This window comes from Trachypithecus francoisi, unplaced genomic scaffold (genome assembly GCF_009764315.1).
Source record: "Trachypithecus francoisi isolate TF-2019V2 unplaced genomic scaffold, Tfra_2.0 Lachesis_group12, whole genome shotgun sequence".
In the NCBI taxonomy this organism is placed as follows: Eukaryota; Metazoa; Chordata; class Mammalia; order Primates; family Cercopithecidae; genus Trachypithecus; species Trachypithecus francoisi.
In genome coordinates this window covers 102379099-102493459 of record NW_022681457.1, presented here as the reverse complement: position 1 = coordinate 102493459, position 114361 = coordinate 102379099, and the positions used below count along the sequence as shown (strand labels likewise).

The 114361-nt window shown below is 45.4% G+C and overlaps 1 protein-coding gene across 2 annotated transcripts; it reads left to right on the top strand.

The window, feature by feature from the left end:
• The first annotated feature begins 9030 nt into the window (after nt 1-9030).
• On the top strand, nt 9031-88468 carry ZBTB40 (zinc finger and BTB domain containing 40). 2 transcript variants are annotated; one of them, XM_033227909.1, is made up of 19 exons: nt 35568-35608; nt 35915-35970; nt 47714-48478; nt 49235-49368; nt 59370-59562; nt 60177-60319; nt 64306-64498; nt 66242-66378; nt 66772-66973; nt 67341-67474; nt 69419-69587; nt 69906-70364; nt 71124-71330; nt 75489-75653; nt 78242-78456; nt 79667-79829; nt 80547-80633; nt 82061-82287; nt 84047-88468. In XM_033227909.1, exons 3-19 carry the CDS (start codon nt 47782-47784, stop codon nt 84239-84241), a joined length of 3720 nt encoding a protein of 1239 aa, XP_033083800.1. In that variant the 5' UTR covers nt 35568-35608; nt 35915-35970; nt 47714-47781; the 3' UTR covers nt 84242-88468. The 2 variants fall into 2 exon arrangements, with proteins under 2 accessions (XP_033083802.1, XP_033083800.1); XM_033227911.1 differs by lacking the exons at nt 35568-35608; nt 35915-35970 and adding an exon at nt 9031-9191.
• Nucleotides 88469-114361: the final 25893 nt, after the last annotated feature.

Sequence of the window (114361 nt, the reverse complement as noted above, 5' to 3'; positions counted from 1 at the left end):
TAGTTGTTCTTGTTATGCAGATGAACCCTCTAAGTAGCAGGCTTCAGAGAGAATAGATGGTAAATGTCTCTTTTCGGATCTTAAAAGGTGTCAGACTCTTACTTAAATCTCTCCTGGATCCGGAAAAGACCTAGAAAGAGAAGAAGATTCTCTATAGAATGCAAATTTCCCTCGCAAGAGACAGCTTTGCAAGGCCACTTCAAAATATGTCAAAGAAATATATTTTGGGGTAAAATACTTTGATTTCCTTCAGGGCCTGCTATCTGTCATGTGATGTCAGGTTGGAATTTGGTATTTTATTGCTACAGTCTGTTTTGTCAGTCTTATGATCTCTATTTTAATGTTAATGCTGATAGTAGTGTATAAACTCCAAAGGTAGGGTGTATAACTAGGCATGTCCAACCTCCCTTCCCATCATGACTTGAACTAGTTTTTTAGGTTTCTTTGGGATTCCCTTGACCAAGAATGGGGGTCCATTTGTTCCAGTAGGTAGTCAGACATAAGCAGGGCAGGAGAGGGACTCCTCCACCAGGAATGTTAGGTGACCATCAGGTAATGGTCAGGTGTGGTTACACTGTCTCTCTAAAATAATAATTGGTCGCTGGGTGTGGTGGCTCATGCCTGTAATCCTAGCACTTTGGGAGGCCATGGCAAATGGATCACTTGAGGTCAGGAGTTCGAGACCAGCCTGGCAAACATGCGAAAACTCATCTCTACTAAAAAAAAAAATACAAAATATTTAGCCAGGTGTGGTGGTGGGCACCTGTAGTCCCAGCTACTTGGGAGGCTGAGCGAGGAGAATCACTTGATCCCGAGAGTCGGAGGTTACAGTGAGCTGAGATCTTGCCACTCCAGCCTGGGCGACAGAGAGAGATTCTGTCTCAAAATAAAATAAAATAATAATTGGTCAAAGTGTTACCAAGGAAAGGCAGTCTCTCTATAGAAAAAACCTGAAACTGGTGATCAACAGCTTCCCAATAAGATCTCAGGAGTCGGGTGAGTGGGTTCAAGCATGTGTACTAAGAGGCAAAATGGTGGAGTTTAACTGGTGTTAATAGACGACCTTCTAGGAACACTTGACTGGTAAGGGAAGAATGCCTCAAGTGAGCATGCGTACGACTTCAGTAAACTCACTGTGCATGCTCCCCTCCCAAGTGCTGGCAGGCCACTGCTCATGCAGACAGCCCACCCCAGTGGAAGAATTAAAGGAGAAGAAACACAACCCCCACAGGAGTATGCTGCTCTATAAAAATCCCAAGTCAAAGGTCAAACCACGTATTTGAATCTCTCCAGTCACCTGCTTGGTCCTCTTCCAATTATACTTTACTTCCTTTCCTTCCTGCTCTAAAACTCTTTAGTAAACTTCCACTCCAGCTCGAAAACTTGCCTTGGTCTCTCACTCTGCCTTATGCCCTTTGGTCAAATTCTTTCTTCTGAGGAGGCAAGAATTGAGGTTGCTGCAGACCCAAACGGATTCACCACTGCTAACATCCTTTGGTGCCATGTGATTTAGATACATTCCTTAGTGCTAACATACTTTGGTGCTGTCTGACTTGGATACGTTTCCTAGGGCTAACATAGTTGCCTGACATTCCTGGTTGGGGAGACCGTCGCCTGCCCTGCTCATGTCTGACTAACTACCTACTATAATACATTCAGCCGATTTTGGGGGTTAGAATTTTATTTTTGATGTACAGGTTTTTCCAAAGACCAGCCTGTCTGGGAAGAGAGACGAACCCAACTCTAACCCCCTCTGGCTTTCCATGTGGAAGAAGGGAAATATTCAATTCCAGCCCACTGAGGCCATCCTGCCCCACCTAAGTCGGGGTAAACACTGAGAAGCACTTGTAAAGTTCACAGTCCGGGGCACAGGCTCACCAAAAGACTGAGCCCTAATCATAGGACTGGAGAACACTTCCCATATCTTCTCACCTTACCATCACATCACGAAAGGCCTATTTACAGAATATCTTATTTACCCAGTACGTCATGTCTGGCTGTCAAGAAAAAAATACAAGGCATACCAAAAGGCAATAAACAAAAAACCAGCTGGGCGCGATGGCTCACGCCTGTAATCCCAGCACTTTGGGAGGCCGAGGCAGGTGGATTATGAGGTCAGGAGTTCAAGACCAGCCTGGCCAACCTGGTGAAACCCCATCCCTACTAAAAATACAAAATTAGCTGGGCATGGTGGTACACACTGGTAGTCCCAGCTACTCGGGAGGCTGAGGCAGGAGAATTGCTTGAACCTGGGAGGTGGAGATTGCAGTGAGCTGAGATCACACTACTGCACTCCAGCCTGGGCAACAGCATAAGACTGTCTCAAAAAAAGGAGGAAAAAAATGGAAAACAAAAAACCAAAACAACTACAACACAACAACATATGATTTAAAGAGACAAAGCAAGCATCAGAACCAGCCCCGTTGGGTAGGGATGTTGGAATTATCGGACCAGGGATTTTAAGCTACTTTGAATTAACACGCTAAGAGCTCTAATAGATAAAGGAGACAGCATGCAAGAACAGATGGACAATGTAAATAAAGAGATGGAAACTCTAAGAAAGACTCAACAAGAAACGCTAGAGATAAAAACACTGTGACAGAAATGGAGAATGCCTTTGATACGCTTATTATAATACACTGAACATCGCTGAGGAAAGAATCTCTGAGCTTAAGGATATGTCAGTAGAAGCCTCCAAAAGTCAAAAAAAAAAAAAGAGAAAAAAAGACTGAGAAAAACAAAACAGAACGTCCTAGAACTGTAAGACAACTGCAAAAGGTGCAACATATGTAATGGGAATGTCAGAAGAAGAAAGAAAGGAACAGAATAAATATTTGAAACAAGAATAAGTGATAATTTCCCAAATTAATGTCAATCATTGAACCACAGATCATTTCCCAAATGAATTTCAGACGTCGAACCACAGATCACAGAAGCTCAGAGAACACCAAGTATGATAAATGCAAAAGAACAAAAACTCAGGCCGGGTGCGGTGGCTCACGCCTGTAATCCCAGCACTTTGGGAGGCCGAGGTGGGCGGATTACGAGGTCAGGAGATCGAGATCATCCTGGCTAACACGGTGAAACCCCGTCTCTACTAAAAATACAAAAAATTAGCTGGGCATGGTGGCAGGTGCCTATAGTCCTAACTACTTGGGAGGCTGAGGCAGGAAAATGGCATGAACCCAGGAGGTGGAGCTTGCAGTGAGCCAAGATAGGGCCACTGCACTCCAGCCTGGGCGAAAGAGCGAGACTCCGTCTCAAAAAAAAAAAAAAAGAAAAAAAAAAAAAATTCTACCTAACCATATCATTTTCAAAGTTTAGAAAAACGAAAGATGAAGAAATCTTGTAAGAAGCCACAGAAAAATAAAACCTTACCTACAGAGGAGCAAAGACAATAATTATATCTAACTTCTCCCTGAAGGTTCTCCAGAAACCATGCAAGCGAGAAGAAAATGAAGAGAAAAGGGAAAACTCCACCAAACTAGGATTGTGTACCCTGTAGAATTACTCTTCAAAAGTGAAGAAAAAATAAAGACTTTTTCAGGCAAACAAAAATTGAAGGAATTTGTTGCCAGGAGACCTGACTTGCAAGAAAGGTGAAAAGAAATTCTTTAGAGAGAAGGAAAATCATATAGGTTAGAGGCTGGTCATGGTGGCTCACACCTGTAACCCCAGTATTCTGGGAGGCCGAGGCAGGCAGACTCCTTGAGTTCAGGAGTTTGAGACCAGCCTGGGCAACATGGCAAAATCCCATCTCTACTAAAAATACAAAAATTAGCTGGGCATGGTGACATGCACCTCTAGTCCCAGCTACTCAGGGGTATGAGGCAGGAGGATGACTTGTACCCAGGAGGTTGAGGCTGCAGTGAGCCATGATAGTGTCACTGCACTCCAGCCTGAGTGACAGAGCAAGACCTTAATCTCAAAAAAAAAAAAAAGTTCTATTTCTTCATCTGGTTGGTAATGGTTACACAGGTGCATATATTTCCCAAAATTCCATTTTTAATGAGTACATTTTTATATGTAAATTATACCGTGGTAAAGTTGATTCTAAAGGAAATGAAAGATTATGCTGCCTTGCTTACACGCAGAACATTGTAAAGGATATGAGAAGTGGTTGCAGGGGGAGGGTAGTAGAGTGGTTAAGAGGTAAAGGTCATTTGGACTTTGCCTGTGGGCATGGACAGAGTGTATCAGAGGTGATATCAAGACTTGGTGAGTGGTAGGCCGGGCGCGGTGGCTCACGCCTGTAATCCCAACACTTTGGGAGGCCAAGGCAGGTGGATCACAAGGTCAGGAGATCGAGACCATCCTGGCTAACACGGTGAAACCCCATCTCTACTAAAAAATACAAAAAAAAAAAAAAAAATTGGCCCAGCGTGGTGGCAGGCACCTGTAGTCCCAGCTACTTGGGAGGCTGAGGCAGGAGAATGGCGTGAACCCGGGAGGCAGAACTTGCAGTGAGCTGAGATTGTGCCACTGCACTCCAGCCTGGGCAACAGAGCAAGACTCTGTCTCAAAAAAAAAAAAAAAAAAAAAAAAAGACCTGGTGAGTGGTTGAGGGTTAGAGAGAGAAATGTCTGTGACAATTTCCAGGGGTCCGACCTGAGCAAGTGGGCAGAGAATGGCAGGTGGGCTATCATCTCGGAGCTAGAAAGCCTGAGGGGAGAAACAGGCTTGGCTGGGAAATCATCACTCCAGTTTTGGATCCGGTAAATATGACGGGCCTGTGAGCCATCTCAGTGGAAATGATTCTGTCCTTCTAAATGTGAGTGCCTTTTGCCTTAGGGGCAACCAAGGCAAGGGATTCAGAGGGTCAGGCCTGCAGAAGTGCTACTGTTGTCTGGGCAGCCCCACTGGAGCAAGGCAGTCTCCCTCCTCCTCAGGGTTTGTCATCTGGGATGGATGAGCAGGCAGGCAGTTGACCTTTCTGAGTCATTTGGCAAATTCCAACAGCAGCCTCATCTGAGACTGTCTGGTATCCACTGGGGAAGAGCTGAAGACTGAGCTTCATTTGGACTGGAGAAAAGGTAGTGAAATTCTAACACTTAGAAAGCCAGGAAAGAGAATGCCAAGGCCCAGACACCTACTCGAACAAATAGAAAGCATATGTCGAGCCTCCAGCAAACTTCACTTCCACAAATAACACCACTGCCTTGGGGAACAGCAGAGACATTTGACCGGACAGCAGCTGTGCAGAGGGTGCTATTTAAAGACTCAGCTTTTGCAGCCCAAGGACTCTGGGCATAGGATTTGATTGGAATGTGGAGAGAAGACAGCAAAACTGAGGAAGGAACCAGCTTTGGGGAAAAACATCACCAGGTGGTTGGCTGCTGATGTGAACCCTGAATATGTCAAATGAGTTCATTTTAATAAAATTATGTCGATCTATCTCTCTTGGAATAAATTAAATGTGTTAATTCATGGAAAGCACTTAGAACAATGTCCAGCACATAGTGCTTATTGCATGGAAGCTGTCATAATTATCGTGATTATCTCCCTATCAACCCATGTAAATATGCCCAGAGTAGGGAGAAATTCTCATCTATAATGATATGTTGCTGCTCAGTGGTAGGATTTACAGCAATTCTGTTTTACTCTTTCTTTTGTGTTTTTCTGTAATCCTTGAATTCTTTATAATAAACACATTTATTTTGTAAAACCCAAAAATTATTACCACAGGTTGAAAAAAAGTGCAGACTCCGGAGTCAGACCTCCTAGGTTTAAACCCTAACTCTACTATTTAGTAGCTATGTTTCTTTGAGCAAATTATTTACCCCTTCTGAGTCTGTTTCCTCCTTTATAACATGGGGTAAAAATGTTACCTACTTCATTAGATGGTTACAAGAATTAAATGAAGTAATTTAATTAAAGGGCTTGGCATGGTACTTGGCAGAAAGAGTGAGATAAATGATTGCTATTATTGGCAGGAGAAGTCGTGGTGGTTGTGTTAGTTCTTTTTTTCTTTAAAAAAAAATTTTTTTTTTTGAGACAGAGTCTTGCCCCATCGTCCAGACTGAAGTGGAGTGGCGCGATTTCGGCTCACTGCAACCCCCGCCTCTTGAGTTCAAGCAATTCTCTTGCCTCAGCCTCCCAAGTAGCTGGGATTATAAGCCCGCACCACCATGCCCAACTAATTTTTTTTTGTATTTTTAGTAGAGATGGGGTTTCACCATGTTGGCCAGGCTGGTCTTGAACTCCTGACCTCAAGATCCGCCCACCTTGGCCTCCCAAAGTGCTGGGATTACAGGTGTGAGCCACCACGCCCGGCCGGTTGTTATTTCTTACTACGGCCAGGAACATGTTTTGTTGACCTCAGTGTTCTTGGCATAGTAGTCACTCTGGAAATAACTGGCAGTTTAGTAGAGGCACCTCAGGCATCTTACACAGGGTGGTGGCATGGGAACACTCTTTTCTAAAGTAGAAAAAAGTTGAAAAGTTCTCAACCCTCCCCGTCAAAGTCAAGGTTTGGGTCCTTTCGGTGACTGGAAAGCAGAAGTTATTTCCCCGCAGCTATCGAAGCTCTGTGAGGAGAAGAGGCCCTTAGAAGGTCTAGAAGGTCTAGCCATTGTCTTCTTATTCTTCCATACCATGACCAGCCAGAAGCCAGAGCCATTGCTCTCCATGACCCTATGTCATTGCTTTTCATGAACAGCCCCATGAGAATTTCTGTTAAAGCAAAACCTTAAGTAAATGGCGATGGGGAAACTGTAGTCATTGATCCATTGACTGTGGGTATGTGTGTGGGGTGTGTTGGGGGATGTCTAAAACAATCCCCCGAGGGAAAGATTCCTTTCCATATTTTCTAAATATTTTATAATAAACATGTATTCATTTTTTAAAATTAAAAAAAATTATAGAAAGCCTATTTTTTGTCACTGCTGTCCCAATAATTGAGTACACTTGGTGGCCACTTTTTCTTTGCTCTCTTCGTTTAGTCCCTATAGTGTTTGCAGTCTTGTTAAGTGGAACAGGAGGGCCAGATGGTGCCTGAAAACTTATTCCTATTGAGACTCCTGAGCTTCAAGTCATCTGCATTGACATCCAGCACACTGGCAATGATACTGTTTTTTAAAATCCATTAATTCGATAAATATTTCCCTTTTTTTTTGAGGCGAAGTCTTGCTGTTGTTCTCCAGGCTGGAGTGTAGTGGCGTGATCTCAGCTCACTCCAACCTCTGCCTCCCCGGTTCAAGCGATTCTCTTGCCTCAGTATCCTGAGTAACAGGGATTACAGGCACCTGCCACCATGCCCAGGTAATTTTTCTATTTTCAGTAGAAAAGGGGTTTCGCCATGTTGACCAGGCTGGTCTGGAACTCCTGACCTCAGGTGATCCGCCCACCTTGGCCTCCTGAAATGCTGGGATTACAGGCATGAGACACCAGGCCCACGGCTCACGCCTGTAATCCCATTAACTCGATAAATATTTCTAGAGTACCTACTATGTGCCAAGCACCCTTCTAGGTGTTTGTTTGCTAAATCTAGCAATCCTACGTTCCCACTAAAAGAGAATGTGAGGCTGGTGGAAATGAGGGCTTAGGAGACACAACAGCCGTAGGTGTGGTTCCAGTGACTACAAAAGTGACTGAATATCAGCTACAGTAAATCCGACCCTGAATGTAACAGTGATGTGAGTATAATAGTGAAAGTGACTAATTGGGCACAAGGGTATGAGGACAACTGTGTACCCTGAAGGGGCCTGTTAAATACTGGCTTGACTGTGTGGCAGAGAAAGTGGCTGCATGACAATGACAGTGAAAACAACAGAAAGGGCAACAGCTGGGCAAACAGAGTGCTATTTTGAACAGAACCGTTTGAAGTTTATGGTCATTGACAGTAGCTGCATGTCAGACAGTGACAGTAAATATGATCGACCGGGAGACAGCAACTATGCAAGTGACAGTTCTGCCCAGTAGATTGAATTTATGATGTAAAACGGTGATGGGGTGAGTCAGTCTGCCAGAGACAGCTCTCGGAACGACTGAATATTGACACTGCGAATGGAACAGCTATAACCACAGAGGAAGCTAGACATTGCACTAAGACGGCTGGATTTGGGTGCGTAACTGGCAGGGATAGAAAAAGTGGCTGCATGTCAGTGACAGGGTGACTGTGTTCAGTGAGCCAACGCGGAGGTGACTCAGTATGATACTGCTAGATCTGATTTAAATGTTTGTGTAAGGAAGGTGGCAAGGGGACGCTTCAACAAGGAACGCATAGTGTGTGAGAAGGAAAATGAGCAAAAGAAAAGCTAGGGCTAAATCCCCAAGCCCCTAAATCCCAAAATTGGGAGGTGCGAGAGGCAGGATCAAGATGCCCCCAGGACACCTTCAGCCCACCGCACCCCACCGGCGCCAAGCATCTCCCACAAAGAGTGGGACGCTGGGGACGCGGCTCAGGTTGCCCCTCCATCTCGCACGTGAATGTGTTGTTTTGGAAAAACGAAGCCTTTTGTGTTCACTTCCTTGCCATTCTTTGAAACAAAATCCTAACCCTAGTGCTGCCCAAGCGAGAGACTGCGGAGCTCCATTACAACTTTCCCTAGAGCCGGGCACGGTGGCTCACGCCTGTAATCCCAACATTTTGGGAGGCTGAGGCAGTCGGATCATCTGAGCTCCGGAGTTCGAGACCAGCCTGGCCAACATGGTGACATCCGGTCTCTACTAAAAATAGCAGAGAAAAAAAATTAGCCGGGCGTGGTGGCGCGCACCTGTAATCCCAGCTACTGGGGAGGCTAAGGCAGGAGAATCGCTTGAACCTGGAAGGCGGAGGCTGCAGTGAGGCGAGATCGCGCCACTACACTCACCTGGGAAACAAAAACGAAACTCCCGTCTCAAAAAAAAAAAAAACAACTTTCCTTAGGAAGTGTGGGGAGGGAAGGAGGGCGTGGCCAAGATTAGAGGTCAGAGAAGAGCCTAGCAACCGGCCGGCCCCGCGGTCCTAGCATTGGTGGAGAGCGAGCGCGTGACGCATACCCCGCCCCCAGCACGTGACGGCGGCGCGCGGGGCAGGTCGGGCTGCCCCCTCCCCTCTGATACCCATTGCGCGCCGGCCGCAAGATGGCCGCCTTCTGGCGTCTCCGGCGCTGTTGAATGGCGAAAGCTTTATTGTTCCCTTCGGGCAGGAGTGTTCGTGTCCTCTATGGCGCTGTCAATAAAGAACGGCAGTTTGAATCGGTGCTGAACAGGTAACCATAGAAACGGGGCTGGGACTCCGCGTGGAGACCCTTTTTGCAGCGGAGGTCCGGTTGCGCCCTAAGTGAGGGGTGTACACAGACCCTTCCGCGTGGCGAACCCGTGGGACTCTGCCGAGTCACAGCCGCCTCACCTACACCCAGGACGTGCCCCCGCCAGGGGCGGACTGCACCCCTAGCGCAGGGTCTGCTGTAGAATGCAGAGGAGAGAGACCGCGGGGACCCACTCAGGGCTCCAGGCCGGGCCTGACACCGCCTGGGGCCTGTTGTCGCCCCGCACCTCCCTCTCGGCACGTCCAGAGGCCTCTTGTCGCAGTCTCACTCCCCCTCCCTTCAGGTCCCTTCGCCGGGCGTCAGCGGACTACGGCCTTGGGCCTAATCCATCCCGCTCTTCTCTCTTCCCCTCTCGGTCTTTGTTTACATTTTCAAATGGTTGGGGGGAAGAATATTTCATGTAATTTGAGAAAGTTCTATGAAATCAAGTCCATAAATGAAGTTTTATTGGAACACGGCCATGTTCATTGTTGATGTATTGTCTATGGCTGCTTTCCTGCCAAGAGGGCAGAGTTGAGTAGTTGCGCAGCCGTTGCTTGGCTTTAATCGGCTGGCTCACAAAGCCAAAACTCTTTCTGGTCCCTTGCAGCAAACGTCTGCTGATACCTGCCCTAAACACAAGTAGATTGGATCAGTGTTGTCATCCAGCTATTCCTCTCGTCCCTTCTCCTGGTGTGGGAAACGAGTTAAAACTTCGAGATGCACCGAGAGCGCTTTAGTTGACAAACACTCTTGCTTTCCCTTCTGGTCTTACTATTCAGAGTTTCTCCTGCTTTGAATAGCAGTGATACCATCCAGCTAGTGCTACAATGAACCAGGTGCTTTATTTATATTCATACAAGTGTTGTTGTACTTTATGACCACGCTTTATAAGTAAGTATGGTATTTCCATTTTACAAAAGAAAGGAAGTTGGTTCTGAGTGGTTAAGATATTTATAGGTGTACTAGGTTATAGGGCTGCCAAATTGAGCCCGTCCCTGGGAGCCCCCTGCCTGATGGCACTGGTCAAACTGTTTGGATTTTATTCTTTCATGTCTTTTCTACCTGGAATTGTTGGCTCTTCCCTGGAATTGTACCCAGATCTTTGTATGGTTAATGGAGATTTAATTACAATCTCAAAGTGCAATTTTTTTTTCTACTTAGCTAAATCATCAAACTTCTGCCCCTCCTTTCTAATATAAACACTTTTCTTCTATGTCAGTAGTCCCCAAACTTGGCTATTCATCAGTGATTTAACAAACCGTTTCAGAACACCGCATGCATGTACGCATGCATTCATTAATCAGTTAGTGTTTGTTGAACACTTACTGTGTACCAGAGACGTTTCAAATTCCTGTAAATACAGTGGTGAACAAGACAAACACGATTTCTGCCCTTCCATGGAATTTAAATTCTGTATGGGGCTTGGACAAGTGGTATACAGGTAGACAAATATAATTTCAAATACAGCTGTAATAGCATCATCATAGTAAAATTAGTAGTTGCTATTTATTGAGTGATTATTTTGTGCCAGGTACTGTGCTAAGTGCTTTATTTATATGGACTATCATTTAATCCTCACACCAATACTATGACATAAGTAGTATTAGTATTACCATTTTGCACATAGAGGAAACAAACTCACGGAGAAGAGATGTTCGAGGTTACATAGCTAATGCATTCAGCTGGGAGCTGAAGCTAATCTGATCACACTCGCCACCCTGTATTGTTTCATCTGTTTATTGTTTTTCCTACTAGTTTAGGAGGTCCTTAAGGGCAGGGACCACACCATACCTGTTGTATCCTCAGCTGCTAGCCAGTACCCATAACCTGGTGTTTGCAGGTAAATACTAAGTAAACAAATCCAGGTCATTCATTGAACAAGTTTTTCTTTTCTTTTCTTTTCTTTTATTATTTTTTTGAGATACAGTCTCACTCTGTTGCCCAGGCTGGAGTGCAGTGGCACAATCTCGGCTCACTGCAACCTCTGCTTCCCAGGTTCAAGTGATTCTCCTGCCTCAACATCCTGAATAGCTGGGACTACAGGCATATGCCACCACGCTCAGCTAATTTTTTTTTGTATTTTTAGTAGAGATGGGGTTTCACCATGTTGGTCTTGAACTCTTGACCTCAAATGATCTGCCCGCCTTGGCCTCCCAAAGTGCTGGGATTATAGGCGTGAGCCACCGCGCCCAACCTCAAACATATTTTAGTGTCTCCGTGTACCAAGCACCACTGTCTAGGTCCTGTGATTACCAGAGTGAGCAAGATGGACCTGCGGCTCTGCTCTGGAAGCTAAAGCCTAGTGTCAAGACAGGAAAGAAATAACAAAGTTATTCCAAATTGTGGCAATGCTCTAAAGGAAATAAAACAGCGCCGAGAGAGACACTAAACTGGGAGACTCACTTTTTCTCTGGGTGGTCAGGGAAAACCTGTCTTAAGAAAGGTAGTTTAAGCTGAAACTTGTTGAGTGACAAGGAACTAGGCTAGCAAGAAGGGGAAAGGGAGAGACAAAGCTGGGAGGAAGAACTTTTCAGGAGGTTGGGAGACTAAGGTGGGTAACAACTTGAGATGTTGGAGAACTCAGAGGGAGTCACTGTGCTGTGGTTCACTGCTGTGCTCAGTCCCTGGCCCTGAACCCAGCTACTACCGAGAGAACTGCATGCCCAAGGGCAAGTTACAGATTAGTTATCTCATCTGGAAAATGTGAATGATGGTGCCTCCCCAAAGGGTTGTGCAGATTAAATAAGAGAAACTGTATTCATAGCTATGGTATTTTCTTTTTGTTGTTGTTACACATATTGCTGAATAACTAAATTTAGCTCCAAATGGAAACTTTATAAAGTGCTAACTAATAACAAAAACCCAGAAATACATTACAGACAAAATTAAGAATGGGGGATCCATTTAAAAAGAGAAGCCCACTACTTTTTATCTCTGGAAAGAGGGGAGCAGATCTTGTTTTTTCTTAGTGTTTCTGCTTGGAGAAGAACTTCTCCAAATGGCATCTAATTTTTTTAAAGCCAAATTGTACAGCTGTCTATGCAGAACACTTTTCAGCATTTTAGTGTTCTAAGTTGGAAACTACTTGTGTTCCTCCATCAAAGGTGTATTTATTCTCTTTAAGGCATTCTAAACAAATGTTAGACTTCTTTTAGTTGGTGGCAGTTTAAAAATTTGTTTGCAAATGATTTCAAGTTTCCTCCAAAAGTTTTCAAAATAATGTCACATACCCTAAAACAGTATGGCATGCTTTGAAGCAAATGGTAGGCTTTTTGAATAAGTAAAAAATAGGGTAATGTTTGGGTTCATAAACGTAAGAAATTAGAAACAATAATAAATCAAGGGAACTATGTAAGAAGAACTACATGGCAAATGTCACTCTAAACTCTCCCCGGTAACCATATTGCACATGTCATCAGAAGACACGATCCAACCCTGCAAACGTAGCAAAGAACTGGACAGAGAGTGGCATGTTAGTGCAGTGTTAAACAACACGCCTGAATTAAATTGCTGTTTTAGGTTTGGGTGGGACCTTTGCATCTAAAGTATTACAGTTTTACTCTGTGATTTGCATCTGTTGGGTTCCAATAAAAAGCAGGTGCTAACACTACCTTTGAAGGATAATATGAAACTGCAAGAAGAGCCAGGGCATACCAATTTGTTTTTCAATCTATTTTATTTCAGTTCAAAGCATCATTGCAGACAGGCAGTCTAGGAAAACGAACCACACTTTGGCAATACTCACCTGCTTTTGGAGATTGAGGAAGACTGAGTATAACCCAGGTGTGGCTTGTTTTCTTGGACTATCTGTCCGCAATGATGTTTTGAACTGAAATAAAATAGATTGAAAAACAAATTGGTATGCCCGGTTGCCTCATACTGAGTATTTACATTACCCTTCTCGAGTACTGCCTGAACCAGCACCCTGGGGGAAGGCAGTGACCCCTCAGCCTCTTTCAACTCTTCAGCAGAGTGAGCTCTTTGATTTTCACAAGGAAATTAAATTGGGATATGTGGTTTTCTGGATCTCCAATAGTCTGCCTTCCAAAGCCATCATCTGGATAATGTGGAGAAAACAAGCTACTAACCACATAGAGGAAATAATTAAATACTAAGGGTGTTGAAATTCAGAGATGAGATTGTCACTTTCTATAAGTCTTGCAGAGAGTGCAGTATTTCATTTGCAGAGAGCATACAGTTTTGAGACTCTGGCAGCCCTTAAGAGAGAGAAGGATAAGGAAAGAAAGCCAGCTTTCCTTACATTTCCCTAATGTTGTTATTTAACTCCATATCCTCAAAATTAGGATGCCACGTATTTCATTTCCTCACATAAATGTATTATACTGATCCATGTAAGTCAGAGATTGTTAATTTCAGGGTAAATGGTTGAATTTCAAGAGACCCATGAATCCTTTGAAGTTGCCTGCAAATTTGTGTGAACGTCATTTTTTTCTGGAGAGAGAGCCAGTTACTTTAATCTGATCTCAGAAAGGCCCTTGACCCTTTAAAAGGTACAGAGCCATTTAAATCACATGTTAACACCATCTAGCTGAAGGCATGATGAGAATCTCCCCTGAAACCAGGTGCTGTTTCACTGCTCTGTAACCTTAACCTCAGAGTTTAAGTCTTATCAGTCTTTGTTTTCTGTCTAAAGTGGTCAAGCATAGTTGAATGTTTGTATAATATAGGTATCTACCCAATGAACTGCTTCATAAATGCCTTAGAGATGGTTGTTAATTTACATGAGACCGGTGAGATGTGGACCTATTGTCTAGGCAACCTCGTTAGCAGATATAACGTTTCTACTGATAGAGGAAAGGAAGAGGTAGTGGAATTCCACTACTTTGTTTATAGGCATCGGCTTGTTACAGATGGAGTCAGTTCCTCAGACTCAGGAAAGTTGGGTTAAAAGGGAAAGAAGGCTGGGCACAGTGGCTCACACCTGTAATCCCAGCACTTTGGGAGGTTGAGGCAGGAGGATCACTTATGCGAGCCCAGGAGTTGAGGCTGCAGTGAGCTATGAGCAGACCACTGCATTCCAGTTGAGACCCCCTTTTTTTTTTTTTTAAAGGAAAGAAGAAGAGGGGACGGGATAGACTTGAGGAAGCAGAGGAGTAAGGAAAGATAGGCTGTTTCCCTGCATTTGTCCAGAAGAGTCCCCTCCCTTTATATCTGTGAAAAGAAAGAGCTTCTATATTGAGACAAAACCTATCTGAGAACTTAAATAATACTGGGACCTTTGAAAAAGTCAATTCATAAATGTAATTTCTGGTTTTATTAGTACCCAAAGGGAAACAAAAACAAGGAAATATCTTTACCTGAGGTTATTCTGTAAAACTGGTACCTCAATAGAAAACTCCTATAGGCCAGAGTTTGGCTCATAGAGTGTTTAAAAAGTAGCTACTTCCGTTTACACATTAGTGATTGTCTGTCTAAGTGACCCCTGCTGCAGGCACTAGCGTGGTTCTGGAACAGCACCAAACAATAGAGGATGCTTTATGAAAGAAAGGGGCCAGGAAGGATGAGGAAATTAGAAAAAAAGGATTATAACTGTAAATAATAGCTTTTGAGGCTCCAAATACTGATATTTGTCGGTTAATATTCGTTAGTTAGTGTTAGCTATAGTGGGGTTATTTTTAGTGTTAAAGGTGAACAATAGGTGATTCTATTTCTTATTTTGAGAAAATACTGTAAGAGGCAATCTAACCTGCTAATTTCATCCTATTTCTCAGCTTTCTAGGACTGGGGCCTGACCACTGAGTCTTCCTGAGTTTGCTTTCTTGACTCCTTTTGCTCTTTGTCCCCATTAGCTCCGGAAGATGGTCTTCAGGGCATTGGCAGTAGTGAGTTTGCCATCTTTCTTCCACCTGGTACTTCTCCCTGGTTCTTAGGCTCAGTGGATGGTACCACAGAGTTGCCAAAGGCAGAAACCTGGGAATGGTGCCATGATCTTCTCTCTCAGCACATATTTAGTTAGGCTACAAGACTGTTGATTTCTTCTACCCTTTCTCTTCCTTTGGTTAAAGCTGCTGTAATCTCTTGTCCTGGATTATGAAACAGCCTTCTAGTTGGTCAGCGGCTTTCAGCTTCGCTTGTCTCCAATCTATTTGGTACACTGTTACCAGTGGTCTTTATAAAGCACAGATCAGAATATGTGATTCCTTTGCTTTAAAACTCTTGGGGCCTGCCTGCCCTTAGGATGGTCCAGCAAGTGCTACCCTCCAACTCTGGTTGTGCCTGTATCTCAAGCCTCATCTCTGAGCAGCCCCTCCTCCCACAACTCACCTTGTATTGAGTACAAGTTGAAATCTCTCAGCGGCCACAGGACTTCATCCTTTCTGGGGCCAGTGGGTCACATTCCAAGGCTTCAAGCCTGCTCCTTCTCCCTGGATTTCCCTGGTGGTGGCATCAACCAGGCCAGTAGCAATGCCATTATCTACACTGACCTTTATATTACTGAATGCTGTTTGGCTTTTCTGTTACTCCGTTTGTCCTTAGAATATATGCTATTTGAGATGTGCAGTCAGATAGTGTCTTAAAGTCATGTGATGTAATTATCTTCTGTGTAGTTGCATCACCAACTTTATAAACAGGCTCTTTTTCTTGAATACTTTTTTAAAAATTAATTTATTTTGAGACTGGGTTAGGAAACTGGCTAATTTTTATATTTTTTGGTAGAGATGGGATTTCTTCATGTTGCCCAGGCTGGTCTTGAACTCCTGGCCTTAAGCAATCCACCTGCCTCAGCCCCTCAAAGTGCTGGGATTACAAGTGTGAGCCACTGCGCCAGGCCGTCATTTGTTTTAAACTTCAAGGATTGCTATTAAAAATTAAGTTCCTTTTTACCAAGAAGTTTTTATTTCATACCTAAGCCCTTCTTCTCTGTTTCTCCTGTCTTGCTAACAAAGTAGGCTGTTAAAGTTTTGGGGTTTTGCCAATCTGTCAGGTAAGAAATAATATTTCAGTGTAGCTTAAATTTGTTTTTTCTTTTTATGAGATAAAGGATATATCATGTCTGTGATACAAATTGCAAATATATTTTTCCAGTTGTCATATGCTTGACTTTGTATATATTGTTTTATTGCTATCCAAGTTTTATATCTTCATATAGTCGTGTTTATCAGTCTTACCATGTATTGCTTTGGATTTGCAGTCATAGTTAGGAAATTTGCTCCACTCTCAATTTATGGAGAATCCAGTTATATTTTCTATTAGTACATGTATAGCTTATGGTTTCGCTTTTCAAAAAACATTTAAGACTCTCTGTTTTCTTCTAGTACATGTATGGCTTATGGTTCCACTTTTTAAAAAACATTTAAGAGTCTGATCCATTTGAAATTTATCTTAGTATTTGGTTTGAGGAAGGATCTGATTTTATCTTTATCTCAATGGCCAGTCAGTTATCTCAACAGTACTTATTAAAAACTTTTTTCTTCACTGATTTCAGATGCTGTCTTTATTGAATACTAAACCTTTGTATGCATGTAGATTTCTTACTGGATTTTCTGTTTTGTTCCATTGGTTTGATTGCCAGTTCATATGCTGTTACAAAATCATCTTAATGTTAAAGGTTTTGTCATTTAACATCTGGAAGGGCCAATTTTTTTCATATTGCTCTTTTTCAGGGTTTTCCGGGTTGTTTGTGCTTGTTTATTCTGGCATATGAACTTAATCATCAATTTGGTTTCAAGAGGAGATGACTTGATGGTATTTTTATTAGGATTGTGTTACATTTTATAACATCTTTACAGAATTGACTCTTCAATCCAAGATCATGGTCTGTCTTTTCATTTGCTCGAAGCTACTTTGGTGATTTTTCAGGAGTGTTACATGTTTTTCCTTACAAAAAATCTGTATGCTTCTTTCAGTTTATTAGACCTTAACATTAAAAAATAATAATTCTGTTTAGAATCCCTCCAGAAGATCCCAGAGAAGTTTTACACACCCACATATTCTAAACATTTTGCATGTGACTTCAGATGGTTCCTAGATACCTCCCGCTTCAAATTGTTCCCTAAATTATTGTTCCCTAAATCCCCTTCTTTTGTCCGCCTTCATCTCTTTCTCACTCTCACCTCTTAGCACTGTGTCCTGCCTTCAGTTCAGTCAGAACATATTTGCTGAATGGACGAATGAAGTAGTGAGGGGAGAATGAAGGTGGGTGAAAGAGTGAGAGCCTGTCAGACTCTATTTGGAAAGGTCGTCCTTGTTGTATTTCTAAGTCTGCAGTCATTGATTCACTGGGTCATAGTACTTGGTTCTCCTCTTTCCTCCATTCCAAAAAATTTTTAAAAGTTCTTGTGAACTTTTAAATTTTCATAATATTAAAATATAGTAATTCATATCTTAACATTATATAACATTTCACATCATGTTGATAATAGTTACCATTTATTGAACACATTCAAAATGCCAGGCAGTGTACTAGGTATTTTACAGTATTGTTTCATGTAACCCTCACAACAACTAAGCAATAGGTATTATTACTGCCTTTTCTAAAAATTATTAAGAAAATTTGCAAATATAAAAGTGAGAGTAGCATTATGAGCTCCCATATACATGTTAACTTCATTTTACACTTGAGAAAACAGGTTTTGAAGGGTTAAGTAACTCAAGTTTACAAAGCTAAAGTCAGATTTAGAACCCAACTCTTTATATAGCTGCTTATTAATTAATTAATTTTAGGCTCCAACTGACCAGGGAAGAGCAGAAGCAAAGGAGAGAGTCAAGAGCCACTCTTCAAACTAGTTTAGTGTTATCGAAGACTCTAATAGTAGTCTTCCCATCTACAGATTCACACTCAGATACTTCCCTCTCTACTGACTGCAGATAGTAAGCCCTCCCATCTTTCCCCCTTTACTGCTTCTCATGTGCTCTGCTCACTCTGTCTTCTATTTCTCTAGTTGTATTACTACACTCTGATATTGGTTGGTTTTTCAAAGGCTTGGCACTGTTTTGAATACTTACCTCCTAGTATGATGTCATGAACATAGTGGGAACCAATACATTTAAATTAAATAACAGTGAAACTTGCTCTTACTCATTTCGCCTATAAGTTTGGCGTGGTACTGTTACTTTTGAATGTTGCTCTGAAGGCCTGGCAGTCATTAAATTTGACCACCCTAGACACAAGCTGCTCATTCAGTTGGTACTCTGCTGTCACCTCTCCTCAGTTGTAGTCAGGTTAAAACCAGAGGGAGACTTGCTAAGGTCAAAGTCCAAGACAGCAGAATAATTGGCCCCTAGAGTTCTGGGGGTGTTTTTTTTTTTTTCTTCCTGGACAGTAAAATGTTGAGGATGTAATTTTCATATATTCCTTTGAACATTTTTGAGCAAATACTATGGAATCCCATAGGCTCTTTCCCAACATTAACAGCAATAGAGAAGTTATCCTCTTTTGCATTTTTTTGTTAGCTCCTTAAGTTAACCCTCTTGTCATACTCCCTGGTGATGGAGGGAAATAGAGAGATGAAAATACTTCCCACTTCTTCAGAGACAAAAGAAAAAGCTTATAACACTAGGAGGAGACGAGAAAGGAGTTGATCTGTGAAATGTACACAGAGGGGTACTGAAGGCTGAGTGATCTGAGTAGTGGGATAGGACAGTGTTGCTGGAAGTTGGGGGTCTGTAGTCTCTTCAGTGCTCTGGTACTTAACTACAAAAGTGTGAGAAAAGAAGGATTTAAGATGAAAGTGGTCTCTTCTTCCCAGCTGTGCCATAAGCTCCTTGAGAGCAGGGATTATGCTGAATTTCTTCTCTGTGTAGTGCCAAGCCTCAGTTAAGGGCATTTGGCTGAGCTCAGTGACAATCTGCTGGATTGACAAGCACATTTTGTTCGCTGATAGGGCTAGGACACAGCCTTGGGGCCACACTGGGGCCACATGGACTCCCACATCCTTCACTGCCCTGTTACCAAGGTACATGGCCTTGAACAGAGAAATGAGACTCTTCCTGTTACCTATGGCTTAGATATGTATTCTAATTGGAATGCAAAGAAGACGACATTTTGGAAAAGGGAAGAAGAATGAGTTTGGGAGATTAACAATAATAGCTAACTTGAACAAGTAGGAAGTGGCAGGGAGGGTTGAGGAATGTGTGTGCGGTGTCTCACATACACAGAATAAGTAGGCTCTACATCCCCATTATCTGTTCTTATTTAAAAACCACTACATTTACAGGGTATCCTTGTAATGCCTCTGAATAGAGAAGTTATCAAAAAAGTAGGAGAAAGAGTCTGAGGTTAAGAGCTTCACCGCTTTTTACATTTTAAAGTTTGGGCAATATCACTCAGTGGTCAAAGTTTCGGCTCTAGAGTCGGACAGCGTGAGTTCACTGACTGACTCTACCCCTCACGGGCTTTGTGATTTGGAGCAGGTCATTTAAGCACTCTAGGCCTCCACTTCCTCAGTTGAAAGTGGGGTTAATAATGGTGACTATCTCACTGGCTTTGCAAAAATTATTTAAGGCCCCCAATGTAAAGTGCTTGACACAATACCTGAGATATAATAAATGCTTGATAAATGTTAGCTATTATTGTTAACCTCCCAAACTCATTCTTCTTCCCTTTTCCAAAATGTCATCTTCTTTGCGTTCCACTTAGAATATATATCTAAGCCATGGGTAACAGGAAGAGTTTCATTTCTGTCATTAATGAACTGGAGGATCTTAAAACACTTTACATTTCAAGGCTGTGGTTTCCTCATCTATGAAATGTGGGAATTGGGCCAGGTGATTTCAAAGTCCTTTGCATCTTCTAATTTTTAATGAGTTTAAGGTTTTGTATGAAATCTCTGATTATAGCCCAGCACTCTTGTTATGAGAAGTCGGACTCTCCCCACTTTCTGTCTTTCCTAGCTGAGTCTCATTCCAGACCAGCTGTATGAAATGAGCAATGTAGTTGTCTGTAAATTCCTTTCTTTTTAAAAAAATTCTTTTTAAAAAAATTTGACATATATATAGAAGATACATATGTAACTTGAAAGTGATGAAGCAGAATGACAAAAAGCAAATACTTGGATAGGTGTATTTTTATGCTTCCTTTTCCAAAGGTAATAACACCTAACATTTAGTGACTGTTAACAATGTTACAGGAACTGTCCTTTATGTGTATTGACTCATTTACATATAGTAGCTTATTCATACAACTACCTCATGAAATAAGCACTAATGTCATTCCCATTTTACACAAGAGAAAACTGAGGCCAAGAGAGTTAAGCAACTTGACTAAAATCCAGCTGGTAAGAGGGGCAGAGCTGGGATTCATGCTCCTGGCTATCTCTAGAGCCTATGCTCCAAACCTTTACTGTGGAGCACGTAGCCGCTGGCATCACAGTGCCTGGTGTGTTGTTCTTTAGTTGCCAGGGCCGCTTAATTTTTGCATTAGACGGGTATCTGTGAGTTCTGGAATTTGGTACTATATTAATGTGTGGCCCAGATTTATTCCCGATGAAGAAAAATGTAGTATAATCAAGTTGACGAAAACTTAGATATCATTCATGTTTTCAGGGCAGAGCAAAATGCCTATCAGCGCCAGTGACAAAGCCAAGGGTCTTTTTGATACCTAAAGAGGTTGGATTTGAAAGCAATGGAGTGGTAATTGCTTGTTGAGACTCTTGACTGCAGGATGGAAAAGTTGGCCTTAAATATAATGCAGTTACAATCTCTAGTCACTCATTAGATGCATGTGTCACTCAGGAGATTTTGCAGTTTTGTCTGTAAAGAGTTATCTTGGATGAACTGGATCAGAGCAGCATGGCCTGGAAAGACACCTAAGTCTCTCAAAGCCTCCTTCTGTTACAACAGCCTTGAAAATCACTTGTTTCTATGAATTAGTCAGAAGATAAGAGGACATAAGCAGTTTGTTATGTTGAACATTTTGATGTTTTGCCTCATTGTGTTTTGTAGAACACCTCAAAAGAAGTTTCATTAGAAATTGAGAGAATCTAGAAAAATAAATTAATTGAAAAGAATGGTTATTGTAGGCACATCAGGAATCAGATGCTACCTACCGGTTTTGAGATTTGAAAGACAATCTTTCTAGTGGTCCTTAATCTTCTCCATGTCTATCGCCTTGAGAATCTGTGAGATGGGAGTGGTGGGGCAATGATCGTGATCATGGCAGCTAGCAGCTAATTATTGAGTACTTACTACGTCCCTTTCCTATAGTGCCAGTGCTTTAGGTGTAAGTCTTTTAATCTTCCAGCAGCCCAATGAGAAAAGTACTATTACTATCCCCATTTTGTAGATGAGGAAACTGAGCTCCTAATAGGTTAGGTAATTTGCCCAGGATTACACACTTTGTAATTGAACATTCAAGATTCACACCCAGGTAGTCTGGCTCCAGCTCCGGCCTTTAACCACTAAGCTACATTGCTCATGAAAGTCATGGGCCCTTTCCCCTAGAAAGTGTGTAGTTGGACAACATCACATGTGCAGTAATTTGAAGAGCTTCTGGACCCTTCTTCCCTATCCAGTCCATCGATTTGGGTTCAAACCCCACCTTAGACTTACGTAAATTCCTTTCAGGCAGAGATTATGTCTTATATCTGTGTTTGGTACATAGTAGGAGCTAAATAAATGTTTAATGAAGGAATGGTATGTTGGAAATGACACTAGCTTTAAAGCCAGCCCCACCTGTCTGGATTTTTATTCTTTAATTTCCTGTTATAAAATTTATACAGGTTTACTATAGAAAATTTTGTGACATAGACAAAGAAGAAAATAAGTCTTCCATAATGACAGTACCTAGGATAACCACTTTTAGCATTTTTCTGTATTTTCTATATTTTCAAATGCAAATGTGTATATGCATGCACACATATTTTTAAACCAAATTGGAATTATACATGTATTCAGTTGCATGCTGGTTGTTTTCTTTTTAGTATATTGAGAGCATTTTCCTGTGTCATTAAAAACCTTCAAGTGCCTTTTTTTCTCCCCCAAAAATATTTATATGTAATTTACATACCATGTAATTTACCATTTTAAAGTGTACAATTCAAATGTCTGTGTAACTGTTATGGGATCTTTAGGGTGTTGATTTTCTTCCTGGAAACCTCTATTGGCCGTTGGTACCTTCGCCCAACCTCTTGTCCTGCATCCAGGTATGCAGACAAGTGAAGGGTGAAGAAAACAAAGAGGAGCTTTATTTATTGTTAAAACAGCTCAGAGGAGACCTGCGATGGGTAGTTCCCCTCTGTAGGCAGGCAGGTCATCTGTTGAGTGTTCAGCTCTCAGTAGAAAGGAGGCCCTGGAGAGGGTAGCCCCTCCCTGCTTGCTGGTTGACTAGAGGAGGCCCTGGAGAGGGTAACTCCTCTCTGTGGGCTGGTCATTTGGTGGTCTCTGCAGGTCTCCGAAGTTCTCAGCAGAGAGGGTAGCTCCTCTCTGCAGCTGGTCATCCCATGTCTGCCCAGCTCTGGCTGAGTCTGGGGCTTTTATGGGCCTCAGAGGGGAGGAAGTGTGGTATGTGCCGATTGGCCCATGGGTGGCCATGGGCAGACCTGGGAAAAGCACCAGTTCCCACTCTGGTCACTGGGACTGGCAACCAGGTCCCCAGCCTTCAGGCCCCTCCCTGGCCTGAAGAAGCGACCTTACTGGGACCTGCCCTCTTCTACCTGGGACTCTGTCTGCCTACTGTTGTTCCTGGTGCTCGGGCTCTGCCTAACTTTGCTCCCAGATTGAGATTGGAGTGGGTGCTGATAGCAAGGAGAAGCCAAACAGTGGGGAGAGGCGCTTCTGAGCCTGTGAGGGTGGGGCCTTCCCAGACCCCCAGGAATGCAGGGATGCCTGAGTCTGCAGCCATGGTTTGGGGGGTTGCAGCTGCCCCATGGGGGTGGGGCTCCTGCCTGCTCCTGGTCCCCCGAGAGCACAAGGAGGCTCAGACCTGCAGCCACAACTTGGGCGGCGCTCTTGCCTGCTCCGTGGAGCGTGTAGCCCTAGCCAGGCCTCCTTGCTTCAGCTGGGATGATGGCAGGCTGAATGGATCGGCTGCCACCATCATAACCATCACCACTTCCCAATTCCAGGATGTTTTTTATCATTCTGAAACCCCCCTTGTACCTGTTAGTAGTCACTCCCCATTTATTCTTCCCCAAAGGGTCTGGTAACCACTAATCCATTTTCTGTCTCTATGGATTTGCTTATTCTGGACATTTCATATGAATGGAATCATATACAGCAATAGGTGGCCTTTTATGTCTGGCTAAACTGGCTTTTACTTAGCATAATGTTTTCAAGATTCATCCATGTTGTAGCACGTATCAGTACCTCCTTTTTATGGATGAATAATGTTCCATTGTTTATATATACAATATTTTGTCCATTCATAAGTTGATGGACATTTAGGTTGTTTGCATTTTTTGGCCGTTAGACTTAATGCTTCAGTGAACATGAATGTACACGTTTTTGAGTGGATCCATGTTTTCATTTCTCCCAGATGTATACTAAGAGTGGAACTGCTGGGTCATATGGTGTCTCTGTGCTTAGCTCTTTGAGAAACTGCCAGATTGTTTTCCACAGGGGCGGTACCGTCTTACGTTCCCACCAGCAATTCCGTGAGGGTTCCAGTTTCTCCATATCCTCAGCAACACTTGTATTTTCTGTTTTCTGTTTTATTTTATTATACCCATCCTAGTGTTACCTGAAGTGGTATCTCACTACAGTTTTGATCTGCATTTACTAATGACTGATGATGAACATCTGTTCATGTACTTATTGGCCATTTTGCCTGTCTTTGGAGAGATGTCTATTCAAATCCTTTGCCCGTTTTAAAATTGGCTTATTTGTCCTTTTATTGTTGAGTTGTAAGAGTTCTGGATACTAGATTCTGATATGCCATATGTATTCTGAATACTAGACCTTTATCATATATGTGATTTGAAAATATTTGTTCCCATTCTGTGCATTGTCTCTTTATTTTCATGATCATGTCCTTTGATAAACAGACGTTAAAAAATATGATGAAATTTGATTTATTTATTTATTGGGAGGATTACATGTTCTTTTAGTGTCATATAGAGAGCCCCATTTTATGGCTGCATAATATTCCATACTATGGCTGTATGCCATATTTACTTTAAAACCTCATATATTTAAGTTTGTCTCCAGGTTTTTGTTTTTTTTTTTAACCATTAATACTATTGCTGTGAATATAGTGTACATAAATATTTCATTGCATCTCTAATTAATTATTTCTGATAGATTCCTAGAAGTGATTCTTAAAGGCATAAACATTAAGATTTTTTCCCTGCTACTATCATAGATTTTTCATTCCTTTTTTATCTGGAATTATACAACTGGTATATAAAGTAACTCTGGTAAAACATTCAAACAGTGCAAGTAAAGTATACCTTTCCCCACCCTGCAAATTCTCATGTCTCTAAGGACATTTTTATAGCTTTAGGTGAGCAGATTACTCCCAGATTATTTACCAGCCTTGTTTCCTAAAAAGTTTTACCAGTTTATACTTCCATCAGCATTGTGTGGGTACCTAGCTCACTGCTCCCTCTCCTGTGTTATTAGTGTAAGTAGTTTTTTTTTTGTTTTTTTGAGACAGAGTCTTGCTCTGTTACCAGGCTGGAGTGCAGTGGCGTGATCTCTGCTCACTGCAATCTCTGCCTCCCTGGTTCAAGCAATTCTCCCACCTCAGTCTCCTGAGTAGCTGGGATCACAGGTGGGCACCACTACGCCTGGCTAATTTTTGTATTTTTAGTAGAGACGGGGTTTCACCATGTTGGCCAGGCTGGTCTTGAACTCCTGACCTCAAGTGATCCTCCCACCTCAGCCTCCCAAAGTGCTAGGATTACAGATGTGAGCCACTGTGTCAGGCCTGGTTCCCCCCCCCCCCCCACCCAATAATAGCAGACTGGGCACAGTAGCTTATGCCTGTAATCCCAGCACCTTGGGAGGTTCAAGCACACTTGAACCCAGGAGTTCGAGAGCAGCCTAGGCAACATAGGGAGACCCTGTCTACAAATCAAAAACTCAGTCAGGTGTAGTGGCCCATACCTGTAGTCCTAGCTACCTGGGAGGCTGATGCGGGACAATTGCTTCAGCCCAGGTGGTCAAGGCTGCAGTGAGCCAAGATCGCACCACTGTACTTCAGCCTGAGTGACAGGGCAAGACCCCACCTCAAAAAAAAAAAAAAGAAAGAAAGAAAGAAAAGAAGCTAATACTTATTGAGCATTTACTATTGATAGTCACTTTGCTAAAGCAATTCAGGTGCATTCTCTCATTTCATCTTCACACCAAAACTATTAAAGATGTTAAGGCTCACAATGATTAAAGTGATATGCCCAAGGTCACCGAGTAAGTGTTCAAGTTAATCTGCCAAATCCGAGTCCATGGTCTAAAACGCTATTTCGCAGTTGAATACTATCACTGAAAAACTTTTCTGATTCCATGTTTTAATTTGTGTTTCTTTAATTATTCACCAGGCTGAATTTTTTAATCAGTTTATTGACTTTTTAAGTCAGTTTATTGACTTTTAATTTTTTGTGAATTATCTGTATTTTTCTTTTTAAAATTTAAATGTTAAAGTTTTCTTTTCTTTTTTTTTTTTTTTGGAGACAGGGTGTCGCTCTGTTGCCTATGCTGGAGTGCAGTGACACAATCATGGCTCACTGCAGCTTTGAACTCCTGGGCTCAAGTGATCCTTCTCCCTCAGCCTCCCAACTAGCCTATAGGCATGTGCCACCATGCCTGGCTTTTTTTTTTTTTTTTTAATTTTTTGTAGAAATGGGGTCTCGCTCTGTTGCCTAAGCTGATCTTGAACTCCGGGGCTCAAGTAATCCTCCTGCCTTGGCCTCCCAAAATGTTGGGATTATAAGCATGGGCTGCCATGTTTGGCGTCTCCTGATTGATTTGTATAATCTTTCTTTTTTGGTTTGTTTGATAGGGACAGGGTCTTGCTCTGTCACTCAGGCTGGAATACAATGGCACGGTCATAGCTCATTATAGCCTTGACTGCCTAGGCTCAAGTAATCTTCCCACCTCAGCCACCTGAATAGCGAGGACTACAGGTGTGCTCCACCATGCTTGGCTAATTTTTTTTTTTTTTTTTTTGTTTTAGAGATGGAGTGTCACTGTGTTGCCCAGGCTCGGCTTGAATTCCTTGCCTCAAGGGATCCTCCTGCCTTGGCCTCCCAAAGTGCTGGGATTACATGTGTTGGACTACTGTGCCTGGTTATCACTTACATGCCATGAAGTTTCACTGGTTTATCATTTATCTTTTAATTTTGTTGATGGTGTTTTGTTTTAAAGCTTACATTTTTATATAGTCAAATCCTTTGGTCATTTGTGAATTTCTTGTTTCCTTTATGTGTAGAAAGCCTGCTCCAGTTAGTTATGTTTTCATTAATGTATTACTTCTTTTTTTTTTTTTTTTAAGAGACACAGTCTCACTATGTTGCCCAGGCTAGAGTGTGGTGTCTGTTCGCAGGTGTGATCAAAGAGCACTACAGCCTTGGCCTCCTGGCCTCAAGCCATTCTCTTGCACCAGCCTCCTAAGGAACTGGGACTACAGGTACATGCCATTGGACCCAGCTATATTATGTTAACAGTCACCTAAATGTTTTTGAGGTCAAGTCACAAATCCACCTGATAGTTCTTTGTGTGTGTGTGTGTGTGTGTGTGTGTGTGTGTGATGAAGTCTTACTCTGTCACCCAGGCTGGAGTGCAGTGGCAGTATCTTGGGTCACTGAAACCTCTGCCTCCTGGCTTCAGGCAATTCTCCTGCTTCGTGGGGATTACAGGCGCCCACCACCACGCCTGGCTAATTTTTGTAGTTTTAGTAGAGACAGGGTTTCAACATGTTGGCCAGGCTGGCTTTGAACTCCTGACCTTAAGTGATCCACCCACTTTGGCCTCCCAAAGTGCTGCTATTACAGGTGTGAGCCACTGAGCCCAGCCCCACCTTATAGTTCTAATGGCAGTGGATTCGGAAATTTGCAATCATATGTTTGCATATATTTTGGGCAGTTTTATGGCTTAAAGATAGTTATTTTCTTGCTGAAAGAGCTATCAGTGGTTGAATTTTAATCAACATTCAAAGAAAAAAGTGATAAACAGGCTGTGTAACCAGCCTAGTGCTTCAGCAGTATGTGAGATGCATGGAAGCCCTCCCAACTGAAGCCCTGTTATGTGTACTTAGGAGTTTGGTATCTTGGTTCAAATACTGGCTTAAAAGCTCATAAAACCTAGATCCTGGTTCTGGCTCTGCTGTTGCCTATTATAGATTTATGACTTGAGCAGGTCACTTGATTTTTATCAATTCTTTCATCTGTAAAATAATAGGACTGAATTACATAATCTCTAAGGATAATTCTAGTTGCATAATTCTGACTGTTATCCTTCTGATAAGGAATCATTTCATGTACGTTTGGTATTGATAAGTTTTTTAATAAAGTTTTAAGTGGATTGAAGGAAGGCAGAGTAGTAACAAGTGAATGAAGTGTGTGGGAGAAAGGAGCGGGTGAGGGAACAGAGAAAGGGAACGAGGAATGAGTCTGCCACAGCTAGTGTATGGCAGATGGTCCAGAAGGAAGCTAGAAGGGGGATACATCTGAAGTGAGTTGGGAGCTTCACTGGGCTTAGGCTTCTTAAAGGAGGAGTAGTTATGATCTGGTATAGATAGATGTCCCGAGTGTCAAAAGAAAAGCCTATGGTCAGGACCAGTAGAAGGTACTCTGAGAGAAAGAGACTGAAAAATTAGCACATGGTCATCACTGTTAGATACCTACCAAAGGTTATCTCAAAGACAAAGCAATGCGACTATATTAACAGAAACAGGAGCCACAGAAGAGTCTAGGAACCCTGTGGTGGATGAGACATCACAGAATGTCAGTTGGCAGTGCCCGTGCAGTGTAGTTGGCCCTCAGGCTCCACCTGCCGGGTTGTGGGGCCAGGCATTTACTTTAATGGTAAAGACAGAGGCACCAGGCTTCCACCAAATGTTGGTTGCATACAGCTAACCTCCTTTGCTGTCTTCTGTGATTCTGAAGAGACTTTCTGATGATATTTGACCTTGCCATTTGAATTTTTTCACAGATAACTGCAAAGAATAGGTATATTTCTCCTTGTGAATTAAATAATTGCCTTTCTGATTTGCGCTTCTTCTGTGTCTAGATAGTGTTATCCAACCTCCTCAAGTTCAGTTAACTGTAAGACTTTGACAGGATAAGGTTTCTGTATCGGCAAGGTTGACAACCAAACTAGACCTTTTGGTAAATTAAGTTGAAGCCATCTTGGAAAGTCTTTTGACTGCCAGCCAGCTGGCCTATTCCAATAGCACTCTTTCCCAGATAACGTATCACCATCCATCCTTTAGCAGAGACCAGCAGAAAAAACAAGGAGACTCAAATGTAGGCACTCCTGCCGGGCCACCCAGCAGTCCATCTCTGCCTGTGAGAGGGGCTGGGGAATGATGGCAGCGAGCCCAGAAATCCTGTCAGCCAGAGAGATGAAGGTAGTAGTTAAGAACACGGAGCCAGACACATCTGCATTTGGGCTCTGCTCAAACTTATTAGCTGTGTGGTCTTGTGGGTTATATAACCTTGCTGGACATTAGTTTCCTCATCTATAGAATAGGGATATAATGGTATCCGCCTCATTGGGATGTTAGGGGAATTAAATGAGAAAGTGTGTGTGGAAAGTGCTTAGCACAATGCCAGATATTATTACCATGATAGAGCAGTTGATGACCTTGCCAAAGGCATTCGAGAGCCTCAAGGATATGAAAAAGGACAGAGACCAGTAGATTGGGCAAAAAAAGATGTTTTAATCACTTCCTATTCACCCCATCCGAAGAGAGGGGGATTCCCACCGTAGGGTTATGGGGATGCTGAACACATGACACCTGACAGTGGACAGATGAGCTTGACAGCTGTAGTTACATAAACTCACAGCCTGGAAGCTGGGATACCACACGTCACCATAGGCTCACATGGGAGTTGCACTCGGGAGCAGAGTAAGCCACCGACGAGGGGCTGTGGGAAGCAGCCTTTCTAGTGTCAAGAGCGGATGGTGCCCCCTGCTTCTGGCCAGAGGATATGATTGGCTTGTTCGAATAATTCGAGGGGCTGGCTGGGAACTGTAACCCACTCACTTCTCAAGAATAAGCAAGAGCCATACCTGGTCCCTTTAGGAAGGAGGATTGTTCAGCCAGGGGACCTTATCCATGGAGCACAATGGGGAGGGGTACTTGTGGTAGGCCATTTGAGGCCCTCAAGATTGTACTAGATGTCAAGTAAGCATGTAACTGAGCTTTTTTTTTAGACAGGGTCTTGCTCTGTTGTTGCCGAGTCTGGAGTCTGGAGTGCACTGGTACAAACATGGCTCACTGAAGCCTTGACCTCCTGGGCTCAAGTGATTCTTCCACTTGAGCCTCCCAAGTAGCTGGGACTGTAGGTGCACGCCACCACACCTGGCTAATTTTTTGTGTTTCTTGTAGAGACAGGGGTCTTGTCATGTTGTCCAGGCTGGTCTTGAACTCATATTGAGCTTTAATTTTAGACTTTACACCACAAGAGAGAATACTAGCCTTGAAATGCTGTTGAATACAGCTTTCAGGAAATCTGGGTAGGAGGCTATGGCAGAGAAGTAGAGTTGTTTGATTCCGTGGGAGACGACAGATGGTATAGTGGCTAGAAAGGAACTGTCACAGTAGGTCATATATCGTGTCATGAGCCAAGATTTCTTCACTGTGTTCAGTTCAGCATATATTTATTGGCTGGCTGTACCACTCTAGGTCCTTCGAGGCTTAACTAGGTCTAGTTGACCACTTCCTAGATCAGGAGCAGTGTGTCCTGGCACAGGATCCTGTTAGGTCTAGTTACTTGGGCAGCAACTGGCCAAAGCCTGGGGCCCTAGAAGATAGGCTACTGGAATACATTCCAAAAGAGTTTGGGTTGGTACCAGGAGGCCACAGAGCTATTTGCCTAAGGCCTGGTTGTTCGAATCCTCCATGTCGTATAGATTTATTCCCAGAGCTACTTTGGACATTGTTTTTCTGTCTGGAGCCAAGGGCAGGTGCATAAGAGGAATTTGAGGGCGACTTGTGACTTTCTAGAGGTGAAGTGTTGCTTAAAACATAGTTGATAATAACTAGATGTGATTTGAGACTAGGCGTTGTTATATAGCACTTTGCTACTCAGAGATGGTCCCTTGGACCAACAACAGCTGGGTCTCCTGGAGCGTGTTAAAAACAAAGAGTCTGAGGCCCCTCTTAGAACTTCTGAATCAGAATCTTTTCATTAGCAAGATCCGCAAGTGATTCTTATGCACATTAAAGCGTGAGAAACTGTTCTAGTGGATAAAGGGCATGAGCTTTCGGGTCAGACTGACTGGATGAAAATTTCTGTTCCTCTACTGATTTGCTGTATGTCCTTGGGTGTGTTACTTAACTTCACTATCAGGGGCTTATTTGTAAATTGGGTTTAACTGTCTTGCCGGCTTGTTAGTATTAAAGGAGGTGTATGGAGAAAGAGCTTAGAAACATAGTAAGGCACTTAAATATCAGTAGCTGTTAGTGGTTATTTGAGAAATAATATCCTAGTATTATTTAGTAGAATATGAAAAGAGAGTGCAGGATATCATTAGGGCTGACCCAGCCATGAGGTGTGAATTGGAGATTGAGAAAAACATGGTCTCCTGAGCGGATGGGGCAGTGGATGTGTTTGGCTCACTGACCAGTTGCCTCAGGATGAGACTGTAACTGCTGTAACTGCTCGTTTTAAGTAACCAAGTGTTGATAGCTATACTCTTAATGGCTTATAAGCTCTTAGGAGGGAGAAATTATCTGCAAAAGTGGTAGCTAAGTCAGCATTCAGTGAGGCCTTTGCATTATAGAGGAAAGAACCGTGTCTTAGGAATTGAAACCTGAGTTCAAGTATGGATTTTGCCATTTGTTAGCTCTGTGGCCCTTAACAAGGCAGTTAACATCTCTGAGCCTTAGTCCTCATCTGTAAAATGAGGATAAGTGGGATTATGAGCTGTAAATCTCAGTATATAAGCAAGTGTTATTAGCATCATCCCTACTTGATATCTACAACAGAGCTCAGCCTCCCAAATCCACAAAGGTGAACTTTATGCCTGATTCACACCCTTTAGAATCTTCAGTGCTGGCATTCTTCAGAGCTGTTCTGGCTGCCTGGATTTCCCAATGACCAGAGTAGAATGTACCTCAGGAAGGCATACAGGCCATTTGAGTATCGCTGCAAATCTTGGGGAGTGGAACCGAAGCACACTAGCATTTGGGAAGGAGTCACGATGACAGTGAAAGCATTTGAAACAATGGTAATACATGTGAGAGATACTGTCATGAACCCAGGAGTGTAAAATACAGAAATCTGCATCTCGTACACCCCACATTGTTGCCTTTCAGGCCCTCAGTACAAGAGAACAGACCAAATGACAGCTGCTTTTGAACTTGAGAAATCTGGGCCTACTAAAAGCTACAGTCACCCTTTCCTAACCTTGCCAATCCTCCTTGTAGTCTCAGAAATAATTGCTAGGGGTTTTCTTTTAACTTAACTGATTCCTTAGATACCTTACATTTTAAGTCATCTTTTTGTGTGTAGCAAACCCCCCATTTCTTGTTTCTGAATGTGTGATCTTTGCTCTAATTATGTTGAGAGTGCCTGTTATTTCACCTGGCTCTGGTTGTTTGTGAGCTACTAAGTAGCCATAAGGTTAAAACAGACTAGGATCAGAGAGCATCTCAGCCTCTCAGGACCTTAGTTTCTTCCTTTAAAAAGGAGGGAGATTGGACTAAGGTCATTTGGTCATGCGACAAGAGTACGTGATAGATAAAGTAATGAACTTCTGTTCGGTGAAAGCAATAATAGGGCTCTCCAAGGTCCCTTTCAGCTTTTTGGTTCCAGCAGAGCCCAGGCCTCAAAATAGAAGTCAAGATTTTATTCAGAAGACAGGGATTACCAGTACCAACAATAAGAAAAAAAACCAGGTAAGCTTGCATCAAGCTGGAACACCCAAAAAGATGTCTCAGACCATGGGGTAGGTCTGCCCATAGGAGGGTACAGAATTGTTAGGGGAGACAGAATCGAAGACCTTGATCAAGAGTTAGAATGACTTTTCTCTCTTGGATATTGAAATACGGAAATCCAGGTAGAGATGGGTCTAGCTTTTGCTTCATGAACTTCCAATTGTTTATTGGGAGACAATATATATGGGAAGCCTGTCACTCCTTCCTAGTGCTAATGTCTTTCCCTTATTAGTCCATTCTGCCGGTCACTGGCAAAGCTCTGCTTTAATTGTGCTCTTCCTAGTTCAGTGTGCCTTTCTCAGAAAGCAGGCGTTTAAGTTCCTCTGCCATCGTCTGGGCTCAATGCTCCATACTTCCTCTTACATGGGTGTTTTTGGAGACCTACTTCTGGCCAGCCCAGTGTCCATAACAGCGATAGTAGTTACTTATCAGGTGCCTTTCCAAAGCCAGGTGCAGTGCCAGTTGCCTGCAAGCATATGTTATTTCCAGCATATGTGCCAAGTATGTCTCTTTAGGTCTGGGTTCGTGTTTCTTCCTTTGTCTGCAATTCTTTTTCTTTTCACCTTGTCTGTTGAAATTGAACCTTGAAATTACCAGCCTAGTCCTTCCCTTGCCACTCACTGGGATCAATCTGTTTTTTCTTCTCTCCTTTTCTTCTTTTCCCTCTTCTTGTCTCTTGCCGATTGAGCTAAGAGTTCTCTTTTCAGTCATTCCAGTGTTGGATTCAGTATTGGATTACCATCTCCCTGTGGACAAGGATCTTGTTTTACTTATGTTTCCTTTTGCTCCCACACAGCACCTAGCAAGGTACTGAGTAAATGGTGGGCAGTTGACCCACACATAGTTAATTATTTATGTATGTTACCACTGACTGGTATGAGGACATGTGCGTATTGCTGCCTGAAGACTTATGGGAAAATTAGTACAATAAATTGGAGAATATCAGGTCCATTCCCTGAGGCACAGAAGAGAGCCCCTTACCCTCTAGTAGTGGCAGCAAAGGCTTTTGTCTTGTTAGGAGATTTGCCAGCAATTGTGGATTACAGAACATCCACTTTATTGATTTAAGCAATGTATATTGAGACTGTAAATATTTAGTATTATTTTCCTCCCTATTCATTAAAGGGATTCCATGTTTTGTACAAACTGTGACTTAGTTCTCACTTGTACTTTTTCTGGTTTTTCTCCTGTGTGTGACTGTTGTTTCCTTATAACTTAGAGGATCCTCAAACTTTCTTTTGAGACAGAGTCTCACTCTGTCAGTCTGGAGTGCAATGGCATGATCTCAGCTCACTACAACCTCCGCCTCCCAGGTTCAAGTGATCCTCCCACCTCAGCCTCCCAAGGAGCTGGGACTGCAGTCACATGCCACTACACCTGGCTAGTTTTTTTGTGTTCTTTAGAGATGGAGTTTTGCTGTGTTGCCCAAGATGGTCTTAAACTCCTGGGCTCAAGTGATCTGCCCACCACAGCCTCCCAAAGTGCTGGGATTACAGGTGTGAGCCACCACACCTAGCCCTCAAACTTTTAAATCCTTTTTGGAAGTAGACAATAAAAATTTAAATGAATAAATATTCTTTGTGCTCCTTTTAGAAAGCTGGCCTAGTTTCTGCTTTGTGTTGAATTCCCCTTTGTGTTTTGGGTCATTATGTGACACTTGGTTCAGCCAATTAAGTTTCCTCTTTCTAAGTATCTTTATTCTATATCAGTATAGTCTTTTCTTGAGGCTTTAATATTGTTCCTTTGAGGAACATTCATCTTTCTGGTACTCTTCTGTTGCTTAAACGTTCTTCCCATGGGACCTTTGACAATTTTCTCGAGCCTAGCAATTGAGTAAGTACTTAATAACATAATTTAGGCTCCCTCTATATGTGAGTCTACAGGACTTCAAGATTCCAACATGCAGTGTTCCACTACTGCTTTCTTACCTCTGGAAAGCCTCCTTTCACCACATGACATCTAGTGCTATATTCTGTCTCTTCCATTTACTTCCTTGCGAAGAAAGTTAGACAGAAACAGTAAAATATGTATTAGAGACTTTTACATTTCAGTTGTGAGATGAGCAAAATATAGTTTAGCCTCTATAGTGTATTTCCATAGCCCCCAAATCACTAGTGTATCCCTCATAATTATATATATTTATTTAATAACAGAATTGTGTTCCTGAAAGTGGTATGTACAGATTCTATTTTAATTGTTTATTTACAGATAAATACTTCAGCTATCATGTCAGATGGCTAGTTTCAAAACTGTTGAATGAGGATGATTTCACAGCCTTTCTCAGTACTCAATAATAAGAGCTAACACATATAGTGCTTACTATATGCTAGGCACTGTTTTAAGTGTAAATACACCCACACACTAATAAACAACATAGAGCTGACTTTTAAGAAATACGGTCTTGGGAGGCCAAGGTGGGCAGATCATGAGGTCAAGAGATTGAGACCACCCTGGCCAACGTGGTAAAACCTCATCTCTACTAAAGATACAAAAAATTACCTGGACATTGTGGCACGCGCCTGTAATCCCAAATACTTGGGAGGCTGAGGCAAGAGGATCGCTTGAACCTGTGAAGCGGAGGTTGCAGTGAGCCAAGATCGCGCCACTGCGCTCCAGCCTGACAACAAAGCGAGACTCCGTCTAAAAAAAAAAAAAGAAAAAGAATTAATCAGAGGATCTCTGCCTTTTAACAAGAGACTTTAATATTTATTTATTGTGATGACTAATGTATTTGGACTTATTTCTACCATCTTAATTAGCTTGCTTTCTTTTCTTTTTTTTTCTTTTTGAAATGGAGTCTTGCTCTGTCGCCCAGGCTGGAGCGCAGTGGTGTGATCTTGGCTCACTGCAACCTCCACCTCCCAGGTTCAGGCGATTCTCCTGCCTCAGCCTCCCAAGTAGCTGGGACTACAGGTGCCTGCCACCACGCCCAACTAATTTTTATATTTTTAGTAGAGATGGGGTTTCACCATGTTGGCCAGGCTAGTCTCAAACTCCTGATCTCAAGTGATCCTCCCGCCTCGGCCTCCCAAAGTGCTTGGATTACAGGCATGAGCCACCATGCCCAGCCATCTTAATTTGTTTTCTGTTTACCGTACTTTTCTTGCCTTCTTTCTTCCCCTTTCCCACCTACTACTGGATTAATAACATTTTCTTTATTCTCTGTTATACCTCTTGTTTGTAAATATTCAGCTTCTATTCCCTTATATCCTTGTACATGAATGTACATCGTTTACTTAACAGAGGCTGAAGGTATTATTTTGTCGTCCTTGACTCTTAGAACACCCTAACTTTAGTCTCTCTCACTTTTTGTGTTGTTGATTTTTTAATTTCAGAGAGACAGTGGATTACAGTGTTTAACAGTACAGAACTCCGTGCCAGAATGCCCAATTTTTTTTTTTTTGAGACGGAGTCTGGCTCTGTCGCCCAGGCTGGAGTGCGGTGGCCGCATCTCAGCTCACTGCAAGCTCCGCCTCCCGGGTTTACGCCATTCTCCTGCCTCCGCCTCCCAAGTAGCTGGGACTACAGGCGCCCGCCTCGTCGCCCGGCTAGTTTTTTGTATTCTTTAGTAGAGACGGGGTTTCACCGTATTAGCCAGGGTGGTCTCGATCTCCTGACCTTGTGATCCGCCCGTCTCGGCCTCCCAAAGTGCTGGGATTACAGGCTTGAGCCACCGCGCCCGGCCAGAATGCCCAGTTTTGAACCCCACTCTGCCACATACTAGCTGTGTGGCCTTGGGTAAGTTATGTAACCTCTCTGTGCCATAATTTTCTTACCTATAAAATGGAGATGATGAGTACCCACTTCATACGGTTTTTGAAAGGATTAAATGAGCTAATACACACAAAGCATTTAGAACAGTGCCTGGCACATGGTAAGCACTCAATATATGGTAGCTACTATGATTGTAATTATTCTACTTTGTTTTTAATCTCCCCTTCCCATGCTCATTTTTAAATGTTGGTGCATTTTAGACATATTAACACCTTAAGTAATTTTTAAATTGAGATATAATTAACATACATTACAATAATCTTAAGTGTTCTATTTGAAGAGTTTTGACAAATATCTACTCTTATAACCATGACCCAAAATAAGATGTAGACTATTTCCATTCTCCCAGAAAGTTTCTTGGTGTCTCTTTACATTTAATTTTTTTCCTACTCACACCATGTCTAGAACTTACACTGTCTGATTTTTATCATGGTAGATTAGTTTTGCCTATATTTCTACTTTCTATAAATTGCATCATATAGTATGTACTCCTTTGTTTCTGGCTTCTTTGACATAACATATTTTTAAAAATTTATCCATGTTCTTGCATGTATAATAGTTCAGTCTTCATTTTAAGACATTGCTAGTCAGTTCTTCAAGTAGGTGCACCACTTTACACTTCCACCAGCAGTGTATGAGAGCTCTGGTCATTCAGCATTCTCACCAACATACGGTGTTACCAGTCTTTCTGATTTTAATTATTTTAGTGGAGATGATGTTTAATAATTCTTTTGCTTGTTGCTTACTATTTTTTTCTTAACATTTTTATCCCTTTTTTCTGATTCAGTTTCCTTCTTATAGTAATTCTTTCAGTGACAGTCTCTGAGTCTTTTATGTTTGTTTAAAAAGTTAGCCTGACTTGATAGTTTATCATATAGATACTTGGTTGATTGGCATTTTCCTTAATATTTGAAAACTGTTGCTCCATTTCCTCTTTACATCTATTATTATTAATGAGAAGTCTGTATCAGCCTCGTTGTCATTCTTTTGTAAGTAATGTGTTTTCTCTTGGTTTGCTTAAATTTCTTTTTCTGTGTTGATATTTTGAAGCTTTTATTCTTAAAACTCATTTTTTAATTCTAGAAAATTCCTAGCCATGTCTTCAAATTGCTTCTCCCACATGTTCTCCAGTGTCTCCAGCTGGAACACCTATTAGATGCATGTTTGGCTCTCATTTATCTTCTATGTCCCTTAACCTCTTTTTCATATTTTCTTTTTAACTACTACCTTCTAAGCAGTTTTCTCAGACTTTTCTTCCTAATCATACATTTTTTCTTTCTTCTTATTCTTTTTTTTTTTTTGAGATAGAGTCTTACTCTGATGCCCAGGCTGGAGTGCAGTGGTGCGGTTTCGGCTCACTGCAAGCTCTGCCTCCCGGATTCATGCGGTTCTCCTGCCTCAGCCTCCCGAGTAGCTGGGACTACAGGCGCCCGCCACCACGCCCGGCCAATTTTTTTTTTTTTTTTTTGAGACATAGTCTCACTCTGTCACCAAGACTGGAGTACAGTGGCGCCATCTCAGCTCACTGCAAGCTCCACCTCCCAGGTTCACGCCATTCTCCTGCCTCAGCCTCCTGAGTAGCTGGGACTACAGGCGCCCGTCACCACGCCCGGCTAATTTTTTGTATTTTTAGTAGAGACAGGGTTTCACCGTGTTAGCCAGGATGGTCTCGATTTCCTGACCTCGTGATCCGCCCGCCTCAGCCTCCCAAAGTGCTGGGATTACAGGCGTGAGCCACTGCTCCCGGCCCAATTTTTTGTATTTTTAGTAGAGGCGGGGTTTCACCGTGTTAGCCAGGATGGTCTCGATCTTCTGACCTCGTGATCTGCCCACTGTGGCCTCCCAGAGTGCTGGGATTACAGACGTGAGCCACTGTGCCTGGCTTAATCACACATTTTTTCTTTAGCTCTGTCTAATCTATTAATCCACTGATGGATTTCAGTGACTTAATTTTGAGGTCCTATAAGTTCTTTTCTTTTTTTCTGAGATGGAGTCTCACTCTGTCGCTGCCAAGGCTGGAGTACAGTAGCACCATTTTGACTCACTGCAACTGCCATCTCCTGGGTTCAAGCAATTCTCCTGCCTCAGCCTCCTGAGTAGCTGGGATTACAGGCCCCTACCACCACACCGGCTAGTTTTTATATTTTTAGTAGAGACGGGGTTTCACCATGTTGGCTAGGCTGGTCTCGAACTCCTGAGCTCAGGTGATCTACCTGCCTTGGCCTCCCAAAGTGCTGGGATTACCCAGCCAGGAATTTCTTATATGTTCTAGATATCAATTCCTTGTTGCCTTTAAACTTTGCAAATATCTGCCATTTCTGTCATTTGTCCATCTGTCTCTAGTATCCTTTGACAGAAACCTTTAATACCTATAGAGTCAAATTTATTCTCTTTTTTAAGCTTTTGGGGAATTGTTTCAGAAGTCTTTGCCTTACCTGTTTCAAAAGTCCCCTCTGACATTTTCTACTGTTAGCTTTTATAGATTTACTTTTCACGTCCAGGTCTTCCTCATGTGGTTTGTAATTGTGAGCTTCTTTTCTGTGTGTGTGTGTTTTGTTTTGTTTTTTTCGAGACGGAGTCTCGCTCTGTCACTCAGGCTGGAGTGCAGTGGTGCGATCTCAGCTCACTGACCTCTGCCTCCCGGGTTCACGCCATTCTCCTGCCTCAGTCTCCTGAGTAGCTGGGGACTATGGGCGCCTGCCACTACGCCCAGCTAATTTTTTTGTTTTTTGTTTTTTTAGTAGAGACAGGGTTTCATCATGCTAGCCAGGATGGTCTCGATCTCCTGACCTCGTGATCCGCCCGCCTCGGCCTCCCAAAGTGTTAGGGTTACAGGTGTGAGCCACCGCGCCTGGCCCTTTTCTGTGTTTTTCTTTTGCTCTATGTGAGTCCCTTTGTTTTTTTCTGCTGCCTACTAGAGACCAGTTTTTATGTTAATTTCCTGACTTGAGATTCCTGTATGATACAGAGTATAAATGTGGATGCTATACCTCTGTGTGGCATAGATGTACATTTTACCTTTTCTCCTGCTGAAGGCCTAGATAATAAACAACTCTTACTGTTGTTTCCTTGAGCCAGTGAGCAGATTTTTCAGACCGCATATCAAGGAAGGATCGAAGTTTGAGGCTCTGGGCTTTATTCAAGGGTCTCAGTGCTAACTCCCCACCTTCTACCTGCCTGAAGCTACATTTGCAGTCTTCATGTGAGCGTTAATGCTTCCTCCTCCCAGCTTAGGGCCTGTACAGGAGTTTGAAACCCCTGTGGGCCACCATCGTCTCAATTCCCACTTACTGTTCTAGCTTTGATTTTGATATTTCTTTCATTTCAGGTACCTAGGGATTTCTTTTCTTTAATTTTTTTCAAGCCTATGTATTTTTAAAGCATTTTTGTGTTTTATCCAGCATTTCTGTGTGTTTGTAGGGGGAGAAAAAGATCCATTTACTTCAGGTCAGTGTGCCGTTTTGCCAAAAGTCTGTTTTTTAATTACTATTGCATTAATCTCAGTACATTTTCAATTTTCGACATTGCCAACTTGGATTCATTATGTAGCCATTGACCACCCTTGAATGTTTTAGGCCTTAATGGTTCCCGTTTTCATTTTATTGCTCAAGCTTATAACCATCTTTTTAGTATCTATATATTGGTAAGCCAGATAATTAGGTTCAGTTGGCTTTTTAACCTTGCCTAGTTGCTCATTCTGCTGAAGTTTTTCTTTTTCTCTTCTTATTAAGTTGTTCACAAAAACATTAAATAGCTCTGACCACAGAAAGCTCGAAATATCTCCCTCTCCATCTTGGGCGTATCTTCTTCTTGTTTAATCTGATGTGGGTACCCTCCCCAGAAACTTAAAAGCAACCTTTAAGTTTGAGTCTACCGAAAATATAATCCCAGTCACTTGTTTCTTACTAATAAGAATGTTTAAAAATCTAATGTATGTCCAGGTTGGTCTTTTGGTTTACTATAATCCATAAGACTTACGTCTTGTTTTACAAAAAAAAAAATCACATTACATTGGTATAATTTGTTGCTTAGAAAAACCTCATCAGTGCCTGTTTATGGTCTTTTGTTATTTGCAAATTGAATTCTTGTTCAGATTTTTCTTAAATATTAAATTAATTTAAAATTTAAAAAAATGTTTTCCTAGTTTTAAATCTTATGGAATTTTCCCCCCTCTTTCCATAAAACACCAAGAGATAAAAATTCCAGTTCCCCTACTTGAGCTGCTACTTTTAAAGGAAGGCGCTTACCTCCTAGGACTGTTTCTTCATTTGTTTAAAAATATATGTGCATTTTTATAATACAGATTAAAACAGACTGTATTCAAAAAGTAGGGGTAGACATCTTAAAGATTTTGTTTGAGGAAGCTGAAAAAAAATCATATGAATTCATGAATGCCCAACAATATTAGGTACATGGTGTAGAAGGGGCTGGGGTAGTTAGAACTGAAACATTGATACTTATTTTGGCAAATCTTTAATTAATAAACTATTTTTTAGAGCAGTTTGAGGTACATGCAGAATTAAGCAGAAATTACAGAGGGTTTGCAGATCTCTTCCCACTCCCATTCCCCACACATGCACAACCTTTCCCACCATCCATGTCTCACACCATAGTGGTACATTTCTTGTAACTGATGAACCTGCATTGACACATCATTCTTACCCTGAGTCCATAGTTTACATTAGGGTTCACTGTTGGTGTTGTGCATTATGTGGGTTTTGACAAATGTATAATGACCTATATTTGCCATTGTAGATTCATGAAGAATAATTTCACTGCCCTAAAAATCCTCTGTGCTTTGCTTATTCGTCCCTCCCTCTCTTCTGACCCCTGGCAATCACTGGTCTTTTTTACTATCTATCTATTTACCTTTTCTAGAACGTCATATATTTAGAATTATAAAGTATGTAGCATTTTCAGATTGACTTCTTTCACTTAGAAATATGCATTTAAGTTTCCTCCCTGTCTTTTCATGGCTTTATATCTCATATCTTTTTAGCACTGAATAACAGTCCATTGTCTGGATGTACCACAGTTTATTCATTATATCTACTTCTTGGTTGCTTCCAAATTTTGGCAATTATGAATAAAGCTGCTTTATAAGCATCATGTGCAGGCTTTTGTGTAGCCACAAGTCTTCCACCCCTTTGGGTAATTACCAAGGAATGTGATTACTGGATCATGTGGCAAGAGTATGTTTAGTTTTGTAAGAAACTGCTAATCTGTAGAATGTCTGTACTATTTTGCATTCCCACCAGCATTGAATGAAAGTTCCTGTTTCTCTACATCTTCGTCAGCATTTGGTATTGCTAGTGTTTTGGATTTTGGTCATTCTGATAGGTGTGTGATGGTATCTTGTTGTTTTAATTTGCAATTCTCTAAAGACATACCATGTACAACATCTTTTCATATGCTTATTTGTCATCTGCATATCTTCTTTGATGAGGTATCTGTTCAAGTCTTTTGCTATTTTTTAATTGGGTTGTTTGTTTTCTTATTGTTGAGTTTTGAGAGTTCTTTATCTGATGTGTCTTTTGCAAATATTTTCTCCCAGTCTGTGGCTTGTCTTTTCATTTTCTTGACATTGTCTTTCATGGAGCAAAATTTATTTCTGTCATGGATTGTGCCTTCGGTGTTGTGTCTAAAAAGACTGTCATAACCAAAGTCAACTAAGTTTTCTCCTGTGTTAACTTCTAGGAATTATAGTTTTGTATTTTACATCTAGGTCTCTGATGTATTTTAAGTTAATTTTTGTGAAGGGTGTAAGATCTATGTCTAGATTCATTTTTTTTTATGTGAATGTCCAATTGATTCCAGCATCACTTGTTGAAAAGATATTCTTTGCTTCATTTTAGTGCCTTTGCTCCTTTGTCAAAGATGAATTGACTGTATTTGTGTGGGGTCTGTTTCTGGGCTTTCTGTTCTGTTTCACTAATCTACTTGTCTGTTCTTTCACGAATACCACATTGTCTTGATTATTGTAGCTTTAAAATAGTAAATATTGAAGTCAGTGTCAGTCCTCCAACTTCAGTCTTCTCCTTCAATATTGAGTTAGCTATTTTGGTCATGGGGAAGATCTGAGTCTCTGAAAATATTGAATATTTCGATCTAACAACATGGGATAGCTCTCCATTTTTTAAGTTCTTTGATATCTTTCATCAGAGTTTTGTTGTTTTCTTCTTATAGATCTTGTACATATTTTGTTAGATTTATACCTAAGTATTTGCCTTTTTAGGGTGCTAGTGTAAATGGTAAAATTTTTAATTTCAAATTCTACCTTACTGCTGGTATATAGGAAAACAGTTAACTTTTGTATATTAACTTTATGTCTTACAACTTTGCTATAATCTCTTGTTAGTTCCAGGAAGTTTTTTGTCATCTCTCTAATTTTCTGTAAAGACAATCATGTAGTCTGCAAACAAAGACAGTTTTAACTTCCTTCCCAATCGGTATACCTTTTATTTCCTTTTCTTGTCCTGTTGCATTAGCTAGGACTTCCAATACAGTGTTTAGGATCAGTGATGAACTGGGATATCCCAGCCTTGTTTATAATCCCAGTGGGAAGACTTTGAGTTTCTCACCATTATCAATGATGTCAACTGTAGGTTTTTTGTAGATGTTCTTTATCAAGTTGAGGAAGTTCCACTCTGTTTCTGGTTTGTTAGAGTTTTTATCATGAATGGGCATTGGATTTCTGCCAGATGCTTTTTCTGCATCTTTCTGTTGACATATTCATATGATTTTTCTTCTTTAGCCTGTTGATGGGATGAATTACATTAATTGATTTTGAATGTTGAACCAGCTTTGCATACCTGTGAGAAATCCCATTTGGCCATGATGTATAATTCTCTTTAGGCATTGTTAGAGTCAAGTTGCTAATATTTTGTTGAGGATTTTTGCGTCTGTCTTCACAAGAGATACTGGTCTGTGGTTTTCTTTTCTTGTAATATCTCTGTGTGGTTTTGGTAGAAGGTTAATGTTGGCCTCAAAGAATGAGTTGGGAAGTATACCCTCTGCTTCTGTCTTCTGGAAGAGTTTGTAGAGAATTGGTATAATTTCTTTCTTAAATATTGGGTGGAACTCATTAGTGAACACATCTGGGCCTGTTGCTTCCACTTTGGGGAGGTTATTATTGATTCACCTTCTTTAATAGATATAGGCCTGTTCAGATAGTCTATTGCTATGTGTGTGAGTTTTGACAGATTGCATCGTTCAAGGAATTGAATCATTTTATTTAGTTTATATTTGTGGACATTCATAAATTACCTTATATTTTTAATGTATATATACATTGATACTGATATTAATATACAGTGATACTGATATTAATACGTTGTATTGTCTATTTTGTTTTTCTTTGTTACCATGGCCACCTTTGATTTTCTGACATTTGAAAACTATATGCCTAGGCTTAATGTCCTCTGAGTTTCCTGGATCTGTGATGTGGTGTCTGCCATTAATTTGGGGAAATTCTAGGTCATTATTGCATCAAATATTGCTGCTTTTCTCTCTTCCCCTTCTGGTGTCCCCATTTGGCATTAGTTATTTCTTTTCTAGTCTTCCCACTGTTAGATATTCTGTTCTGTTTTTTTCTTCTTTTTTTACTTTGCTTTTTAGTTTTGGATTGTTACATCTTCAAGCTAAGAGATTCTTTCCTCAGTCGTGTTCAGTCTACTAATGAGCTCATCAAAGGCAGTCTTCATTTCTGTTATGGTGTTTTTTGTCTCTAGCGTTTCTTTTTGATTATTTCTTAGAATTTCCATTTCTCTGTTACATTATCCATCTATTCTTACATGTTTTGTACTTTTTCCATTAAAGCCCCTGGATATGTAATCATAGTCTTAAAAAAAAAAAAAACCTGTTGTGCTAATTCAGACATTCTTGCTATATCTGAGTAGTTTTGAAGTTTGTTCTGTCTCCAAACTGTTTTTTGGTTTTGTTTGTTTGTTTGCCTTTTAGTATGCCTTGTAATTTTTTGTCGAAAGGTGAACATGATGTATTGCATAAAAGGAACCACTATAGCTAGGCCTTTATTGATGTGGTAGTAGGGTGTAGGGGAGGAGAAGCTTTCTGTAGTCCTGGGATTCTCACTCTTTTGGTGAGCTTGTGCCCCTGGGCTGTGAACTTCCCAAGTACTCTCAGGCTTTTTTGCTCCTTAGATGGTACAGGATGGCTGGAGGGAGCTGGAATTTGATATCTGTTTTTCTCCAGGTAGGTTAGACTCTGAGAAAACTGTAGCCAGTCAGGCTCTTGTAAAATGCTTTTCTTGAAGGCAGGCCTTGTTAAAAACAGAGTGCTCTGGCAGATTTCAAAATGGCTCCTTTTCCCTCTTCCGCTGCTGGAAGCAAGAGGGAATTTTTCTTCAGTATTCATTGTGAGGACTTGTTAGAGCTCTAGGAGGTAAAGCTCACAGAAGTGTTGGGGGCCCCCTATGACTGAGTCGCCCCCAGAATTTTTAACTCTCAGAGTTGTGCACACTGAGCTTCCAGCGATTCATCGATTGCAGTTCAGGTTTTCTTAAACTGGCACTTGTTCCTACAGAGGCTTTTGTTCATATGTTGTTTTTGTTTTGTTTTGTGTTTTGAGACGGAGTCTTCCTCTTTTGCCCAGGCTGGAGTGCAGTAGCGTGATCTGGGCTCACTGCAGCTTCTGCCTTCTAGGTTCAAGTGATTCTCCTGCCTCAGCCTTCTGAGTAGCTGGGATTCCAGGTGCCCGCCACCATGCCTAGCTAATTTGTATATTTTTTTAGTAGAGACGAGGTTTTGCCATGTTGGCCAGGCTGGTCTCGAACTCCTGACCTCACGTGATCCACCAGCCACAGCCTCCCAAAGTGTTGGGATTATAAGCATGAGCTGCTGCGCCTGGCTTGTGTTTTTTGTTCATTAAGTTGTGATTCTCTGTGTCTACCTGTCTCTAATTTTAGGGACAATGATTTGCCCTGTGACCTTTCTTTGATTAATTAAAGAAGGTTATTGGTTTTTCAGTTTGTTCAGCTTTGTTTGCTTTTAAGACACGGTGACTTCTAAGCTCCTGACATGCCAGAATGGAAACTGGAACTCTGAAATATTTTTATTTATGTTTTTATCTGTCAATTTCAGTGTCAGTAAATGTAGAAATGGTGGGGTGGAAAGAGAATCATCCATAATCCTCTAACAAAAGCAATTGCTGGTTTTTTGACATATGTCTTTCTGCCCTTTTCTTAGTGTACTTGTTTCTTTATACAAGTGAGATTATATAATTTCCTCAAAGATCCACAAAGATAAGATCCTCAAACTCAAAACTGAACTAGATGTCTCTCCCCCTAAACTGTCTGTTCTTGTATTATCAGGATCATCTTATCATCCACCCACTCACCAAGCCAGGAACCTGGGAATTGTTTCTCGCCATCCTTCACATCATTCAGCCCCTAAGTCATGACAGCTATACTTTCGCAATGTGTTTTGGCTCTCTCCTATTACCAGTTCTCCTGCTTGAAGCCCTCATTGATTTTCTCCTGATCTTCTGCAATAATAGAGCCCGTCTCCAGCATTATCCCCCTCAAATTCTGTACACATGTTACTTAAGTGGTATATTTAAAATGCATATCTGACCACATGACTTTGCTCTTTAAAGCCCTTCAAACTCCTCAATGGCTGCTCATTGCTTTTAGGATAAAATCCAAGCTCATAATCATGGTCTATATATCCCTCTGTGGCCAACACCCCTGCCTGCCTCTCCAGATTCATCTCTTAACACTCCTATTCCCTGCTTTATGTTCCAGTAATAATCTCAGCTCCTAATCCTCCTGCCTCCCACCATGGGATGTTTTCTTATCTGCGTGCCTCATGCAGGCATCCCTGCCAGGATTGCCTTTTCCTCCCATTCTTTTTACCTCATCTGTGTGTCTGTATCTTTTAAGACACAGGTCAGCTGTTATTCCCTCAAAGCTTTACTCTAACTCCTGGACTCCCCTATCCCCCAAACTGTGTTTCTGTGTACAAATCCATCATTATGTTTCCTTTTAGTTATTTATTCATTCTACCAACTTATCAGCAGTATTTGTGTTAAGCAGAATTTTAAGCATTGGGATACAGCAGATGATAAAATTAAGTTCCTACCCTAATGGAGCTTATATTCTAGTGAAGGACGATAGATAATAACAAATAAAAATATAGTATGTCAGTAGGCGATAAGTGCTATGATGAAAAACAAAGCAGACGAAGGAGCGGGATGTTCTGAGGTTGGAGGGGAGGTTGCTTGTTGAAAAAACATGGTCAGGGAAGGCCTTATTGCTAACATGGCCTCTGAGCAAAGGGTTGGTAGAAATAAGCCAGCCAGCCACGCACAGATATGCTAAGCATGCTTGGCCCTGAGGCAGACAACGTAGAGCATGCTTAGTATATTCCCAGGTCAGCAAGGAAGGCGGAGTTCTCAGAGCAGAACCGGTGAGGGGGAGAGTGAGTGGTAGAAGATGAGGTTAGGAGCCGATGACAGCTAGATCATGATTAAAGGCTTGCTAGGCCATTGTAAGAACTTTGACTTTTACTCCAAGACTGGAAGCCATTTAAGGCTTTTTGTGCAAAGAAGCAGCAAGATCTGGCTGTGTGTTAAGTAGGTTGCTCTGCCTACTGGGTCAAAGATAGGATGAGATAGGGATAGCAGTAGGGGAGGATGGAGGCATGGAGGCTAATTAGGAGGTTGCTGCAGTAATCTAGGTAAGAGATGATGGCAGCTTGGACTGACTAGAGAGGAGCCAGTGAAGGAAATTAGCGGTTGGAGTTTGGATATGTTTTGAAGATAGAGCCAACAGGATTTATAAAGGATTGGATATAGCATATGAGAAAAAGCAAAAGTCAAGGATGACTTGGTTTTAGTCTGAAGAACGAGAAGGACAGAATTGCTGTAAGGTGGGAAAGTGGCAGGAGAGTTTTGGATATGTTACATTTCAGAAACCAGGTTCCAATTGGAGATGTTGAGTAGGTGGTTGGAAGTCTACATCAGGAGTTCAGAGGAACAGTCTGAGCCAGAGACATAAATCTGAAAGCTGTCAGCATTTAGATGACATTTCAAAGCTATGGAATCAGAAGAGAGGGAAGGTAAGGGGTGGGATGACTGGGTCCTTGAGCACTCCAAACTTTAAAGGCTGCAGTGACACAGAGGACCCAACCAAGGAGTCTGGGAAGGCATGGCTAGTGAGTGAGAAGGAGAACCAAGTGAAAAATGTGTTTTCAGAGGAAGAGAATGATGACCTCTTGTCCATCGTTAGGGCTAGACTGAATAAGCCAAGGACATTGTATTATAAGTCTCCATCTACATATTTATCTCCTCTAGGTGGCTGAGAGCTCTTTGGGAGCAGGAATGGTAGTGTAGTTAGAGCTTTGAAGTCAGTGAGATGGCTATTTTTCCTTAGGGTGATTCTCTGGGTCCTTCAAAGCTCCAATCTCATCTGTAAAATGGGGAGGAAATAGTATCTTTTCCACTGAGTCGTTGTGAGAATCAAATGAGATAGTCCATACAAAGCATTATGCGCAGTTTCTTTCATATGTTTAAACACATAATGATCATTATTGATTTAGTATACCTGGCATACTGTCCCTCCCTATTAAGCAACATTTGTTGAATGAATGAGTGAAATGCCTTTCTGTTCATTTAGCATTTCATTCAAGGCCTTTCTTTCCCTATGGTTTTTTGAAGTTTTAACCTGGTATTTTGTGGGTATTTTCTCTAGAGCCTGTCCCCCCAAAGCCGACTCTAGGAGAGGAGAGGAAGAGGAGTTCTTGGGGCAGAGTTGATGCAATGGAGCTCCCCAACTACAGCCGGCAGCTGCTGCAGCAGCTCTACACTCTGTGCAAGGAGCAGCAGTTCTGTGATTGCACCATCTCCATTGGTACCATTTACTTCAGGGCTCACAAGCTTGTCCTGGCTGCTGCCAGCCTCCTGTTCAAAACCCTGCTGGATAACACAGATACCATCTCCATCGATGCATCTGTGGTGAGCCCCGAGGAGTTTGCGCTCTTGTTGGAAATGATGTACACGGGCAAACTACCTGTGGGCAAGCACAACTTCTCCAAAATCATCTCCTTAGCAGACAGTCTACAGATGTTTGATGTGGCTGTTAGCTGCAAAAATCTTCTGACCAGCCTTGTAAACTGCTCTGTTCAGGGTCAGGTGGTAAGGGATGTCTCTACGCCATCCTCAGAGACATCCAGGAAGGAACCAGAGAAGCCTCAAGTAGAAATCCTTTCATCCGAAGGTGCTGGAGAGCCTCACTCTTCCCCAGAGCTTTCTGCCACTCCAGGGGGCCCTGTGAAAGCGGAGACTGAGGAAGCAGTCCTTGCAGTTTCACAAGAGATGAGTGTGAATTCTCCCACGGCCCAGGAGAGCCAGAGGAGTGCAGAAACCCCAGTGGAGACTCCTAACACAGCTGAAGATTGTTCCCCCTCCCTTGTTGTGCAAACCTTTAGTGAGGCAAAGGAGACAAGCACAGAACCAGGTAACAGTCATTGTCTTATAATCTATCCTTCTGTTTTTAATGATCTTTATCAGTTTTAATGTTTCATTAATAAATTTATCAAAGACCACTGTTAGGTAGAAAACCAATATTCAGTGCAATACCATTCTGGGCCGTTCTTCTTTTAAAAGTGTCTGTGTTTTTGAACGTTGAAAGTCCAAACGTGAACTACAGAGCAGAAAAGCAGTATTGGAATAATGAGGTACCATTTCGATAATTATCTGTTTTTTTTATTTTGTTTTGTTTTCTCTTGAGACGGAGCCTTGCTCTGTTGCCTAGGCTGAAGTACAGTGGCGTGATCTCAGCTCACTGCAACCTCTGCCTCCTGGGTTCAAGCGATTTTCCTGCTTCATCCTCCCAAGTAGCTGGGATTACAGGCATGCACCACCACGCCTAGCTAATTTTTTGTATTTTTAGTAGAGATGGGATTTCACCATGTTGGCCAGGCTGGTCTCGAACTCCTGACCTTGTGATCCACCCGCCTCGGCCTCCCAAAGTGCTAGGATTATAGGCATGAGCCACCACGCCCTGCTGATCATCTTCTATTTTAACCAGGCTGAGGCCAGCACAAAGGAGGAAGCTGTGAGAGATACTGTTGTCTGTTATTCATAACTAATGTGCTAGATAGAGATCAGTTAGGTGCAGTATATGACCTGAAGATGCTCAGACAGCTGAAACTTGTAAAAATTGGTTTCAAATAATGAATTTCTGATTTGTTTTATTTTGTTCCACATTTAGCATGTGAAAGGAAACATTACCAGCTGAATTTTCTTCTAGAAAATGAAGATATCTTCTCAGATGCACTCATGGTTACCCAGGATGTTTTAAAAAAACTAGAAGTGTGTTCAGAAATTAAAGGTCCACAGAAGGAGGTAGGTACCTCTGACTTTTGTACTTGTTTGCTAGTTAGTGTTCTCAGGATACCTTACTAACTTTCCATATGGGGCGGAAATAGCCCAGGGTTTCAATGTTTTGAAACTTTAATTTTTAAAAATTTATTCCCTAAAGGGCAGTCTCGCAAAAGTACTCAGGCAAGATACTTTCAAAATGAAGTTACATTTTGATCACCAGGAGAATCCTAGCTTCTAACCAGTTTTGATCCAGGATACTTAACTGATCATACCATTTCCTCCTGATTAATCACAGGTAAATTTAAGAAGGTAGCCGTGTATAACCCCAAACCTGAGACTTAAACAATTCAAATTAAAACAAAACAGCAGATACTCAAAATTTGAACAAAAAGGACTTTATATATATGAATTACTGGTAAAATACATCCAATATTTAGGAATAACAGTGGCCATTTTCAGACATAAAAACAGTAATGGTAAACATTTATTGAACACTTTCTGTATTAAGCTTGGCATATGTGTTATCACATTTAATTTTCACAAAAATCATCAGTGTGGGTATTATTGTTAAGTCCTGTTTTATACATGAGAAAACTGTCTCAAAGAGGTGGTGTGATTTGGAGAAGGTCACAGAGCTCATATGACCCTGAGCCAGAATTGAAACCTCAGCATTCTGACTTTAGAGCTGCTCCCTTACACACTGAGTTATACTGCCTCCCAACAGGGTAAAAGTGATGCATATATGTATAAGTGTTTAGGAATCGCCTGACAGAAAACTGCCAAATGGCTATCATGCTTCCTTAGCTGACCTCTTTTTTAAAGTAACTCAGTTGAGACGCTTTCCCACCTGTGTGATCGCTCAGTACTTGATTCTTCACACCTGATCCTGCAGGATTCACTCCACAACCAATTTAGGATTGCATTTGTTTCCCTTTTCTCCTAGCTCTGCTTCCCCATTCTGAGAGGCCGCTGGCAGAGCGAGAGGCCACTGCCCCAGCAGGCTTGCTCCTCTGATTGGTAGGGGGTAGTGTGGGTTGGTCCTCCCATGTTGCTGTAGGCAATTTTGTGTTAATCCAAGTAATACATGCCTTCTAATAATTAAATGTTTTCCTGATTCATAGCAAGTTACTTTTTTAAAAAACAAATTCAAGGTCTGGTATTTATTTTAGCTGTGTTAATTGACAGTTGGCTATACATTGTTTTCTTGGGAGACAAGCTAGTTACAAGGCTGGGCTAACCCTGATGACTCTCTTTGGGAGGTTTCAAGTCATAAATCCTTGGTACTCTTTGTACTGATTATGCTGAAGGACATTATGGTTTTATATTTTTGCACTTGCATGTTCTCTTAGCTGTTCAATCCATCATTTTTTGTCATTAGTTTGTTACCTTGATAGCTTCTAGACACACCTCTTCATTTTCTCTTAAGGCTTCCTCTCCACTTAACTTTGGCTACAGAGGAGTAATGTTATTCCTTAGATCAGCAATACTCAAGTTATTAGTGTCACCTTTATACTTAGGTGAACTGTGTCTTATGCATTTTTTTTAACGTTGGTACCTAAAAGTATGTGGCATATAACAGGTGGTCAAGAAATGTCTGTTATACATGCATTCGTTCAACATTTCTTTCTTTTTTTCCATTTCTTGTTCTAATCTTTTGATGGCAATATCGTTAATGGTCCTTTAAAAGAACACTGATTTGCTGTTCGTGATCATTATAGGCTTATATTATTTCTTCCTCAGTTTTAGAGATCAGAGTAGGAGCTCTGCAAATCACTTGGTGGCTGTTTTTAAAGCCCATTCTGTTACAGTCCATAATAAATCTTTGAACTTCAAAAAGAAAAAGGGAACAGATACTTTAAGAACATAAGATTAAACAGAGTTAGGGAGATGCTGCTTTGTACTTGGGCCTCTACTTCTGTCTCTCTCTCTCATACTTTGTTTCAGACAGCCTTGTTGAGCTATGATCGACATGCAGTAACCTGTACATAGGTATAGTGTACAGTGTGATTGGTTTTGGTATATGGCCTGAAACCATCACCACAGTCAAGATGGCAAACATCTCCATCACCCCCAAAAGTTTCTTCGTGTCCGTGTGTACTCCCTCTCTCCTGCCCCTTCCACTTACCCATGTCCCAGGTAGCCGCTGGTCTGCTTTCGGTCACTGTACATAAGTTTGTATTTTCTAGAGTATTGTATAAATGGAGTCATATGGTATGTATTTTTTGTCTGGCTTTCATTCAGCATAAGTATCTTGAGATTCATCCATGTTTTTGTTTTTTTTTTCCTTTTTTCTTTTTCTGTGAACTCTACAGAGATACGCCCCTACTGTTGTGTGTTCATTCCTTCTTATTGCTGAGTCATGTGTATTGTGTGGATATGCAATTCATTTATCCAGCTCTACTATTTACTAGCATTGTGACTTTAGGCAGATTCATCTTTATAAGCCTCAGTGCCCTTGTTTGTAAAATGGGGATACTATCACCTACATCATGGGGTCATTGTGAATTACGATTATTTATATAAAATTCATAGTAAAACGCCAGACACTCAGTAGGAGATCAGTAGGGAACAACTGCTATTGTTTGTTTATACATTAACTCAGTATTTTAGACCTAATAGACCTTGAAACCCCCTTTTCACTGAATGCCTTATAATATCCTGGTGCCATGGCCATTTACTCTGACACATGAGATGGTTTGCTGTTACTTTAAGCTTAATTTGTAAGGCATGCTTTCAGATAAGTACCACCATCCACTTGGAAGTAGCTTCTTAAACTTCAAGGGCAGTGTCTAGTCTGAAGCAATCACTTTCTAGAACAGTCTCTAGAGGAAGTAGCTTCCTGTACTGCAGGGGTAGTGTCTAGAATGAAGCAATCAGTCTCTAGCAATGTATAGAAAAATCATCTGAGGTGCTTGTTACAATGTATACCTCCAGAACTCATTTCCATAGTGTCTGATTCTTAGGTTGTGGTAGAACTTGGGAATCTACATCTTTAACAGGCTCCCCATGGGTTGCTGTTTTGGAACCTGTAGACTACATTTTGAGAAGCATAGCTGGAGAAGTGAATGGCTTACAAAACTCTTAGTGTGTGATGGCAGATGTCATAATGTCTGTGCTGGCACCTTTCAGTGGCATGAGAAGCCACCGAATACCCATTTTCCTCATTTGCTTGCCCTTTGATTTAGCAGATATTTACTGAGCAACTGATATGTACCAGACTGAGCCGCTTGCTAGGCAGAGAAACTTCCAATAAGACTTGATCCCTGTCCTTAAAGAGTATCTTGACAGCAGAGAAATCCTGCCACATGTGTGGTTATTTTGGGGGAAGTATGCACAAGAGTCGCCAAATTACAGATTTCACCATAAGGCTTCAGCAATGAGCGCATTTAAGAGCTGTTCACTTAGAACAACATTGTTTCACATTTCCGTACAATTTTACAGTTTGTTTGGGGTATTTTGTTTTTCTGTTTATACATTTTTAGCTCCCCAAGAGCTTTGAGTGGTGTCCTGTGATTGGTCGTCGTTTGGTTAATCATAACTTGAGAACAGCTTAACATTAAAAATAGTCTACTCCTGGATGTGTCATTCCATTTCTGAAACACAGCTGTGAGGTGTGCACCTGGGCAGGATTGAGTTTAGGGAGGACACCATGAACTAGTGTCCCAATTGTTTTATTTCCTGAGATCAGTGATGAAAGGTGGCAAAGCCATTCCCTGAGCAGTGATTGCAGCAACATGAGAAGAAGCTGGGCTACTTGAATTGTGAGAAACCAAAGCCAAAACTTATTAAAGAGAAATCTCTCAGGTGCTGGAGTGGGACCATGTCTTCTGCGTGTCTTTCTATCAGTATAATATCCCTTACCCATGAGAAAAGCAGATAGTGACCTAAGAGGTCACTTCTGACCTTTGGCTAAGCTGAGTAAAACTTTAATTTAGAGCCAGACTCATACTGTTTTTCAGTTTTTATGCTAGATTTTTGGTTTTTGTTTTTTGGTTTTTTGTTTGTTTGTTTTTGAGACTGAATCTTGCTCTGTTGCCCAGGCTGGAGTGTAGTGGTGCAATCTCAGCTCACTGCAGCCTCGGCCTCCCGGGTTCAAGTGATTCTCCTGCCTCAGCCTCCTGAGTAGCTGGGACTGCAGGCACGCGCCACCATGCCTGGCTAATTTTTGTATTTTTAGTAGAGACGGGGTTTCACCATATTGTTCAGGCTGGTCACGAACTCCTGACCTCAGGTGATCCACCCGCCTTAGCCTCCCAAAGTGCTGGGATTACAGGCGTGAGCCACCGTGCCCAGCCTTTTTTTTTTTTTTTTTTTTTTATTTATGTTTTAGGAATCATTTATTTAACTCTTCTGGACATTAGCATTAACAAGTTTTGACACTGCCACTTATTTGCTCTGTGGCTTTAGGCAAGTTGTTTTGCCTCTCTGTGCCAGTTTTCATGTGGGTAAAAACAAATAAAGGCAAGGTAGGGGTTGGACAGGGCGCTGGCATTTTCCAGTTCTCTCATCTGTATTTTCTGACATGTGTCTGCCTCCCAACATGCAGGCAGCAGAGATGCTACAGATTGAGAACAGCGTGGAGCTAACAAGACTTGCATACAGTGAGATACAGTGGATGATTTTGTGAGTGGCTGGGATACTTTCTGGAGGTTGAAAATTGTTTTTATTTAGCTGGCATCACGTGTCCATTAACGGCACTCAGCATCCCCAGGGATTGAGCGTGGCTTGCACCTCAGTGACAGACAAGCCCCACTGGGACTGTGAGGCTCAGGGAATTTCACTGGGGATTCAGACACCACCCATGGTCCCTGCAGACCAGGCGGTGCTCAGAAGCATGGAGGCATCAGAGATCCCGTTCTCATCCAGGACACCACGTTGCCTGGGAGGCACCACATTGATACTAAAACAACTAAGTTAGGGTAGACATAGGAATATCAGAGAGAGTTGCAGGGGGACGCCGTAAACACATTCACGTACCGCAGGGAGCACCGGACCAGCTGAATTGGGGACCCTTTCTAGCGCCAGGCTTCTGGGATTCCTTTGAGCGCCTTCTGTGTGCAATCTACTGGTCCAAACTGGCCTATGCAAAAAGTTAACTTGTTGGCTCCTGTGACTTCATAGTGTGAAAGGAGAGATAGCTCTGGCCATGGCTGGGTACAGGTATGGCAACACTATCATCGGGACCTGGGTTCTTTCTCCCTGTCTCAGCAATGCTTCCTCTCTGCGGCCTCCACTTTCGGAAAGGCTTGCCCTCATGGTGACAGAAATGGCAGCAGCTGCTCTAACTTCAGGTGCAATCCAACAGAAAGTGGCCAAAGCTGTGGTAGGTGGCACACAGTCACAAGGTAAAGTCCCACGATAGGCCGTCTGCACCTTGAGGAGCAAGGAAGCCAGTGGTGGATCGGTCCAAGTCCCAAAACCTTAAAAGTAGGGAAACAGGTAGTGCAGCCTTCAGTCTTTTGCCAGAGGCCGGAGAGCCCTTGGCAAACCACCGGTGTGAGTCCAAGGATCCGAATGCTGAAGAACTTGGAGCCTGATGTTCGAGGGCAGGAAGCATCCAGCATAGGAGAAAGATGAAGGCTGGAATTGTCTTCCTTCTTTATTCCTAGCCATGTCTCTGCTTTTAATTAATTGTGTATACAGCAAAGTGGGTCTTCAACTAGAATAAGGAGATAGCTTTTTCTACTATTGATTTCTGTGCTTTTTGATCGCGACTCTTCACCTAAAAATCTAGAAGACTCCCAAAGCTGAAGACCTAGTAGCATTTTTTTCCCCTTCAACTTTATTTCAAAGGCAAACACGTCTCTTCTCCTATGTGAATCTGGTGTTTTCAGCCGTGTTGCTGCTGTGGAGGTTTGTCAAGTGCAGATCTGTGTTTGGAGGGCTCTGTTCACTGACAGGGTTGGGTAGCCCTCTTGAGAGTGAGTTAATGAGATTCATTTTACATGTCTATGAAAGGTGAAAATAAGTAGTTGTTTTTCCAAATCTCCTTTCTGTTAATGATTAAGCTTAAGATATGCAGCCATGGATTGAAGGGCTAATGGTTTTATGGCAAGGGAATTTTATTTAATTAAACATTTATTGAGCACCTACTATATACCAGTTTATTCATTGAGACCAAGAAAAGTGATACAAATTGTCTACATACTACCCAGTATTCAAAGTGGTATTGATTCTGGTAAGTCTAATAGAACCCAGTGTAAATAGATTCAATTATGCTTAAATCCGGGAGGTAGAACTAGGTGAAAGGGGTGCCAGCTACTCTCCTTACTAGACCTGTGACCTTAGGCAAGTTACTTAACCTCCTTGAAGTTCATCTAAAATAGTAGTAGTAACGTCTCCCAGGCCTGGTGTGAGGAGGAAGGTAGATGGCACGGTGTCTGGGATGATATGGAGCGATTATAGTCTCTATCATTATTGCCATTACCCAGCCCTCAGCAGTCAACGGAGGCCTGAGTGAACAAGAATATAGTATAACTCAAACAGATCTGAAGGCAGTAGGCAAACAATTGGGGTAAATAAGTCAATTCAGTTAAAAGGCTTGAGTTAAGGGAAAGATTAAATGGTTTTTCACTTATAGAGGAAAAGAAATGGTCTCATCTTGAAATATATTTACCTACATTTCACTTATAGGTAAAGTACTTAGATTACTTCTGTGACCATGCATTAACATGAATTTATTGAAGTATCTTTACTCCTGAGAATTAAGAGTTAGTTCCAAATGTATGGTTAAAGAACTTAGCCCTTTCAACAGAACTCTGTTTTGGTCAGCTTTTGGAGTTCTGTTACATGATAGTAATTGATGAACCCCTGCCTATCCTAATATCCTAATCCCCTTCTGTTTAGGCAGAAAAACTGTTGCAGAAAAGGGCTTGCTTGCTTATTCCACTGTGGAGCCCTAGGCAGCTTTAGGGGGCTGATGGAGTAACTGCTGTAGTGCTGGCATGAGTGTAGGTCCCCAGTAGGTTCTGAAAGAAAGAGCAGAGAGAGCAGGGCTGTCCATGCAGCTAACTGCCCTCTCCTGGCCCTTTCATCAGCCCACCCCTGCTTCTCTTCCCAGATGGCCGCCCTAGCATCACTGTTGAGCAATGAAGTGAACAAATGTTTTAATTTCACTGCTGAGTAGTTCTGCAAAGAGGGAGACAGCAGAGAGGATAATGAGAAGCGTATCAGATGCCACCATTGATGAAAGCTTCTCTTCCCCACTGGCTCAAATGATAATGCCAGACAAATTGGATACCGAGAGATGTGGATTTGGGATATTCAGAGAGTTTCAGGTGAAAAAAAAAAAAGCCTGGCCTAGGCTAGAATGAGATAGCTGTATGCTGTATTAATTGAGATGCACAAAAGGCAGGTAGGAAGGAAAGGGAAAATAAAAAGGAAGAAACATGTTTACTGAGGTTATTAGCAGCAAGCGGCTCTGTATTAGTTATCCAGTGCTGTATCACAAATTGCTCTAAAATCTAGCAGCTTCAAACAACAAACATTTATTACTACAGCTCCCATGGGTCAGGAATCCAGGTACAGCTCATCTGAATCCTCTGGCTCAGCCGCTCACAGGCTGCAGTCAAGGTGTCAGCCAGGGCTGCATCTCAAGGCTCAGCCCAGGGAGTACCTTTTTCTAAGCCCACTCTCATGGCTGTTGGCAGGCTTCAGAAGATCCACTTCCAAGCTTACTCCCTGACTGTTGGCTGGAGACATCAGTTCTTTGCCACCTGGGTGTCTCCATAGGGCAGCTCACAACGTGGCAGCTTGCATCTCACAGAGCAAGGGCAGAGAAAGAAAACACAGGCAAGATGGAAGTCAAAGTAGCCTGACCTCAAAAGTAGCATCCTGTAACTTTTACCATATTCTCCTTCTTAGAAGCAAGTCATGAGGTTCAATCCAACAGCATGAATATCCAGAGTCAGGTATCATTAGGATCCATTTTAGTTGCTGCCTGCCTTGGGGTCCCTACTGCTGTCAGTGAAAAGGCGTTTTAAAGAGATTTCAAGCCAACTAACAAAAGCATGAAAAGTTGATTTAATTTAGCCAAAGGGGATTAAGCATTCAACTGACATCTTCATTTCTTGTTTATTATTTTTTAAATACAAGATGAGTTACCTTAGGTTCTCAGAAGTTTCTTATGCTAATGATATGTTGATGTGGATTATTAAACTGTGTTTTCTCTATGTGTACTTTTGGAGATGACTGAAAAACACAGGAAACTTTTAAAGTTTAATGTAGCTTTTTTATACAGACATCCTGTGATTAGGAAGCAAGCTAAAGCAAAGCCAAGAAACACAAGGTCTAACTCATTTATAATTTCTACTTGGGAGGAGAGGAGAAAGATAAAATCTCTCTAAATAAAAATCTTAAACATATACTTACTACCAGAATTGGTAATAACAGCTGTCTAGCTAAATTTTGCTGTGTTGATACAGTATTCATGAGCTCCTTCAGTGTGGTGGGGAGACTGTGTGTGTGTAGAAAACTAACCTTTTGCTCTCTAAAGACTCTGGTGAGAAAATTTTTCTATTTTATAATCTTGACACTAAAAAAATGAAAGGTAGATGGTAGTTTTGTCAAGTAGAAATATAAAGACTCTACATATGACTGTACACACGAAATTCAGTTTTGATTACCAGATTTTTTCAAGTAAATTAATTATTGCTAAAATAGAAATATGAATCCTACCTTCCAATTGACCTTCCTCGCATTTGCATGAGAGATGTTCTGTCAGACCAAAGAAAGGAATGCTAATTTTGTTTATTTTGCCACTGGGGTTGTTGATGTCTTAGAAGGGTCTAGAAGAGTCAAGATGATGACTTTGATTTTATATGCGCCCCTGAGGCCTCTGGAGGGAGGATAAGGTGTGTCCAGCAGAAACTGTGTGGCAGCTCTGGATTCTCTGGATTGAAACAGTGCAGGGTTAGAGCTGCTTTTCAGAGTGGTTTGCGTAAAGGTGATAGTTAAAGCGATACATGTGAGAGCTTTTCAAAAGAGAGCGTATAAAAGGAGAAAAAACATAAAAGATTGAGACCAGTCTTAGGTGCTGTTAATGGTTATGGATTTGGAAGAAGAACCAGTGGGAAAGGCTGAAAAGGAGTGGTCAGGAAGGCAAGTTCTTATCCCACATACTTCAGTGCTGCTGAAATCAGAAGAGAATTGTGATACAGAGGCACTGCCAGATGCCACTGAAAGGTCAAGTGGCACAAAGCCAGAGGCAAGGCCCGTTATATAAACGTTGGTTAGGGGAAGAAGCTGTGAAGCCCCTTCAGGCTGAAAGCAGTCATTCACATGGCATAATTAACATGTGAGTCATATGTTCTTACAGCTGGCAACTACAAGCCAACACATTGTTAGCCTTAATTGTTACCGACTATATCTAAAATTAATAAGGCTCATGTCTTTTTAAATAGCCTGTCATTTATAATGTAAATGATTTAAGGTATTCTTTTTTCCTAAATTGTGAGATGTTAATTGCATTCTCAAATAATAAAATGACAGTTCATTAGATTTAAATTCAGACATCCTTGCCCATGAAATACTTAAAATGCCAGATTCAGAAAGGTATAATTAGGTAAGAAGTGCATTAAGTTTATGAAAAATTCACTGAGCCCCTACTGTGTGCCAGGCTATGCTATTTGCTGAAGATACAGAGGATACAGAACAGCATAATTCGTGTCTTCAAGAAGTCTAGTAGGAGAAAAAATGTAATAATTATAGTATGACAAATGTCAAATTAAAAACAGTGAAGGAGGAGGTAGGGCCTGTGGCCAGGAAGGGCCTCCCAGCAGAGGTAACCCCTGAGCAAGGTTCGAGCATGGAGTCGTGGAATTGGAGTCCTCCAGAAGACAGGGGTGGGAACATGGGACCGCGGGGCTTGTTGGAACTGCCACTGGGGAAGAAAGTGTGGTGGATGAGGAGCTACAGGAGAGGCTGGCAGGAATCAAACTGTTGAGGGCCTTGTTTGCCAAATGCAGGGAGTGGATGGTTCTTGTGGTTCGCTAATCTATCTTTCTGGTACTTTTGTTCCATAGACTGTAGTGAAATGTCTCGAGGGTGAAGGAGGACATTCAGCATTCCAGAGAATCCTGGGTAAAGTAAGAGAGGGGAGCCTGGATGTTCAGACCGTTGTGTCCCTGTTGAGGCTGTACCAAGATTCTAATCCTGCAGTAAAAACAGCACTGTTAGACAGGAAGCCAGAAGATGTAGACACAGTGCAGCCAAAAGGTAGGAGAAGATCCTATGGATTGGAATGGCAGGGTTTTATTTTGGGATGATGCTATAAAGTTTGTTCCAGTGATACGTTTCTTTGGTAGCTTAGTTATTAAGTGGTTTTCACATAAGTTTCACATGTAAATTCCAGAAGCTGCATGTTAAATATACACCAACTAAATTTGAGTCTCCATTTCTATCCCACAGTTAACTAGTCTGACACCTTGAAGTTGGAGAATATCATCAATGTTCTCCTGCCCTTCAAAAAGCCACACATCCAAATCAATGACTTGAGTACCCAGGGTGGACTGGTTTGCTGACAGCACTTTAAGGCTGAAGCTTCTCTCATTTGGGTTAGGTACAAAACAGTGGCCTTGCCAACCAGAAGTTAACCTCTGACTGGCTCTGCAGCTTTGTGTTTCAACAGATAAATGAAACATTTTTCCTTTCATAGAGTTTAAACAGAATAATAAAGTATTTTCCTCTGTAAAAGAGATTCTGCATTCAGGTGCTCAGAATAAGCTGAAAATCACTTTACTATTCTGTTAGATCTCTCTTGACAAACCATGCTGTCATTTTCTTCAGATTGACTAGCTTCTCTTGTGTGTCTCTAACTCTTTCTCCCCCAGGGAGCACAGAGGAGGGAAAGACCTTGTCTGTTCTGTTACTAGAACACAAAGAGGACCTGATACAGTGTGTAACACAGCTGAGACCTATTACGGAGTTCCTGGAAACAGCCAAGGAGGAATTCCTGACTGGCACTGAAAAAAGGGTAACTGTGTCAAGTGTCTCCTCCCTCCTCCTGAATTCATATAGCACTTAAAAAAAATTCTTTTTGTGGCACATAGCATTTTATACTTTGCAGTATTTTAATACGTACTGCATAGTGAGCACCTTGAAGTTGAGGTGCTTGTTTTGTATCCTGTCGCTTTCCTCGCAGTAGCTTGCTTAAGGCCTTGCACATGGAGCCATAAGGAAAATGGATAGGTTGGTGGGTGGGTGGGTGGTTGGATGGATGGATGGATGGATGGATGGATGGATGGATGGGTGGGTGGATGGATGTGTGGGTGGATGGATGGATGGACAGGTGGACAGATGGACAGATGGATGGATGGACGGACAGATGGACAGATGGATATATGCTATTCTTGCTCTGACTCTATCACTTTTTACTGTAAACAACTGTATCAAGAGTTAAAATGTTAAGGAAATTTTGTAATTATTATGACACCTTTCCTCTTTATAGAAATGTACTGTACATTCAGAATATGTAGAAAATGGGGAAAGCAATCAAAAAGAAAAAAATTTACATTTCACCACTCAGAGATGACACTGCTAACATGCTGAAGCATGTGTTCCCCTCTTTTTTTTTTTTTTCCTGAGGCGGAGTCTCGCTCTGTCTTCCAGGCTGGAGTGCAGTGGCACGATCTTGGCTCACTGCAAGCTCCACCTCCCGGGTTCACACCATTCTCCTGCCTCAGCCTCCCGAGTAGCTAGGACTACAGGCGCCTGCCACAACGCCCAGCTATTTTTTTGTATTTTTAGTAGAGACGGGGTTTCACCATGTTAGCTAGGATGGTCTCGATCTCTTGACCTCGTGATCCGCTCGCCTGGCCTCCCAAAGTGCTGGGATTATAGCCGTGAGCCACCGCATCCGGCCGTGTTCCCCTCTTTCTTATTTGAGTCATCCCAGGGTGGCGTTATACAGAACATATGGTTTTCTAACTTGACTTTTTACTCAATATCTTAATACATGTCTATACGTATAATATGGATTTTGTATCCTGTCTAATGGACATTCCATAATTCATTAATTCTTTATCATTGGGCATTAGTGTCTTTTTTTTTTTTTTTGGCTATTATAAGTGATGTTGTGAAAAACATTCTTGGACATAAATCTTTCCATACCTCTGAAATTATTCCCTTACTATATTTTCTAAGAAGTGGAAGTTTGGAATCGAGAGTATAAAAATTTTCAAGTGTTTGATACATATTGCCAAATTGCCCTTCAGGAAGGTTGTACCAATTTACTCTCCCACCAGCTAGCTACTAAAATCCTCATAAAACTGCTGGCATGACTTCTCAAGGCAACTAGATAACTATGTTTGTTGGTGTTATTGATTTCAACTTTGTGCTAAAAATACTTTTATATCTGGGAAGAAGGAATAGGGATAGAGTACTTTTGTGGCATCAATTCCTAAAACTGTGGGAAGTGACTTAAGTGTTCAGGAGAGAAAACGTTTAGAAGCCACTGGTATAATGGCTAAGCCCTGAATTTACAGTGACGACTAGATCCTCAATTTTATTTTTCTCAGTGATCTTATGTTGCACATGTGTGCACGTCCACACACACACACACACAAGGGGAACAACCTTTAATCTCAGAATTACATTTTGTGATTTGTTTTTAAAATTTTGAGTCCTTTGAACTTCTTAGAGAAATAAAATAAACAAAGATTAAACTTCTGTCTTTTCTCGTTAGTCTTCCAATTAAGTGTAATTTCAGACACTCAATTTAAGTAAGTTGCTTATAGCTCTAGAAGTTCCTGATTCCCTCTTTAGTGATTTCGTTGGATTACTCATTCAAACCTTTTTCTTATTAGCTAGATTGAATGTGTCCTTTGAACTGTTTCATTATCTTGGTAAAACAGCATTTATAGATAGAGTCCAAACTCAGCCTCATTCTCTGCAGCAAGATAGACCACACTGTCATTTTCTTCTGTCACTTTCAGTTTACTTGAAAGAGAAAGCTGAAGCAGAAGTGCTTAAATTAGTTATAAATCACAAAAACACTTCTTAAGATTGGGGTTCCACCAGACCTTCATTAAGTGATTCCTTCTCATGAAAGTTGAAGCATACTAATAAAGTGGGAGTGGAGAGGTGAATGTTGATTGAATAGCCACAGTATTTTGACATTGTGTGGAATGTGTACCCAGGCCTTTTCCAACTTTTTTTCTGGTTAGAAACCATGCTAATAATGGATGCCATGGCCTTTATAAATATGTTGGGTTTTGTAAGAAGCAGTAACCAGGAACATATTTACATAAGGACTGGAAACAGAAAAAAAACGTAATTACTATAGCTGTCATTTATTTATTGCTTATTGTGTGCCAGGCAATGTGCTGAGGACTTTTTAAAACATTACTGAGTTTTGCCCTCATAGCAACTTTATGACATCATGGATATTACCCTTATTTTAAAGATGAAGAAACAGAACACAGGGAGGTGAAGCAGCTCACCCAAAGACACAGCTGTCTGGGGCTGGTAATAAGAACTTAGACTTCTAACCAAAGCACATTCTCTTAACCCCTGTGAGTACTTCTCCCTAATCATATCAATAACATAGTCATTTCTTAAAGATCACATATGTCCTAGGAGTTAGGCAAGGCCATACAAACAGCACCTTCATTTTACAGTAACAACTGTGCAAGAGTTGGTATTATCTTCTTTTTCAAGTGAGGAAAATAAGGCTTGAAGAATTAAATAACTTGCCCAAAGTCACACAGGCAATAAATATTAGAATTGCAATTTGAACTAGGTCTGTCTGGATTTAAAGCCTGTGCTTACTCTTACCGGTGTCTGGCTGCCTCTTTATGTATCAGATTATTGCTTAGGAACGAAGATTTAGTTCTGAAATCAGTATGGTGTTTAGATACAAGCTCTTAATTTTTAAATTATGATTTATTTAGTAGAAATATATATATTAGACCTGAAAGAGAATGACTATATTCTGCACTGACAAAGAATATGACAGCTTGATTTATTATGTATATATTCCTTTCATATATATAAAACCAATTTGGTTTTAAAGCTAAATTCATTATTTTAAAATGGAAGTTAATTTGATAATGGCAGCCTCTGGCATACTACCATGACTAGGAGCTGGCATTTTCCCAAAGGAAAGCTCAAAATTCAGTTTCTGTGAATCTGTAGATTACATGTATTGAAATAATCCCCTGCTTTATCAGTTCCATAAGAGCTAAGCTATGCATATTATGCCATAGTCCATTAAGAATAGTTCTATTGTAATATAAAAATATCTGTAAAATATCTGTCACGTGTTTTATTTTCATCGTTTTGCTAGAGTTCTGTGCCCTTTTGACTCAAAATCCTCTAGCACACCAAGGAAGGACAAAGGAGTGGAATTGCTGTATGTGGCTGTTGAGAATGAGAGGAATGGATAATGAGGAATCCACAAGAAAAATAATCTAGAAAGGCACTTTAAATCTAATATTTTGGAGTCCACAGACTAATGTACACATTATCTGAGTATTCAGATTACTATGCAAGTAAAGTAAAACAATGGAATTACAACCTATGAAATTATAACCTATGCTAATATTATGAACTTTGCTGAAAAAAGACCAAAAAACATTAAACCATGTTAATTGTCAATCTGTGTTTCTCAATCTTAGTGTTCAAACAAGCCACATGTAAAGAACCAGGTTACTTACTATATCATATAGGCCTAGTTTAGGAATGTTTCCACAAAATGCAAGCTGTTGGAGGCAGAGCATATACACAGGCCTGCAACTGACAAAGAAAGATTTTCACAGTTATTTGTTTGGAAAATATTTTAGATTTTTATTGAAACGAAATAAGGAAGAAACTATAGAAAAAAATAATGCTGGAGACCAACAGAGGAGGACTTGGAGATCGGGCATCTTGTGATGCTATCTTGCTAGGTTTTCCAGTGGTGTGTCAGATAAATGTTGAATTGCCAGTAACTGGTGTCTGGTTGATTGCTTGGCACTGCAGGTGATTCTGAATTGCTGTGAGGGCAGAACACCCAAGGAGACAATAGAAAATTTGTTGCACAGAATGACTGAAGAGAAGACCCTGACTGCTGAGAGTTTGGTAAAACTCCTCCAGGCTGTGAAGATGACTTTCCCAAACCTGGGCCTTCTGCTAGAGAAGTTGCAGAAATTAGCCACTTTGCCAAGTGCCACAGGTATTAGTTAATTGTTGACTCTCTGGACTGGAACCACTCTTCCAGAAAATTATAGCTTGAAACACCCTTTTGGCTCCATGCTGGGGAGATAAGATAATGTTAAGAAATGTCATTGCAGTATAGAAACTAGCTGTCATAAATCAATAATTCTCGATCTCTCCGGAGTTAAGATCTGAAATCTGAGAGGGACTCTTCTGGGTTAAGCTCCCTCATGGTGTTCCTGTGGCTCAGGATTTATTAACATGTGGCTTTCCCAGGGCTGTCCAGGATCACCTGGGAAAGCCACAGGAGCAAATGTGCTCATAAGGCTCAGCACGCTGTCAACCATATTCACAAATAGGAGCAGCAAAGCCTCAAATCTTGATTGCCCCTTTTCTGCTAGAGTGCTGTCTGCTTCCAGCAGTCCCCAGAACTCACTACTCTGGTGTCTGTTCAGCTTGGGGAAATGAGTCCATATCCTATGCCTTAGAAAGACAATCCAATTTAAGCCAACTCTTCCCTGTCCCAGAGCATTTAGGACTCAGATGGTTTTCAGAAAAAGGATATTTGTCCCTAGCCTATAAAAGTAGTGTGTACTTATGCAAACTTGCACAATTCCAAATATAAGGTAGAAAACCATTGAAAATCCTACCACTCAAGTATGCCTATATTAACACCTTGACATATTTTATCTATCATTTTTATAATATTAAGATACTATCGTATTGTATAATTTTATGGTTCCCCATGTAACATTACAGCAGTATTCTTTTTCACAGTTCAGAAAAACTCCCCACAGTCCTAGTTGTTGAAGGCTGTGTGGTTTTCCATCATAAGGACGTGTACGGTGTATTATTCATGCCCTTGTTTCAGAGCACATGTAGCGTAATGGTTAGGACTGTAGGCATTAGTGTCAAGACTACCTGGGACTGCAGCCTCACCTCACCATTCTGTGGCTGTACTACCCTGAGCAAGTGACTTAACCTTTCTGAATCTCATTTGCTGTGTGAAATGGGGTAAGAGTGGTACCTATCACATTCGTTTTTGTGTGGCTAGTATAATACATGTTAAACATTTAGCACAGTGGCCGGCACATGGGCACTCAGTAAATATTAGTTGTTATCTTCACTGTCATCATCAGCACAGATTATGCTTTGACAGTTGCCTTTGTACATAGACAAAGACCTTCAGATAATTTCTTAAGGTTCCGGAAGTGGAGTTACTGAGCTAAAGAAGAGAGTACATTTTTAAATATCTGCAAAGCTAAGAGAAATGCCTGATAGTTTCAATTTTTCTTAACTTTGAAGTAAATATGACCTCTTAGAGAACCTAACAAATTGGCCCAAAGGGCACCTAGTAGAAAAACCACGGGTCAGCTTCACACACACAGCCTTGATTCGTGCTTGTCTTTAGGATCGCCACACGGATCCTCTACCTCAGGCTTGACAAGCACCCCCCCTTGAATCTGCGCATCTGAGTCTCTTACAAGTACAGCCTTCTAATTAACCCCCTGGTGAACAATTGCTAGCTCCTACCACCAGGCACTGACTTTCAAAGTGTTAATGGCTTTATGACCCTGAAGCACCAAGCGATTAAGGGTAGGCGGAGGAGCTCTGAACATATGAGGCCCCAAGCCAGGGCTCTGCAGAGGACACTGAGCTGTCGTGCTGATTGCTATCTTCCTCTCTCATTGGTAGTATCCTGGAGTCTTCTGTAGAAGGTTTTGTTGCATCAAACATTATTGTTTTGCTAATATCCTTACAGTCCAACCAAGCCCTGATGATTATGGGACTGAGCTATTGAGACGCTATCACGAAAACCTCTCTGAGATTTTCACAGACAACCAGATTTTATTAAAGATGATCTCACACATGACAAGTTTAGCCCCTCGAGAAAGAGAGGTAAGAGAGGGAGAGAAACAGAGGGAGGGGAGGGTAAAATGAGAAAGAAGGAAAAAATATGAACACCCACATATACATTTATATTTTCTGTAAATATTACATATGTAGCCATGTTGAGAATTGCTAAGTGGAGGAGAAATAGAAGGTAACTCAGTTTCTAAGGTGGAGTAACAGAATAGTTCTAATTTCTGTGGTAATAAGGAAAGGCATTCAAAAGGACAAATGAAGAACCTTGACATGTATAAGAAATCTCTCAGATTGAGAGATTTGAGGATATTGAAAAACTCCTTCCCCAAACATGTTCACTGTAACCCAATACCTAGACTTGCAGCTCTGCAGCTGGGCCAGTGGCTGGAGAGTCTCTTAAATGAGCATTTGTGTTACATCTTGAAGGTCATGGAGAAACTTGTGAAACGTGACTCTGGTTCAGGTGGTTTCAATTCCCTGGTATCAGCAGTTCTAGAAAAGCAGACTCTCTCTGCCACAGCCGTTTGGCAACTGCTGCTGGTGGTTCAGGAGACAAAGACCTGCCCATTGGACCTGCTCATGGAGGAAATACGAAGGGAGTCTGGTGCCAACGCTTTCTTCCGGGCAGGTAAGTTACCTGACCTCTGGAGGGGTTTTGCCCCCGCTAGAGATGGCTGTCAGGCTTCCTAGAAAATAGGAAGAGTTCTCTTACGGTAGTCACCCACATCCCTAATATTAGAAGTAAGGACTGGTATTTTCGTTCAAGGACACAAGAGTTTGTAAACCTTTTAAAAAATAGATGCAGTAATTATCTTAAACTTACATTCATTATTATACTCTGATTACAGTGCTGTTTGCCATTTTCCCCGCTGCCAGCCTCAGACAGGAGATAGGGGAAATGTGTTTTCATTATGAAGAGTTGAGTGGAGGAAGGGTCAAGGAAAAAACGGTGCTCACTGTTTGACTAATGAGTTTTTGATCCCTCTTTTTTTCAGTGACCACCCCAGAACGTGCCACTTTAGAAACAATCCTGAAGCATAACCACTTGATCTTGGAGGCCATCCAACAGAGGATTGAGTGCAAGTTCTTTACCTCGGAGGAGGAGCACCTGGCAGAGACTGTGAAAGAGGTGTGGTGGGAATAAAAAGCAAAATGCTGGAGAGTTTTACAATTGTTGCCTGAGACTGTCTTCATTCCTAAGGGAGGAACCAATATCTGGTTGGGTTGTTTTCCTTCTTTTTTTTTTTTCTTTTTTGCTTTTGAGACAGAGTCTCGCTCTGTCGCCCAGGCTGCAGTGCAGTGGCACGATCTTGGCTCATGGCAACCTCTGACTTCTGGGTTCAAGCGATTCTCCTGCCTCAGCCTCCCAAGTATCTGAGATTACAGGTGTGCACCACCATGTCCTGCTAATTTTTTGTATTTTTAGTGGAGACGGGGTTTCACCATGTTGGCCAGGCTGGTCTTGAACTCCTGGCCTCAAGTAATTCACCCACCTCAGCTTCCCCAAAGTGCTGGGATTACAGGCGTGAGCCACCATGCCTGGGTGGAACCAATATCTGTACCCCATGCTAGGCTAATGCTTCCTAACACGTTTGCTCTTTTAATCCTTCCAGCTCTACATGGCAGGTGATGTTACCACATTTTATAGACAAGGGTTCTCAGGCCCTAAGGGGTTAAGTTACCTGTCTAAAATGCTCTGGCAGGGAGGAGATGATGTCAGGCTTTGAACCCGGGTTCCTATGACTCAAACCAATTTATTCCATTTTTCTAAACCTGGTATCCCCTGGAGCCCTGATACTGTTCTCTTACCTGTTCTAAGAAGCAGCTTCTCTCAGATGAAGGAAAGTAAAACTGGTCTTATTACATGTTCTATTCTGGCTTCTATAAAGAGCCAAAATAAACATAGATAGAACAAAGCTTTTGCCCGTATGGGGTAGCAAATAATGTCAGCTCATTTTCTGTAAGGCTTCACACAATGTGGCCGGCATCCCAGGAATACCAGGTGGGGACGGGGGGAACTCATGGGTGTCCAGCCCAGGATCATGTGCCTCTTGAGTGGAGAAGAACAAGAAAGGAACATGAAGTTAAACTACAGATTCAAATGTAGTGCCCTTTTGATTCCGGTAGGTGTGGAAGGTATGCAGAAGGGCGGGTTTCTGACTATCTCTATGCAGGTGACAGCCACATGTTGGTCTGACTCAGATGGGAAGAAGATGGCACACATTTCTGTGGGGCTTCAGAGGAGAGATTCATCTGTTAGACCCTCTCCAGCATGCCACAACTTCAGAAATGGGGTTTCTGCAGTTGATCAGTTTTAGCCTCACTAATTAGTCTCCTGCCTGCCTCCAGGGACATCAGGTTTATTTAGATAGACTTGAAAAGAGCAGAAATAAAATATCTTCCAAAATGAAAATTCCATTTGGCCATCTGTGGATGGTTTAGCTTTATTTTCTCAGTGTACCGACTCTTTCTGCTGATAGCTCTAACATTCTGAAAGAGGACGACGGCTTTGAAATAATATTCTTGGACTCTTTAAAGCTTCTATTTGAACCTTCTTTAAAACGCTGAGTTTCTTTGTGAAAGAAAATGACGTTTAAACGGGTATATCTAAGTATCTAAAAATATGAAGCCACTGATCATGCAGAATTACTTCCAGACACTGAGACAATTATATATTATGAAAACTTACTCTGATTTTCAAGACAGACACACCGATGACCAAATCCTATAGCTTTTCAAGCTTTTAGTATTAAAATCCAGAAAAGGTCTCTGGGAGACTCCTAGTTTCCGATAAGCGATTTCTTAAAGAAAATGTTTATGCTTCCCTGCATATATCTTCTTTGTATTTGCACATTTATCTGGATACATGCTTCTTTTTTAGTTTTGTTTTGTTAGTTTTCCTGTTCTTTGGCAAACAGAGCTGTCCACTACATTTATCACAAGGCGATGTATAAACTGCTTATAAATAGAGCAGTGCCTTCCTGGGATTAGCTTTTTTTTTTTTTAAGTTGAAAACCATGGAGAAAATCTGCTGAGATTAACCCCACACCTTTGTCTCCTGGTATTCATTTAGATTCTGAGCATTTCCTCTGAGACAGCCAGCCCTGAAGCTTCCCTGAGAGCAGTGCTGAGCAGAGCCGTGGAAAAATCAGTCTCGGCCATTGAAATATGCCACCTCCTGTGCAGTGTCCACAAATCTTTTCCAGGCCTGCAGCCTGTCATGCAGGAGTTAGCATACATTGGTAAGGAACAGGCCAGGTGGGAAGGGGGTTCCTATCAGCACCCCTGGTTGTTTCCTGAAGAAAGAGGCAGCAGTTCGTATCAGAGTTTATCACAACCTTAAGTTACGTATTCATTTTATACGCTCTCAATACCTAAAAAAGTCGTGAGGCATAGAGGGAAAATGTTCTTTGTGTTTATTGGAAAGTAAAGAGGACAATGATATTACTTCAGAGGGTTTTGAGGATCTCAAGTAGTCTCTAGTCTCCTTTGTGTTAGAAATGTTATAAAGCAAAATAGAAACAGGGTTTGCAGAGCCACGAGCTGTCTCTCTTGTGCAGGTGTCCTTACTAAGGAAGATGGAGAGAAGGAAACGTGGAAGGTGAGTAATAAATTTCACCTTGAAGCCAACAACAAAGAAGATGAAAAGGCAGCCAAAGAAGACAGCCAGCCTGGGGAACAGAATGATCAAGGAGAGACTGGTTCCTTGCCAGGACGGCAAGAGAAAGAGGCTTCTGCCTCCCCAGACCCTGCCAAGAAGAGCTTTGTCTGTAAGGCCTGCGACAAAAGCTTCCATTTCTACTGCCGCCTGAAGGTGCACATGAAGCGCTGCCGGGTGGCCAAGAGCAAACAGGTGCAGTGTAAGGAGTGCAGGGAGACCAAGGATTCCAAGAAAGAGCTGGACAAACATCAGCTGGAGGCCCATGGTGCAGGTGGAGAGCCCGACGCACCCAAGAAGAAGAAGAAGAGGCTTCCAGTGACATGTGACCTCTGTGGGAGAGAATTTGCGCATGCCTCAGGTACGTTCAAGAAGGCAAAGGAACAGAGGATGATAACTGTGGGTTTTATAGTTTGGATTTCAGGCCTTACCCTTTGTTGTGTGCAGTGAGGGCTGTGGGTGGGCTTAGAAAATAGAGCAGGTTCCTACAGATGCAGGGTAATATTTTGAGAAGAGCATGGGCTTTGGAATCAGCCCCCTTAGCTTTGATTTCCCCAAATCTATTAAAGCAGCACCCTGATGCCGCTTACTTTGTTGGATTGTTATGAAGGCTTAAGGTAACAGAGCTAAACACCAGTGCACTGCCTGTAATAGAGCGAGCACACAGTAACTTGTAGCTCTTACTGTTTACCGTGATAACCAGCTACTTAATACCTGGCTCATGTTTCCATGTGCCACTTGTTTCTTGGTAACAAACAAGAGTCATGGAAATCATGGGATGTATAGTCAGAATGGTTTTCCCCTGTCCTAGAATTTGTATAAACCTAAAGAAATATAAAAGCAAGTTGAGTTTCCCTAGTTCTGGGTGTCAGGGTCCTATTTAAGAGAGAGAAGGGATTCCATCCAGGAATGAGGCCAGGTGACTTTGGAGATGCCAGTTGGTGGGCAGAGAGCAGCGTGGCTGTGTGCAGTGGGCACAAGCGTGGCCTGGCGCCCTGGGCTTCGTGCTGTGCTTCCTCCGGAGGCCTGGCCTGTGCTCTTGGCGTCTTGTGCGAGATCGAGATTCCTAACACTGATTAGTAGCATCTCTTCTGGCCTCTGGTATGCGTGGCTTCCCTAGGCATGCAGTACCACAAGCTGACAGAGCACTTCGATGAGAAGCCTTTCTCCTGTGAAGAGTGTGGGGCGAAGTTTGCAGCCAATTCCACCCTGAAGAACCACCTTCGCCTTCACACCGGGGACCGCCCATTCATGTGCAAGCACTGCCTCATGACCTTCACCCAGGCCTCCGCCCTGGCCTACCACACCAAGAAGAAGCACTCGGAAGGTAAGGCGGGCGCAGTTCATTTCTCCCGCAGACTTCACTGTGAACTGCCTAAACCCCATTTGGATTAGGTGTGATATAGATCTCAAAAACAAAACAATTTGATAGCACAACAGGGTGACTATAGTCAATAATAACTTAATTGTACATTGTAAGTAAAGAGTGTGATTTGGATTATGTATTACACAGAGGGTAAATGCTGGAGGGGATGGATCTGGCATTCTCCATGATGCAGCTATTTCATATTGCTTACCTGTATCACAACATCGCATGTACCTCATGAATATATACACCTACTGTGTACCCACAAAAGTGAAGTATCAAAAAAAAATAAGGCCGAGGCGGGCAGATCACGAGGTCAGGAGATCGAGACCATCCTAGCTAACACAGTGAAACCCCATCTCTACTAAAAAATACAAAAAATTAGCCAGGCGTGGTGGCGGGCACCTGTAGTCCCAGCTACTCGGGAGGCTGAGGCAGGAGAATGGCGTGAACCTGAGAGGCGGAGCTTGCAGTAAGCCAAGATTGCACCACTGCACTCCAGCCTGGTGACAGAGCGAGACTCCGTCTCAAAAAATAAATAAATAAAATAAAATAAAATAACAATGCACAACCTCTAGGCAAACAGATGACTGGGAGTAGCTCTGTGCATAGACATGTAAACTGCTTACTGGGAGAGCTTCTGAAAGAGGCTGGCTAACCTCCTATGACTTTGTATTAGGTTTGTGGAAAAGTCATTGTGGTTTTTGCCATTAAAAGTTAGAGAGAATTTACATAAAATTCTTTGAGCTTTGAGGTTGAGTTCAAGCATGAGAAGGACCCTGACTGAGCACCTACTGTGGATCAGGCAATGGCAGGTGCCGAGTAGCTGAGCTGGGGTTCCTGTGTGCCCATAGCTTGTGGCCTGAAGGGGGCAAGGGGAGGGGAGTGTAGTGCCCGTTACAATGCAGATTCTCAGCTGTATGATGCGGAATAACACCAGCATGATGAGGAAGGATGGAGAAGGGGTCTCTAGTCCAGTTGGAGGGGAGGAGGAGGTGCATTGTCAGGGAAAGCTTCTTGGAGGAGTCTACATATTGTTTAGAGCACTTACGTGTAAATTATAATGCAACCATTGTTTGACCTGGACTGTCACAGTAGCCTCAAAGCTGGTCTTGCTCTCACCATTTCTCTTGATACTTAAAAAATAAATAAACCCTATCAGGTCACTTCTCTGCTCCAAACTCTTCAGTGGCTTTTTGTCTCAGTCAGTTGTGAAATGCAGAGTCCTTGAGATAGCCTCTCAGGCCCTCCATGATTAAGGTTCCTGATTCCTCTCTGACTTCATCTTTTAGGCCTGTACATTTTAGCTTTCTGGCCAGCCTTCAGGCCTGCAGGCACCTGCTCCAGGACCTTTATTCTTACCCTTCCTTTTGCTGGGAACACTTCCCGTCAGACACCTCATGCTTCACTTCATCACCTCCTTTGAGACCTTACTTACACTTAGCTTCTCGGTGAGTGCCTTCCTGGCCACCCTCTGTAAGGTCTCAGCACCCCACCCCTGGTTTCCATGCAGTATTTTTCTCCCATAGTGCTTCTCATATGATATAGTATCTACTTTAGGAATTTACTTCTGCTTTGTCTTCCCTGTTAGAATGCAAGAGTCATGAGGGGCAAACTGTTAGTTTTTCTTTTCCCACTGCTGCATCCATGGGACTTAGACTAGTACTTGGCAAAAGTAGGCCCTCAACCGATATTTGCTGAGTGAATGAATTTCGTAAGCACTCTTTCAGGCATGGGGTATTGTAAATATACGCACCCCTGTCATGGGACTTACACCCCACTGGGTAAAACTGACAATAAACAAATAAATATATAGTATAAATTTAGATAGCAGTTATTGCTATGAAGAAGCATAAAGCAGGGTACACAGTGAGGGGACAGGGCTTGGGGAACACTATTTGTATCATCAGAGAAGGCCTCTGGGAGATGGCATTTGTGGAGAAACCTAAACAAAGTGAGAAATGGAGCCAGTGGAAGACCTAGAAGGAGAGCATCCCAAGTGCAGAGCACCTCCCCAGTGGAAATGAGCTTTACCTGCACGACAGACCAGAGAGAGCTAGAAGGGGCTAAAGCAGAGTCAACGAGGAAGAGCATTAAGCAATAAGGCCAGAGATGCTAGCAAAGGCTGGACCTTGGAGGGTCTTACAAGCCAGGGTGAGGACTTTTGGTTTTTATGTGAAGTGTGTTAGTTCATCCTGCTATTGTAACAAATTACCACAAATACTGGCCTAAAACAACCCAAATATATTCTTTTACCATTCTGGAAGATAGCAATCCAGGATGGATCTCGTGAGGCTAAATTCAAGCTTTCAGCAGAGTTCCTCCTTGAGGCTCTAGGGGAGATCTCATTCCTTGCCTTTCCAGCCCCTAGAGGTTGCCCGCATTCTCTGGCTCTTGGCCACATCACCCCAACCTCTGCCTCCATCGCCGTGCCTCCTTTTCTGACTCCTCTTCCTCCCTCTTATGAGGACCCCTGCGATTACACTGGGCCCACCTGGATAATCCAAGACAACCCCCCATCACAAGATCCTTCATCCAGTCACATTCACAAAGTCCTTTTGCCATGTATGGTAACATACACACAGGTTTCAGGAATTACGACATGGACATCTTCGGGGCCCATTATCCCACTTACCACATGAAGCCATAGAAGGATTTTGAGCAGATAATGAATGGTAGGATCTAATTTACATTTTCAGAAGTTAATCCTGGCCACTCCAGACAATAAGCTATAGTAGGGCAAGAGGGAAACAGAAAGCTATTAGAGCCGTCCAGTGTAGAGATGATACAGTTTTCAACTAGAGTTGTGTTAGTGGGGGTTGTAAAGAACGTTCAAGTTTTAGGATATATTTTTGAAAATGAAGGTAACAAGACTCATGGTGGATTGGATGTTGGATGTGAAGGAAAGAAAGGAAGTAAAGGAACTGAAGGCTTTGGGGCTTTGCCATGAGCAACTGAGTAATGCTCACTCATTTACTGAGATGGGGGAGTGTGTGGGTGGTGGCTGTGGGGGTGGTGGGGATAGAGCATTGGGAGCTCTGTTTTGGGTTCCCACAACAGATGAGGACTTTTGGTTTTTCTGTGAAGTGTGTTAGTTTATCCTGCTGCTGTAACAAATTACCACAAATAGTGGCCTATTTGATGCATTGGAGATACCTACTAGACATCCAGGTGGAGAGCAGAGCAGTGGGGAGTTGGCCATACAGATCTGGAGTTCTGGGGAAAGATGCGAGCTGGAGCTATACTACAGGAGGCGTCCATTACAGATGGTGTATGAGGCACTGAGAGATCATCTAGAAACTGAGGATTGAGAACGTCAAGGACTATGCCCCAGGCTCCTCAATAATTTCACCTCTCCATTCAAGGAACCCTTTTTTCCCTAACAAAATCTTATTTTGCAGCCCAATACATAAACACTGAAAATGAGGCTGCTTGCCCTAGTTATGGTAGACCTGGGATCCGGGGTTCCAGAGCCTTGCCTCACCGATTGCCCTGTTTGCTCTCTTGGCTCTCTTGGCTTGGAGGTTCAATTGGTCTAGCATTTCTCACAAATGCCAGTTCTCCAGATTTGCTCCTTACCCACATTTTCTAACAATCTTTGGCAGTCTGGTCATTATTTCCTCATTATGTGCATGTGAAAATAGAGAAACCGAGGGATACATAATAACTTTATAGCAAGCGACTGAAAGAAGGCTTTCATTCTTCTCTGTATCCACGTCTCTCACCTTTGTGTGCAGTTGCAAGTCCACACTGTGTATGTTGCCAGGGGATCCAAACCCACTAATTTCTGGGCACAGGGATGTATCTGGTTGCGGGAATAGAGTACGCTCTTTCATACTTGCGGTGACTGATGAACAGATGGCTTGTCTTGTGCGGCGAGAACTCCGTCCTTGTTCCTTTGTCCAACCACACTCGCACCTTCTGTGTGATCGGCTGTGTTTGTGAGGTGCCATGTGACGAGACAGCTCAGATCTCACCCAGCGTATTGCAGACTGCCTGATGTTTTAATGTCATCCACCAGATGATATTTCCCTGATACGTGCTGTAGAATTAGATTTTGTTTGTAGCAATGCCATACATGTTTAGTGCTGACTCTAATAAGCTCCTGTGTGTTTGCAGGGAAAATGTATGCGTGCCAGTACTGTGATGCTGTGTTTGCCCAGTCCATTGAGCTGTCCCGCCACGTGAGGACCCACACCGGGGACAAGCCCTATGTCTGCAGGGACTGTGGCAAGGGCTTCCGGCAAGCCAATGGCCTCTCCATCCATCTGCATACCTTTCACAGTATGTACTGAGGCTGTGGATCTCAAGCCCTCGATACCAGCCTGGCACTGGGAAAGCTTGTCACAATTGCAGCAGAGGTGTCAATCCATCAGACCCGAGCTCCGTTCAGTGTCTTCCCCTTACCTGTTCCCCTGCAAAACCCAGAGTCCCTCATTCCTAGCCTAGTTCAGGAAGAATCTCATTTTAAGGTTTCTCATATGACACTTATTTCTCTCTGGCCAGGCTGCTTCCCTGTCTTCCTTTTTAGCCTACCCAGCACCATTTGTCCAACAGAGGCAAATTCTGTTTGAAGGAAAAAGCCTCTATAACTGATTGGCTCACAGAGCACTGGAATATTTCCATGAGTCTATCTTCCATCTGCCTTTTCCCATAGGAGCAGTCCAGACACTTTCTGAGTTAATGTCTACCATCGTGAGTGGGCCTTGGTTATGTTCCCTTCAAAACCTCCTGCCCAGCATTCTCCTCCGAGTGCCGTTGTATTTCACACAGTTGGTGGGGTCTGCCCCTGTCTTTCTCCCCTTCTGTGAGAACTGACACAGACAAAAACACACTTGTATTCGGCATGCATGTGTGCATGGGCACACACACACACATATATACACACACAGAGGAAGGAAGGACAAAGAAATTCTGTGATTCCTCATTACACCATCAGGAAATCACCATCATGGCATTTGGCTGGCCACATCACATTTTCTTCAGCCTCTCTTGTTGCAGCAGGAGTGTAATCAGCACAGCACAGCAGGGGAGTTAAGAGCTTGGAGTCTGGAATCACACAGGCTCGAGCTTGAATCTTGACCCTGACGCTTACTTTCCTTGAGGCCTTAAACAAATTTATTTACCATCCTAAGCCTCTTATGCCCCTTCTGTAAACTAGAGCAAATAATAATGCCACCACCTTGGATTGTAATTAGAATTGAATGAGATCACATGTAAAGCATGACACTCCACGCCTGACACATAGAAAATGCTCAGTAATGCCAGATATTATTATTATTGGTGACAGGGGCAACCCTCTCAGATGCCATTTGTCACCATCAAAGCTTGTCTTTTTTGCATGCCATGCATCTCACATACTCTTCTTCCCTCCCCACCCCTCTTCCTACACACCAGTTTCTAGCTGTTGGCAGATACAGTGTCTCACAAGTGTGCTTTATGTAAACACATCCAAGTCTGTCGTCAGCCAGCCAGCAAGGACTTTGCCAAAGCTCCTATGTGCCCAGCTTGTGGCTAGACCCTGGGTGATGCAGGGGAAATAAAGTGTGGCTCTTTCCCTCCAAGGAGTTTACAAGGCTGTCCAAAAAAATCCAGTTACAGTAGGCTTCCAGATGAGAGATTTGGCTTGGATCCAGCGCCACAATTTTGATGTCCTCTTGACCTCTTTAATGACCTTCTGCTTTAGTCTTCCTTTCGCAGTAGCAATACATGGGCATCAGGAAAGGGGAAGACATTATTAACTTTCAGAAGGGAGAAGACCGAGAATACTTTGCCATACCCTAAACTGTATCATCCGTGGCAGGCCTAGCATCCAGGGCCCCCTTTCCCATTTCTTGCCTGTTTCATAGAACCACATTGTTGCTTATGGAAAGCTGCATCAAAGTGTCTTAGAAGACGGTGTAAAACAGATTTCAAGAGCTCATGTCCACAGGGAAACTAGTTAGTGATGCTGCTGCATGTCAGAATTCCTGAATTAATCTGAATCAATGCACATAAAAGATTGGCTTGTGAGCAAAGGATTTTATTAAAACATTTTGATTTCTGTTGCTTTAAGAAAAAGACCAAAGTTTCCTGCTATAAGATGGCAAATGTATTCTTCATCACTACTAGTTTTTATTTTGGGGGTCTCACTGAAGAGTTGGCATATCCAGTTAAGCATGTAGCTCTCAGACAGAGCATGGATTTGGGAGTGAGAGATGGGATTGTTACTCAGTTCAGCCATTTCTTAATTGTGCCCATGGGCAAGATACTGCCTTACCACTCTAAACCTTGATTTTCCTGATCTGTAAAATAGGGATGATAATAGAACCTACTCATAGAGTTATTGGAAGGATTAAGTGAATTAATTTACATAAAGCACTTAGAATATGCCTATCATAGAGCACTCATTATGCTAATGTTTTTATTGTTGAATCTAAAGTGGGGAGAAAGGAAGCATCCCTCCACTTGTGCTGTTGATGACAAAGGAATTAGTGATGCTCTGGGGAGTATGCTGGAAATCTACAGAGAATTAGAAAACTCCAGAATGCCCGCTGCAAACAGGACGAGCCAGGGTGAAACTCCCTGGAAAGTGGTAAAGTGTAATTTAACTTGTAAGATGTAAAATGAGGAATGGAGATGAACTACATGATGCTGCAGAGATAGTTAATCTCGAAACCCTGGAGGAAGCCCACCTCCTGGGATGAAGGTAGGGATAGTCAGGTGACTCCTATACTGATTTCTGATCCTTGGAGTCTGTGACCCTGCCTGTTATCTAAGCAGAGTCTTCACATTTGTTGCTGTACACAACAACCAGTGTTTCACTGATGGCTGCCTGTGGTGTTTTCATTTCCTCTCTACCTCTTTCTCTCATGGATGTCCCATGAAACCAGACATAGAAGATCCTTATGACTGCAAGAAGTGCAGGATGAGTTTCCCCACTCTTCAGGATCACCGGAAGCACATCCATGAGGTGCACTCCAAAGAGTACCACCCCTGCCCCACGTGTGGGAAGATCTTCAGTGCCCCATCCATGCTGGAGCGGCACATGGTCACCCACGTTGGAGGGAAGCCCTTCAGCTGTGGGATCTGCAACAAGGCCTACCAGGTGACCTCAGGTGCCACTGGGAGCTCTTCCCCTAACCCCTGACCTACTCTCCATTTGATCTTCCCTGATGCCTGGGTTGCTGGCTTGCAGATCATATCTTGTATCCAGGATGTGACAATTGGCTGATTCTCATGAAGGATGCAGCTTGTGATCCAGATTCTCTAAGGAGATCTGGTCAGAGTGCTGCAGTTGGGGAGCTCATTATTGGAGCAGAGAGTTCATACGCTTCTTCTCTTAGACAGCAGACTTGTCGTGAACTGAATGCTGCTTTTCCCCTTGGATGCTCACCTTCCATAGAACCCATTACTCCCATGTGTCAATGGGCATGAGAGCGGCAATGGGGAGTGGAACACTACCTGGAATTACCTTGTTTGGCACAATTAATGTTTGTTTAACTTCCAGGGAAGGGCTCAGCCTTTTTACCTTAGGATTTGATATGTAATTGAAGTGAAGCCTCGTATAGAACTAAAAAGAAACTACATCTATCAGAAGCTTTAAAACTACAGAGAAGAGAATGGTCCTTGTGGCATCTATAAGATTTGGGTATAGACAAAGAAGCATAACTGCTAATTTTAGCTCAGCGAAAATTGAGAGCTAACTTTGTGCCAAGGCTCATGTTGTGACATTAGCGTTCCAGAACAGAGACCTGGTCTTGAGCCCTAGGATGGCATGGAATTGTAGGTAAAGTATTCCCAGTGCTGCTCTGGAACCTGGGAAGGAGAGGGGCTCTTGCTTACAGGGCAAGGGCAGTGTGCACTCCTCCAGCAGCTTGCTCTGCTACGCCCCAGCTTCCTGGGAAGCCGTGAGATGCAGCTCAGTGGTAAAGCACACAGGTGTTTCAGTTGGAAGGCCCGGGCCTGAATCCTGGTCCTGCTATCTCCTCATGTTATGATTAGTCATTTAACTCCTCGGTGCCTCCGCTTCCAGCTCACTAGGAAGACTCTTAACACCTCCCTCATAGCCTTGTTGTAAGGAATGAGCATGTGAAGGACTCCCAGGAGCCCTGCCCTGGAGTGGCTTCCTAATGAATCTGTAGTTGCCTTATTCTCACAAACACCAGCCTCTGCTCACATCAGCACCCAGTGTGATAGGTAAGAGTGTGTGATACTAGAAACACAGCTTACCCAAAAATGTGTTTCTTTTCGAGCCTCGTGAACTCTCCAGCTTGCTGGAGCTTTCTGAGACCTAACACTTGCCAAATTCCTTGCAGCAATTATCTGGTTTGTGGTACCACAATCGGACCCACCACCCTGATGTATTTGCTGCTCAGAACCACCGATCTTCCAAGTTCTCATCACTCCAGTGCAGCTCCTGTGACAAAACCTTCCCCAACACCATCGAGCACAAGAAGCACATCAAAGCAGAGCATGCAGGTGAAGTTTGGGTACCGCCGGCAGAGAGTGAGAGGGGCTTGATGGTGTAGCCTCCTGGGCGCCACCAGAAATCCTCACTTCTAATAGTCTAGTGTGGTGTGTGGTAGTCATTGCCTTTTTCTGCGCCACCGCACATGAAGGCTGCCACACCAGTCCGTAGCAGCAGCTTGAGTGGCAGTGGTTCTCAAACCTGGAAGCGTAGAGCAGTGTAAGCTTCCACCACCCCTGAGTGAGAACTTGTCGCAGCACCTAGGAAGGGTGTCAGCCTCGGTGGTAGGCAGGCCTGAGTGGAAATCCTGATTCCAGCACTTATCAGCTGCATGACCTTGGCAAGTGACTTCTCTTCTCTGAGCCTGTTTTCTTCCCTCTAGAATGGCAGTTATTAAAACCTACTTTGCAGGTAAATTTGGTGATAATCACAACAGCTGTCAGTTACAGAGTGTTTCCTAGGTGCAAGACACCATGCTAAGCACCTCGTGTATATTTTCTCATTTCATTCTCACAACATCCCTCTGAGCATCCAGGCAGTCTGGATCCAGATCTCCTGCTCTTTACCACTAGATTGTGCAAATATACCATAGGTTATAAGATTCCTGGCACTTGGTAGATGCTTGCTAAGTATTGGCCATCGCCCCAACCCCAGCCCTGTTACTCTTTAGCCTTGGAAAGCCAACCATTTGTTCTTTGCCAGCACATCTTTCCTTATGCACTTCACAGATATGAAGTTCCATGAATGTGACCAGTGTAAGGAGCTCTTCCCCACGCCAGCCTTGCTGCAGGTTCACGTCAAGTGCCAGCATTCAGGTCAGTACCCAGTCAGCATGCTTCTAGGCTAGACTGCCGGGGCCTGAGTCTCCTCCCCACCACTTGCAACTTTGCAACCCAGGCTAAATCGCTTAACAAACTTGTGCCTCAGTTTCTTCATCTATAAAATGGGAATAGTTGTAGCACCTGCCTCATAGAGTGGTGTGAAAAACTGAAGGCCTTGGCATCAATAAGCATCCCTTAAGCGGTAACTGTGGTTGTCATTGTTATTGCTATATTTCATCAAATCTAAAGTGCCAGTTAAAAATAAATAAATACAATTCCGTTATAAGATACACCATTTTTATTTATTTATTTTTTTGAGACAGAGTCTCACTCTGTCACCCAGCCTGGAGTGCAATGGTGCAATCTCGGCTCACTCCTTCCATCTCCTGGGTTCAAGCAATTCTCCCTGCCTCAGCCTCCCAAGTAGCTGGGATTACAGGTGCCTTCCACCACGTTCGACTAAATAAGATGTACCATTTTTAGTGAACTACTAAGAAAGAAAAACTACTGTCAATTAAGCTGTGCTTTCTTATCACGTAGAATACCTACGTTATTCTAAGTGCTGTTTTGGACTTAAGTTGACATAGATTTTTATCATGTCACTCACTGTAGTGTGCATACATAAAAAGGAAAACACAAAAAATAAACTGATTAAGGGAATAATCCAGCTTCTCAGAGTAACATTCAATTCAGATTGTCAACAAGCATGTTTTTCCACACAGTGTTTACTCTGCCATCAAGAACATTGATGATGGAATACATAATATAAGATTCCATCAAAGAATTGAAGGCCATTGGTATTGGTCTCTTGAGCATTATGTAAAACTAGTCTACTTTTGATTCCTGCTTTGGGAATATAGCTAACCTTTCATCATTTACCTCCTCCCTTCTAAACCATTTGGTCTCCATGAGTTAAAAACATGCACCATTCCTGTCTTAGGGAGTTTTCTTCCAAGCCATGGATGCCCGTTCTGCAAGTCTTGATGCTGCCACTTTTGATGTTCGTGTGCACATTGACAATTGCACCTGACTGCCTTAGCCCACAGAAGTCGTAAGGTGCCATCGATCCTATTTCAGAGATGTTAAAATGTATTTCTTAGAATTGATGAAATATAGTATGGTCAGCATGATTATCTGCAGTTGAATGAATAATGGGCTTCTACAGAGACAGATTTAGCCTGAATCTAATACTAATGAAACTGCTGTCTCGGCCCCTCACTTGCATGGAAACTTCCAAGGCTCGGTCTTTGTCATTTTGTATTATTTTTCTTAAGGCGCCCCAGATTGAACAACCTTCAGGTCCCACAAAACCTGGATCTCCTCCAAGCCTCGATCCCCATTGCTCCTTCCTCTCATGTCTTCCTGCCCTCGTTTCTCTCATTTTTCCCACAGCCCTCCTCTTCTGTCTCCCTCTCCTCCAGGGTCCCAGCCATTCCGGTGCTTGTACTGTGCTGCTACTTTCCGTTTTCCTGGAGCATTGCAGCACCATGTCACCACAGAGCACTTCAAGCAGTCAGAGACCACCTTCCCATGTGAGCTCTGTGGGGAACTCTTCACCTCCCAGGCCCAGCTTGACAGTCACCTGGAATCTGAGCACCCGAAGGTGATGAGCACGGAAACCCAGGCAGCAGCCTCACAGATGGTACAGGTGATTCTGGGGCCATCAGCTACACAGAATGCTAACACAGGGTTCCTAAGGCTTCTCGAGAGGTGGCTCTGTCATAGTACCCAGCGATACTCTTTAGGGATCATGTAGAGAGTCTCTCTGGACTTCTTACAAAGCAGGACAGAAAATTCTAGTCTTCTGGTGGCCACATGGGAAGTGGCCCTTAGGTAGAGTGAGCCTGAAACAAGAATTTCCAAAAGAGGAACAGCTTGGTTCCTCCCCCCAGTGCATTCATCCCTGCCTCCTGAGAAACACTGTGGGGTGTGGTGAGAACTGCGGGAAACCTCAGAGAAAGAGGAGCTCTTTGTTGGGCAGGGACCAGCCTGCAGTTGAAGTGCTTAGAGAGCGCCTCTGGGCTGGACACAGTACACACTTGCACACACCTGGGCCTCTGCCCTTTACCTGGGCGAAAAAAACACCTCTTCTTGATATTTCAGGACTAAGCTTGATCCAGCTTCTCTTTGCTTCTCTGATCCTCATTTACTCTTCTTCCCATCTTCTCCAGAGAGGGTGGGCAGAAAAGGAAGATAAACTCTGGTCCATCCATCATCAGTAATTTGTGGGTGGGTTGGAGGGGAACCATAAACTGGTTGAGGTTTTGGTCTGTTAGACTGTCGCGCTGTCCAGTTCCATGGATCAGTCATTTATAAACCAGATTCTTGCAGGCCTCTGGGGAACAGAGGGGAAGTTGGGTAGGCAGGACTCCCGTCAACACTCTGCTGTCATATCAACCCAAGGTGCTCTGCTTTTATCTTTTTTGTATATTATGGTTCTTGATAATATGCCCTTTGGGGAAAAGGTGGGGCTGGGGGGTCCATTTCTAAAAGAAAAAGAAAGCAAAGCAGTTTGAAAACTACTCTCCTAGATCATTGTTGATTGAACATCACAGTTGATCTCTTCTCTCCTGTAGCACAGAGAAGTAGCTAGGCTTGGCTTCCTCACTTGTTCCTGCTTTCTGCTCTTCGCTGATTCTCAAGAGCAAGGTGGCTGTGGCCTCTGCTTTAAAAATATCAAGGGCATCTAGCTCTTCTGGCGTCTATGGTTCAGAAACACCAACTTGGAGGCTTAGGCAGGAATTGGAAATGCCTAACCACAGACTCATTCTCTCTGAGTTGGAAAGGTTGTCTCTAACAGATTATGCAGATTTGGAAGGGACATAGGTGGGCTGTGGAGAAGAGAAGGGGGCACTGGCCCCACCAGGTTGGTGAGCTAAATGAATGCATGGAGTCACAGTTCATCCAGTCTTTCTCCTAAGCTCAATCACTGTGTGGCCTCCTGGGAAGGCTGTGGGCCTGCGAGAGGTCCAGAGACGCTGCCCCAGGCCCGCCTGGGCCTGTGGTGGATCAATCCCGTTCCCGTGTTCCAGGCGTGAGACCAGCTAGCTTCAGTGGCATTCCTCTCACATGGCACTCACCTCTGCACTGTCATCCCAAGACAGGAAAACCCAGTGTGAAAAACGGAGCCCGTGTTCACTGGTGTGTAATCATAGAGTCCAGGCACCCCGAGATGGCGTACTGAGCGAAATTATAGCAATTTAGTGCACAGTTATTTAAATGGTTTGCTGGCCTTCTCTTTTGCATCGCCGGTGGGTTAGACTTGCCTCTTCCCATTAGGCACACGTAATTGCTCTCCTCAGGTGAAAACATAAATATCATCATTACAGCATGAGATGAAAACCATGTAAATCTGGGAGCCAACTGCGAACACTGCCCAGAGCAGCCTCACGGTCTTTCTCTTTCAGGTGATCCAAACCCCAGAGCCGGTGGCCCCGACAGAGCAGGTGATCACTTTGGAGGAGACCCAGCTTGCCGGGTCACAGGTGTTTGTGACGTTGCCAGATTCTCAGGCATCTCAGGCCAGCTCTGAGCTCGTGGCAGTGACTGTGGAGGATTTGCTGGATGGCACAGTGACGCTGATCTGTGGTGAGGCCAAATGAGCAGCCGTTCATCCGGCAGAGCCTTCCTGTGTTTGCAGCTGAGAGGAGGCGCCACAGCTTGCCCTTTGCCCTCCATCCCTGGCTGTCCTGAGTGGTGAGCATCTTAGCTTAGCACCAACCAACACAGTCTCACCTAGAAAACAGACGGAAGCTTCATTGTTCTCATAGAACCTACAGCATCCGAGCCCTCAACACCAATTGCACCATCCTCTAGCAGACAGGCCTCCTTCCCCACAGGCCCGCTGCTGCGGCCTCTGTGACACTGTCCATCCCCAAGTGACATGTAGCTTCAGAAGTAGAGTCTGAAAGAGCAGTGGGATGAGAGCTGGTGACCAGGGTACCCCAGGAGGCGTGATGTGCCGACACCCTTCAGTGGGCAGAATGGCAGTTAGATACGGGGCTTGGCCCACAGTGGGGCTGCAAATGCTGCCAGTGCCTCTGGCCATTTAAAGTGAGAGGGGCACCAACAGACAATTCAGAGACCTCAGGCATGAGCACACTTGGCCCCTTCCTTAGTCCTATCATCCTACCCTCTGCTGGGGTTCCCCCTGTACCCAGTGGCCATGCCCAGCACCCTACTGATGGCTATAGGACAAATAGCCCTCATTTCCATGCCTGGTAACGCCTTGTCAGTTGTCAGCCCTTCCCAAAACAAAGCTTTGGAGTTTCTGCTGGAAGTGTTTAATGTGAGGCATCAGCTGCTAGACAGTCTCTGCCTTACCAGGACATTATTCTTGGTATTCCTTACCTGAAGGCTGGTTCCCACAGCTCTTCCGTGTCATCTTCATCCCCTTCCTTTAATCAAAGGCTGAAATCTCTGCCTGACCTGGCAGCCTCGCTCCCTCTGGGTCACGTGGCGCAGACCGTGACCAGCACCAGGCAGGCAGTCCTGTCTGCGTGTGGTGGAGCAGCTGTGACTGCTCGTGGCTCTGCTGCCGTGCACTCCCTGCCTTAGGAGTGGCCTGCTGCCTCACCTCCCCCACGCCGCCACACTTATTGCAGGTCAGCAATCCTTTGGAGTCCAAATTTCACAAAGCTTTTTTATCTTCAGTTCCGAAAATATAATCTGATAGTTAATGGTTTGTGGAATCCATTATGAAGTGCGATTAGACAGATGTAGGTTCCTGCCGTTGGAGAGAATGACTAGCATTTATCTTCTTTTCCTTCCATGCCAAAGGTTGGAGTCTGCTGGTGCGGTGTTTACACACCAGGCAGGGCTCTCTGCCACCGTGTGTGGCTTGACCCCCTGTGGAGGGGAGTGCCTGGTTGGATCCCACACTGGCAGAGATGGGGCCACCTCTTCCTTCCAGGCACATCTCACATTGCCATGTACAGAGGCAGGGGTCACGTTTGGTCACCATGGAAGCTTTTATTGCTCCCACATGGTCAGGTCTTACCCTGCTTGAAGCACAGAAGGCACAGCCTTACTGACCAGCACACCCACTGACTGGCATCTGCTGGCTTTGTGCAGCCAGCCCCAACAGTTTCCACAGTGAGCGCCAGCTCCGGCCAGCCTGGGACAGCTCATCCCAGCCAACTACACCTGCCTCTGGTCCTGTCTGCATTTTGATATGTAGGTCACTTGAGCTTGTCAATTAGGGTTCTGCCATTCTGAAATAAATGAAGTTTCTAAAGGAGAGTCGGCCTCAGAAGCCAAAAACTGACCAGAAGATGGTGCTCAAACCTTTAAGACTTCATCTCCATGTGAAGGGCTCACTGTTTCTACCAAGGCTGTCCCTGTGTTAAGGCTTTTCCGTCCTGGGAACTGTCAGACTGGGAGAGCTCTTGATCTGCAGGTGGCAAAATGGCACTGAATATCCCCTTGGCACCAGAGAAGACCCACTGAAAGATGGTAGAGTGGCACATGCTTACAGGGCATTGGTGCCAAGCCCAGTGGATGAGAATATAGCCCCTCACAAGCTGTGGGATGGGGCTTGGGAGCCGCAGTGAATGTCACTAAAATTTCTTCCAAAACAAAACAAGAAATAATTGCTGAGAGCTTATAGGGAAGTGATTTAAAAAAAAAAAAAAAAAAAAACTATTTGGAATCAAGAGGGCTTTAAGTTTTGAATTCAAGTGTCAGATCCTTTCAAGCACTGAGAAATTCTTTCTCAGGTTTATGTTTTTGGGGAAGACAGGGTCTTGCTCTGTCTCTCAGACTGGAATACAGTGACACGATCTTGGCTCACTGCAACCTCTGCGGGCTCAAGCGATCCTCCTGCCACAGCTTCCCAAGTAGCTGGGACCACAGACATGAGCCACCACTGCTGGCCAGTTTGTTTTGTTTTGTTTTTTGTAGAGACGGGGTCTGGCCATGTTGCCCAGGCTAATTTCAAACTCCTGAGCTCAAGCCGTTATCCCACCTGGGCCTCCCAAAGCGCTAGGATTACAGACATGAGCCACGACGCCTGGCCAGGTTTCTGCTGGAGACCCAGATTGTGACAAGACATTTGTTTTCTTTGGAATCACCAGATTTGCAGCTTACTGTGCCGAGAGTGGACTGGCTGCTGGGGCCCATCGGATGCCCTCTGGCCCGTGGCACACTCAGCAGAAGGCACAAACCCAGTGCTGGTTCTCATCAAGACAGAGGGGAAGGCCCTCCCCGAGTTCACTGTCTGCTCTGAGCAGGCTCCGCACTGGCTGACTGATTTTGTGGTCTTGCTCTCTAGAGAAGCCCAGATGGATCTTATTATAGGAAAACTTTCTGACTCTGCTTGGCCATTTTATCCTTTTCTCCTACTTCTACCCAAGAGACCTGATTTGCCGCCACAGAGGACAGTGTTTGTGTGGTCTCGAGTCCACGTCACTCGCTTCTGTGGGGTCCTGGTGCTGTATTTGCTTCGTGCCCCATAGGGTGCCGCCCTTACGGCCTCTGGACTGAACTCTGGGGCCTTTGGGGTGGTGTGAGGGAGTCCGTGGGCTTCTTAGAACACATGGATCTGTTCGGTGGGTCCCCAGACCTCTGCTCCCAGAGCGCATGTCCCAGCTGGTGAGGAGGGAAAGGCAGGCAGATTCCAGGCTGGAGTGTGATTCTGTGGGAATACTGGGGTCAGTTATGGAACAGGACTTGCCCATTGTAGGTAAGTGAGACAGCAAATGGATGATTCAAGAGCAAGGATTACTGCAGGAAGGTGAGACTCCTGTCGACGTGCATGAGCAGAACCTGGAACCAGAGGGCAGGGACCAGGGCTCTTTACTCATTTCTTTTATGGGTAAAGAGACATGAAGAGACAGCCTGTCTCTTCTGTCTCAGAAGCTCTGTGTTTGGGAAGCTTTGAGCCCATTGAGTAGCAGGGTCTGCAGTATGAATACCTTTCCCTGGCTATCCGGGTCTCCCCTGAGGAAGTGTTCTGACTCCCCACTGACCACAGGAGGCACGCCAGCTTCATCCCCCGGGCTAGAGTTCTGATCATCGGGGCTGAGGGGTAAAATAAAATCCAGTCAGACAGACAGTGGGGAGACAGGTCCCTGCTCTTTATTTGCAGGATCAATCAGGGACTCCCAGAAAGGAAGGAGAATGGTGAGGGGGCCGTAAGCTGGTGACGTGGTCACCACAAGCTGAAGACAGGCTAATGGGGTGGCGGATGTGCCTTTAAACCTCACGTGCCTGGAAGCTGCACATTGACCAAAGGAGGGAGGGAATTGCCAACCATGCACAGAGTTGGCAGGCGGTTCCAGGAGACAAGCAGCATGTTATTAAATTGGGCCTAGGCAGTTGGACGATAATGGAGAAAATGCAGGGATGCTATAATGAGTCCTCCCCAAGGGCGAGTTCAGCACCCGAGCCCTGTTCTGCTTGTATCCCAGTGACACTTGGGAGGTAGAAGAAACTGGGAGTAAGAGGACAATTTGGGGCTGAAGGGAGTGTCAGAGGCAAGTCGATCCTTGTTCTGTTGTCACGGAAACTTTGGGGCTGGTGGGACTTAGGCCAAAAGCTCAGAAGCACAGCCAAAATGTAGAAGCTTGCTACGGCCTACAAGGAAGAGAGAAGCTGTCTGTACTTTGCGAACTACATTGTTGAAGGAAAAAAATCACTCCCTGCCTAATTAAGTTGCTTCCAAATTCGGGGAATGTGTGTCCTTTCCTTTACCAAGGCCAATCAGCCCTGCTTCCACCCATGGTCAGGACAGCCAGCCCCTACGTGATGCCGTATAAATTGGATTACAAACCATATTCATGTTCAACTTGCACTAATCTATATAAATAAAATATGTACTTTGAAAAAAATTAGGCTACATGAGTTTCAAATGGACTGTGATGTTATAGACCTGCTTTCTCTTTGGTTCTGGGCCAGTGTCGGACGGGGACCGGCGTGATAGGCCTGGTGTCCTAGGGGCCATTTGTGTACCTTGTGGCCGTGTTAACATGGCCTGGGGGAAAGAAAGCTCTCCTGTCATGTGGAGTCTCATTCCTAAACCCTCCTTCCCAGGGAGCAAGTGTAGGGCAGGGTTTCAGAGCACAGGCTTTGGTGTCCAGCCTGGGTACATCCAGCTGTCCTGCTGTCTAACTGTGACATTGTGTGAGATGCTTACCCTCTCTGAGCTCCCTCCTCCTGGCCCCCAACTTTATTATAAAATGGAGAAATGATTGTGCTTACCCTACAGAATTGTAGTATGATTTAAAAGTCTGGAATTAATGTATTTAATGTAGAAAATTTTAGCTTTTATTAGTAAAAATTTTTTGCATGCAAGTCAACTATTTCCTGCATTATCTGGCACTAAAGAGAATGTTCATTCCTGTATCTTTATGTAGTCTCTCTTTTTCCTCTCTGAATCCTTAGGGGATCCTTATAACACCCACTTTTCATTTATCTCTTGAATCTCAACTGCTCCCAAAGTACAAATGCTGAGCAGATAGCTGTAAAATAAACTAAACCTTTCTCGGTGAACAGCTGGAAATGTCACATTGCTGGCAGCCAACAAGGAAACAAGAACAGGAGACCCGGATGGGATGTACGTGATTTCTGCAGGAAGCACCCAGTGTTTAAGACGGGGGGAGGTGCATTAGATCCCGCAGGCCTGATGCTGCAGAGAGCAGGGGAGTTGGGGAGGTTCTGTGCTTACTCCTCCTGGAGCAGTTCTGGAGGAGCACAGATGGACCCTTGTTCAGAGCTCGCAAGTGAGTTGAGGAAGGAACGCCCCCCTGCCTAAATGCTGTCTTTGGAGAGCAGGGCTGGAGCTGCCCGTGTCATATTTTGGGCAGTAGTCCCAAGAGTGTCCCAGCCAGCTGCAGTGGGTAATTGTAACATACAGTTGGACCCCAGCCACAAAGTTGAAGGTATGCAGAGGTGAAGTGCTGCTGCAGGTTGGGTGGGATGGAGCAGAGGTAGGAAGTGGGCCGAGGGTTCCCTTGGTGATCTTCTGGGCCAGGCTGGCTGGAAGGACTCAGCAGCACAATGGAAAAGACACGGGCTTGGGAGCTTCCCAGCTCCACGTCTTACTAGACAGATGACCTTGGGCGTGTTTTTCCTGACAGTGACTGTGAGAAGAAAGTTAACATTTGTAAAATATCTGACAGAGTATAGACGCTTCGTAGGTGATAGCTGTTCGTGTTTATAATATTTTACAAGGGCCTGGAGGAAAAGTCAGGGCAGAGGAGAGCTGGAAAGGAGGTACCTAATGTATCCTAGATACAGGGTCTGGAACCCAGTGCAGGGGGTCTCCAAAACCAGGATAAGAGGAAGCATAAATCCAGAGACCCCAGCCCAGACCAAAGTGAACAGTGATCTGAGGGGAACAGGATCTCCCCGCGTTGGTACAGGGACTCTCAGCTGTTTGGCACTACAGCAGAGGGGTCACATCTGAGTAAAGGCAGAAACCTGGGCATGTTGGGTGGGGACACATCCAGTGAGAGCAAAGGAAATGGAAAAACTAAGTCCGCAGTGATTTTTGGCCTCTCTGCCTCTTTAGTGTTTACTGTCTGTCCTTTTCTCCTTAGGCTTATGCTCAGGATATGTTTGGAATGAAAGGGAAAAGGGGCTTGTGGCGCTATGCAGACGTGCCCTAGACCAGGATCTTTACTCTTCATTAAGAGATGAAGAGGTTGTAAGGACGTGGACATAGAAACCAAGTTCATGTTCTTGAGAGTGTTCTGCAGGCTTTTCTGCATGCATCTGTCCTGCCTTTTGGCCTTTCACCCAGGGCAAGTGTAGGTCCCATGCCCACCAAGACCTCTGTATCTCCTCCGCATACTCAGACTGGACAGTACTCAGTGGATGCTTAGCAGATGCTGCCGACTGCTGGAGACAGGGACTCTGACCTTGGACTCGCTCTTCCGAGGGTAGAGGAGCTACTTCCTATTCTGCAGCTCTGCACCACATGTTCAGTGTGAGCTGTTTCTAGCCAGTCGAGGAATACGCTGTCATTCCATCTACTCTCCATCCACCTCATGTCTGCAACCTTGTGAGGCAGAGAGAGCCAGCACTTGGCGGGGTTGCGTGTGCTGCTAGAATTCTGAGCTCCATCGTGGAGAAAGAACTTCCCCAGCTTTCCCTGTCGCTCCCTAAATCTGTATTCTGCAATGTCCCAAATCCATCTACTACACAATGGAAACCCTAGGTATGCAGTTGTGTATTTTTGCCTTAATCCTCACACAGCTTCATCTCATTTGAGATTCTAGCCAGTATGAGGACAGGGACCACATCCTGTTTACTGCCTTGGTTTCTCTGAGAGTTAGGGCTGCTGGGTTGGGCACACAAAGGCTCTGCCGGAACCAAGCGGTACCTCTCTTGCTTACTTTCATTTCTCGGCTCTGGGAGAATCCAACTTCCACATTTTATTCTGGTCAGTGAGGCTATACCCCAAGTTACCCGTGGGCTGGTCTGTCAGAACATCCTCCTCTCTTTGTCCTCTGAGAAGAGATTAGCAGAAGGCCAAGAGCAGCCAGCCGGGCCCCACCACTCCAGCTGCTCTGATCAAACACCATTCCTGCCGCTTCTTCTAGCTCTGGCTCCCCCAGCGCAGGCCAGAAACAGCTGATCAAACACATCAGGACAAGGTCAGTCCAGGGATCCATGGTCCCCTCCAGGGGAGATTTCACAGTCCTGCCATCAGGAGGGTCTGATAAAAATGGGCAGGGGATGGGGAAGGGAGCTTGTGGGGCTGGCACAGGAGCAAACAGCTTTTCATGTTGTTTAAGGTGGAAACACCTGTACTCCACGCAGGGTCCACACCAAGCCAGCATTTCCAGAAAGGCAGGGCTGGAGCTGAGGAGACGGGAGCAGTGTGTGCACGTATGAGTATGTGGGGGTGAGAGAGATGTCAAGTAAGAGCGCATGTGGGTTTGGGAGCATGGGATTATTAGATTGTCACAGGATGACTTAAGATCCTCCCTCGCTAAACTGCGACCCCTTCAAGGGCACGGACTGTGCATTATCCTCGTTCTCTCTCTTACATGCACACGTGTGTACCCAGCAGTTAGCCTGGCACATCAGGTGCCTGCTTGCGCAGGTGTGTTAGACCTGAAGTTCTGGGACTCAATAAGGTCCTGTTACCAGGCTAAAATGGTGCCTGGCTCCCACTCCTGCAGGACTCATCAGCCAGGTAAGGATTATATATGAGAAACAGGTACCAAAAACACCCATGCCCGTCCAGACTCAAGACCCAAAGATCCCAGCGCCTACAAATTCTGTGGGGGTTTTGGTTGGTTGGTTGATTTGTTGGTCTTTTTCATGGGTATGGGAAGGAAGAGGAGGATTAATATGTTTTAGAAATAGGCCAAGCGTGGTGGCTCACGCCTGTAATCCCAGCACTTTGGGAAGCCAAGGCAGGTGGATCATCTGAGGTCAGGAGTTCGAGACCAGCCTGGCCAACGTGGTGAAACCCCATCTCTACTAATATATAAAATCAGCCGGACATGGTGGTACATACCTGTAGTCCTAGCCACTTGGGAGGCTGAGTCAGGAGAATCACTTGAACCCAGGAGGTGGAGGCTGCGGTGAACTGAGATTGCACCATTGCATTCCAGCCTGGAGAAGACAGAGCAAGACTCCATCTCAAAAAAAAAAAAAAAAAAAAAGTATCCCAATTAATGATTGGTGTTATTACATGCTTAGATTAGACACTGGATGAAGAACTTTTTGTAATTTTTTTTGAGACAAAATCTCACTCTGTTGCCCAGGTTGGAGTGTGGTGGTGCAATCTCGGCTCACTGCAACCTGCACCTCCCAGATTCAAGCCATTCTCCTGCCTAAGCTTCCCAAATAGCTGGGATTACAGGCGTAATCTGGCCACCATGGTGGCCAGGCTGGTCTTGAACTCCTGACTTCAGGCGATCCACTCACTTTGGCCTCGCGAAGTGTTGGGATTACAGGCATGAGCCACCGTGCCCGGCTCAGTAATTCTTATTTCTTAGAATTCTAGCACCAACTCCACAATGTAGGTGCTGTTATTATCCCTGTATTACAGATGAGGAAACCAACACCAGAGAGGTGAAGTCGCTATGTAGCAAGAGAGCAGCAGCATAGCTGGGATCCGAACCCAGCTGTCTGACTCCAGAGTCTGCTCTTAAATCCCTTGCTCTTTTTAAGCATTTCTTGTTTAACACCTAATCAGCCAGAAAATGTGGCTTATCCACACTTCCCATGCCTTCAGCAGCCTTGCTGTCATACCTGGACTGTCGTCATAGAGCCGAGGACTCTCCACCTGCTCTCTCTCCTTTCCCGTCCCCCCTGTCCATCCTGCCTGAGACAGCCAGGCAGGCCTAAAACTCTGCTTTTATCAGCCAGAAATGTGTCCAGGAGCACAGGGTCATGTCCTTTGCCTTGTGTGGGATCAGTGGCCTGGGTCTTGTCACTTTCTTGAACCCCTATGTTCTTCAGTTTCACCAGTCCTCAGCTGACACTTGACAGCTCACTTGGGGCTCTTCCTTGAGACGCAGGACAGCCAGAGATCCTGGCGCTCAGGAGACACGTCTCATATAAGCAGGTAAGCAGCAGAATCAGGAGCAGGGCCGGGCTCTGCGGAGGCCTGAGACCTGCGCTTCTCCCACTGCTGTGGTGGCACTGTGGAGCCTGCCTGGAACAAGCCCCTCCAGCCCAGGGGGCGCATCGTCAATGCAGGGGGCTTCCTGGACCTCACGCTCCCCAGCGGCTTGGGCCATGTGGCCCCACTGGAGTTCGTGTCTTGTTCTGGCATCAGCAGAACGGGTTGTCTTTTTTGTTTTTTAACTTTTACGTTCAGGGATACAAGTGTAGGTTTGTTGTACAGTTAAACTCATGTCACAGGAGTTGGTTGTACAGATTATTTCATCACCCAGGCAGTAAGCCTAGTACCTACGAGTTATTTTTCCTGATCCTCTCCCTCCTCCCGCCCTACCCTCCAAAAGGCCTCAGTGTGTGTTGTACCCCCTATGTGTCCATGTGCCCTCATCATTTAGCTCCCACTAACAAGTGAGAACATGTGGTAATTATTTGGTTTTCTGTTCCTGTGTTAGTTTGCTAAGGATAATGGTCTCCAGCTCCATCCATGTCCCTGCAAACGACATGATACCATTCTTTTTTATGGCTGAAGAGGGGTCGTCTTACCCATATGGTGTCCCCATTTCTGTCCCAAGCAGTGGTCAGTTAACTTGGAGCAGCAGAGGCCTCACCTGGCAGGAGCAGGGCTGTGGGGCAGGTGGAGCACGGAAAGAGAGGAGGTGGCAAATGCGTGACCCCCCTGGCCTGCCCTCCCTTTTGCATGGATAATGGTAGTCCCTTAAGGCCTTATTCTGGAATCACACTCTGCTATTTTTAGATACTTTCATATACATTATTTCTTTTGATCCTTACAGTCACATGAAAGTTTAGAGTAGGTATCTTTATTGTTACCTCTTTTTACAGGAAAGGGATTCAGACAGTACAAGACCTCAGCCTGAGACGCAAGGCTTCTCCGCTAGTGAGAGGTGGAATTGGAGTCCAGGTTTTTGACACCAAACGCAGGCTTTTCTCCACCTCGCTGTGCTGCCTGTTACACTTCCCTGCATTTCACAGCACTTTCAGTCATTTACATGCTTGGTTCTAGCGGCAGTGCTCTGAGGCTGGAGGGGCATGGATGATTATTTTGCAGATGAAGAAATCGAGGTTTCAGGACAGTTGGTTGTTCCGTCACATGGCGAGTCAGTAGCAGAACTGCAGTGAGAACAGCTGGACCCAGCATTACATCCACTTGGCAAGGAGAAGTGCCTCTTAGGCCATGCAAGTGAGGAGACTCCGGCACAGCCCAAGTCCTAGCAGTAAGGGTGGATGAGAGCTGCCATTTGTTGACCTCTGCCCTGGGCCAGAGGCCGTGTGTACCTCATCCCCAACACAGGTGCCACACCCACAGTCACTGGCTGGTAGGACTCTGTGATGGTGACAGTGGTCCATTCTACACTGTCCACTGTGGGAGCCACTAGTCATGTGTGACTGTTGGGCACTTCAGATGTGGCTAGTGCACCTGAGGAACCATAGTTTTAATTTAAATAGTCCCATGTAGCTTCGTGGCTGCTGTTATTGGACAGAGTAGAACTAGATGAAGGCTCAGGGGGTTGAGGGTCACACAGGAAGTAGCTGAGTCCAGATTCAAGTCTGGGTCTGTGAGATTGCAAAGCCTATGGCATTTCCACTGGTGCCCTGTGTTGGGAGGGAGATGTGCGCGAGTGGCAGACATTGGCTGTGAGGTTCAGAAGGCTTCATTTCATTTCGTGAAGGCTGCCCCTCGCTCCCTGGCTATGCGCTCGGACAGCCACGTCACCGCTGTACCCTCCTGTGTCTTCATCCTCATCGGTGCTGATGCTGTTGTATTGACCACCTGTCACCCCCAGGCTGGGTGCCAGGGGCTCTACCTCCATCAGGACTGAGCCTGATACTGAATTTACAATAACACCTACTGTAGCCCCATTTCACGGAGTCAATAGAGGCTCAAAAAGATTGAGAAACTTGCCCAAGGTTGCCAGCTTTTACTGGAAGGGTTACATTGGCATAAATACAAAATACCCTAGTTTTGCTCGTGTTTCTCACCAGCTCCAGACTAGAGCTAAAGCGAAGTTAGAAAGCGCCACAGAGGTAGCCAGGAAGCCCTCCCATTCCCCAACACACACCTCGCTGGCCCCTATCTTTGAGAAGGCAGCGTTGTACTGAGCGTGCTGTCTGAGCACAACCACTACTCCCAGAGAGTGGACAGATGGCCAGGCACGCCACTCCTGGGGGACAGCCTCGCCTGTGTATTTGCAGCTTTCTCACAACTATTCTAGAAAGCACTTGCTTCAAGCAAACATTTTTTTAAAAAGCATACATAATCTTAACTACGATTTTTGTTTCATCATGGAACAAGATGTGTTAGTTCCAGCACACTTACTATGCAAGTCATGAGAAGACGCAATTCATTGTCACTTGTGAGCTGTGTGACCTTGGTCGAGTCTCTTCAGCCCCACCCCCGCAGGTGGATTAGATAACCTCCACGAGCCCTCCTCCAACGTTTCTGATTCCTTGGGTAGTGTGGGAAGTAGAGAAACCAGGGTTCTGGCTCGGACTGCCACTTTCACGGTGTGCGACTTACCTCTGAGCCTTGGGCTCCTCATCTGTAAGGATGCCATTCCCGTGGAGTGGGAGCACCGAGCAAAATCTGGCACAAGAAGAGCCTGGCATGGAGCCGCCATGGGGCACATGCTCAGTGAAGGTCCTGATAACGCTTTTGTGCTGCATGCACAAGACCCAGCAATACCCCATGGCCGCATCTCAAGGAATAAAGAAAAGATGTTGGAAGAAGTCTCTGTCCTCAACTGGGAGGAGAAACATGTCCTCTTCGGGCCAAGATGGTGGCACCAGTGCTGAGAACGGCACCAAAGAGCCTCCTGTGATAGCTTTCACTGCAGGGTAGACTTGCCCCCTCACCTTAGTGGGTGTGGGCTTTGGGGGCTGTCCCCACCACTGGCACAGCTGGGAGGATCTGGTAGGGACAGGTAACAAAAGCATTTAGTCCTGGAAGAGGGAGATTTCCTAGAGCTGAGGGGAGGGCATGGCTCAAGAGAGGCGCAGGGCATGAGGATAGTGGCTCAGCCATCCCTGCCAGCCCTGGTCTGAAGCAAGCCTAGAGTCCAGGATAGCCCCCAGGCTGACAGTCGGGGATATGGAGTCAGATGGTCAAATGTCAACACTGTTGCTGCCGGGCACTGTGATTTTGAGCACGCTATTGATGCTCTATGAGCCTTATTTTTCTCATCTGTGAAATGGGGAGGGTAGAGCATAGAATGTAATACCCATGAAGGCCCTTGTGTGATGCCAGGCCAGGGCAGGCTCAGTAGTGGTTATTAGCTTCCTGGGGCCTGACCCAGCTGTTAAAGGAGAAGGCTGTGCTTGATGCTCTGGCCTCTGGTGTCCATGAGGCAGCAGAGAGGAGTGAGTCTGCTAGGAGCCCCACTGCTGATCTCGAGAAGGCTGTGACCTTGGCGCCAACTGGGAGAGCCAGGGCCTGAGGTCTGGGGCTGCTGGCGTCCAAGTCTCTTGGGTTAGGCCTGGCTGGCCGGGTGTTCAAGACCAGAATCCCAGGTTTGGGGAGGGCTTCCTCATCTGACCACTCAGGAGCCCTGAGGATAGGATCTCCTGGACACCGTGTGTCACCCCCATCTTCTGGTCAGAACCTTTCTCACAGGCCTTCCTGGGGGCTTGGACCTAGACTGCCAAGGGGGCAGGGGTCACAGAGCTTCAAGGCTCCCAACCTGGAACTGTGAGTACCCCCAGCCAAGCACACACACTCAGGGCCGTCCTTCTCCCCATCCACCAACCCACACCCTCTGCCAGCCTTTCCCACCAAGCTTCCCCTCTTCCTGCAAGCCCAGCCCAAATGTCTCCCACTGCAGAAAGTGGCCTCTATGACCTCAGCCAGGGACGCCTTCCCTGGGCTCCTCATATACTTTGTACAACCCATAGTATTGAGCATGTGGTCACGTGTGTTCATGTCTTTTTATTACTTTTTTTGATAAAATAACGTAACATAAAATCTACCTTTTTAACCATTTTTAAGTGTCATGTTTAGTAGCATTACGTACATTCTCGCTGGTGCAACCACCATTACTACCTGTCTGCAGAACTTTTTCATCATTTCATACTGAAGCTCTGTATCCATCAAACATTCTCATTGCCCCAGAAGGAAGCTTCGTATCTGTTATCAGTCACTTCCTGTTCTCTCCCCGAACCACCCCGACCCCGACCCCACCATGGCAAACAACATTCTACCTCCTATCTCTAGGAAATCGAGTGGTCTAGGTGTATCATAGAAGTAGAATCATACAGTATTTGTCTGTGTTCGTGTCTTTTTTTCTTTTTTATTTTTTGAGACAAGGTCTCTGTCGCCCACGCTGGAGTGCAGCGGTGCCACCGTGGCTCACTGCAGCCCCAGGCTCCCAGGCTCAAGTGATCCTCATGCCTCAGCTTCCTGTGTAGCTGGGACCACAGGTGGAGCCACCACTCTCAGCTAATTTTTTTTTTAATTATTATTTTTAGTAGAGACGCGGTCACACTATGTTGCCCAGGCTGGTCTTGAACTGAGCTCAAGTGATCCACCTGCCTTGGTCTCTCAAAATGCTGGGATTACAGATGTGAGCCACTGCACCCAGCCTGTGTTCACGTCTTAATCCTCCACAGGGCCTTGTGACTAGTGACTGAGCAAAAAGAGCAAATGAAGAGGCAAAGAATGCTACCGCCATGCCTGAGACTTCCTGAGACAGGCACAGTCCCCTGCCTCACCCAGCTCCTAAACTCCTAGAATTCATTCATTCCCTTATGATGGCCAGACAGCATTGTAGATGTGGAGACCCCACAGTGAACAGAACAGACTGCAGTCCCTGCCTTTATGGAGCTCACAGTTGAGTCGAGACAGTAAAAACATATGTAGTCTGCTAGATAATGGTGAGCTCCAGGGAGAAAAATTAAATTGGGGGGCGGGGGGCAGACAGGAAGTACCAGGCAATGTTGCAATTCTAGGGTGGCCAGGAAAGGCCTCGCTGATTCAATGACTTGAGCAAAGACCTGGCTTTGAGGGAGTGGCCATGTGAATGTCTAGGGGAGGATGTTCCTGGCAGAGGGACAGCCAGTGCAAAGGCCTGGAGGCAGGAACATGCATAGCCTGCTTGAAGATGCCTGGGAGGCCAGGGTGGCTGGAGCAGAGTGGGCATAGGAAAGGGTAGTAAGAGATAAAGTGAGAAAGTAGTCAGGGCCCAGAGTATGCAGGGCCTTCTAGGTCGTTTTAAGGCTGTGGCCAGTGAAGGGTTTTGAGCAGAGGTGCTGCAGCTGCTGTGCAGAGAATGAAGATAAGGTGGGGAGCGGGGGGTGGTGCTGGGAGGTTACTTAAGGGGCCATTGCAATATCTCATCGCAGCAGAATTTCATAAAAATGAAAATGAAGCCACAGCCAGAAAATATTTCTGAGTGGCTCGTTTGTTAGCCAAGCAAGGAAAATGATGGCGTGGACACAGATGACAGTGAGGAGTGATCAAGTGACGCCCACTGGATCCGCGGATGGACTAGATGTGGGATTTAAGAAAAAAGAGGTTCAAGGATAATTCCCAATATTTTTGGTCTGAAAGTGGAAGCATGAAGTTGCCAGGTGCTTTGCTTAGGACAACCTCAAGAAGGCAGGGAAGACAGAGCACATGGGGCCTGTGGGCTGAACTCGAGAGCCTACTGCATGTCCAGGTGGAGAGATGCGAGTCTGGACTCAGGTGGTAAGGTCACCCTGTCCACTGTTCCTTCGTTTTCTGGGATCTGGGCTGGCACCTGGCATCACCAGAGCTGCAGCTCAGACTCACTCCCTCCTCGACGTGGGGCAGAGACTAGGTGTCACGATGTGCCCCTTCTTCGTCCATCCATCCATGCATTCATCCAATGCGCCCTGCTCATCTCACCTATATCGGGCGCAGTACCAAATACAGGAATGAGTAAGATGTGGCCTCTCCCCTCCACAGGCCCACAGTCTGGTTACAAGTTCTCTACCCTCCTCCTCCGGCTTCTGCCCCTCATTCCTCCGGCTTCTGCCCCTCATTCCTCCCTTGGCCTCAGTCTGTCCATCGGTAAAGCGTCTTTGGATCAGACAGTCTTTAAGTGCCACACCAACTTGGCCCTCCCATAACCTCAACTTGCCCATCCCCGCCCTCCTCTGGGCCAGTCCCCCACAGCCTGGGCAGAGCTGGGGGATGGATCTGTGTTGGCTTCCTGCTCCCAGAACACCCATCTGACCAACAAATGTGCCCTGACAACAGTTTTGCTGTCTTCATCTTCCACCGAGAGGTGGTGAACTGTGGTGAAGCAATTAAGTCAACCTAGCAAATGAGGTTTGCAGTGCACAGGACTCACGAGTCAGTGACTGGGGCCAAGGCATGCACTCCCAAGGGGGCTGGCTATTTGGGGAAGAAAAATCTTGCTGTTTTTATTTATAAAGTAGACACATAGTACATACACAGATATATTGTATGTCTGTAGTATTAAAATGTTTAGGGGAGGCTGGGCATAGTGGCTCACTCCTGTAATCCCAGCACTTTGGGAGGCCAAGGCAGGTGGATCACTTGAGGTCAGGAGTTTGAGACCAGCCTGGGCAACATGGTGAAACCCCATCTCTACTAAAGATACAAAAATTAGCCAGGCATGGTGGTGCCTGCCTGTAATCCCAGCTGCTCGGGAGGCTGAGGCAGGAGAATCACTTGAACCTGGGAGGTGGAGACTGCAGTGAGCCGAGATTGCACCACTGCACTCCAGCCTGGGCAACAGAGTGAGACTCTGTCTCAAAAAATAATAAAAAATAAAATTAAAAATAAAAATGTTTAGGGGAGAAAGTGTCCTAAAAGGATCCCTGGGGAATAATACTGGGAAAAAATGGTGAGTAACACCACGTTAAGGGAAGGAGGGGAGGGTCAGGGCTGAGAGCCACACTCATTTGGCCACAGTCCTGGTACTAGGAACGGAGGGGTGATCAAACTCAGAGACACTGCCCTTAAGAAGCTCACAATCTAGTGAGTGAGAGGCAATAAAACAGGCAATCATTATACCCAATGACAAGAGCCATGCCAGAGCCGGGGTAGGGAGGGAAGTGGAGTAGGGGAGGGGCTTCATATCAGGGAGGCTCCTGAGACTGGGCCAGGCAAGGGTGCAGCAGGTGAATTTAGATAGCTCGGGGAAAGCCAGCCCATTGACCCCAGCTCCCTGTCTAGACGCAGTCCACAGATGCCTCCATAGACTGATCCCCCCATAGACTGATCCCCTTGGGCAGGGTGGGGCACAGAGGGGGTTGAAGGGAAGCCTTCAAGTTCAGCTCAGTATACCTTCTCGCCAGTGCCTGGAAGATGCTGGAATCCCCCCGTTAGAGCCTTGTCCCTCAACCTGAGAGATGTATCTTAATGGCAACCTGATAGAATGGAAAGAATTCTAGACCAGGTGCCAAAATGACAGTCTTGGTCCCAGCTATGCCCCTGATGTCTGGAGTATCCTGGGAGAGGCCAGCTCTCTCTCAGTCTCAACTCCCTACCTCTAAAATCCCTTCCCCCGCCCACTTCACATGGGGGTCGGGCAGGAGAGGCCCACAGACACCATCAGCCACAGCCTGTAGATCTGTGAGCTCACTCACACCTGCGATGAGGGGCTTCTGCCCCATTTTACAGGTGAGGAGACTGAGGCATGGAGAAGTGAGTCACTTGCCCAAGGTCACACCTGTTGTAAGAGGGAGCCAGAATCGTATCCCAATGGCAGTGATGGGGTGAGTGGGGAGAGGCGGGGGTGGTTCAGGGGAGGCGGATGCGCTGGACCTACAGGCCCTCTGCTCAGCTCTCCCATGGGTGGCCCTGGGCTGTCCATCCGAGAGCCACGATCCCTCACTCTTCCAGAGGCTGTTTATAAGCAGAGCACGTGCTAAGGAGATGGGCTCAGTGGCAGCTGGGGGCCCTGGAGACCCTGAGCCGGGAAAGGGAAGGCCCACGGGGCCCTGGAGCTGTCTTCACAGGCCTTCAACTGTCAGAGGCATCTATTTAGGACACAGATCTGACCACACCGTGGCCCATCCTCACCCCCCACAGTGCCTGAGATGAAACCCTGGCAGCTTAGCCAGACAGTGCCCTCTGAGACCCAACCTCTTCAACCTCGTCACTCACTCTCCCCTGCCTTGGACTTCACTCTCAGGTCGGCAGACTACTAGCAGCCTCCATCTTTCCACCAGCTCTGCCCGGCCCCATTTCTGGGGCAAGAAGGAAGCGCGGCTCTTCCTTCACTGAGCCTCTGCATGTACTGTCCCTTTGCCAGAGGGCCCTTCCTTGGCCTTTTCCTGGCCAACACCTGCTGACACGTTGAGCCATGACTCAGATGTCACCTCCTCCAGGACGTCCTCCTGTGTGCTGCTTCTGCACCCCATCCTTCTCCTGATCCTTGAACTTAGGCTCTACTGCAGTCATCTGTGTCTGTCTCAGCAACACAGGCTGGGTCAGAGTCAGCATCTGGGTGTAGACTGCCCACATAGCTGCCCTCACAGGAAGGCCAGAGCAGCCAAGGCAAGTGCTGTTTTCCCCATTCAACAAGTGAAGCGATGGAGTCTTGGAGAGTAACTGGCCCAAGGTCATACAGGTATTAGGAGGTGGAGCAGGGGTTGAAGCCCTGAGTCTGGCATCAGAGCACTCATGGGGCAAGGTGAGTCTGAGGTCTGCAGTCTTTAGAGACCTTCACTGACACTGGGGTTCTCAGACATCACCTTCTCCAACAGTGTGGACAGAGCCCTCACTGTCCACACTCCCCACAACAGTCCCATGCCACTCCCCATCCTCCCACCGTCTTAGTCTTTTACAGAGCACTTAGCAGGATCGAAAGTTTTATAGGCCGGGTACGGTGGCTCACGCCTGTAATCCCAGCACTTTGGGAGGCCGAGGCAGGTGGATCACTTGAAGTCAGGAGTTCGAGACCAGCATGGCCAACATGGCAAGACCCCATCTCTCCTAAAAATGCGAAAATTAGCCAGATATGATGGCATGTGTCTGTAATCCTAGCAACTTGGGAGGCTGAGGCACGAGAATCGCTTGAACCCGAGAGGCGGAAGTTGCAGTGAGCCGAGATTGAGCTGGGTGACAGGGACAGATTCTGTCTCAGAAAAAATAAAGTTTTATAAATGTCTTTACTCGTTGGCCTGTTTCTGAGAGCCCCACAGGGGCAGGGACCCGGCCCCCCTTGTTCACCGTTCACTGTTTGGTTCCCAGTGCCTAGGCCAGTGCGATGCTCAATACATGTTTGCTGCACGAACGAGCATTGAGCACGTGCCTGGTGATGGCGAAGCATGGTCTGTCATCCTCTTGGTCGCCCCAGCCACTCGTGAGCTAGGCGTTCTGTACATTTTTTGGATGAGGAAGTGGAGCCCCAGAGAAGTTAAGGGCCTGGCTCAGGGTCACTGAGAGGTGGCTTGGTGGTCAGGTTTGTCTGATTCCAAAGCTCGCACCCTTAGATTCCGGGCCACTAATCAGGGTGCTACACCCAGCAAGGCTCACAAACTGGCCCGAAGTCACCCAGCCAGCTTCTGCTCAAGTTGGTGGCTTCATTCTTCACACAGCTTTCCGCTGGGTCCCCCGAGGGCTTAGGCGTGGAGCAGGTCATATTTTTAGTACTTTCATTCTGCCTTTTATTAAGCCATGTAAGGGCTCTGCAGATTTCATAATTGTCCACAGTTCAGCTTCGCCTATTTTTTCCCCTTTGCAGTTTTTTTTTCTTTTTTTTTTTTTGAGACGGAGTCTTGCTCTGTCGCCCAGGCTGGAGTGCAGTGGCCGGATCTCAGCTCACTGCAAGCTCCGCCTCCCGGGTTCACGCCATTCTCCCGCCTCAGCCTCCCGAGTAGCTGGGACTACAGGCGCCCGCCACCTCGCCCAGCTAGTTTTTTGTATTTTTTTAGTAGAGACGAGGTTTCACCATGTTCGCCAGGATGGTCTCGATCTCCTGACCTCGTGATCTGCCTGTCTCGGCCTCCCAAAGTGCTGGGATTACAGGCTTGAGCCACCGCGCCCGGCCCCCTTTGCAGTTTTTAAAATGAACACACTCCTTCAGCAGCTGCAGCGTCATTAATTCTCTGGCCCCATCCTTGATGAGGCCTCAGGCCCGAGGTCAGGCTCCTCTGATGGCCCTGGCAGGAGCCTTTTCAAGCTCCTAATCCACTTGGCAGTTGTTTGAACTCTCAGAAATTATGCCTTCTCATCTCGTCCTAATGAACTCGTAAGCCCAGTTAACGCCTTAGGAGATAGTGCTTGTTCTTCCTGGCTCTGTCCCTGAAAGAGAAACTCAAGCCTTCCAAACACTCCTTTCGCTTTCCCTTCTGGGCCTCAGTCTCCCCGCCTGTGCAGTGGAGGCTCGGAGTCTCTGGCATGGAAGGGCTCTTCCAGCTTAGACATTCCAGAATAGGGACAGTGCCATTCCCTAGAAATAGAAGGTGAGCCACATGTGTCATTTTAAATTGCTTAATAGCCATATTAAAAGGGAAGCAAGATAAATTAATTTCAATAATGTATTTTATCTAGACTACCTATATTTCAAGCACTTAGTGGCCACATGTGGCTGGTGGCTACCGTACTGGAGAATGCTGTTCTAGAATTCTTGTCTTGTTCTGCCCCCAGCCTTTCCTCTCACCCTTCCTGGGGCTGTGGGCTGCCCTCGTTCTCCCTGTCCCTACCCACCTGACTGAGTGCCAGCCTGGATGGCAGTTACAAAGCCGTGACACCAAGAGCTGGGCTCTGAGGGTGAGGGGTCCTGCTTGGCCGTGAAGGTACACGCAGCCTCCAGAAGGCTTCTCACCCTGCCCCGCGTGGGAGGAGGAGATGGAAGGGGAGAAGGGCCCTGCCTCCCTCTGCGAAACCCCAGGAAAGGCAACATCATGGGGAAAATAGATCTCAGAAACTGGGTTCCATTTTGGGGGAGGAGGTGTCCCTTCAGCTCAGAATCCATCGAACCAGGTGCTGGGCTAAGCCCCTGGCATGAATCATCTCATTTTATGCTCCCAAGGGTCCTGTGAAATGGGTCGTATTCGAGGCTGAGCACAGTGGTTCACACTTGTAGTCCCAGCTACTCAGAAGGCTGAGTCGGGAGGATCACTTGGGCCCAGGAGTTCAAGGCTGCAGTGAGCTGTGACTTTGCTGCTGCACTCCAGCCTGGGCAACAGAATAAGACCCTGTCTCAAAAAAAATAAAAATAAAAATAAAAAATAAAAAAAATCCAATTTGGGAGGCAGGGGGAGAGAAAATAATAAATAAATATGTGCACTATTCAGATCCTAATTTTTACAGAGGAGGAAACTGAGGCTCAGAAAAAGGAGTGGCTCTTTTCCTTGTTCCTAGATCCCTCTTTCATTCGGTCGCTCCCTTTCCTTCCTTCTTCCCGGCTGTGTGTGTGTGTGTGTGTGTGTGTGTGTGTGTGTGTGTGTTATACATAGCAGGAGGGCTTCGTGGGAAATAAACTCCCTTCCCACATGAGCCTTGGTTTCGGGCATTAGAGCTCCTGCCTGCAAACTGTCTGATGCCGGGGGGTCAGGGTGGCGGGGAGACCCACGCTGAGCAGGACTCTGCAACAGCTGAACTGGGAGTGGGGCTGTGGGAGGGAACGGGGGCTGGAAGGTGGAACTTTCTTCTCCCACTGGATGCCCGGAGCCCAGGCCCCCTCACGGCCCTCTGGATCTTGCCCGTCTGGTTCCTGCTGGGATCCCAGGCCCCACGCCCAGGGGACTGGCACTGAGCAGGTGCTCCTGCCGTCCTCATCCTGCCTCTCTGCCTCCCTCCCCTCCTGGCTCTTCTCCTGCTCCCCACGGACTTCCTCAAATCCCAGTCTCCGCCTCTGCCCTCCAGCTCCTCCCTCTATCTGTCTGGGTCTCTCTTGCCCTCTCCCTCAGTCTAGCTTGACTGGTCAGTACCTTCTGGCCTCTCTCTGGCTGCCTCTCTCTCTCTCTCTCTCTCTCTCTCTCTCTCTCTCTCTCTCTCTCTCTCTCTCTCTCTCCACACTTCTCTTGCCTTTTCTCCTCTGGCTCTTCTTCTCTTCCCATCTCCTTTCTCTGTTGCTGTGTCTCCCCAAGGCCCCAACCTCACCGTCATCCTCTGACTCTCTCCTGGCCTTCCCTCTCTCTTCATCTCTCTCTCTTGCTCTCTCTCGCTCTCCATCTCTTTCTCCCTTTCCATCTCTCCATCTCTCTCTCTTCCCATCTCTCCCTCTTTCCTCCTCTGTCTCCATCCCTCTCTCCCCCCTCTCTCCGTCTCTCTCCCTCTGTCTCCCTCTATCTCCATCTCTCTCTCCCCCGTCCATCTCCATCTCTCTCCCCCACCTCCATCTATCTCTCCCCCTCTCCATCTGTCTCCTTCTGTCTCCCTCTATCTCCATCTCTGTCTCCCCCTCTTCCTCTCCATGTCTCTCCCCTGCCTCCATCTCTCAACCCCCTCGTCTCTCTCTCTCCATCTCTCTCTTTCTGTCTCTGCATCTTCTCCCATGTCCCTCTCTCTCTACATCTCTCTCCATCTCTCTGTCCCTCCCTCTCTCCCTCCCTTTCTCTCCTCTCTCACTCCATCTCTCTCTTTACCCCTCTCTCCCTCTCTCCCTCTCTCTCCCCCGTCTCTTTCCCTCTCTCTCTCCATCCCTCTCTCTTTCTCTTTCTCCCTCTCTCTCCCCCGTCCATCTCCATCTCTCTCTCTCTCTCTCCATCTCTCTCTCTCTCTCTCTCTCTCCCTCTCTCTCTCTCTCCTCTCTCTCTCTCCATCTCTCTCTCCTCCTCTCTCTGTCTTTCTCTCTTCCTCTCCCTCTCTCCCCCTCTCTCTCCTCCTCTCTCCATCTCTTTCTCATCTCTCTCTTTTTCTCTCTCCCCTGCTCTCTCTCCATCTCTCTCTCCATCCCTCTTTCTCTCTCCCTCTCTTCCCCTGCCCTCTCTCCCTCTCTCTCCATCTCTCTCTCCACCCCTTTTTCTCTCTCCCTCTCTCTCCCTCTCTTCCCCTGCTCTGTCTCCCTCTCTCTCCATCTCTCTCTCTCTCCCTCTTTCTTGTCCCTCTGCATCTGTTCCCATGTCCCTCTCCCTTCCACACCCCTCTCTCCCTGTCACTTGTTTGTGCCTCTCCTCCCCAGCTTCAGTGGCGCCCCACTCCTCGCTCCTCTCGGCCTCCCGCCTTTCCTCCTTGGGAAGGCAGGCGCCGCGGCAGCCAGCAAGAAGCCCCACTGGATGACAGCCGAGCCCAAGCGTCCCTCGGAGCTGTCACCGAGGAAATCACACACCAGCTCCTGAAATTCAAATTAGAGTTTTGCTGAAGCTGCTAAAACTCATCAAATACTATCTTTGAAGTCCGCTAGCAAGCTGGTCATTGCTCTTAAAAGAGTCCCTGTTGGAAATGAGATGGTAGAAGGAGGGTTCAGGCAGGGCCTCTATCCCGGGGCCTGGGAGTGGGGGCCCCTCCTCCCAACCACCCTCCCAGACATGCCCAGCACTGATGGTTACCGTCTGGGGGCTCCCTCAATGCAGGCTCTCTGGGTCGGCCCCCAGCCTCGCCAGGCCAAGATCCCACTGTTGCACAGAGAAAGGAGCTCTGGGGTAGAGGTCTGACTGAGCTCTGGGGTCAGACCCCAGCTTCCAGGTCCCCATCCCTCTGCTGCTGCCTAGCCTTGTGACCCAGGGCAACTGACCTCATCCTTCTAGGCCTCCTCTGCAAACTGGGATATGCGTATTTAGCCCTAGGGTGTAGTAAGGTATTCCATGAAAAGCACCCAGCACATCCTTGCTGCTCAATAAATGACCATTGTTTGTATCATAGTAACAGTTTCAACAACACATGCAGTCATTAATGATAACAGGCACAGCAAATACGTGTCAGGCATTGTTTTAGTTTGTTGTTTGTTTGTTTTGTGACAGAGTTTGGTCTGTCGCCCAGGCTGGAGTGCAGTGGTGTGATCTTGGCTGACTGCAACCTCCGCCTCCCAGATTCAAGTGATTCTCCGCCTCAGCCTCCCAAGTAGCTGGGATTACAGGCGCACATCACCACGCCTGTCTAATTTTTGTATTTTTTGGTAGAGACAGCATTTCACCATGTTGGCCAGGCTGGTCTCAAACTCCTGACCTCAAGTGATCTGCCTGCCTCAGCCTCCCAAAGTGCTGGGATTACAGGTGTGAGCCACCATGCCCGGCCAGGCATTGTTTTAAGAGCTGTGTTCATATTAACTTATTCCATTCTCAGAACAACCCTATGAGGAAGCTACTCTTTAATTTTTGTAGAGATGAGGTTTTGCTGTGTTGGCCAGGCTGGTCTTGAACTCCTGGTCTCAAGTGATCCACCTCCCTCAGCCTCCCAAAGTGCTAGGATTGCAGGCATGAGCCACCGTGCACAGCTGGAAGCGACTCTTATTATTCCCATTTTATAGATGAGAAAAATGGAGCCCAAGAAGGTAAGTAACTGGCTCATGGTTCCTACCCCACCTACCATCTCCCCAGCCTCTTTTCCAGTCTCTCCTCTCGGGTTCCCAACCCCAGGCCTGGAGGTCTGTCCTGAGCCTGCCCTTTGCCAATTGCCTGCACTTAAATATTTTCTGGTCACCTCTGCCTGCCCCTTCCAGGACCCTAACCCTATAGTTAGTCCCTTCCAAGGGGGGAACCTGCCAGATGGGGCTGTCACCACATGGCCAGCCTGCCTGGAGTCTCCGTCCCTTCCAGCTGGGTCTGCCTGCTTTTCCCCCATCACCCATCGCCCACCCTAATCTGACCTTTTCCATCACAGATCATCTATTAGGGGTTTGGTCTTATTACAGGCTACCACCGAGTAGGGACAGGCAGTTTTCTACTCAGTAACTTAAACATAAAAGTCCTCGACACCCTGCCTCCTGTTCTCTATGACTGATGACTCCTGGAAAGGGCAAAGGTAACCCACACTGAGATGGGAGGATTGAGCCCTGCGGCCCTCAGGGACGTGAGGGGAAGGCCCGCTGTGTGTGGAAAAGGCGCCCAGGAGGGATTGGCTGGCATGGGTCCCACCCGACCCCGTGCCTGGCGTCTTAGAAGGATGGCCCCCGAGCAAGCATGCCTGTGGCACAGTCGGTGGAGCACACTGTGAGAACAGCTGCCCCACAGAGCGGCCCCAGCCCTAGAAATGACCACACGTGTCAGGCCTCAGGTGGCTGCAGAGCCAGCGGGAAGCCCCCCAGCCACCACTCAGTTTCAGCCAGCCATCCACAGGATGCTGCTATGACCAGGGCCTCTGCCAGAGCCTGCCAACTTTGAGCTGCCCTGGGGTCTTTCATTCACTCAGCAAGCCTGTGTGGATCCCCACCATGTGCCAGGCCAAGCCTTGGAGAAGTCACCACCCAGCCCCCTTCAAGTCCCCAGGGCCTGGAGAAGAGACACCACCCAGCATGGCTGTGCCACTGTGATGAGTTCTGTGATGTGGACATCCAGGAGGCTGAGGCAGCTCTAAGGACACCTGACCCAGATGGGGGAAGCAGGGAAGGCTGTGGAGACTTGAAGTTGAGGTCATTTGTTTTTTTTTTTTTTTTTTTGAGACGGAGTCTCGCTCTGTCGCCCCGGGCTGGAGTGCACTGGCCAGATCTCAGCTCACTGCAAGCTCCGCCTCCCGGGTTCATGCCATTCTCCTGCCTCAGCCTCCCGAGTAGCTGGGACTACAGGCGCCCGCCACCTCGCCCGGCTAATTTTTTGTATTTTTTAGTAGAGACGGGGTTTCACCGTGTTAGCCAGGATGGTCTCGATCTCCTGACCTTGTGATCCACCCGCCTCGGCCTCCCAAAGTGCTGAGATTACAGGCTTGAGCCACCGCACCTGGCCAGTTGGGGTCATTTGAAGTGGAGTTCACAGGCAAAGGGCCAGGGTGAGCAGGAGAGGAGTGCACCAGCTGGGGCAGCAGCTGAGGGGAGCAGAGAGGCCTTGGTGGACAGGAGTGGGAAGTTCAGAGTGGTTCTTCCCTGGAGCTGGGGAGGCAGGAGTGGTGAGACCCTCAGCTGGAGAGAGTAGCAAGAACTGGGCCACGGGACTCTCTTAGCGGGGAATGGCCCAGAAGGGATTCCTGAATGTCTCCTGAAGATTTACTCTAAAAGGATTTGGTGGCTAAGTTCAGGCCTAAGAAACCTTCCCTGAGTCTCTACCACGTGCATCGAACCTAGCGCTGTCTGAGCAAAAACGATTGCCCACAGAGGCAGCACCCCGCCCCCACAGGGCCTCCTCAGCCCTGAGTGCACCGCAGGCTCTGGGGTCCCACAGCTGCCAGGCCACCATCTCTGCCCAGACTGCGGGGACCACAGGCAGCCCACACCCACCCACCACTCGGTTCCAGCCAGCCATCCGCAGGATGTTTCCATCACCAGGGCAGGACAGGAACCTTTTCAGATAAGGAAACCGAGGCCCAAAGACAGGGAGGCCTTGGTCACACAGAAGTTAGCAGCAAGGCCAGGACCTGGAGCCTGGGCTTCCCATCTAGGGCTTTCTTTTTCTTTTTTTTTTTTTTTTTTTGAGACAGAGTTTCGCTCTTGTTGCCCAGGCTAGAGTGCAATGGCACTATCTCAGCTCACTGCAACCTCCGCCTCTTGGGTTCAAGCAATTCTCCTGCCTCAGCCTCCTGAGCAGCTGGGCTTACAGACCACCATACCCAGCTAATTTTGTATTTTTAGTAGAGACGGGGTTTCTCCATGTTGGTCAGGGTGATCTCAAACTCCCAACCTCAGGTTGAGACCCACCCGCCTTGGCCTCCCAAAGTGCTGGGATTACAGGCATGAGCCACCGCACCCAGCCATCCAGGGCTTTCAACACAACCATGTGGAATTCAGATGAAGCCTGAGGGTCTTGTTTAGGGATTTTCACTGATGGCCAAGGCAACACGATGTACCATGGCAGCAAGCCCATGGCCCCTTGCCTGCTGTGCGCCAGGTGCGTGCTGCGTCCTCGGGGGCTATGCCAAGGAACAAGAGGAGAGCGGATATTAAATAGCATCCAACTAACATCAAAACCTTTTTGTAAGGATGCAGGGAATGAGCGAGTGCTATGCAAATATAAAGTGTAACGTGGAAGCGAGGAGGCCATGAGGGAAGGATGTCTGCTGTCCACCCCCAGTATCCCGTCCCTAAGCCAAGGGGGCTGCGGCACCACCTCCCAGGCTTTCCCATCCTACCCTCTGTGCCGCTCACTGAGCCTGTGTAGGCACGCGCGTGTGTGCACGGCCCGCATGTGCACGTGTGATGAGCAGGAGCCGCTGACAAGTGCCCCAGGTGTATTTTGGGGGCCGTTAAAGCTCCGTGTTTAATGGCTGGAGCCATAGTGGTCACGGCTGTCACCAAGGATTTCACGGGCTCCTTTACATCTTTAGCTTCCTTCTTCCTAGACGACTTTATCATCCCCAGCGCCCCCAGCCCCTAGGCAGTGATGGGGAGAGGAGGTGGGGCCAGAGCACTGAGCTCCTGCACATTTGGGTTCACAAGCTCTGGTAGGGGGTCAGGTGCACAGAACAAGCCCAGGTGCAGACTGAGGGCAGGGTGGGGCCTCGGGCAGGGTCCAAGGTCAGAAACCCTTCTCTGAAACCACTCCACAGAGCCAGCGAGCTGGAGGCCGGGTGGGCCAAGAGGCTGGTTCCAAAGTGTGGATGGCAATCCAGGACCAGCAGGAGGTGGCATCTGAAAGCCAGGAGGTCATGAGTGGGGAAGGCCAGGAACTTTAGGGGCCAGCAGAGGGACTCAGAAGTGGAGGGGGGAGAACCAGAGAGGAGAGGGCTGTGAGTCCTGGCTGCATTCCCTAGGAAGCCGCTCAAATCTGGGGCCTGGAGGAGTTGCTGGTGAGGGCTGGTCTCAGGCTAAAATCTGAACAGAGCTGGCATCCCCAGAACCTGCGAAGAGTCCCCAGGAAGCCAAGATATCCAGGGTGGGATGTGGGGGTAGGGTGCTGGCTAAGTCAGGATCCTTGAACTCAGCCACAGCAGCCACTTGCCTGCCTTTGAGCGCATCCCTCCCCTTCCTCCTTCATTAAGGGGTGATCATGAGGCACTCCCACTTCGGTGGGTGAGATGAACAATCACATTTTCCACACTGAGGTCAGTGCCAGGATGGAATTGGGCAGTGTGGGCAAAACGCCTGGCACAGCCTACTCCCCCTGAGAGTCTTATTGCAGTGAGCTGTTATGATGATGGGATGACCAAGGGGTTGAGGGCCAGGGGGTCTGGGGGGGCACCCATCTAGACTTCAGGGGTTCAGTTCAGGGAAGGCTTCAAGGAGGAGGTGATATGCAAGCTGAGATCTGCAAAAGACGTAGAAATTAGGCCCTGTGGGAAGTGGTGGGGTGAGGGGAGGGTGCCAGGCAGAAGGAGTAGCCCACGCCAAGCCCAGCGCAGAGAGGAGAGGAAAGGAGTCCAAGATGCCGTGAGGAGCGAAGCAGAGGCCAGACCACTCAGGGCTTCGTTTCTCAGGCCACGTAGCCAGGGCTTCCTCCTAAGGCAGTGAGATCGCTGCAGGGGGTGCCAAGGGAAGAATCTTGCTTTGGGAAGATGGCCCTGGCTGTGGTTGGATGCAAAATTGGAGGTGGGGCACCTGGAGGCAGGAAGACCTCCGCTACAGAGGCAGTGTCCAGGAGAGAGGGAAGTGATGGAGTTAACAAGGGGACAGATTCAACAGATAGGCTCGAACTAGAACAAGGCTGGTCCCTGGGCGATTTCTGGGGTTTATTGGGAGGAGGCATCAGAGAGGGTGGGCCCCTGCCCGTGAGGCCACAGGGGAGGCAGGCCCAGCCTAGGCATGAGGCCAGACTGTCTCCACCTCAGCAGCAGTCCCTCCACAGCCCGAGGCGGGGGCCTGTCACCAGCAGCCCCAGGAAACATCCCCATGGAGATATGTCTGATGGACCTGCCACCACAGTGCCATCCCACCCGGCCGGCCGCCTTACCAGGTAATCTGTTTTCACCAGAAACGTCCTTCAGCCTCGCCCCAACTCCCAGCTCAGAGCCAGGGAGGGCGGGACATGCTGGACTGAGAAGCTGCCTTTCTTCCCAGAACAAATGACCTTGGGCTAGAGCTGACAACAGCTCGGCTGGGATCCAGACAGCCTGGGTCCCCAGAGCAGCCCTGGGTGCCGCAGTGGGGACGGAAATGGGCTCTCACTCCCTCTTGCACTCACATCCGAGGGAGTAACCCTGCATTTAGGACAAACCCAAATTAAACTAGACTCCCGAGAACTGCTCCTAGGTGGCCCCTGAATCACATGGGTCTCCAGTGTCCAAGTGACCCCTGTCTCCCTCCCAACAAACCTGCCCCAGGGAGTTCTCTGGCCAAGGGGACATATGCGGGCTGGAGAGTTCACATCTTAGTTCAGCTGCTTCCTGGCTGGGTGACCTTGGACAGGTTGCTCCCCTGCTCTGAGACTCTGGGGAGCCTAATGATGTGATGGTCCAGCAGCCTTGGTGAGAGGTGAGTGGGGGAGGGGAATTGCAAAGCACCCAGCTCATGTTGGGTACTGCATAGATCACAGCCCCTTCCGGCTGCTGCTTTCCACCCGCCCTGCTGGGAATTAACACACAGACTCCCCTTCCCTCCTCCCGCCAAGGCTGACAGGTGAACAAACCCACAGCCTAGCTCCTTCTCCATGGTCTGTTTGCTCCATGGTGAGCTAGCCCAAGGTAGCGGCCAGAGCCCCGGATAAGGAGCCAGGAGATTGGGTTCTGGTTCCAGATTTGCTGCTGGCTGTGCAACCTGGGAGACGTCACCTTCCCTCTCTGGACCTGGCAATCACTCCCTTTGTCCTTCCATACACACCACGCCCACACCACTGTTCAGCTCTCCCTCCTTTGGAGCCTACGGTAGCTTGTTCAAATGGTCTACATTAGTCTGTCTGAACCGTCAGATTAGGAGTGTCCGCAGGGCAGGTGACGTGTCACCAGGACCTAGCACCCAGCACAGGCCCCCCACGCTGTCAGGCCCCAGAAAATGTGGGTGGATGGAATGGGATGGAGGTGGGACAGGGGTCTTCTTTGCCCGTGTGACAGATGAGCACATGGGCCCAGGAGGCAGAGGAGGGGGACTTCCGAACGCAGGGCACTGGCACTGGGCTGGCGTTCCCTCCGTTCATTTGCAGCACTGGGGACTGAGGCCCAGATGTCCAGCAACCGAGATGGCCTAACACAGGGGCCAGAGCATCCCTTGTGTGGTACTGGCTGTGGTGACAATGGTGGCAGTGGCTGGGAAGGTGGCCGCCGTGGTGTGGGTGTGGGTGGCTCCGGTGCTGGCCATGACCCTGGCTCTGGCTCCTGAAATCAGACCTTCCCTGCAGTGATGGAGTCATCGCCCCTCCCATCACGCCCTCTGCCTCAGCAGCTTGAATGAAAATCAGACACAGATCTTTAGAGCTGCTCAGCATCTCAATACATTCGGTATTGGACATTACCAAGTCACTCTCCTTAAACCATTCCCCTGCTCGAGAGAGGTGCCTTCACCACCACCCACCCACTCACACCCACGCAACCCCCGCCCCCACACACAAGTCACTGTCACCCAGGCACTGGCTTGCTCTCTTTCTCTCGCTCATCTCTCTCATACACACACACACACACACACACACACACACACACACACACACTGTCTACCCCTCCTTGTTCTGTCCGTCTCTCTAGAAAACAGTGGCATGGACGGAGTTCCTCCCATATGTGAGAATGCCAATGCATTGTCCCCCCAACGAGGCAGAGTGCTGATACGGTTGTGTTTGAATACCAGGCACATTTACGCTCTTCTCTCTGATACTGAGCTGAGGCTTTCTCCCTCCTGCTCCCTGGGGACGGCCTTGGGGCTGGGCAGGGAGAGGCGGGCAAAGGGCCTGTGAAGCCCAAGGACCTACTCTGCGCCAGGCATCCTTTTAATCTTCACAACCCTAAAGGACAGGGGTTGGTGGCCCCATTTTACAGATCCGGACTGAGGCTCAGAGAGGTAGAGTGAGCTCCCAAAGCCACACAGCACACAGGCAGGATCAGGCCTGGGGTTTTTATTAAACCAGGTATGACTCCAGAGCTCTTTGCTGCCTCCCAACAGTCTAGAGACTCCTCAGCTGCTTCCTGGGAGCCCTGTCACCCTGGCTGTCCCCAGGAAGGGCCTCTGCACCGCCCTGTGCTCACGCTTAGAAGTCAAGCCCAGCTTTGACCTGCGGACTTGGCAGAACCTCCCTGCTCCACCCAC

What these genes read in the sequence shown, in the direction of transcription:
- ZBTB40 (XM_033227911.1), top strand. Translation starts at nt 47,782, where the DNA reads ATGGAGCTCCCCAACTACAGCCGGCAGCTGCTGCAGCAGCTCTACACT. An exon ending in CAACGCTTTCTTCCGGGCAG is followed by an intron (nt 66,974 to 67,340) that starts GTAAGTTACCTG and finishes TCTTTTTTTCAG; the next exon opens with TGACCACCCCAGAACGTGCC. An exon ending in TGGCAGAGACTGTGAAAGAG is followed by an intron (nt 67,475 to 69,418) that starts GTGTGGTGGGAA and finishes GTATTCATTTAG; the next exon opens with ATTCTGAGCATTTCCTCTGA.